Here is a 137,728-nt window from a genome sequence, read left to right on the forward strand (position 1 = left end):
GTGTTATAAATAACAAAGGGGGTGGGGAAATAAGCTGGTGGTTTGCATAAACCATAACTGCTTAGTTTCAAAGGCCACCTGCCTACTACTTTAGAAGGTTTGGAACAGACCTTGAGGATCACCTTGTCCATGTCCCTTGGAGCATACACTGGATGTGCTATTCTTAAACCATTCCAGTCAAGTGCCCCTCCAGCCTCTTGAAAACCTCCTGTGAATGAGATTCCACAACTTCCCAGGGCAGCTTGTTCCTTTGTCCTAGCGTTCTTACAGTTAGGAGGTTTTTCCTGAGATTTAATCTAAATCTGCTTTCTGTAGTTGAAACCTATTGCTTCGTACCCTGCCCTCTATGACAAGGGAGAAGCATATTTTGGGGGTTTTTTTATGACAGTCTTTCAAGTATTTAAAAGCTGCTCTTGCAGCCGTGCTAAATCTTTTCTCCAAACTAAACACACCTACTTCTCCAGTACAACTTGCAATTCCAACCCTTTTATTACCACCTTTTGTTGCCTGTCTCTGGTCCCTCTCCAGTTTCTCTATGTTCTTTTTAAGTTGCAGTGCTCAAAACAGCAGGTGGTATTCCAGCTGGGGCTTTCTGCACTGGATAGAATGGGACTATGACCTCTTGTGTCCAGCAAAAAAGTATTCAATGACAAAGTAAATACTGCTTTGTTACTGCCGCCTAGCCCAACTCTTTTGTCTTGCTTCTCCTTTGGCTTTCCTTGTTGCTTCCATATTGCAGCTATGTGCATCAAGGCTGAGTGTACTTCAGTATGTGCAGAGTTGCCTAATTCTGTAAATTCATTCAGAGGCCCCTGCTCTTCACTCTGCCTCGCTGCTTAACAGAATCTTGAGGTTTCCAGGCTGACCCATTGTATGACTTGGGAAAGGTTTCAGGAGTGAAGTCCTTTTCTCCCCCACTTCAAACTCCTACCTGACCTGTCCACAGAAATGTCTTGTGGAAGTAATTGAGTTTATAGAAGATTTAGCTTCCACTTTAGCATTTCCAGCTTTTTTTTTTTTTCTAAGCTTTAAGTCTGCCAGTTCATACAAGGTGCTAAGCATCCTCAAAACTTTTGCCTGCTATGAGTGTTTGGCACCATTCTGGATTTGTGCCTTTACAGTATGTTAATGAAATGTTGGCATTTGGAACTGGCTTTGAATTGAATTTGCTTATTTAAAATGTTTTACATAGTATGTAAATATCGACTTTCCTCTGTCAATAAAAGGAAGTCCTTTGCTTCTGTAGCAGGGCCTGATTTTTGATGAGGGTTTGATGCAGTTTAAAAAAAAATCTAAAGAGCAATTCTTTAGAGTAATAAGATTAATAAAAATTCTTTCATTGAACCCTCAAGACCAGAGGTTTCGGATTCCTCTGAAAGCTTAGCTGCCTTTCATTAAATATTCCATTTCGTACTTTTTCTTCTAGTGCCTGTTCAGAGCTTTCACTGTCCCTGCACATGTAAAATGAAATAGTAATTTGTACCTGCATGATAGAAGGGATGGAAATAGAATGCCTGGAGGATGATTCTGATGAGGTCTGCTCAAGCTTTTGTCTGAAATGTAATATCAAAGGACAAAGAAATGAGTTCAGTTATGGGAAAGGCAGAAGGGGCAGCTCGTAAGACAGATGTTGCCAGCTTTCTACTCTGCATCTGTGCCAGAGTTCTTGTGTGCATTTGCTTTCCATTCAATCCTTCAGGAAGTAGGGCATGAAATTATGCCTAGAAGTAATTTTTCCATCTATGGTGTTTGGGAAATTAGTAATGTAAGAGTATATTGGATTACATAGGAAATGCCAGGATATTTTTCCTATCCGTCTGCAGTAATAATAATTATATACTGTTTTGATACATGGCACAATTAAATAACACACAGTTGAATAAGAGCCACCAGACATAGATTAAAATGTTAAAGATTACATTTCCTTAAAGACTTAGTTTCCCTAAGTACCACAAAGTACAATCAGTTGTACTTTCCAATTTTTTAATCAAATTGGTATTTTTTTAAAAATCTGCTTTTACATACAGATCTTTGGAGGAAAAAGCTGGCTCTTAAGGAAGCATCATCAAATGGATGCAGCAAGAGATCTAAAGAAGCTCATTAAAGAGTAGAGGAAGGTGCCGTATACCCACTGTTATCAATACCCACAAGAACTGTGAGTGCTCAGCAGCCTGGAGTTCTGGTTAGTAAGGTCTCAAAGCCCATGACAAAAGATGTTTCCACTAATGGGAATCCCAGCAGAAGCGTAGAGGTAGTATGATGCCACAGTGAAAGACGCAGAGTACATGTTTAGGTAGATGATGCTGGAGTAAAGATATTTGTGTAAAGTGTTGAGAGATTGCCTGTTGCAGTGCTTAGGGGATCAGATTGTTTCCAAATCCAATTGGAGCTGGCAAAGGCCCTGGATTCTGGATTGCTCTTTTTCTAGTAATACATGTTGGGATCTGTCACAGGACACTTGCTAGGAGAGACGGAAAACATATTCTGTAAGTTAAGTTGCAGGATGATAACAATTATACTTCTAAAACCAAAATCACAAGCTGACTAAGATGGGTAGATGTGAATTCTACCATGCAGAGACAAGTGACTATGAAACATTTCTGTAAGAGCTCCAGAACTGCAAATCAAATCCTAGACCTTGCAGCATATAACAGCAATGAGTCTCGGGTGTGCGCGCTCCTAGATGAGATAATCCAACAAAGTCTGTTGTTCATGGATAGCAGAGGAAGCATATACCATGTTTCATCAACTCTCCTAAGCAGCCGTTTCGACATCTCTCAAGTTGCAAGATCTCTGAGCACTTCCAGTGCAGCCAACAATGTAAAAAACATAGGAAGCAATCTAACCTACAGGGAGTCTTTAAGTAAGATGAGTTTTCTCTACCTCAGCCTTGGCTCTGATCTTGGCTGCTGAGTTCAATTGGTTTTACTTTCCAGCCAACTTGGTCTGCTCTGTCTAGGCTTTGCCACTGCAGCAATTACTGCTAAAGTGCTAACTGCATGGTGTCCCTGGGACTGATAGAACTCATGCCCCAGCATTTTTTTTTCAATTATCTGTGGGGCAGAGCTGTATTGCCACCCAGCATGTCCACAGGTGGCAGATAGCAGGGGAACCTTAGGGGAAAGTTAGCTGTGAAATAAGCAGGGATAACTCTGACAAATAAGCAATCACAGACCTAGTAGCAGCAGCACCACTAGGATGTGGTAAGGACAGCAGACAGCAATGCTTTCCCTCCTGAAAAGTCACATATATCCTTTGATGGTGCTGTGCCACATGGCGAGTACAGGCCTCTTCCTGCCCAGGCCTCAGCCACGGGTCTAAAGATACTCAGCAGCGGAGCAGGCGGAAGATGTTAGAATCTCAACAACTGCGAAGGCAGATGAAGGCTGCAGGGGAATGAGATCCCCGGTTGTCTTGGTCTCCTTGTCATTGGCTCAAGGGCCTGTTATGTCAAAAGCTTTGTGGAAGCTGATGTGCGGCAGCTTCTCCATGATAAAAGAAGTCATGCACAGGCGTGTTTTGTGAAAACAGCTTAAAAATCCAAGCTGTCTGTTGATCCCAGATAGGCCTCATCAGCCAAACAAATAAGACAATCATGGAAGGCAATCATCCTCGACTGCGAGGGATTGCCAAAGAAGAACAAAGAGGTAATCTTCTACGTAGCTGGATTTCATTGCCTTTTTAGTAGACGATTATGGCATTATTCAGACATAGAAGCCATAGGGTCAAGTAATCCTTTGCTATCCATTGGCTATTTGTGAGGATATGCTGGGCCTTTTCACCTCTGAAAGCTCTCCATGAAGTATGATCTCATTGTGGACCCCAAAAATGCAATTAATTGAAGTTCCTGAAAATTTGGTGGCAGATGGCTCAGTTCTGTCAATGAGTGACCTGGAGGCAACAGTGGGGTCGGTAAAAAGAACTATGTTAAAAGGCTTTTCAACTGACAAAAAGAAGCATGTTCCCTTCTCCAAAAGTGCAAAAACTGCATTAGAATTTCACTCGCTACAGTTGTCTTCAAATATGCCAAAGCAGGCACCTCTGCTGTGAAATCTGTCATTCAGACCAAGCTGTAACAACCAACAGTAGAAGCTTAGCAATGTAAGAGGTTTCAAAAATCCTACCAAGCTAGACCATAGAAAAACACAGCATTGCAGCTAAAATGAATGTTTATGGGAGGACGAGAGAGCGCTTCGTACTTGCTGATGACCAGACTGCAGGCTTGCAGCTTCCATGCTGGTTTCATCATAGCTCACCAGTTATTGGCCCACGTGGTTTATTTCTTTGTTTCCAGCTCAATCTCTGGGCAGGTTGACATGCAATAATTCCAGGCTGGTTGCATTTTCTTCTTACAAAGAGCCATGCACAGAACTCCTTGTGAGTTTCCCCACAGGTCCGAAAAGTTGGTAGCAGGGAAATGGTTGCCACACCCCTGCTGCCATATTTCCAGGCTATCAGGAGCCCCAGTGGCTGGACAGTGTGGCCCTGTGCACTACATTGGGTGTGTGGGGCCCAATCCTGGCACATGGGATAACATCTGCAGTGCCATGGGCCAATACTGGTGTTCGAGACCTGATCCTGGCATGCAAGGCCAGCGCAGGGCCCAGTCCAGGCATCCATGTGGAGTTCAATCTAGCCCAAACACAAGCCCCATGCCACTGATTATGGCCCACAGGTCCAAATGGCGAATGCCACTGCCCTAGTCCTCTTGCTTTGCTGATTGTGCCAATAACGGAAAATGAAACCTGAAGTTAGCAGGAGAATGAAACAGAGGAAGTACCGCCTGCCAGTTTGTGTTTGGGGCTCCTGAGATCTGCTTCTGACTTGGGCAAGTGATGATGTTTTCTTCCCTCAGTTTTCCCAAGTGCCACAGAGGAATAGTGCTTGCTGCATTAGCAGGGATAGTGTACAAAACAGTGGCTGATAATTGTTGTGAACAAATGTCTGAAGGGCATAGTCAGGCTGGTCTCTCTTTCCAGGATATGTGTGTATCTCAGGGTCTGTTGTGTTGGATTGTTCTCATGGCCCTATTGTTGTTCATTCTGTGACAATTTGGTTAGTATGGGCCCTGCAGGGGGTACACACTTTACCCTATCTCTTTAGGTAACCTGAGCTGGATATATACCTAAGGGAGGGGGGAACCCTGCTCCCTCTGCCTACATGACTGGCATCACATACCTGGGTGAGGGGCTTGGGCACCTGGTGGGCTAGAGACTGCCAGTCTGCCCAGCAACCAGTGATGCATTTCAAATTAGTTGGCCAACGGTCAACAGGTGCTGGCCTCCATTGGACCAGGTAAATGAGGTCATAAGGGCTATATAAGTTAAGGACTGCCCAGGAGGAAGAGGCAGCAGCCATAAGGAAAACTGAGAGAGAGGAGCTGGACTGTCTGAAACTTGCTTTCTCTCAAAACTCATGATCAAAGAACTGCCTGCCTCCAGAGGGAATCTCCTCCTGCCTCTGGATGATACTTGTGAGTAAGCTACCTGAAATCTAACTAGATATATAGCTTGCAGTAACTCAGGTGTGTAATCAAAGGCTACTCCAGCCACCCTGTTTGCTCTACGGGATTTGTCTGATACTACTCAACTCTGTACCCTATTCCAACCCTACTGCTTGTAACCAATAAAGTTCTCCTTTGTACCTAGCATGCAAGACTTATTGGGAGTGGGTCTAGATTATGCCTTGGGGTCCCCTTGATTCAGCTGACTAAGGGAGACCACTACTTATGCTTCTGACTGAGAGAAGCACCCCAAGTTCTTGAAGTGAGTCAAGTACCCTCAAGGGCCACTAGGCCTATGTTTCCCAGGGCGTGCAGAGCCAGAATCAAGCCCATCCCTGGGTGGTGGCAGGTCTACCCCCAAGCTAGCAGGTGTGCTCCAGGAAGGGGGTCGGCCAGACGTAAGGCGCCCCCTGGGAAGCACTCGGAGCCTGGAAAGGTGGTTGGGCACAGTGAGGTGGGTGGCTCAATGCAGGAGCACCCCCTACTGCAGTGCCAGATGGTTTGGAGATGCACAGTTTGTTTGACGTGACTACTCCTGGGAGGAGGAGAAGGCCATGGATCAGGTCAACAGTTTAGCTTCATACCTTGGCATTGGAGGGGGCAGATGGTCTGAGTCCTCTGTGGTACCCTGGGACACATCCAGACAACGTGTACATGCATTTCCCTGGGGATAAACAGCAGTAGTTGATGGTTGTGCTGCTTGTCCCTGGGGAATGCTTGTGCATGCATGCTCTGGTGCATGGCAAGTTGCCCCTGGTGGAATAGAAGAGGCTGCACTGGGGCTGGCCCCAGAAGTTTTACCTGGGGTCCTGGGGCGTTGTCAGCGCTCCAGCGGCAGTGATTCAGTGCGCAGAGGAGTGTGACTCCAGCCTGCAAGCCTCTGGTTTCAGGTGGCACACACTGCCAACATGTGTGCTGCCCTGCTTTCTTCAGGCATGGATTTTTTTGACACTGGGATCTCCTGCTGTCAAAAAATCTCACCGCACTGCAAATCAGCAATGTGGCCAACACCTGCATGTGCGGTGCATGTAGTTTGCAATGCTACAGGTGGGTCTGCACTAACGCATACTGCATGTGCTTGCTTGTCTGGGCTCATGTGCCCTTGGAGATTCCTGTAGGGAGTCAAATACCTTGTGTAAAGTACAGTGAACCAAAAAAGGCACTTGTAGAGGGCCAGCAACTCTGAGGTCCTGGGGATATGACAGTCAAGCCACTTCCTCCTGCAGATCTACCCCAAGAGGAAAAAGGAGGAGGGAGGAGGATTAAGGAAAACCCAGCACTGGACTCTCAGCTGCCACTGAGCTGTCTGGTAAACCTCCCCTGGACTGACAGGACTAGAATTCAGCCACTAAATACTCCTGAAAATCCTACCTGTCATTCCCAGTCTCTTTAATGGCCAAATGCAGATTAGAATTGAGGGGTCCTGAGCTGCACAGCCCCCACTTAGTAAGTCTAGGTGCTGGGGAGTTGAAGTTAACAGAAGGTCTTGCTTCAGCAGCACTCCTAGTCAGGGTGAGCCAGTCCTGCTCATTTTTGACCCAGGAAACCCTGCAATGACACTACTCCCACACATCAGGTTTACAGGAAAGGAACATGGAATAAGCATCTTTAATACAAGAGAAGAAAAAGAGAGAGTTGCTTGAAGAACTCCAGATTAGAAGAAAAATCCCCCGCCTGTCCACATTAAAACAGAAGGCTCTGAGACAGCACAGGAATTGTAAAGTATCAAGATTTTATTTTTATACAGTTTTTTTTATATTCTCAAATGAAACATTTGTTTAAAACAGCAGCAAGCAGAACGTACAAGCTGAGAAAAGTGGCAGCGCAGGTAACTTGTCTGGCTAATGCCCATTCATGTACAAGATGTACATTAGGTTTTTTTGAGCACCTTTTGTATTCTTGGTTGAAGTGTACAGTAAGGCAGTGGTTTTTTGATAAGGAATATATATACATATATATATATATATATATTCCAATTGTCACTGTGCATTTTTAATCACATGCAAATTAAATAAAATGTACAACCTGAAAATGTTACAACCGTAGACAATTTTCTCAAAGCAAAGAAGCTTCTAATAAAAGACAAATACCGACACAACAGCGATAAAAAACCAAAGAGAAATGAAGGGATAAAGAGACTACGGGCAGGAGCTATTGCCACGGTAGCTTGAGCAGGGAAGGCTGAGACTCTGGTGAAGACTCCGCCTACCATTGGGAAAAGTAACAGGATGGATGATTATCAACAGATGTCTTCAGCCAGCTCCTCCTGCAAGGAGTCACTCTAACCTGAGTAGCTCCACATCGAAGATGAGGGTAGCATTGGGAGGGATAACTCCAGGATGGCCTGTGGCTCCATAGGCCATCTCAGGTGTGCAAGTTAGCTTTGCTCTTTGTCCCAGGCTCATCTGGTGGTCAGGTGTTGAAGAAGGGAGGGAAAGATGGCGTTAGGAAAAAAAAAAAATACGTGTCAAGTTGTTAAACAGGAGATTTGAAAAATTAATGGGAATTAGCCACCAAAATCAGCTAGCTAGCCTCCTAAATCTCACTAGGCTTCTGTAGGCACCTTTGTAAAGCTGGCCTCAGGCAATTTAGCCTTGGATCACCTAGCTCAGGGGTCAGCAACACTTTTGGCCAGAGTGCCAAAATCACCCCCCATGCTTCAACTTGGTGTGCCAGAGATGGGGGAGCTGCGAAGGGCCTGATCCTCATTGCTGGCAGTGGCTGCATGCATGCCTCTGGGTGGATGGCACAGGAGGGGCTCCAGAGCCCAGTGCAGATGTCTGCAGCCTCCCAGCTGCCTGCCGCAACCAGCCTGGGCTCTGAGTACTGGCAGCAGGCAGCCAGGAAGCTACAAATGGCTGTGCCAGGCTCCACAGCCCTGGCACTGGCTCCATGGTGGCAGCAGATGCACACGTGCCTCTGGGTGGATAGTGGGGAAGAAGCTAGTGTTGTGCCAGGCCCCTTCCCAGCTATGCACTGAGGTACACACAGCTGCCGCAGCCACAGAACTGGTGCCAGGGCTGTGAAATCCCATCCAGCTATTTGCAGCTTTCCAGCTGCAGCCTGCCCGGGCTCTGGATAGCTGCTGGCAGAAGCTACCCAGAGTCCAGGTGAGCTGTGGCATGTTGAGGAAGATGGCCCTGTGTGCGTTCCCGGGGTTGCCAATCCATGGCCTAGCTCCCATATCCTTTAATGCTCATTGGCAATCTTTTGTGCTAATTTTTTAATCCCACATTGATGGATCATACTGTTTATTAGGGTATAACTTCTGCAAGGTGCTACCACCTGATAAGATGTAGGGTACTCTCAACACCCATTGATTTCAAGGGAGCCAGGGACACCTTACAGCATACAGGAGGCACTCAGTGGATGCATCTACATGAGATGTTTACTGTGGAGTTGCCTAATTAACTAATTAATTCCGCTGTAGGTCAGTACTTGTCAAGGTTAAGTAATAGCCTATGGCAGTGTTTTTAGTGTGCAGCAATGCATATGTAGATGACGGGGCTGGTTGGGGCACAAGGGTACTTCAGTGCAAGGGCTGCCTGCTGGCTAGCCCTGCACTGGAACACCCTCATGTCCCAGCCAGCATTGAGCTGGGTTGGAGCAGCCCCAGGCTGGTGGGCTGACTCCTGGGACCCCTTACCAGCTGGTGCCATTCTGACCCAGCTCGATGTGCTGCAGTCCTGGGCACACGTGTAAATGCAGCACCCAGGAGTAATAAACTCCAGTGCGATATACACCAGGGTTTATTGCATTGCATTAATTTCACGTGTAAATGTGCCCAGTATGTAACAGGACCAAGGAGGATGAGAAGGAACCCAGTACAGTAAAGCACTCGGGCCACACTTCCTGAGGATATAGATATATATAAGCATTTATCTGCATCTTTTACTGGCTAGGTGCTGAGCTGCTGCCTAACTCCATAGCCACCCAAATGGCCTCTGATGAGCATGTGAAGAACCACACAGGCGCTGATGCAGCTATTGAGCTTGGAGCCCCCAACTGAGGCTGAAGCCCCAAAGCAAGATTCTGCAGGACCTCATGAATACAGCCTGGTGTTGGGGGTTGTTAGTTTGTCTGTCCCACACCACAGTATCTCAGGTGGTTAGAGACCTCCCCTGGCACCTGGGAAGCCTGCATCCTAACTCCTGCTCTGCTCCAGCTATTCCAGAGGTATTTACCAACCCATTGGGCCACTAAGAGAGGTGGACCCTACAGCTCACTGGTTAAAACATTCTTCTGGGCTGTGAGAGACCCAGGTCAACATCTTCTTCTGCTTGCTTTGGATAAGGAATTTGAACCAGTGGTTAGGAGACTGTCCTAAACACTGGCTGCAGGGTATTCTGATATGACTATCAGGCTTTTCTGTTGAAGGTGCTCCACTTGGTATAATATACTTAAAACTTGGGTTCAGATCAGGAAGGGGAGTGATATGAACTGTGAGGAGTAATATGCTATGTGGCAGGGAGGTGGAGTGCTTTGTCCCTGTGTTTTGTGCAGGGTTAGGTGTATCAAAATGCAGCCAACAGACCCAGTCTTGCAGATGAGACTGCAGGAGGACATCCTACCCACAGGCAATACATTACATACTTGAACACCTTTGCTTTTTGCTTCTGTGGTCAGGTAGGGGGTTTGGACACGCGATATACATTTTAATCCTATGTTTAATTAGGTGAATCTTGCTGGGGCCTTGGCATGAGGTAGACACCAAGCAGCTTGTCACTGTGAGAACAGGGAGGATTGTGGACTGGCCCAGAAGCAGGCATTTAGCCTTCTCCAGGTTAGGTGGCAGCGGACAGGCATTTGAGACTCTACATTTTGGATTCAGACACCTAAAGTAGGAACTAGCTGCTTAAGTTTCCCCTGAGAATCTCGCCTTCACCACCTGACTTGCATAGGAGCTGTGCCCCTCCTCAGTGACTTAGTGGAGTTATTGATGCTAATAATCAAGCCATTAACTCCCTGTACCCATTTCCCATCCATATACTGAGGATAACGATAGTCACCTCCTTTGGAAGCAGGTCGTGAGCATTAATCCATTCATGTTGCTTAAGTACTTGAAATCCAGGGACGGAAGCAGCTCTCAGAGTGTTTATTAATTATTCATTTCTAGTGTAATGGTCCACTAGGAGGAGCTAGAGGGTTATTTGTCACAATGCAGATTATGGGAAAGGAATTAGGCTACATATTAATTAAGGCAGTGTGGCGGTAGGCAGGGGGTTCTGGGAAGATTTGCAGTGACTTAGTGCAGCTCAGCATTAGAGGACTATCTGAGTCCACCTCCCACTGGGATAAGTCTGTTCCTCTTTGTGACCTTATATGAACTTTCAGATTTATAGTACTTGTAGGGCTCCATTTTCTTGTTCCCAGGGCTGAACATATACAAATCCTGCACCAAAAACTGTCAAAACCCACAACAGTAACAAGACATTTGTAAACCACAGCATTGCTAACACCTTGCACCCTTTTATCAGTTTTGTCCATTCTTGTCTATTTAGATTGCTACTTGTCTACTATTCCATGCACAATATAGGGATGTGGCCTGGTGCCTGGCGCAAAGCAAAAGCCGCTGCTTCCAGTTGCCAGCGTAATTGTGAACATAACTGTGTCACTGCCAGCAGAGGCGGCTTTTTTCAGCGCCCCACCACCTGCTTTAACCTGGTGCCCAGGCACTTGTCCCTATTTCCTCCTCTCCAGTTATGCCACTGATTCCATATGCATACAGTGCCTTGTACGTTAGGGTCTCAACTTCATCTCTACACCTTGCCGTAAGACAAACTATATTCATTCGAAAACTAAAGCATGGCAATTGAATGCTTGAGTAGAACTCAAACTTTCCTAAAATTAGTCTGAGAAAAAACTCACGTTCTCGAGGCCTTTCTGATTTGTGAGAGCAGCATGGGGTGATTCTTCCCATTGTTTTCATGCATTACAATTGCTTCTTTCAGTCAGGACCACCCAACCTGCAGCCTGCAAGCTCCTAACCAACTGCTGCTCTTCTCACCACACCTGCTGCTGGTGCTGGAGTCTCTAGGCTGCCTCTTCCTCCTCTGACTTCCACCTCTTGCCCCCACCACTAGGAGCGCACAAAGTCTGTGCGGTGGGGGAGCCTGGAGACAGCAGGGCCGGAGGGGGGGGGAAGGGGCTGCACAGCATACAGCTGGGCACTTTGCAGCCACCAGCCACTCAGAAGTGGGCCAGCTATGCAGTTAATAACCAGACCCACGCAACTCCCTCATCTGCTCTGAGCCCAGAGATCTGCCACTGCAGTGACTTCATGGCTTTGCCAGTGCCGCATATCAAAACAGCTCAATTTCTCTACTTATGTAGAGCGGAAGATGCCATATTGCAGCCAAGGCGCCTGGGGGAAACGCCCATTATGTTATGTCAAGACATATTGTATTGTGCTCCTCCCTTAGGATTTTATTCGGATGACGCTAAAGCCTTAATTTCTCGAGTTGAGCATCCCTCTCCTTTCTCATTTAATGTTGATCTTTGAACATTAAATTTTGCAGCCATAAGTTTAAAGTCATAAAGATTTAACAGTGCAGTTCAGTACCTGGCTCAGTGAAGGTCAGATTCTGTAACATGGCTCTGGGAGGTATCAGAGGCAGCAGATAATACTTCCAGCAATGCAACTGCCTAGTGATACCTTCTGCTATGCAGCTGCCAGCCGCTTCCCTACAACACATTACCAGAATGGATCCTTTTAGGTGCCAGGTGTTTGCAGACGTGGTAAATATGGGGATCTATAAGCCAATCCTCTGCTCGTCATGGGAGGCGAAAGCAAGGGGTTGTGAATGCTGCATGGCTTAGCATATCTGTATTTTGAGAGCTGGGAACAGAGAGGATCCCACTCCCGCCAGAGGCCCCAAGGTAAAATGTATCATAATTAGGGTGGGCAATGGCAGACTATGAACTAGTTCACTAGTGTGGACCTCACCTTCACAGAAACCCCTTGCCTACCCTGCTGTTAAACCCAACTATTGGTAACCAAACATGCCTGTCCATGCTTCAGCTGGTCTGAAATTCAGGCAACGTTCTTTACCTGTGCAACTCCTTCCTCAAATCCTTTAATGACTTCTTGTCTGCCAATCTTGAACCGGAAAGGTTTGTTTCGATCTCTGGAGGAATCAAACTTCTTTCCATTCTGTAACATCCCTGCCAAAACAATAGAAACTCGTTCAGTCCCTGCAGTGCCTTGGCAAGGAAGTTTGGCACCCGGGGCAAAGCCCACAGCGGCAGCCCGCCCTCACCCCGCGCACAGACTGGGGACACACGCTCCCCCTATGCTTGCGCAGGAACGCACACAGCGGTGGGTGCCGCCCTCCCCCCATCCTCGCATCCCCCCAAGCGAGCTGCTCGGGGCTCTGTCCTGTGCCCCGTCTCAAGTGGGCAGCACCTGTTGGAGCCCGTTTGCTTCGGTGCCCAGGGCAGTCACCCCACCTGTCTCCCTTGCTACAGTACTGAGTCCCTGCTAAGCCTAAAGGTAAGTGCTGGGACAGGAGTGAACACAGAAATCTTAGGTCAACTGCATATTTCTTTTTTACTTTATTTTAAAAGCTAATCTAATTTTCAAGGGGTCACTTATGTTTGATTTGAGTGATTTAGTATGTGGTATAGCTGTCTGTCACGTGTCTGGAAATACATTATGGTGGTGGTGATTTTTATTGCAATAAACTAAGGCCCCTACTGTGCTACACACACCTTATGGGACAATCTCTGCCCTGACAAGTTCACAGTCTAAAAAGACAAGGCAGGTGAAGCAGAAGCAGAGAGGGAAGTGATGTGCCTAAGGTCACACTGCAGGTCAGTGGCAGACGGAGGGCTGGAACTCAAATCTCCTGATTCCCAGTTCAGTGCCCAATCAACTAGATGAAGCTGCCTTTCTATTTAACCACCTACTTACATATGTCACTCAAGGCACTTAACACATTTAAAAGTCACACAGTCCTTGAAATAGAAGCAGAAATAAATGAAGCAATTGAACTGCATTAAGTGCCAATTAAACAACTGGGTAAAAGCGCCACCAGGATTATGACCATGTTCAGCTGCAGACTTGTAATTTACTAAATCTACCTAAACCGTCCTCTTCTAGTCCAAAGCCACCACCTCCTCAAAAAGGTTCAGGTAGGGAAAAAGAGCAATATTATAGTGATGTCTACTCACGGAAAAACTGTTCTCATTAAGATGTTATATTAAGTCTGCCCAAGACAATCCAGCTATGTGTTTTGATCCAGGGCCCAGTGAAGTCAATGATAGTCTTTCCATTGATTTCTTTCAGCTTTGGAGTAAACTGAAGTTATATTATAGCTCCCTGTACTTTCTGCTACAGGAACCTTGAGCCAATTTTGCTGCCAGTTATTTGCGTAAATACAGAGGAACTCAATTCACTTATTAGAGCAAATTTACAGCAGCACAACTGAGAGCATGTCTGCACTTTATCACTTTGTGGATTCAGTTTGAATGTGTGAACGTGAAATTTCCTATGGAGTAAGTTGAGCAGACACATGACAGACAGCCCTACCACATAGTAAAACACTCAAATCCAGCATAAGCGACCCCTTGAAAAATGTGCAACAGCTTTACTATATGGGAGAGTTACTACTTATACTGAACATATTGTGTCTCTGCTCCCTAAGCCATTTTCATATTGAGGTAGCTGTTTTGTTCAATGCAGCTTCCCCACCACCTAATGGCCTGGTGCTGTAACAGTGCCTAGTGCAGACAGCCAGCTTGGGAACCTGGCTGTGTGTCCACTTGTTACTGTGAAGTAAACTTATACAGCATAAAAGCTAGGGTAAATTATTCCACAGTGATCATATCACATGTCCACACCCCAGAACTGCAAATCTAAAGGGTTATGTATACAAGTGTGGTCATTCCATATAACGCAAGTAAAATCTTTATATCACTTTACAGCATCATGTACTTTCACCCTTATATAGTTAATCCTCACACAAAAAAGTATTAAGAAGGCATAGCTTCCAGAAATATAGAAATCAACACATGTAACTTCACATGTATATCTTCATAAAGGTACACTTATATTTTCACTTGGCAACATCAGGTATGCAAAATTGCACCTTATGCATCCATCTGAGAAATCTTAACTCTGACCCAAACTCATGATTGTTTTACAGCATAAATATTAGTAATATATACTACAAGGAAAGTGTGTCCAAAGCCTTTTATACACCACTACACCACCATGTATTGTCACAGGGTTTTGAATAAGGGATACTTACAGTAGCAACCCTAAATTTGAAAAATCTGTAACTGCCCTTTCAACAATGCCAGAGCATTACACACTAATGATCCCAATACAATGCTGACATTGCAATTGTTTTGTTTACTTTTACTGCCATTATTATTAATATCTATTACTTCCAGCATTATAGCACCAAAGTGCGCAGTCATGCCCCATTGTGCCTGGCGCTTTATGAAGATGGTACAAAAACACTGTCCCAGGATTAGGAAGGAACTGAGGAAAACTGCTAGCTGAAAACAACTCTATCAAGCAAAACTGAAAGCCCCTGAAAGTTATACAAAGGGATATGCCCCCTGTGACTCAACAAGCCAAAAAGGTACTGCTAATTTCTTAATATCATTGTGCAGTCAGAATACTGGGCACAGCTACACAATCAAGTTTTATCTCCCAATAAAGGCATCGGTTATAATTGTCCCAATGACGGACTAGCATACAGTTTTTTTTCTTTAGGACAAATATGATGAATCAGATGTCAGTGTATTTGGAGATGCCTAAGTGCCTGGATGAAAGAAAAGAATGAAAATATCTCCAAATTCATTAGTAACCAATTTAGTAGTGATGGAGCTTTAAATTCCAGACATTTTATAACAATATTAGATCATTCCAATAATGCTTACATGTCTAGATGCTGGATATCAAAATTAGAAACACAAGAATTGCCATACTAAATCAGGGTTATTGTCAGTTTAGTCCAATATCTGTCTAAAGCAGTGGCTAAATAGTAAATGTTTCAGAGAAAAGTAGAAGAAACTTTAGAGGGTAAATTATACCACCCTTAGGATATGGTTCTTTGTATTCTTCATTAGTGAGCAGCTACATAACACCTGAATCATTTTCTGTATGTGTTAATGCATACACATGTATATGAAATGTCTAGGTCGGTTGGTTTGTCTATCTCCCTCTTTTTGTCTAGTCCTTTAGAAAATCCAATTAAGTTCTTGCCCTCATTATCTTGGGGCAATAAGGGGCACAGATTGTTTAGGGATTTTGTAAACAGCTATTAAGTTTTATTACTTAAAAATTGGCTACTCATCTATTTCACCGAACATCTTCTTTTCCCTACATTGTAAGAAACGGTAAGCAGAATTACCCAAGGTGTTTATTTTGCATTATATTTTCCTCTGTCGTGAAAGCCAGATTTTGAAATCCCCAAATCCTTCACAAAACAGAATTTCTATCCTCTTCACAGCTCCACAGATTATTCTTTTGATGAGTGCATATACACCTCATTTCATTGTACATCATGCTGTTTATTCTCTTAGCTTCCACTGCATCCTTGTGAAGTTTCTCCCTGTCTTCGCTAAGCAAAATAACTTGGTAATGATAGGTGTTTTCTATCTCTAATTTTCTTAATTCTCTGCTTTCTGGTCCAGAAGCCCTCCTCACTGAAACAGTACTATGTTTATTCTTGCATCCCAGACAATGAATGGGACACACGTTTCCTGGCATTACATAATACTCCCAGCAATGCAACTGCCCAGTGATACCCCAAAATCCTCCAGACAGATTGGCAACTGGGAAGAGATGGCTGTGCAAGGCTATCTAATTACAGACAAACAACCTTTTGCTTATGTGTTGCAAAACACAGCAGGAAGGGTTGGGGGAAACTCTTAGTCATACCATATGATCCTCTTTGAACTACTAGGTATCAAATTTAAATGATGGGCTTTTCTTGTGTTCATTTTATTTAATTGGATCATAAAATATTATGTATAGAATGGAAGGAGACTATTACGGGGTCCCAATATTTAACCATTCATACTAATGCTTCATGCTTCCATTGCACTCTGCATGTTTAAAGCACTATGCAAACATTAATTATAACTCACAGCAGCCCGGGGCCAGACAGAGTGAGGGAGGAAGGGAGAGAAGCAGTATTAATTATCAGAAAATGGCTTGACTCTGGAAGTTTGGGCTCAGATGCAAATTTCCACAATGTGTTGGTGTTTTCTGATCTGGGTTTATGCCATGCCCTAATATTATATCCATTTATAGGGACGCAGACAGGTTAAGAGAGATAATGCTAAAGGCCATATGTCAAATCAATGTCAGAGCCAGAATTAGCTCTTAGGAGATCCCAGCTTCCAGTCCTGCATATTAACTACTGAAGAATGCTACTACTTTTAACAGGGAGGCTCCATCTGCTTATGGACCTTATGCTTTCCTTAGGATGCCCAGTGAGTCAGCTGCAAGAGGAAGCCTAGAGTATTCTAGATAATGTCTAGTCCGTGACTTGCTGGTTAAGCAGCTTTACTGGTAAGTTAGAAATGTAGGTTCAAACCCCTTTTGGATGAAAGGGACTTAAAACCTGGGTCTCGTATTGCCCAAATAAGTGTTCTAACTGCTAAGCTGAAAGGTGAGATGGAGCTGGATTTGGGTGTGTATATATGTATTCCCTACAGTGACCTTAAACCTGATTTTGAAAAATAACAATGTTTTCTTACAATACTAGACTGATAGACAGAATGCAATGGGAGCCTCTGCAAAAGTTCTCAAAGTCATTGTTTTAATAAATCAGAAAAATTTAAAAACATACATCTGAGGGAATAAATCTAGTTCAGGTAGGGGAGAGCTAGATCATGGACTCCGAAATCATCCAGGCTGAATTAGGCCGAGGAGGAAGCTCTTGCAGGACGGTTTTCTTAAAAGACATGACTGAGGAGTGTTCTTCACCCAGTTTGGCAAACCTGAGAAGCTAACTTGTATTACAGTAGCAAAGACAAGGCAACTCTGGTTTTAACTTGGGTTAGCATCTTAAGGTCAGCTCTAAGCTCCTCAATGTTTTTAACTCGAGCTGCAAACTTGAGTTAAAACCCAAGTTGTTAAAATGGCAACAAAGCTAAGACCTAATTTATCTTTTTCAGTAGAAAACCCTTATTTTCTCTGCCACTCTCCACTTAAAGAAAACAAATCCTAAAGCCATTGACTCAACCTTGTTCTCCCTCCTACAGGCATAAATCAGAACCAGCTCCCACGAGGTGTGGGAGTGATTCACAGAAGTGACAGGAGAAATAAATCTATAGGTGTGGTGACCAGCCCCCAAATCCCATTCCTCCTTTCACACCAGTATGCAGCAGTACAACACCATCAACCTCACTGGAGTTACTTGCACTTCACGTTCAGTACATGGGTCCTCTCTAGGATTCAGTATAGGGGCACTGATATAAGGTAGGCCAAATTGCTCCTTTGCTAGTAGCTGAATCTTGCTCATAAACTACCTGACATGTTATGCATGATTTCTTCAATCAAGAACCAAACAGTTCACATGTGCATCACCATTTAAAAGGAAAGTCAGTGAAGCAGTTGGCTTTTCTTTTTCTAGTAGGCTGGGTGAGCACCTAATACTCCTGTTCCAAGGGAAACAACCAAAGACCCAAAGTGCTGATGTGCTGTGGCTCCACAGATCAATCCTCTACCCCTACATAGCTGTCTTTAGTCACCATTTCACAACCATGGCAAATACATAGTTCACATCATCAGATAGCCCAGAATTTTTCACCCTGACAGGATATAGGGTCAGCAGTGGGTCACTCCTAGCTCAGCTTCCTCCTCTGCTTTCACAGGATGAGAGGACAGGACTATAAATTGGTCAGATGATTACCATTTCAGCCCTCAAATTACCTACCTCTGCACAAACCTGAATCACTTCATTTTATTGAAAAAAAACTGGTGTCAGAAATAAAGACTCAGTGGGAAGATTCCCCCCAGCATTTCATGTTTTTGCTTGGGTCATTTTGTGCCCCTCATTTTGTTCACCCTAGGTGCATCTACATGAGATGTTAACTGTGCAGTAGCCTAATAACACTGCATGGTAGCATGCTGGGCAAAACCTGTGCTAAAACTTTACTATGCACTAAGTGTCACTAAAAACCCATACACCCGCACTACTGCACAGTAGCGTGAGTTACTGCACATTGATTTAGTACTTGGTTAACCGAGTACTAAACTTAAGCAGTAACAATGGTGCACTGATGAATGTGTAGATACAACCAGGGCCTCATTTCGGGCTGGCCAAGTAGGGCAGGTGCCAAAGGAAGTAAGCTCTTCGGGCAGGATTGGAGTCTATTTCTGGGTGAACTCCAACGTGGGAATCTTTCTGCTTCTCTTCCTGCTTATGTTAAGGTTCCCCTCTTAGGATAAGACATGGAGAAAGCAGATTTGTTGACTTTGACTGTGTTTTTCCTCACTGAGGCACTGCACCAGTTAACAGTCACCTGAGACAAATAATTAGCATTTCTAGGTGGGAGCATTTAAGTCCAGGGCTGTCCTGCCCTGCTCTGCTTCCCTGCAGCAGCCAGGGGGAGCTCCAGACTCTCCCAGGTGCCAGCCCCAGGCTGGCAGGGGGCACTGGGGGCAGTCTTGGGCTGGCAGGAGGCACCAGGGAGAAGGGTGTCAGGCCTAGGCTGGGGAGCAGAGTTGGAGACAAATGCCCACCTGCTCCCCAGAGCAGATCCAAGCTGCGGAGGAAGGGCAGTTTTTCCCAGATCCCTGCCTGCCTGGAGTAGCTCCCAGCTCCTTGCCCATCCCACAGAGCTTGGGGCTGGCCTGTGGCACCCTGCTGCCTGGAAACAATTTGCTCCTGGTCAGCGTCTACACATGCGCTTCAGCACATTAGTTTAATGCACTGTTTTCTAGTACCCATATCTACCAGTACTAGAAAACAGCACATTAGATCATTTAATGTGGAGTAATTGCTGCACACCTCTAGATGCTGACACTTTACTGCACATTAGATTAGTCTAATGTGCAGTAAAACGCCACATGTAGATATACTCTCTAAGAGGGCTTTGATGCTAGAGAAGAGATGATTGGAGAGAGACAGGCAGAGAAAGGAGCTGTGGTCTATGCTGTTCCACCAATCCTTTTCAATGACATTTTCTTTAAAAATCACCTTCTACCTATAATATTTGCCTCTGTCCCCATGGCAAACAGCCACTGGTTAAAACTACAGGACAGGCAAAGACTGTTGACTACTTTTGAAGTCCTGCTGCTCCTATGCACTTCGTTCACGGTTGTTCTTTAAAATACAGGCAACCTAGCTGCTTCATTTTCCTTTATATATTATATATACATTTATATTTAATGTAGAGTAAGAGCAACACAATCAATTATTTAATATGCAGCTCACACCAAACAATAAAGACACAATAGACAACTATTCAATAATGCATTACAATGCACCATATATTAGTGTTGTGTATAATCACAAGACAAAATGCGTGAGTCGTGCACTTTGCCTGGCTTCACAGCCAAGAAAATAACAGGCAATAATCTAGTTCATTCCATTAGAAGGCATTATCCTGTCTTAACTGCTTTATAGATTTGAATATTTTTAAGGGAAAAAGAAAGAATAGCTTTACTTCAAGGCAGAAATGAGTTTCAATAGGATTTCCAGATCACCCGCTGGGACACCAAAAGTCTCTTTGGCTTAAACCAAGGCATATTACTTTAGGATCAGCTTTGCTATTACTCCCATTAATTACTCCCCCAGTGCTCCCACTGCAACCAGTGGAATGATCTGAGATGTAAGGGTGGCAGAATCAGGCCACAACTGCATGTGTGTAGGAACATTTTGGAATAGATATTTTACAGATGCATACCATCATGGAAAGGGTCTCCATCTATTTCAATACTGGATTAAAATTACAGCAGACACAAGTTTTGCAGATAACACAGCAATGAGCACCGATACCATCAGGGAGGGCTCTGTCCCAGAGCCTCAGCGACAGCCAGGGAGCACAAACCACAACTCAAACATGTGGCAAGGATGCAAAGTAAATCCTGGGACATCATTCTCCCGTTGTACTCGACCCTGGTGAGGCCTCAGCTGAAGTACTGCATCCAGTTTGGGGCTCCACAATTCAAAAAGGATGTGGAGAAGCTGGAGAGAGCACAGAGGAGAGCCATGTGTGTGATCAGAGGTCAGAAACACAGACCTTATGATGAAAGGTTGAGAATCATGGAACTCTTCAGCCTGGAAAAGTGCAGGCTCAGGGGTGATCTGGTGGCCATCTATAAGTTCATCGGGGTGACCACCAGGATCCGGGGGAATGTCTGTTCACCAGGGAGCCCCAAGGGATGACAAAGTCAAACAGTCACAAACTCCTCCATGACCGTTTCAAGGCTGGACATAAGGAAGATACTTCTTTACTGTCCAAGCCCCCAAGGTCTGGAACAGCCTGCCAGCAGAGGTGGTTCAAGCACCTACCTTGAAGGCCTTCAAGAGACATTTGGATGTTTATCTTGCTGGGATCCTATGACCCCTGCTGACTTCCTGCCCCTGGGGCAGAGGGCTGGACTCAATGATTTTCCAAGGTCCCTTCCAGCCCTAATGTCTATGAAATCTATGAAATCTATGAAAATTGGGATTAGTCAAGGGATAAGGCACTGTAACATGAAATTCAGTAGAAATTATTCTAAAGTGAAGGAACTTTGCTAGCATCTGATAAACTAAGTAATCTTGCTCCCTCACTTTGCAAACCTATCTTGGTCTCATTCTTGCCATTCCACCATGCAAGCACATACAATAAACCAAACCCAACAGGACTAGGAGAAAGCTCATTAATGGAGGTATGCACTATAACAGGGTTTGTCAATTTGTGGTCTCATAATAATGAAAACATTGGTTTCTGCTGCTGGAATTGTTAAAAGGAGGGGTCTGATATAAACAGGGTTTGTGTTTGAGGCTGTGCTGTCGTTCTCTGATCGTTGTCCTGCCCTTAGATGTACGGCCATAAGACTAAGCTATGCTGTCAGGACACTCAACTTTGCATCCCAAGTTCATCACTGTGGTTCTAGTGCAGTGCTTCCCAACCTTGCCCTCAGCATGACCCTATTCATGACCCCATTTCTTCAGCATGGCCCTAATACCCAACCTGCAGCTCCAACCCCCTCAGATATCCTTCACTCCCCACCCACAGCCCTCTGGCCCTGCCACTGCCCCTCACTTCCAACCTGCAGCTACATGGCCCTGCCGGTGCCCCTCACTCCTGACCCGCAGCCCCTCACCCCCTCAAGGTGCCCCAGGGCCCACAGCCCCCACGCCCCCCACCCCTTCCCAGCAGCACCTGAGCCCTAGCTGGTGCCAACAGGAGGCAGCAGCTGCTGCAGCCAGAGCAGAGTACAGAGCTTGGCTCTCTCCCTGCTCCCCCCACCCACAGATTTGTGTGTGGGGCGGGGGAAGATGCCAGCTGCCTCCTGTAGGCTTGGGTCTCCCTGCCCTGCTGCGCCCCCCTCCCGGGGGGCCTCTGCAGCCCAACAGGTGGGACTTGTCATGGGAGGATGCAGGGCTCAGTGCCACTGCTGGGAGCCCCACCCCGGCTGCGCTGCCACGTGTGGGACTCATGCCCCAGCCCTGGCTCTAGGCCCCAGCCCCAGTCCTGCTCAACTCCCTCTCTCCCTCACTTGTGTAGGCCTCAGTCTGCCCTCCCCACTATAGATTTACCTGGAGGGAGCTGCAGGAGCTGCTCTCCATGGTGCCTGGCTGCCACATGCACGTGTACGCGTGCACGTGCACGTGCGCGTGTGCATGCGCATGCATGTGGTGTCCCCTACCTGACTGCCCTCCTTCCACTCCTCCAAGCAACTGTAACTCTGTCAGCCTGCAAGGGGAGCCCACTGTTTCCCACTTTTCTCCCCTTCAAAGAAGAAAATCTGTTTTTCCACAGCAAATGGAAAACCCAGATCTCTGTATAATTGGTCAACAATATCGAGTATCTTTGTGACCCCATTTTTTATCGCTGTGACCCCAAATGGGGTTGTGACCCCAAGGTTGGGAACTGCTGCTCTAGTGCCTGGTTGTGCACAGCGATGCTGGTGGATTTATTTCCTGGTAAAAAGCTGACGGTAGTTCTATTGCATCTTCTTTTTTTAATGCTGTTCCAGGTTGAGTCTGGAGGCAGAGCTGTACTGTTACCCAGCACATCCACAGGTGGTGGATAGAGGAATGACCTTCAGGGAAGGTTAGCTGTAAAATAAGCAGGGGTAACTCTGACAAATAAGCAGTGGCAGACCACGCAGTGGCAGCCCCACCAGGATGTGGTGGGGACAGCAGATGGCGATGCTTTCCCTCCTGAAAAAACATATATATCCTGTGATGGTGCTGTGACATGGCGAGTACAGGCTGCCACTATAATAAGCATGCCTAGCCCCTAGTTGTGGGTCTGCAAGTCCTCAACAGCGGAGCATGTAGAAGATGTCAGAATCTCAACCGTGCAAAATACAGACAAAAGCTGCAGTGGAAGAAGATCTCCAATTGTCCAATCCTTGCCATTGGATTAAAGTCCCATTCTGGCAAGAGCCATGTAGAAACCAATGTGCAGCAGCAGTTTCTCCACAATAAAAGAAAGCATGCATAGGTGTCTTCCACGAAAAGAGCTTCTCCATGACATTTTTCAAGCCCTTTGGTGACCAGCTAGTGATGACGGGAGTAGGACTGTAAGGTCTGGAAGCTCCTAGTCATGAACTGAAAATGAAGGTGGCAGTTACGAGAAGGTCATTTAGCACTTGGATGAGGCAGGAGTGCCATTTAGCAACTGTAACTGTGACTGTGACTGAGCAGCCCTTTTCAGGATCTTCTCTTCTCACCCCACATGGGGAAGGGGCTAGAAATGGTGCCCTATACACAGCCTGTCTACCTTCTTCCTGACTGAATAACTGCATCCAATGGGTCACCTTTACTGCAGTCAAAATCAAGTTAGACACACAATTTCAGGAGCTGGAACACCAGGACCCTCAGACAATCCTAATAGTGAATACCCAAAGCATTGAACTGAAATTGTGGTTCAAGAACTCAGGCGACACAACATCAACATTGCTGGACTATCACCTCCCACGTCTTGCACTTAATGCTTCTATTGATGCATCCCAAAACCACATTCACTTTTTGTGTGGCTGCATCACCCTGCAAAGTTATATTGAAGCTGTGATCTACCAGGACTCCCAAATACATTTCCATAGTGCTGCCATTTAGCCAAGTGTCACCCATTTTATGCTCGTGTTTTTCATTATTCCACCCAAGGTGCAACACCTTGCATTTGTCCACACTGAATTTCATTCTGTTAGTTCCAGCCCAGCTTCCAAACTCTTGAGATCCTTCTGAATTGTGCTCACATCCTCCAATGTATTTGCAGTCCTTTCCAGTTTCATGTCATCTGCAAACTTCCTCATGAAATTTTCTATGCTAGCATCCAAATTATTAATAAACACATGGAACAGCGCTCGGCCTCAGTCAGACCCCTGTTGGGCTCCACTTGAAGCCTCCCGTCATTCTGACATGGACCCATTAATAATTACCTGCTGCTTGTGGCTATTGAGCTAATAATTTATCTACCTTTTAGCAGTTTTATCTAGCACATATTTCTCCAATTTGTTTATGAGAGAGTTGTGTAGGACCTTGTCAAAAGCCTTGCTGAAATCCAGATACATGATATCCACAGCATTCCCTCATCTACCCAGATAGTTCCTTTGTCAAAGAAGGAGATCAGGTTTGTTTGACAGGATTTATTTTTCATCAGTCCATGCTTGCTGCTTGTGATCAGCCTTTCCTCCACTAGATGCTTGCAAATGGCCTTTCTTAGGATATGCTCCAATAATTTCCCAGGTATTGAGATGACTCTGTAGTTCCCTAGGTCCTCCTCTCTGCCTCTTCTTTGCACTACATTGGCCCTCTTCCAGTCCTCTGGTATCTGGCCCATCTCCCATGACTTCATAAAGATCATTTCCAAAGGCTCCAAGGTCTCCTCTGCCAGTTCCTTCAGGACACTGGGATAAAGTTCATCTGGCCCTGCTGACTTGAATTCATTCAAACCCAACAAAAGCTCTCTGACCATCTCTTCTGTTATCTCCTCCCTGCATAGTACAGTAAACGGTAATGACCCCACTGAAGCACAGATAGGTACATCAGCTAAATAAGTAACTCCATGAGTTGTCAGCAGTAGCAGGCTGTTCTTGCCCTGCTGCCTATGCACATAATGAATATGCAACTCACTTTTTAAGTGTGTTACACAAACTGTACAATATTCCTTAGGCACATTATCTTATGAGCTCAATCAGGTTGGCTCTGTATGATGGTTATTTACATAGAACAGCTCCCAGGAAAGCCATGGCCTGGGAACTCATAAAAATGAAGAGCTTTGGCACTGGTTAGCAACTGGATGGGAGTCCCCCAAGGAAAACCCCAGTGCTGCAGGAAATGGTGTAAGCGATTCAATATTGGCACTCAGCCTTCTGAGTCAGTACTGAACCAGTGCCAGTATGACATTAAGGGTTTTATACTGAAAGTGCCATCTTTCAAGTAAGACGTAAGGCTTAGCTTCAGGTGCTTGGGGGCCTGATAAATCCTCTGTTGCTTTCTCACAAGAAGGCTGTCCACACTCTGCACACCATTCAGCAAAGGCAGTGAAATCCCATTCCTTGCTGCCATCCCATTGTGTGCATAGGGTTGATGAAGAGGGCCTGTGAACCTCTGGATTCTTAGAGCCAGCAGACTGACAGAGCTGTTGATCTACAACAGGGGTGGGCAGAATACAGCCTGCATGCTGGATCAGGTCCACAGCTTCCCCCACAGTGCTCTGCATGGGGTCAGGCACCGCCAGTTCCCACTAAGACAGCCTGCTCCACGCTCCTACCTCTGCTCACTGGCCTAGCCCTGGCCAGGACAAGCAGGTTCTGGTGGGGCTGTTCCTGGTGCAGCTGCAGCTGGCTGGGTGCTTGTCTGCTCCCCTCATCTCCAGCTGTGGGTCTTCCTCCTGCTGTGCTGCTCCGGGTAGGTCAGGGGAAGCTTCAGCACACAGGGCTCCAGCTCCAGGTCCAGCTTCTGGCCACCTTTCACCCACTCCACCCACCCACACTTGGGTACTTATTGTGCTGGGTGGGTGGAGTGGGTGCAAGGCGGCCAGGAGCTAGACCCAAAGACTTGCGCACTGGAGCAGGACCTCCCAGATGAACCATCCCCATCCCCCATGATCTCAGCCTCACCTGCCTGTCCTGCTCCCTGCCTGCCCACAGCCCACTGGAAGTTTTGGTGAGTAGTTTTGTTGAGGGAGCAACATGTGGCCCTGAGGCCCAAATAATTACCCACCCCTGTTGTACTAAGTGAGACTCGGTGAGTGGGAGATGGGAAGCTCAAAGAATATGGAGGCAGCTATGCCTTCTTCTGGAAGGGTAAACTGGGAAGAGAACATCAATGTCTTCTATCTAAAAGGGAGGAGTACACCCAATGGAAAGGAGGGGCCATCACCAGGGAGGATTATACTGCGGTTGCTCAGGGCTGCAGAGGGGCAGTCAGGAAGGCCAAGACGGAGATGGGACTGGGATCAGCTTCCCGGATCAAGGACAACAAGAAGTCCTTTTTCAAATACATAGGGGCAAAAAGAAGGTACTGGGTAACATGGGGCCCCTGTGAGACACACTAGGAAATTTGGTCATCACACCAGACAACAAAGCTAACTTATTTAACGACTTCTTTGCCTCCGTTTTCCTGAGCAGGGACCAGATTGGCCCCCCCACTGGGCTCCTCTCAGGCCCCAGGGGAGGCGCACCCAGGCCAAGGGTCAGGGAGGATCTAGTCAGGGAACTTCTGGATGGACTGGATGTATTTAAATCAGCTGGTCTGGATGATCTCCACCCCCGAGTGCTGAAGGAATTAGCTGAGGTCATTGCGGGACCCCTGGCACGGCTGTATGAGCACTCGTGGGCTCTGGTGTGGTGCCAGAGGACTGGAAGAGGGCCAGTGTGGTTCCCATATTCAAAAAAGGGAGAAAGGAGGACCAGGGGAACTATAGGCCAGTTTGTCTTACCTTGATCCTGGATAAGCTTTTTGAGAGACTTATTCTGGCACGTGTCCATGAGGGGCCAGCAGGGGAGATTATGCTTAGGGGCAATCAACATGGATTCATTAGAGGCAGGTCCTGTCAGACCAACCTGGTGGCCTTCTATGACCAGGTCACCAAATCCTTAGATGCAGGGGTAGCAGTGGAAATAGTCTTCCTGGACTTTTGGAAGGCCTTCGACACTGTCTCTCACCCCATCCTCATTAAGAAACTGGGGGACTGTGGTGTTGACACCTACACAGTCAAATGGGTCACAAACTGGCTGGAGGGCCACACCCAGAGAATGGTGGTGGATGGGTCATTTGCCACCTGGAGGGATGTGGGCAGTGGGGTCCCCCAGGGCTCGGTGCTCAGGCCCGCACTGTTCAACATCTTCATCAGTGACTTGGACAAGGGGGTAAACAGCACCCTGTTCAAATTTGCTGATGACACTAAGATGTGGGGGGATGTGGGCATATTAGAAGGAAGGAATAGGCTACAATCGGACCTAGACAGGTTACAGGGGTGGGCGGACGAGAATAGGATGGGATTCAACACCGACAAGTGCAAGGTGCTGCACCTGGGGAGGAAGAACCGGCACTATACCTACAGGCTGGGGAACTCCCTTCTCGTCAGTGCAGAGGCAGAAAAGGATCTTGGAGTCATCACTGATGCCAAGATGAACATTGCCGGCAGTGTGGGGATGCAGTCAGGAAGGCCAACCGCACCTTGTCATGCCTCCACAGATGCATCTCAAGCAGGTCCAGGGAGGTGATACCCCCCCCATGCGGCACTGGTCAGGCTACAGCTGGAGTACTGCATCCAGTTCTGGGCACCACACTTCAAGAGGGATGTGGACAACATGGAGAGGGTCCAGAGGAGGCCACTCGCATGATCGGGGGCAGCAGGGCAAGCCCTATGAGAAGAGGCTATTGGACCTGAGCCTGTTCAGCCTCCATAAGAGGAGGCTGTGGGGATCTAGTGGCCTGTTACAAACTAGTCAGAGGGGAGCAGCAGACATTGGGGGAGTCCCTGTTCCCCCAAGCACTGCCAGGAGTGACTAGAAATAATTGTCACAAGCTGGCAGAGGGTAAATTCAGATTAGACATCAGGAGATGCTACTTCATTGTCAGGGTGGCTAGGATCTGGAACCAACTTCCGAGCGAAGTGGTGCTGGCTTCTACCCTGGGGGCCTTTAAGACAAGGCTTGACAGTCACCTTGTTGGGGTCGTTTGACCCCAGTACTCTTCCTGCCATGGCAGGGGGTTGGACTTGATGATCGGCTCAGGTCCCTTCCAACCCTACTAACTATGAAACGTCACGAAGTTGGTTTTGCCATCAAGAATGAACTCATAAACCAACTCACTGAGTTCCCTATCACAATTAATGAACACCTCATGACTCTCCATCTTAAACTGGCAGAGAGCCAATATGCCACTGTCATCCACATGTATGCCCTGACTCTTGATGCTGCCAATGAAACCAAGGAGAATTTTACATCAGTCTTGATCAAGTCTGTTCTAACATTCTGGAGGGAGACAGAGATATTTTCCTCAGTGATTTCAATGCCAGAGTCACAAGGGACTCGAACCTCTGGAATAGAACCATCAGCAAGGAAGCAGTAGGAAAGGTCAACTCCTCTTGACCAAACACACAGAACATGGGCTCACCATTACCAACATCCTGTTGTGGCAGAAAAACAGATATAAGACATCATGGCAACACCCGTAATCTAAGAACTGACACCTGATTTACATCATTGTTCACGCCTGGAGTCGCAAAGAAGTCCACATCACCCAACGTATGTTAGGAGCTGATGATTGCTGTACTGATCACTGACTCATCCACTTGGTTATATAAGTCAAACAGGCTCCCAAACTACAGCTGCAGCAGAAGCAATGCTGACAAATCAAAGTAGAAGGACTCAAGGACCCAATCAAGTGAGACCTCTTCCACCAGTGTCTCAACAAAAACCTGGTGAATTCCAATCAACCACAATGGGAGAATCTCAGCAGCACTGGGATGCTTTCAATTCCACTGTCATCAATGCCTGTGAAGAGAGACTTGGATTCTCCACCAGGAAACATCAAAGCTGGGTTGATGACAGTGACTATTGACTGCAAGTGCAAGGCCTTTTGTGCTTGGCAGAATGACATCAACTCCAAGAAAAAGAAACTTAATCATCACCAAGCCAAGCCAGAGGTCCGAAGGAGGACCCGCAATATGAAGAACAGATGGTGGGAAGACAAGATGAAGGAGATTCAACATCTCACTGACATCCATGATATGCAGGGTTTTTTCAATGTCACCAAAGTCATCTGCGGTCTGAGCACTCAGGGACCAATCTCCTTAAGACCTATGATGGAGGAGACCTGATCAAGTAAAGGGGAGCCATCAATGCCCACTGGAAGGAGCATTTTGAAGACCTTCTCAGCTGAGACTTTGTTGTTGATGAGAGTGTTCTCAACTCCATTCTGCAACATTTAGTCAGAGACTATCATGTGATCACCTTGGTGTCCACCACAGGAAAGTTCATTGCAAGAATCCTCCTAAACCATCTCCTTCCACTTGCTGAACAGGTACTCTCAGAATCTCAGTGTGGGTTTAGGGCATCAAGAGGCACAACTGACATGATCTTCACCGCTCATAAGTTGCAGGAAAAAAATTAGGAATAACAAAGCACTCTACTTGGCCTTCTTTGACCTCATGAAAGTCTTTGACTCTGTCAATTGAGAAGCGCTTTGAAGGATCCTTCTGAAGTACAGATGCCCACCACAATTCATCACCATTCTTTGCCTGCTCCATGAAAATATGCAACCAGTGGTTCTCATAATGGATCTAGCAAAGATACCTTTGAGGTTAAGATGGGCATTAAGCAAGGCTGCATCATTGCTCCAACACTCTTCTCAATAGTCCTTACTGCGATGCTATAGCTGACCACCAATAAGCTTCCAGTTGGAGTGGGGCGAAACTACTAAATGGTAAACTGCTTCATCTCAGCTGAACCTGAGCAAAAACCAAGACCACCCCAACTTCAATCATCAAGCTCCAGTATGCTGATGATGCTGTAGTCTGTGCTCTCTCAAAAGCAGACCTTCAGGCAATCGTCAACTTCTTTACAGAGGCATACAAGAAAATGGGACTGACACTTAACATACAGAAGACTAAAGTCGTCCAACAACAAGCTTTTAATAAGCAATCCTCCCCACAGTTTGGTAATTCAGATTTATGGTGGGACTCTGAGAATGTTGGGTATTTCCCGTACCTCAGATGCAATCTCTCACAGAAGGCTGACATCAGTGAAGAAATCCAACATCGCCTCAAATGTGCAAGTGCACCCTTCAGATGCCTGAGGAAATGGGGGTTCAAAGTTCACATCAGATCCGAAACCAAGCTCATGTTTTATCAAGCAGTCGTGATCTCCACCTTACTGTACAGAGTCAAGACATGGACAAAGTACAGGAGACACTTCAAGTCGTTAGAAAAGCAACATCAATATTACCTGAAGAAGAACCTTTGAATCCAGTGAGAAGATAGATGCACCAACAGTAGCGTCCTCTTGCAAGCAAACACTACAAGCATTGAGACAATGGTCTTCCAACATCAACTTCGTTGAGCTTGCCATGTCATCCGGATGTTTGACTCCGGTTTTCTGAAGCAAATTCTATTCTCCCAGCTCAGCCAAGGCATGTGCAAAAAAGGAGGCAGAGAAAGCACTTCAAGGACATCTTCAAGGCCAACTTGAAAAAATGCAACATCAAGGTCAACTCAGAGAGACATTCATGGAAGACAATCATCCTTGACTGCAAGGGGTTCCTGAAGAAGGCAGGTTGGGTGAAAAACCACATTGTTATTGGTGTGTGTGTGTAATACCCACAACACTGTTCAAGAAAAAAGAAACAATAGGGGCCCCAAACCAAAGCAGGCATGTACCATTGCCTACAAGAAAGATACATATGAATGGAATATGCTTAGAATGAGGAGTGTATGGGTGGGGGGCTTCACAGAGCAGAAGGATGTGCTTCGGGGGGGCAAGCAAAGAAAAACAGGCAGAAAGACAGCTAGGGTGCTCCATCTATGACCTGAACAAGCAACAAGCATGGCCCTGAACAAAGTGGAGACAGAGAAGGCTTGGGCCGAATTATGATTGAAAGAGGGTGGACCTGGAAGCAAAGAAACTCTCCCATCCAGGGAACTAGGAAGCTGAACAGTCTTTGTAACTAAGGATTACAATAAAGGCATCATGAGTTTCTCCTGGAAACAGCCCTTGGGGCCCAAATTCCGGCCAACCCATCAGGTGGAAGTGACAGCAATATTATGCCAGAACGTCATGTGCTCTGTGATGACCTTACTGTGCTGGGAAGGTTTGGCAACATTTTGATTCATCAAATCTTCTTCTCATGTTTCTCTTCCCTTTGGAATAAACTAAAAGGCTCTGCTGAAAGTTTCACACATCAATGTCACATGGTCCTCTGGCCAACACAAGTGACAAGCTTAAAATAAGTTCACTCATGTATAGCAAGATATTAGATTTAGAGGCTATGTGTATATAGAGACAATAAAACTGGGCGGGAAGAGTAATATGGTTTAATGTGTTACCACTTAGCACCAACATGTTCACATGGTATTTTGGTCCTCAGGGCATTTGTTATAGCAAAACAAAACCTCCCCCAGTCCATCTGAATGCCTTAGTAACACCTTCTCCCCCGCTTGCTGACAAGTGCTTTATCATGTTCAGCTTCCATGATGTACAAGATGTCTATTGGTTTGTACATGGGCAATTGTCTTCCTGAAGGCTTGTCCCTAACAAATACAGAAACCATCTAATACTTAGCAAGGGACTCCAAAGCTGCTAAGCTCTTAAATACCAGGCAGCAGCAGAAAGAGAAAGACAGCTAAACAGTTTAGAAAGAGAAAGACAAATAAAAAATGGAGACTAACTGTCTTAGTCTCTATCTTCTGCTTAAACACTCTGAGGAAATAATGTCTTATTCACAAAATTTTCCAAATTATTTTATTATATATATACAATTTACCCAAACAAAAAGACACATCCTGATATACCCCCATTAAAACTGCTAAAATGTGCAGAGTTTATTCTTCCCAACTGCTGGGAAGAAGTCTGCTTCCACAGAGACTAGTGTTTTCCAATATTGTTTTCAATGCAAATGGCACTTTATATGTTTTGATGCAGACCCTAGCAGCTATAAATATCCCTCTGCCAGTAAACTCTCAATGTATATCTGACTTAATGTCAACTAGGAAACTTCTGATGCCATGCTTGTTTTCAGGTTTAATTAATTCTGATGCTTTGTGTGAAGGGCCAGCTCTTTAGCTGGTCTCACTGAAGCTATGAGAATCGGTACAAGCTGAGGATCTGGCCAAAGCCATTTAAAAGTAAAAAGATCAAAGCACTAGAAAGTAGTTGAAAGTAAGCCTGAAAAAAGACAGGCAAATTGTATCAGCTCACTGTCAAGCCAGGAGGCTGGATGTGTGAATGAATGGGGCCAGCCACCCACTAGGTGGGCTGCACCAAGTTACTTAACCTCATTTTACCTGTAAGGAAATGCAAGTTACCAACATGACTAAGGGTAAAGGCACAACCAGGAATATTATTATTAATAAACATATCAGGGGTCATTGGGAGCTTAATTCAGCAATGTTTTGAAAGCATCTTGAGATCCTCTACTGAAGGTGCTGCTGCAGCATAAATTGTGATTATAAATAGGCCTTTTCCATCTCTAATTTTTGATTCTGTGCTCTAACAAACTAAATATGGAAAATGTAGCAGCTGTTATCCTGACAGATGCGACTCAGGGGCAGCTCTGTTGGACGTTAGGCTGCAGTCTCTCTGGAGAACAATAGGAATTTCCAAGTGCCTCTTTCTATTTTCATCTCTTTAACCAGCCACTCAGATTCTTTTGGACTTGCAAAGAGAAGAAGTAAAGCAAATGAAAAATAAAGCAAACATTTTAGTGGGGAACTGTTAAATAGTTAGAGTCCCAGACAGGCAAATTTCCAAAAGGGCTTCTATCAACCCTCCATCTCTACATGAATAATTCTCTTCAGAGTTTCAAAGAAGTTACAAATGGAAAAGGGCTTGTTGGATCATCTGGTCCCCAGCAACACAAGGCTGTATCCAGCACTACATCATCTTAAGTGGTCTGAGAGTCACAAAGATTGCGAGGAACTGGTTCTATCACTTTTCAGGGGACTTTTCTTCATCTCACTACATCTCACAGTCAGGAAGCTTGCCTTCCGCTTGGACACGCACCATAACATTTGTGTCCACACATCATAGTGTTTAAAAGCAGTGCATGAAACAACTGTGCAAACACAACTGCACATGTGCACAAGATCGTTATGAAATATGTTATTGACTATGATGAGAAGAGAGAAACGGTGGCATGAGGACACTTTGTTTTAACACTGTTTTTGATTGTATCAATGTCCATTTAAAACATATAGTGTAAGCAGGAAGGAAGCGCCTTGATTACTCTTCTATTTTTTAAATACCTTCACGGCCTTTCAAGTGTGTTTCACAGGTCTCTGACACTCAAGGGGGAACTAGGCTTCATTACTAATGGTGTAATGTGTGTTGGTGAGCTCTCTGACCTAAGTCTCATTCTGCCTCTAAGACATTTCAGTGGTACTTATGTGACTTTTAGGTAACTAAGTCACTAAGCACAATCCACTCCAACCAGCTCAACAGCCAAAAAGCTGCTAATGCACACAGATTTGTTATGCACCTTCACTTTGCCCTGGAAAGATCCCTATTTGCCTAGACTGCAGAATGGCCACCTGGTACCTCATTCCCACTTAAGTTTTGTTGCAATCCAGTTTTATCTGGAAGGAGCATCATTCTGCTTGAGATACTGATTTCTCAGAGAGGGCAAAACCCAGGCCACGTGACTGTACCTGAGACCTCGCACTCAGAAGCAAATCTACCCACCTCTTGCTTACTAGTCTATTAGTGAGGGTACTGGCCTAGGCAGGGTTAGGGTATTGTATTCCAGGCCCCACTCAGCCAGAGGGGATTTGAATCCCCCTTGTTTATTTCCCAAGAAAGTGCCATGACAACCCAACTATGAACTAAGCAGAATTGAGGGCATCCTCCATCCCTTCTATTGCCAGTGGACAGACAGGAATGCAAGAGTCATGAGGCCAGAAGGAGAGGAGGCAAGATGGAGCTGACTTTGTAGTCTAAGGGGGGCACTCCCCCAAGAAGGGGTAGCTCTGGGATCCAAACTCTCCAAATTATTCCTGATTTTAATGCATGACTCTCTAATGTAAATGCATAAACAGCTTGGAACAAAGACAAAGCTCCCATTTGACCTCAATGGGAATAGCAAGTGCATAATCTGCAAACTCTTTAAGGGCAAAAGCAAGTACTGTGACTCATAGTACTGACAGGCAAAAGGTATCTCAAAGAAATTCAATGTAGCCACTTCATACACAAGCAGTCATCAGTTAGGAGATGCAAAAAACAGAGACAAACACAGAAATGATCTGGATTATGTAATTGAGTTAAAAAATAGAAACAAGCGATACAATATATGTAGAAGTGAATTAAAAGGGAAGCACTGCACATAAGGCCGATCCATGCACCGCGTGATACCATTGGAGATGGGAAGGGTTCAGACCTAATAATGAAAGATGTTAATGTTATAATTTATAAAGGAAAATACTGAGTGATGGTAAAATAGTGCAATTTCACAGAAGTGGTCATGGATCAGCAAACCTTTCATCAACAGATCACTGGAATTTATCACACCAGATTAGCAGTGACTGAAAGCCATTGACATCTGAAGGTCTTTTGGTGTCCAGTAGGGAGTAAGGTTGTGAGGGCAAATAAGTATCCACCCCACAAAATCTATCACCAGAGTCAGCATAAGAACTTGGTAAATAATCAGTTTTTTAGGTTGGTGGCTAAACCCTAAAACTGAGGGAAAAATTGGTTTGAGCCAGAAAAATTATTTTTCAACAAAATGGAAATAAACAGAAGAGTCTGTTTAGGTTGCATACATACATTTGGGGGGGTTAGCGGGCAGGTTGAATTAAAAATGGCTATTTGATCTATGGTAAATTTGGATGGGGGGATTAGGGGGAGGAACTGGAGGGATCAGGGAGGCAAGCAGCTCCGGGGGGGGTAAGGAGTTAATGGGGCAATGGGGGGGGCAGATGGGGTCCATGGGGGAGGACTGGGGAATCATAGGAGCAAGCAGGGTCCACGGGGAAATCAGGGGGGCAGGTGGCATCTGCAGAAGGGACTGGGGGCTTGCGGGAACAAGCAGAGTCCACAGGGTGGATTGGGAGGGCAGACGGGGTCGGTGGGCTTCATGCAGCGAGTAACATCTGCAGGGGGATCAAGGTCCACAGAGGATAGATGGGGGTCTGTGGGAGGGATTGAGAGGTTTGGGGGGGCAAGCATTGTCCGCAGAGGGATCAGTGAGGGGCAGGCGGGGTCTGTAGAAGGGGGTCTGGGAGGATTTGGCAGGATTGCAGAGGTTCTCAGGGGGTTTGAGGGGATGTAGGGCTCTCTCCCCCCCCCAAAACAGGGGCTATTTTTAGCCCCCTGACCCTCCCAGGAGCTATTTTTAGCCTTCCAGATGAAAAACCCACTCAGCGAACCTACCCCCACATTCCTCCAACCCCTTCCACCACTAGGACTTACTTCCTCTGCTCCTGGCATTGGTGAACACTGATAAAACTGGCACTGGGAGCAGCTTGCAGGATAGCGAGTTTAGTGGGCTTGTGGGGGCATGGGGGACACTGGTCCATGAGGGGGGTGATTATCTGTCTACAGGGTTGAGGAGGGACTTGGGGGTGGGGTGGTAAAAGTAGCCCAGTGCCAAAGGCTATTTTTAGGGGCTAAAAGTGGAGCCCCAGGGCGGGGGCCAGCGGCTGTGCTTTCCCAGTCCTGGAGTTGCACTGGGAACTGTATAGAAGTTCAGGACAGTTAGATCAGTCTAAAAATGGCCAACCTGATCTAAGTTAAACTACCTTGGAGGTAGGGTTAACCTAGATCAGGTCAGCCATTTTTAGATTGATTTAACTGTCCTGAACTTCTGTACAGTTTGTACTTAGATCAACCTAACTGGGGATCTAGGGATGCAGACAAGTGACAATTTTTGCCTGATCTGGCCACAGAAAGCAGTTTATAGCTGTGACCAAACGCAAGTGCATGGCTGCAAACAGTGTAAAAAATGGCTGACTGGGTGAATATCCGACCCCTCCTTGCTGGAGGTATCAGACAAAGATGTTACAAAATGTAGCCCCTTTAATAATTTGTTTCTGCAGAGCTCCCAGCCTGTCACTGTTTTCAGAATTGGAGGGGGGAAAAGGGAGCAGAGAGAGTTCAGTCTGGGGGGGTTTCAGCCCCTGCTGAAGGGTGGAGTGGATGTGTTGCAGCCCACCCCCCACAGTGGAGGGCTCCAATTCACCCACCCCACCCTTCAGCACCATCTGGGGAGCCCCAGGCATGAGCTCCCTTTGCTGCCTTTTCCCCCTCCCATTCTGAAAACAGGGAACACTGGCACTGGTAGAGAGCCATGGTCATTGCTTTGGAAACCCGGCTGCAGGCTGAGCTGCAGCTAAATTCCCCTCTCCCCTGGAACCAACAGTGAACTTCTGTTTGGTTTGGGGTAACGGTGCAACTCAGAACGCTTTGCACCTCTGTCCGCACTCAAGTATAAGGTCCGCACCTGAGTAAACTCAGTTAGATTGGGTGGCCATTTTTAAGATGATCCAACTTCCCCCTAGCCTCTCCAAATGTCTATATGTACCTTTAGGGTCTTCCCAAAACATTTTATTCAACCTGAAACACACTGTTTTGTTTCATTGTCAAGTTATTTAACCCACTTTTCCTTCTTTTTCCCTTTTCTTTTTAATGTTGATCTATTTTAAGAGAAAAATACAATTCTAAAGCAAAAAGTCAACAAGGTGTATTTACAAATGTAGAAATAAAACTTTTTGGCATTTCCAAAATGAAACTTTCATTAACAAAAAAGTTGAAGCCCAATGTTTTGACATTTTTTTTGTTGTGCAGATTTCGGTCAAAACTATTTGCTAAATTGGACTCAATTCCATGTATAGCTTCAGTCCCTCCAACAAGCTATTTTTTGGTGAATTTATTATTCATCAGAATAATTTCACCCAGCTCTTATCAGCACTTGCATTGCCAGTCTCACCAGAGAAGATAGGATTGAGATTTATCTACACTTTCCACTCTGGAAAGTAAGTCCTTCCAGGCCCATAAGGGAAGGAGTCAGTACAGAAAAGACACCATTACCACTGCATGTAGCATACTTATTTTACAGTCTGCCCATACACTGCTTTGGTTTTCAGGGGTCTCAAGCCAACAGCATTTTCAAGCAATATATTAAGTTATAGAACTTACTATTCCGGCTAACCACTGATCAAGCTGAATTGTAATATTTTCTCTGGGAGTTGCACTCAAAATCAGAAAACAGCAGAATCCCAAGAAATATCAAGACTGTCTCCTTTGTCCCAAGGAAATCATGTTGTTTCATAAATAAAGGAGAGACCTTAGCATATGTCCCTTCAAGCAGCACGATCCAAGAGCTACATAGTACATGCCAAGAGAATAAGTGGATTTTAGAATAACACCACCTCTCTTACTAAATAATGCAAAGTGCAATTTAGATGCATCTAATCCAAATTCTTCCAGACCTATTAAAAAGAAAATGCAGATGAAAAAGCATTTAGTTCAATCAATAAAGGATGTAGTAGCTAGAAATGAAGGGAAGTTAAACAAGATTTACCTAAACTAAACAAGAAAATTAGGACCACAGCCTCTGATTCAATCCAAACATAAATGGATGCAAGCAGCTCATGCTGCATCAAACTTGATTGCGGCTCTTCAGTAGAGGATGTGAAAAATGAGCAATTAGATTTTTTAGTGCTATTTTTGTGTTCTCCAGTGTGGCTGAATATCTAGGGCCTGCTGTCTGCTCTCAGGAGCCCTGAAAGGAGCACTAAAGACACAGCTATGTACAGTGAAGCCATCACTCTTTTAGCAGAAGTAAACAACATGAATGCACTGTGTCTCATGTTGATCCTTCACATGTCCCTGCACAGAAAGTCTGTGGGAGACAGAAATTAATCTGAAAACACAAAACCTCATATATTACTTTTGCTTCTTTCAGCTTGTCAGCTCCCAGCGTAATAAATACCATGATAACAAACACTGTCATTATCTCCAGACTTGACAAATACCATCTGTCACATCACCCAGAACTGCTTACAACTTTATCTTCATCTGCCTGGGCCACAGGTTATTAACATGTGACCTGCTGGAGCTCCCTTTTTATTAGTGGCTCAGCCGATATCCAAACTTCATTCCCATGAGTAGTTCCCCTCCACATCTTTGTCTCACACACTCCCAGTGATCCTCACACTCCAAGCTGGTTTGTTTTCTGAGGCCTGTGCTGTGCTGTGCCCTCAGGTCTCAAGAGCTTGGAGGCTGTCACTAACACTGTGGAGCTTGTCCTTTCATTGCAAGTGCCTGCAGTGTCTCCCTTATTGATGAGTTGATGGATTTCTGTTTGATGGTTTCATAGAAGCCTGGGGGGTTTTTTTAGCGTACCTATACCTCTCTCTTGAAGTTAACTTGACATAGTTGCAGCTCTTTAATCTACATTTACAACATTTACTAGTTGCCAGCCCTGTAATATGTCTATGCAAACATCATGCAGGTAGCTTAACTGTCTGTTTATAGTGTCTTTTCTACCTGTTGTACAATTGGTTTAAATTAGTATGAGGTTTCTTTGGTATATTGGGTTCCAGTAGTAGACACAAGGAGTGGACAGGTATTCTCAGCATCCTGCACATCACTAGCTGTGCCAGGAAGCAGACTTCAACTACCTGAAGGGGGTCCAGAGAGGATGGAGCTGGACTGTTCTCAGTGTTGGCAGATGACAGAACAAGGATCAATGGTCTCAAGTTGCAGCAAGGAAAGTTTAGGTTAGGTATTAGGAAAAACTTTCTCATAAGGAGGGTAGTAAAGCACTGGAACTGGTTACCCAGAGAGTTTGTGGAATTTCCATCCTTGGAAGTTTTTAAGACCAGGCTCAACAAAGCTTTGGCTGGACTGATCTAGTTAGGGATGGTCCTGCTTTGAGCAGGGGATTAGACTAGATGACCTCCTGAGGTCCCTTCCAAACCTCATTTTATTTTCTTAAAAAAGAAAGCAAGAGAAAGAAAGAAAAAGAGAGACAAAGAGAATGGAAGAGTGAGAAAGAAAGAAGTACTCCATTCCTGACAATGGTGTGCTGGTCAGTTCTGAGCTTCTGATGCACTTATATAAACCAAACATAATTTCTGTATAGGAATGGTCCTCCCTACCATGTTATGTATCCCTACCATTGTCTGAAATAAGAAAGTATAACTCTGCAAGGCCAGGCAAAGTAACCCATTTCTTTACTTACAGATACAATGTAAACTTTTTCTAACTCCTGGAGATAGCCAGTCTTATATAAATCTGGGGACCACTACACAAGCTACCTCATTAATGCTGTTATGAATGTTTGCTGCAAGGTTTCCTGCAGCTATCTTGTCCCAGAGCAGTCTAGGAATCTAGTTACGTCATACTGGTTCTATTTACCTGCCCTAGGTCCCTACCATATCTAGCATATTTCTATAAGGACTTGATATGTGTAGCCACTCTGGACCTAAACTTGATGAACCTGGTCTGAGATTCATCATCTAGGTCCTGGAAAATATATTGCCCTTATGAGGCAACCATGTGCTTCACAGACCACACAACCATGTGCTTCACAAACCACCATAGACACAGTTTAGAAGTACCATGTTTCTTCCTCTGTGGTTACCTGTAAATTGCAGCTTTTTGTCAGGCTTACAGACATGTGTCTACTAGTGCACCTTTATCTGATTTAGGTACCATGCTACTTAAGAATGAGGTATCTTCAGTATCATAAATAGATCATTCCTCAAAATTTTCTGCATCTGATTCTGTAGATTACTGCACTGCAACCTTAGCAAACATATCTGAATTAACATTTCTTTACCAAGTGTGCATTAACTTTGAAATTATATCTCTATAGCTGAAGTATATGCTGTAACCTTGCAGGTGTCTTCTCAAGGAATTTAGAGAATGTGGTCCCAAATTATTTATAAGCAACTTGCACTTGGATTTCAACATTGTATTAGATACAGATTCTATGTTTTCTGTGGTAAATACTAGTTTGTCAGTGTGAGTGTCATTTGTTTCTGCTTCTGTTACACCAAATGTTGTACATGGTTGAGGTATAAAACCTGTTCTAAGGAGGAGTTTCCTAAACTGTCATTAGATGCATCTCTGAAGGATGAGCTGCTTGGTAGGATCACAGAATTGAAGTCCTGGTGCATTGCAGGCTGTTATTTTTCACTGCTGCAATGCTGCATTTTGTTATGGTGCCCACTGCCAGATTATGTCATTCTGAAGCAACTTTTTCAGTGAAACAGCCAAAACTGCTTCACTTGGGATGTTTTCTAGAAGACATCCAACTATCCCTCTAATTCTTTCTAGTACCCTATTATCTGATGGCAGGAGAGGTTAAAGGGAAATCAGAGTTGAAAAGCAAAATTTAAGGGAAACTAAGCCCATTTCTAGGAGAAAGAAGAGAGAGTTATGGCAGATAAGACTTCACTTTCTGCTAGCAATGATAGACATAAAAGTGCTTGGTGCTGTGACGCAGTTTTATAAGCGGGGAAATATGCATCAGTGCTGAGAAAATGGTGGTGGTGCACTTTTGAACTAAACACATCAGAGGTGCTGTAGTTCAAAAGTCCACCACTGCCATTTTCTGCACACGGATGTGCATTTCACCGTTTATACAACTGCACGCAGTGCAGTTTGCCTCACCTCATGCAGAACAGACTTGATTAATCGAGTCTGCTCCAAAGCAGAGGATCTCCAGTGCATTGCAGGACAAAAAAGTATGTGTATAAATGCCCACAGATTCAAAGCCCAAAGCAGTAAGTGTGTAGCTGCATCCTGGGGTGGATAATGCCAACTGTTATACAACCACCGGGTTTGACTGCCCTGGTCCTAGTTAGAGTTAAGATCTGGAACCAAAGATGAATAGCCAAGAGCAAAGTCATCAGCTAGCCAGCTAGCCAATAAGCCTAAGCAGAGCTGCCTGTTCCAGCTCCAGACGCCCACATCTGACATATGTATGTAAGGGGTCTTACTCTTTATTTAAACACTTCTTTAATAGTGTATGCATATTCAGGCATTTCCCCATCTGGTTGAGATCAATACCAGCTTCTGTAGTGAACAGATAGTATACACTTTACCTATTAAAAAAAGTGCAAGCTGCCCTTCTCCATGATTCTTGTGCTACATGAAGGAGTTTCTTTACCAGTTCCATTCTAGAACCGCCATTTGCTATTACTGCAACAGCCTGCAGAGGAAGACTGGACATGGATACCTGATAAAATACGTACAAAGATAATATTAGCCTTGGCCCAAATATCAAGTCAGAATGTTATAGATACATTCTTTATAGAGATTCAAATACCACACTTCTCTCTGGGACTTTTTTGACCTCTTGGTACTATCCCTATTAAGCACATAGGCTGACAGCCTCGTCAGGCACAGGTTTCACTTCTGAGAACAGCGATACAGATTTCACATATGTGACGTGACCTCAAGTTCACAGTGAGTGTTTCTAACCTCGGCGCAGTGGTAGGGTTTTAGCCTGAGCTATATGTGGTTTCTTTTGTACAGGTTACTATAAAGGCATGTTATCTTGAGCTTTAATTTGGATAAATCAGCTAATGTTTTGCCCAAATCTGCTCCTCATTTGCATCTTTGTAGTCACAGTGCAAGTAAACTCACAGTTCTGAGCTTTCTTTTTCAGTGCTGTTTCTTACTTATTTATCCCATGTGCTCCCAGCTAGAATAAAGGCAGAGTTGATGCAATTTGGATTTTTAGAGTTACAAGAATTCCTAAATATTGTTCAGATCTCATCCAGACCAAGTTCATTATCCTCTGGTTGTTCCACTGTTAAACACTTTGGGCACATCCGCACATGCAGGGGTGTGCACTTGCAGTGGTAAAAAAGTAGTGGCACAAATCTCTGCTTCTACTTTTTGCTGCTGTGCATGCCCCTGCACGTGTGCTTTGGTGCAGGCCAAAAACCCCTGCTTTGGAGAAACTGTAATTTCCCTTCCCCTTCTGGCATGCTGGAGGAGCCAGGGTAAAATGAGAGGAGGGGAGATGCTTTGGCTGGCAGGCAGAGTGCCTTCTGGGAGGACCAAGCCTCCATGTCTGCTGACACACACTCCTGGGGTATGCGTCATGCCACCTTTTTTTGCAGCATTTTTTTTTCTATCAGGATTTCCCAGTAGCAAATTTTGCCCCTGCGTACCCCACACAAGGTATGTTTTAATATGTTGGATGTGCAGTTTGTGGCACCACAAAGAGGTATGCGGCACCACAAATCACACATGCCTGCACATCTCAATCCAGCTTTTGAGGCCTGATTGCAACTTTTAAAGCCTCTTCCTCTTTTATCTGCTCCAGAAGACTGTTAACATTAGAAAGTGTTGCTCTGAGCTCTTCCAGGTGTCTGCTCCCACAGAGACAATAGCTCAGAGTCTCAGCTGGTGTAAATCAGTATAGCTCCACTACAGTTAATACAGCTACTCTGATTTACACCAGATGAGATTATAAACCCCCTATAAAGGGAAATTTTCACTGATCCATCCATCTATCACTCCTATAGCAGCAAGTCTTAAGATATGGTCTTTGCTTCTGCTTTTCTTTAACTCTGACTGCCTATTGACATGGGTCATTCGGGCTCATAGGTTCCTTGGCTCTCTGGACTGTCTGTATGGCTCCTTGCTGTTCCTTTTCTTTCTTCACTTCATGCTCCTCTTGCCCATGACTATTAATGTATCCCATCCCTCCTGCCAGGTTGTTTTATCTAATGACGCTGAATAGCTATGGGCTGCAGTTTGTGAGTTTTCTGCCAAATCCAGAGCCCAACAATCCTAGAGGGATCACTAAAGACACAGCAGGAATTGTTTAGACTATAACAGCAGGAACCACCTTTTAGCGCTGTGATCCAGCTGGATGTATGTTCTTCCTTCATTTGTGCTAGCATCAAGAGTCTTCTAAAAGAGACAGAGTGGATGGACTACATGACCCACTTCCATACTATTACATATGTAATTTTAACAGGCACAGTACTCAATATACTGTGCATGAGATTTGTTTAGGAAAGGTTTGAATGTGAAACCCTAACATAGCCATATTTCATGACTTCCTGGTTATATCTACATGTGCAATTAATGCGAAGCAGTAAATTCCAGAGCAGTTTGAGCCAGAGTAAACTACTCCTGGGTGCAGTGTCTACATGCACCAGGGACAGCCCCAGGCTCCAGATGGTGGAGCCGCAGCAGAGGGGCTGGCTGGGGCATAAGCATGCCGAAAGTACAGAGCCATGCGGCTAGGCTGCAGGCAGGAGTCTGGCCACAGCTGGCTGGGTTGACTGGGCATAATTTGCACCCACAGTCAGTGTCTACACATGCATTTATTCTCAGTAAATTACCCCAGTATAAAATAGTACTGGCCCTGACAGTACTACCTTACGTTGGCATAAATTAGTTTATTGCAGCCTAATACTGTTGAACGTGTAGACAGCAACACTGTACTCTGCAGCTAATTAATCTATTCTGTAGTAAAGTGCACGTGTAGATGCAGTCCCTGTTGCAAAAGTGATAACTCAGATTGAAGCAGACCACACCTCTTCAGGGTCACAAGAGGAGCAAAGAGTCTGTAGGCCACCAGAATCTAGGGTAGACATATGAAGATAAGCATTGTTTCAAGAGACGCTGTATTTGGTTGAGGGCACTTAAGACAAAGAGACTTGCTGGGTCCATTAGAATAATGGTTTGTATTGCTCCAATTCAAACAAACCCAAAATTCAAAGCAATTTGGGTTTGCTGTGTAGGTGTTCCTTCACTGAAACTATACAAACCAAATCTGAATGTCCCACTCAAGTTTGATCCTGTACTAACAGAAATGTTCTTACATGTCTCTGAGACTTTCACGATATAAACTCTGCGAGTCATAGCTGTTTCCCCATTATATCTAAACCACCCACCACCCCGTGCTGCCGCCACTCTGTGTCCAGCCATGAGCACCTCTCCATCCGCTCTGTGTCCAGCCCCATGCACCCCCCCGCACCCTAGACACACACCCAGCTATACACCACCTGCCACACACACACACACACACCCAGCCACCTGCCACATACACCCAGCCACCTACACACCACACACCCAGCCACCCACACACCCATCCAGCCACATGCCACACACACACACCCACATGCTACCTGCCACACCCACCTACACGCCACACACCCACCCAGCCACACACCAGGCACACACATGCACACACCCAGCCATATACTGGGCACACACATGCACGCACCCAGCCACACACTGGGCACACACGGCACCATCACACACACACGCTGCCCCACCCAGCCACATGCTGCACCACCCGCCACACGTCGCCCCACCCACACATGCAGCCACACACCACACATGCAGCCATGTGTTGCACACACCCAGCCACATGCTACAAGCTGCACACACCCCGCCACCCCCACGTTGCACACACACGCCACCCCCACCCAGCCACATGCCACCCCCACATGTCCAACCACATGCCACACACATGTGCCTCATTGCCTGGGCTGCCCAGCAGCGAGACTCACATGGCACTGTGCCTCTGGGTGTGCGGTGCAAGTCTGTGGTGTGTGGCATGGGACTCACAGCTGCAGTCACCCCTCCCTGTGCACAGGGTCATGGGACAACTGGAGCCTGGTGGTTCCTCCAGGGACACAATGCAGTGTGGGGAAACATGTGCCACCCACCCCTTGGCTCCCCCATGGCACACAGCAGCAGGCGTTGCCTGTCTGCACCTGTGCAGGAGCCACCGGGCTCTGGTTGTCCCCTGGCCTGGCCAAGGTCCCATTTGCCATGACTGCACCCAACCCAGGCTGGGCCAGGGGCAATTGGAGCCCAGCAGCTTGTGCAGGGGTGCAGCACAGGGGAGCTCGGGGGGAACATGCCTCCCTCCCCTGGCTTCCCCCCAGTGCACACAGTGGAGGAAGCTGCCTGGCTATGACCCTGGAGAAGCTGCCAGGCTCCCATTGGCCCAGGACCCTAAGCACAGCCCTTGTCTCCACCAGGAACAGCCTGGTGTAATCCCAGCCCCAGGACCTCTGGCCACGCTCCCCGCTCCCCTCCCCGCCAACTGTTGTTGGGGGGGGAAGCACAGCACAGCATGGTGTGGCAGCTCCCTGGCCCCAAACCATGTCTTCCCACTGCCCTGAGCCCTGGTGCAAAATTGTGCCCACACCTGCCAGGCCAGCCAGTCGGTGCTCGGCCTGTCAGCGGCGCATGTGCAAGTGGCCTGGAGTGTTATGGACAGACAGACACACAGACAAGGTTTTTATTATATTAGAATTTTGCTTCCTTCATTTTTGGTAGTCTGTAAATAACTCCTGCATCAATGTGAAATGTAAGTTGAGAATCAAGAGGAAAACTTCAGAACACCAGCTCAGCTAACCGGCCAACAGGAGATATTTGCAGTAACTCTTTCATGTGTGCCCACTACAGAGAGCAAGCAAGGGAAATCTGACTCCCAGAGCAAATGGATTCACTGCAGAGGCAGTCACTCGACCTCGACAGAGAAAGTGCCAAGGAGCAAACTGGATGGCGTGTGCAAAAGAGACTAAAAATCTCCTTTGTGTTTACTGCACTGGCACCTGCTATTCAAATAGCACGCTAGAAAGCTGCCCTGAGGAAGTGCCAGGTTGTCCTCAGGAAATTCATGCTTATCTTGAAAACAGGCATAATTTCTTCCTAAAAACTGAATCACCCAGGGGCAATGAGAGGTTTACATGTTTGTGTTTAACTTTCACTGGCAAAGACCCAACTATGCAAAGAAAGGCTTGTACTGTCGGCACCAACAATAGGTGCCGACACTACAAATATTTACAGAGCTAACATGGAGGGAGACAAAACAGGGGAAGCCAGACTGCTGCACTTGGTGTTTAATATAATGATGGCCTGTCTTGGCTTACATCACTGAATGGATTGCTGTCCACCATGGCATCAGACAGGATGGAATGACTCAATCACATTCTCAGGCCACCACCCGTACAAGATGTCTTTTCACACATACTGTTCTGCCGAGTTTCCCCTTCCCAGGGGTTATATTAATAGCAGCACATTCATACTGTACATACTGTAGTACTAGCATTCCCACATCAAGTTAGAGTGAGGAAGGCTGCCAGAGGAGCACAAGATTTCCATGCAAGATTTCTAAACCATTCCTAACTCCAATTTGACATGCACAAAATGGAATCATTTCTCCTCCAAAATGTATCTGTGAAAGCAGTTCTCTCCCCTTCAGATCCCTCTTCAAGGCCCACCTTTGTCATGACACTTAAAAGAAATTAGTCAATTAACACATGACTATGCTGAGAGGCAGATGGAGATAGTGGTGATGATAATAGCACTAAAAAATAATAAAGCTTGGGTATCTAGACATGTGTATCTATATGATTGTGTTCCTCTCCTTTTTCCCTTGGCTGGTCACTTTGCTTAAATCTCTGCAGGCAGGACTTTCTCTTATTATAAGCTTTGCAGAATTTGGTGTACTGGGGCCTTGGGAAGTTACTCTAATACAAACATAATGATATTTCCCCCTCTCAACAGGTGGAGAAAATGGCATGCAAAGATCTGGAGAAGGGAGAGAAGGCTTTTGCAAACGTGTATTTCTATCTGGTTTGTATGGACTGCCATTGATCACCGACACTTTTAGTATAAAGGACCTTGAAAAGAATAATTGCCTTTGGTAGCATTAAAACAAAAGCAGAATGATTTTTAAAACAAACACTTTTTTTTAAAACAAACTATCTCCACATCCTCATGCACACCTCTGCCAGAACAGTTGAGGATAGAAACAAGTAAGTAGAAAAATAACAGAAATTCTCAGAAAACCAGTTATATAACAGATATAGATAAAAATATTTACTTGGCAGAAGGATGAACAATGAAATGTCTTTGCCCTCTCAAATAAAGTTGCCTTGAGCTCTAGAAAAGTAACCCTGAGTACTGATGTATATCAGGGTGTTCAAGTGAACAATTTTATATTGATCTCTTATTTTAAAAATCAAATATTTTAGCAAAAAGTTACCTCGCACTGCAACTTCCCTCAGCCTACGAAAGGGAGCAGGGAAACTAAAGGAGAAAACTATTTTGTCACTTCAGGGTCCTATCCAGAGCTACAACAGAAACAAACCAATCTTCAGCCTTGTCTGACTTACACCTCATAGTGCAAAGCACCATCTCAACATCACCTATGGGCACTTTAAGGTGCCCAATAATTTTCTCTCCTTTTCTTCTGCCAGAACCAGCTCTGGCTGCATACAAAGAAGAGGAGGGATCTGGCATTTGCCAGAGGGATTTGCTGAAACCAGCTGACAGGCCTAGGACACTTGTGATCACAGTTCAAGGTAAGAGGAACTACAGTCTGAGTAGCGGGCTCAATAAGAGCTGTGTGGTGGGCTCTAGGTGCACTTGGCCCATTTTATCCCAGGACCCATTCGTAAACACCGATGGCCAGTCCTGACCCAGTGCCCCTAACTCCCGACCTACAGCCCCCAGTCCCTGGTGTGTGGGGGAAGGGGGTGGGGGAGGGCATGGGGGACCCCAAGCAGCCCCTTGCAGGCTAGAATGCTGCCAGCCTGCAAGCGAAAAGCCATTTTTTTCTCCATTTTTAAAGTTTGTTCATGACCTTTTCATATATTCTTGCGACCCACTTTTGGGTCTTGACCCATGGGTGGAGAAACACTGGCCTTGTGCACACTCTCATATGCAGCACTGTTTCTCATTAACTGGTAAATGATATGAACTGCAATCAGAAAACTGCTGCAAGCCTGGCATGCTTTGAGGGCATTTCATGTGCTAAACCAAACTGAATCTTTCTCAGACCTTAATGCTATGGTGGGTTTTTCATTCCTTTACTTGTGTTTACTTAAGTTTTTGTTCCCCAGTGAGAAATCACTAAGCCTGTGCTGACGTGTCTGACCCTAGGTGGGGCCCGAGCCAGCAGGGTTTATCGCTGATGAAGAACTTCAAGATTATAGCTGATGCAAGCAGAGGCAAGGGAATTTTTCTAATCTCCTTCATTCTGTGCCTTGATTTACTCACACAATTCTCCTACCAGCTCCCTGGGCACATGACATGACTTTCTTGACAACTGACTGATGGCTCAGGGGGTTAATTCTAAACCATGGGCTCTCAGCCTTTTTAGATTTGAGCCACCCCTGAATAGACTCAAGTCACCCCTCAGAAAATGACAGGTCTTAGTTTTCAATTTTGACAACAGAAAAGTAATAGAGCAATTCTTCTGTTGCAAAGAATTCAGAAAGACCACAAGAGGTCAGAATGTTTTTGACACTAAGGATTCCCATTTGAAAGCTTTGGGCGCTTTTACACGTTTTCCGGGGGCAAAAGGGGGCAACACTTTAATCAGAGCGGGTCCAGGAGCTGCTCTAATTATAGTACTGCCATGTCTTATGCATCAGCGTCCCCGAGTTTAAAGCTCGTTCGAGGCATTTTAGTTCAAATGCCCCCACTACCATTTTTAAGATCGGGGGTGCTGATACACCAGACACAGAAAGCTGCTGGAGCATGGCAACTGCCACACTCCAGCAGACTTGATTAATCCAGGAGCAGCCTGTGCGCTAGTGTATAGGCACCCTCTGGGTTTATCCTGTGAATCACATCTACACACCTAACAGAGCTAGTGTCACTGTGTGACATCCTTGAAAGGATCACAAGGCATCCCAGGGTGCCACCACACCCTGATTGAGAATCACTATCCTTTGGGACTGCAATACTGCTCCAAGCACTAGCGTGTGCTTTGCATCCATCAGGATGCAAGCGCAGATTATAATAAAGTCCTTCCTGTCAACAGAGGTAAATAGTTCATGGACCTTGGGTACAATTTTCAAAAGTACCTAATGCCTTGCCTACATGCAGCTTTTGTACTGGTTTAAGTATGCTGGTTAGGAATGCAACTTTTTATTAATATAATTATAATATGCTTTCAAATGCAAGACATTCTTCATCAGGTCTAACTAGAACAAGCCAGGCACAGCATCCATCCATCCATCCATCCATCCTACACAGGTGATCCTATAAAAAATATCACCCAAAGAAATTCTTGCCTCTTGCATAATTTCTGGACCACCACAGCTACCACATCATTCCTACACTTCTATAATTATAATATCAACACAACACCAACATATTTATACCAGCATAACTGTGTCCATACCACTTCCTGATTTTAAAGTACTCCTGGAAACTTTACTAGACTGGGAAGTATAACTACCAGTAAGCAGTATCAGTTACTATCCTGCAATTTCTAAAACCAAAGCACCAAAAAAATCCCAAACAGTTAAGATTATTAAGCAACTCTACAATCTGTTAAGGTTATTAAGTTACAGTAATGTGTGACAACCTAGCACATAATTTACAAAACCCCAAAATCTTACAGTGTTCACATAATAAACACATTATTTTTATCTTCTGGAATAAAGAAAATGCATTCCACCACAACACAGCCACCGTCTGACCCACTGATTCTAGATTTTTGTAATGGTATTTTTATTTTCTTATTTCTGGTATTCAAATATTTTAAGAAATGCTGGTAAGTAAAATGTATTGTAAAATATCTGTATTATGTTAATAATATATTAAGCATTACTTGTCATTACCTTGTTTGGTAAAGACTTTTAACCCTTACTTTTGAGTCAATTTTGACTCAAGCATGTCCATTCAATAGACTGATGCAATATACCACTCCTTAGCTGTTTTGGCTTACAGAGCACATCACCCATTTTAAATACACCCCATTACAGTAAACTCTAGTTAATTTGCCACTCCAAGGGGAATATAAATAATTCTGAATTATGCAGCACTGAGCAATTATCAGGAGGCAATAAATTAGGTGGGAGGGGAAGAAGAGAGATACTAACAGGAAATTTGAACAATGACAACTACAGCAATAGTAGAGAATTATTCCATACGCAAGTTAACCAGAATATATCTCATTGTTCACTGACAACAGAAATGGTGAATCATGAATGTTCAGGTTCAGGATATTTTACCAGTTAAAGAAATTAATTTCAATTTATGCAAATCATATATAGCTCAATGGTCACCTGATCCTGGCATCTAGCACATACAAAAATAGCAACCATGTCTTGAAAATAATGTTCTAAGATGGCTTAATAGACCATTCATATAATGTTACTAACATAATATAATATTACAGCTACAAATAATATTCATTGAAAACAAATCACTGTGTAGCATTAATATGTTTTGCTACAATTTTTGTTTTTCTTTCAAAAGTTCTGTTTTACTTTTCTAATTTGAATATACCAGTGATTATTAGAAACTAGTTGCTACCTATGTTAGAGAGAGACTACTCCTCCATAGCATATACATAGTTATATTTAAACAATTGGAAAACAAAAAAAGTCATACAAAAAACCTCCATGCACTCAAAATAGTCTCAGGAGAAAGCTGCATCTTGCAGTATGGGTTCTGATGAATACGTATTCAGTACAAACCAAATGACCTTCAGTACTGTAGTGTACACCCATGACAGCATGGGGTACTCTTATTACAGCTACCAAAATACAGACTATACAGCTGTGTCCCCACATAGATTTATATATGGGGTTAAAACTGGAAAGAGTGTAAGGGCCTCAGGTACCTGCATCTCCAGCTGAACTCATCATGCAGGTTCTCAGTTAGCCTGAGGATTGAGACCCAAGTAGTTCCCTGCATTATCAAGTATTTGAAACCTGGCTGATTTCTATTTTAGGAACCATAACATTTTCCAGTTGTGATCATTTAATTTCATGTTCACTCTCTAGTAAATTTCTTGGTGTTCTTTCAGTCACAGCTATTTTTATTTTTAACATACACAAATGTCTTTGACCAACATAAACTGCCAATGCTAGTTATCAATGTATGGTTTTCTTGTAACATGACACAGCACTGACAAGTCTGCAACACGCAAAACCTACAACTGAGTGCACTGCTTTCAGAGGCCTCCTTTCCCCATAATGCATGTTAAGCAATATTGCTGCAAAATGAAGCAGAAGATAGGGCACTGCTTCAATTGGCTAAAATTAGCTACTGAAAATAGCAACTGCTACAGAAACATTAGAACTTGCTTTGCATGCATGAAACTCACAGTGCAGAAAATTCATTTAAAATGTTCTTTAAAAGTTTTTAGGATAAGCAGTTCAGTCAAATGTCAAGTCTCCTAATACGTGAATCAGAGGGGTCCCTTGTGTTGCAGGCTGGGAGGGGGATTATACAACTAGTTTTCATTACTGTCACCAGTAAGTGGTCCTGACCCTCCATCCTTTGCATTACAAACATCAATGTGCTCCACTAATCACACACAGGCAGCCGAATTCTCTCCAGTTGACACACTGTGTCTTATTCAGAAACTCTAAGTAACAGGTTGTCAATCAGGGGCACGCGTACCCCTGGGAGTACTTTGAAAGTGGGCACTTCACACCACTGCCTCACAGAAGGGCCAGGGCTGGGTGACAGATACCACGCTGCCACCGCTATGCTGCTCACCACCCCTCACTCTGTGTCTGGCCACTTGCCACCCCCCTCCGCTCTGCACCTGGCCTCTCACCCCTCTCCCCCTCTCAGGGTACACTTATTAAAAAGGGGGCCACCGGCGGTACATTTTTAAAAAGGCTGAAAGCCCCTGCTCTAATACATTCATACAGTAATAGATTTAAGGCTATAAAGGGCCATTATGATCATCTGTTCAGACCTCTTGCCTAGCACAGGCCAAAAGTTTTCAGTCTACATCAAGCCTATATTTTGAAGTATAGTATAACTTTGCTATTATTTACTTATGTCATTATTAGTTGCTGTTATATTTCTAATATTTTGCACTTCTATAGTATCATTCTTCTGAGGAGCTCGGCCTACTTGAAAACTGTCATTTAAATTTTCTTCACCATAGCTCTGTGCCAGAGCAAGGAGGTATTGGGAAACTGTGACCAAGCTGTGAAAAACCCTTTCTCCACCTCCCCTATTTACAACTCCGTATCCTAGTAGTAATCCCGTTCATAGCAGTGAGCTCACATATAGAATAAAGGATTAAGAAATGTAAATAAAGATGGCAGAGTCTGTCCCTTAGTTAAAGTCCTACAAAGAATCTGCGGGAGCAGCAGCATTAGAACCGAAGCCTCCCAAATCCTACGCCCATACTCTGACCACAGGACGATCATTTGTGTCCTGTGTCCCTTTTGCCTGCAGCAATCTCACTAACATCAAGGGCATCACAGGGGACATCCAAATAGAGGATTTCACTCATTGGGCTAGATTTTGAGGTCCTTACTCAAGTTTTCTCCCACTGCAATCAATGGGCACTTGTCTTTAGTAAAACTGTGCCTGAGCATACAGCTCTGTAATACCAAGGTCTGCTGAAAGAGTGTCACTGGAAGATCAAGCAAATGCAAAAGCTGTCAGGAAAGCAACAGCTATTCTTTTTTTGAAATTGTAAAATTAGCATCTTTTAATAAAATCACAGCAGCTAAAATAGTGTAAGAAACACAGTTAAGCTCCCTGGGCTCAGCATGGAAAATGACTTCAGCTAGAAATGCAATACTGTTTTGCAAAATGGGCTAGTCTGAGAATCTACTTGTCAGTGGGAGCGTCTACATGAGACACTTAATATGCAGTAGTCCAGGGGTTGTCAACCAAAGGTACACGCACCCCCAGTGCTACTCTGAAGAGTCCCAGGAAGCATGCGGGGGTGGGTGGGGACAGAAGGAGGGCCAGGGTGGGGTGAAAGCAAGGCCACACAGATGCCTGCTGCCACCCCCCGCTCTGCATCTGGCTGCTCTCCACCCCCCACCTCGGTATCTGACCATGCACTGTCCCTCAGCAGCCAGGGGTGCACTGCTCTGGAACCTATTTATAGCAGGGCACATACATTCTACACTACAAAGTATTTTTGCACATGGGCTACACCCTCAGAGCAGGGGTTGGTAGAATATTATGACTGATTACACAATCACTTCTCTTCTATTTACTACATCTCAGACATTTTCTAGGAATAAAGCAAGTTTAAAATAGAAGCTGGATCTTCCTCGTTGAGCTGAATGCCAGAGGGCAGAACAAAAAGAAACCAGAGCTACAGACACAGTCTCTCTTCCTTCTCGAGTAGATCAGTGCCATACCAATGTCAAAGTAGTCTCTTTAAGTCAACCTGCCTTAGCCTTTCAGGGATAATTCATGGTAGTAGGGCTACAGGTTGCACTCCCAGTTAGGGGCTTGGTAAGCCTTCCTAGACATTTCCTTTTGTTGTTGTTTTTTACCTCATTTACCTATAAACATAACAGCGGTACAAAAAGGGAGGCAAATTCTGAACTAAATTGCTGAATTTTGGGATGGTTTCAATGAAAGTTCCTCAACTGCATTCGCAAGCAGCACGAACTCCCGGGTCTTTGGGAGTATGGTGGTGAAGGGTTGAGAGTCATTCTCAGATTCAGCTTATACAAGAAAATCTCAGCTCTTCCTACAATTGTCACTATTCTCACTATTTTTCTTGAGAGATAAATAATATTATCTTGACAACGAATATTATGCTTCCCCACTGTTTTAGTGGACTCTATCTTTTACACACACACACCAGGTTTTCCAATATCTCAATTCTTCTCCTGGCTCTTCACTAATCTCTCTCCAGTTTTTCAATATTTGCCTTAAACTGTGGTCTCCTGAACTAGCCGCAGCATTCATGAAGCAGTCACACCAGTGGCAAATGAAGAGGCAATCTAACTTTTCTACTCCTCCTCAACAGTCTCATTTACAGATCCAAAAATAGTGTTAGCCCTTTTAGCCATCAAATAATCCTGGTGCACATTTTTAGTGATTATCCACCAGGATCCTCAAGTCTTTTTCAAGATGTCATGAAGAGCAAATCAGTTGTTTTAGAGTTGTCTTAAGAGGAAAAATGTAAGCATAAACAGAATTTATTTCTTTTTGATTTTTTTTCTGTGTCCTACAACATACTCACCTCTTCCCTTATTACTATTTAATAATTCTTCATATCTTCCAATTTAAGGCACTTAAAAGGCATCACACATTTAAATTAAACTTTACAAACGTCTCCATGAGGCATCAAAGTGTTATTACAGTAACTTTTTAAATCAGAAATTAAGATAGATAGGATAATTGATCTGATAAGTGCAAGTTAATACCAGAGTCAAGAATAGAACCCAAACATCTGTAAGTTCACAGATCACTAGGTATTACTGCCTCCCATTTTCCACTCCGTTGTTTATCTCGGTTTGTTCTTTTTTACTCAGATATAAATGGATACAAGCTATAAGCTTTAGATCTAGATAAGAATGTTTTCAAAAGGCACAGGTGCTCAGGCGTAGGCATTTGTTTCAGTGCACTACAGGGACAGAAAGGAAGTGCAGAGTTCTAATACAGAACCACATTTCCCCCAAATCTGGAAGTGTTCATATCTTAAATAAACTGCAAATGGAGAACCATGTATGCTTATAAAGAATCTAAAACCCTACCAAAGCAAGACTAAGGAGAGAAAATAATATGCAACAGGTATGTAGTTATGTTGCTTACTGTAGAACTGGAAAGCCTAGGATGACAGGGCTGAGCACAGTACAAAAAAAAATATCAAATGGAACAGGAAAGGAGAGACTATGATTGGAGAGAAGCTCTTTCTAAAATAGCCTGAAGTATCCTCAAAATCCTAGAACTAGTATGGAATAAAGGGATGTGATTATGAGCACAGTGGGAAAACTACAGTGATGACAGGAGAGCGCAGTGAACGAACACGTCAAAAACCTTCATTCATTCATTCGTTCAGTCGTTCATTCATCCTGCTTTGGGATAATGTCCAGCGTCACTTGCACAGCAAGGTTCACAACACTAAATCCAGAGAACACTTCATGAGAAACATCTACTTGGCTTTTATCAGCTGACACCCTGTTAGCTTGTTATACTTCCATTTCTCAAGGGAAAAGGAAGAGTTAAGATAATTATTATCCCCACTATCCCTGCTCTTTCAACACAGCTACTTGTCCACAGAGGTGTCTGAATTTAAAATAAATCTGACAAATGTTGAAGACGTGTTGCTAATCTTATCTCACTGCCCTCTATAAACACAATGGGTTGGCAATGTCCATTGTTCACAAGCAACTTTTAACTGCTTTGTTGTCTACAAATGCAGTGGGCCCACAGCAGAAGGAATCGAGGGAGGTACACCACTCAGCACACATCCAATAATCCCTCTATAACTGCATTATGGATCTCTTACAGGCCAGATTTCCTCCCATATCCCTGTTATGTATAATTTCCCAAAAAATAATATTTCTGTTCCCTCTAAGACCCAAATCTCCAGCTATTTCTCAGCTCTCCCTCCCTAGCATCTGTATTTACATATTCCAGTTAACTACTAAGGTCCCAATTTTGTGTTTTCACGTGTACTTTCCCAATGTATACAAAATCAACATGAGCTCTGTGTATGCCATGACAGAAAAACTTATTAAAAATATTCCTGTGTTCTTCAGTACATTTCTTCAGCAACATAATATAAAGTAATGGTTTTAGTTACTCTGTTTCTTAAATCATTATTGGAATCCCTCCTTATTCTTTTTAACGAGGGAGGATTGCACACTTAATCCATTTACAACACATGAAACCACTCCTTTCCCCTTAAAGAAATCCAGAAAATTCAACAGAATGAACGTGTATCCTGATGTTTCCACCACCCCGCTGCAACTTAAAAAGTTTGCTCTGAGGAATTAAACATTCCCTGCAAGACAGAAAACTGTTCCAAAGAGGCAATGTAGCCCAGTACATGGACCTGATGCACAGATATCTAAAACTTTATATTCGGCCCCAGGAATATAAATCAATGTATTTTAAAGCTCTCACTGAATGATCTAAGGTTTCATGAGTAACACAGTTAAGATCTTTTTTAGCCAGTAATTTTTGACAAGGTGACCCTTTATGTGTCCCTCTTTATGGTTTTGAGAAGAAACAATGCTGGACATTAAGGTTCAGATGAGACTCAAGACTGTGTTCAGGCCAGGAAGAAGGTAGGACAGTCTGCAAAAAGGAACTGCTTGGATGTCACAGTGACAGCACCCCGCTGTGTCCTATGGAAGCAATGCAGACTCAGGGTGGGTCAGGCAGCACCTGCCTCATTGCTAACCTGATTTAGGACAAGGTGCAAGTGACACCATGAAAAGCTGGGGAAGAGAATAAAGCTGCAGGTACAAGCTACCGTGCCACAATCCATCCCCTCCAAAAATTCCCTTAACATACTGAAGGATATAGCTGTAGCTTTTCTAGAGTGGTTGCCTGCTACAGACAAAGAGGAGCAGAATCTTTTCAGAATGAGAAGAGTTTAATCAGACCATAAAGATAGAAATATATACTGTACGTGTGTGTGTGTGTGTGTGTGTATGTGCGTGTGTGTGTGTGTGTAACATTAGTGACCAACGCTCACAGTACTGAGATATTGCAAACAATATAGTTTGATACTCCTACTGCAGCCAGGAAACCAAAAAACTAAAGAAAATACTTACTTTAAATGTCTGAAGAGGAAATATGGCCCTACTGACCTATAAAGCAGGTACACTAAATAATAAACAATGTAGTACCTCCTTTTATACTCATAGTATGTGTGTAAATAAGGGGGTAAAATAATAAATGTGTAGTAAGGCATGCCCCAATACATATATTTTAAGCAATAAGAACATGAAAGGGTCATACTACAGGTCAGATTGGATCATTATTGGACAAGAAAATACATTTTTTCTCTACAAGGCACAGACTCTGGGGTTGAAACTATGTAAAATTAATCTGGGTTGCAATTAAAGCTGAACCGGTACTGCAAAACTCAGAAGCAGATCTTGAAATAAATCCACACAGTTCTGTGTATTCATATACAGCATTGTAGTTCAAACTAAGATGCCAGTCACTCAGGGAATTTCAGAACTGAACTCTGACCTTCTTCCTAGAGGTTCTTAGGAAGCGGAAGTTTTTCTACAGAAATTTTAGATTTTTGGTGGGGGAAAAAATGACAAAAAATATTATCACAAAACTTTTGGTTGACCACAAAACTTCAATCCAGACATGGATTGTCTCATGAAAGCTGTCATTCATGTGTATCCTACTCTTTTTTTTGCGTTCCTTAGATGAATTTTATTTCTATTAAGTACCGGTCTCTCATATTACTGAACTACTGTGGTACATCATGGCATTCCATGGCTTTTGGAATATGCATGGGAGTATTGGAGGGGAAGGAGTTTGCATGGAAAACCCAGCAAAAAGATGAAAATGAGAAGAACTGAAGTACCCAAAAAACTCCCCTGAGTTTTTATGGTGACATTTCCATATTATGTTATTTTAGTGTCAGAAAAAACAGTTCTGACAAAAGAAACTTTTGACTTATCTCACTCGCGACTGAAGCTCAGAGATGTTCAGATTCCACTTTCTGGTTTGGGCTCTTTCTGCTGTGCAAGGTGGAAGTTTAAGTGTTTTTAACATCAAAGGTTCTGGAAGTAGAGTGGGTAGCATTATCATCCAGGATATTTAAAACTACACAGGCCAAAGGACTAGAAAATATACTGCAGAAAGCAAGCCTGAATTGGCAGATGGATTAAACTAATAGGTCTTCTCTTTGTACATTAAAAAAACTGACGCTCCCCAAAAACAAAATGCTGTACTGCACACACAGTGCTCTTGCTGAGGACAGGATAAAAGATGTCAACCTATGTGCAACACATTGCTAAATGCAGCTGGGAGATGCTCAGAGACTATAGCAAATGGGACTAATCAACAAGGCCAAGGACGGGAAGACAGATGGACTATGAAGGTGAGAGAATTCTCCACTCAAAGTCAAGTTACGATTAAAAGATGCTTCACAGATATTTCTGTGGCCTCTGAGCTTTAGAAGCCCCAAGAGCTACTTGCAACGCTACTTGTGTGGCAGATCAGGGCAGAAGGTATGCAATGGGTGTGGGACTTCTTTAAGTCCCCTAAGAAGGTAAGAATTCCACCTCTCCTTTTACCCTCTATGCTCAGAAGCATGTCCTGTCCCCTCCCCTTCCCATCCCCTTTCCTTCCATTTTTCCTTCCCCTGTTTGCCACTACCACTGTCCCTGCTTTCCTGGGAGCAAGGACAGCTCCTGTTCTACTCCAGCCAGACTGCACAGGGTCTAGGCTCAGCCCAAGACAGCAGCAACAGCAGCAGGTGGGCAGGTTCCCCCTCCCTGCCTCCTCACCCTGGGTGTTCCCCACTAGCTCAGAAGCAGATGTGGGGCAGGGGTATCCATGCACCCACCACCCCCATTACTGCTGTTGGCCCCAAGCAAGCAAGCTGGAGTGGAACAGGATCTCCCCTCACCCCCAAAACAGCAGCACCTGCAGATGGAGAAGGGGAGGATAGGGAAGGTGACATGCCTCTGAGCAGGGAGAGAGAAGGGGGGAATTCCTACCTGCTTTAAAAAGTCCCCAACTGCTGCTCCCATGGCATGGTCTGCCTGCCCCAGTGGTTGCAGGGAGGAAGCTGGAAGCAGGAGGTGCACCCACCCTTGCAGCGCTGGTCACTGCTCACCCACCCTCTTTGTAAAAACCTGGTGCCAGATATTGGAGCTAGCTCATGGATTGGGGGAGGTAGTTATTTAGGTCTGAGGGCCACGTAGGGAGTTTTGATGAGCTGTCACGGGCTGGATCAGCATCTTTGCCCCCCACCCCCAAAACAACTCACCAAAACTCCCAGCGGGGCTGTGGGCAGGCAAGGAGCAGTGTTTGAGAGCAGGACAAGCACGTGAGGCCGAGATCATGGGCGACGGGGAAGCTTCAGCCAGAAGGCTCCTGCTCCAGTGCGCGAGTCTCTGGCTCTAGCTCCTGGCCGCCTTTCACCCACTCCACCCACCCAGCACAATGAGTACCCATCTGCGGGTGGGTGGAGTGGGTGAAAGGTGGCCGGGAGCTGGAACTGGAGCTAGTGCTGGAGCTGGAGCCCTGTGCGCTGAAGCTTCCCCCTGACCCACCCGGAGCAGCACAGCAGGAGGAAGACCCACAGCTGGAGGTGAGGGGAGCACAGCAGCACCCAGCCAGCTGCAGCCACATCAGGAACAGCCCCACCAGAAGCTGCTTGTGAAGGCCACGACTGACCAGCAGGCACAGGTAGGAGCGCAGAGCAGGGTGCCTCAGCAGGAACTGGCAGGGCCCGACCCCATGCAGAGCACTGTGGGGGCAGCCGTGAACCAGATCCAGTAAGTTGGCAGACCAGATCCAGCATGCAGGCTGTATTCTGCCCACCCCTGTTGTAGATCAACAGCTCTGTTGGTCTACTGGCTCTAGGAATCCAGAGGTTCACAGGCCCTCTTCATCAATCCTATGCACACAATGGGATGGCAGCGAGGAATGAGATTTCACTGCCTTTGCTGAATGGTGTGCAGAGTGTGGACAGCCTTCTTGTGAGAAAGCAACAGAGGATTTATCAGGCCCCCAAGCACCTGAAGCTAAGCCTTACGTCTTACTTGAAAGATGGCACTTTCAGTATAAAACCCTTAATGTCATACTGGCACTGGTTCAGTACTGACTCAGAAGGCTGAGTGCCAATATTGAATCGCTTACACCATTTCCTGCAGCACTGGGGTTTTCCTTGGGGGACTCCCATCCAGTTGCTAACCAGTGCCAAAGCTCTTCATTTTTATGAGTTCCCAGGCCATGGCTTTCCTGGGAGCTGTTCTATGTAAATAACCATCATACAGAGCCAATCTGATTGAGCTCATAAGATAATGTGCCTAAGGAATATTGTACAGTTTGTGTAACACACTTAAAAAGTGTGCATAGGCAGTAGGGTGAGAACAGCCTGCTACTGCTGACAACTTATGGAGTTACTTATTTAGCTGATGTATCTATCTGTGCTTCAGTGGGGTCATTACCGTTTACTGTACTATGCAGGGAGGAGATAACAGAAGAGATGGTCAGAGAGCTTTTGCTGGGTTTGAATTAACTCAAGTCAGCAGGGCCAGATGAACTTTATCCCAGTGTCCTGAAGGAACTGGCAGAGGAGACCTTGGAGACTTTGGAAATGATCTTTATGAAGTCATGGGAGATTGGCCAGGTACCAGAGGACTGGAAAAGGCCAATGTAGTGCAAGGAGCAAGCAAAGAGGAGGACCTAGGAAGCTACAGAGTCACCTCAGTACCTGGGAAGTTACTGGAGTATAACCTAAGGAAGGTTATTTGCAAGCATCTGGAGGAGGAAAGGCTGATCACAAGCAGCAAGCATGGACTGATGAAAAATAAATCCTGTCAAACAAACCTGATCTCTTTCTTTGACAAAAGAACTATCTGGGTAGATGAGGGAATGCTGTGGATATCATATATCTGGATTTCAGCAAGGCTTTTGACATGCTCCCACACAACTGATTGCCTTGAGAAGTTATGGACCCTCCATCACTAGAGATGTTCAAGAAGAGGTTGGACAGCCACTAGTTGGGAATAATGTAGGTGTAGCGATGCCTATGTTCTACTATGGGTATTTCCCTTGCTTCTGGGCTCTGCTGGTTGCCCCTCTCCTCCCCACTCTCTTTTCTGCTACATATGTGAAGGTATTTTAAGCCTTCCTCAGAGTCACTGGGTGTTGGCTTCAGCCAAGGCTGGAGACTTTGACTGGGGTGTTCCAATTCTCCTGCTGGGACCAGAGCTAGAGGTTCCTGACTAGAGGGTCTTGGCCATCTGTACAGGGTCAAACTGATTGCCATATTTGGAGTCAGAAAGGAATTTTACCCCATGGCCAGATTGGTATGAACAGAGGGGGTAGGGTGGGAGGGGGTACTGCTTGCCTCTGTAGCAGGGGACATGGCCCTCTACCCAGGATCACTTGAGCACATATTGACAACAGGTCATAGAAGCAGGAATTGGCTGCCGTGGTTCTCCTGCTTTACCTATGGCAGGCAGGTTATGGTGTTAGGTCTATGTTGTGTCAGGGTTGAGGACAGTCTTATATGGAGTTTAGATTATGGATTGTATAGGATGGTTTGGATAGGGATGATCCTGCCACAAGCAGGGAGTTGGACTGGATGACCTCTGGAGGTCCCTTGCAGCGCTAGCTCTCTCTGACTATGAAGTTCCAAGTGCTGTTCCTTTTGCTGGTAATTTCAAGAGCTATTTGAGTAGTTCTGAAAATCTTTCCTTGTAGGTCTGTTACAAATCTATTTCATTTTTGTGAAGATCCAAATCCAAAATTCTAATTAGCAGCAATTATTACAATGCTCTCAGTTCCTGCTCATTAAATTTATATGAGCTGTAAATATGCAATGGCACATATTTGTGGTCATCGTAAACATGTTCAAATGGGAGCCAACAATTCTTACACAGAGAAAAGCGGTCTAATAGTCTGCAGGGATGAATTGCCTCAGATGAGTGTTGTGCTCTAAAAGCTTAAAGAACAGCAGCCTCTTTTGGTACTTTATGTAAGCTCTTTTGTAAGTCTGCATGACTTAAAATCAACTGATTTCTTTTGTTGGCTAAAGAGTAGAGATTTAATTATTTGCTAACACACTGGGAAAGAACTGAAAATCCACCATGCTGCATGTCTGTGAAGAAAGGAACTCCCTGTTGAGTTCAGTGGGTGCCCTGAAATCACCTCGGGTGTTTTACAATGACACAGAAGTCACTTTACAAGTGAAGTTCTGTTTAATACCATCTTGAAGAAATATCTTTTTAATCCTCTTAAATCTATATAAATAACGCTCCTTTATGTTTTTTATATGCTGGGTTTGCAGGCCAGTCATGAAAATGTTATCTTCTACTTGTCTGTACAATGGGCAGCTGTTCTAAGTTCACGCTGCCCAAGTGGGCTTTTTGAAGGGGATAAAATGACCAGAGATTGCCAACAAGGTTGCTAAATAGTGTTAAGCTGGATCCCATTCTATTATCTTCATTCACATGAAGTAGTATCTAATGCCACAGTGTCACTGAAACTAGCAGGACCACGCCACGATAAGTACTGCTAAATGTAACTGTGGAAGAAATGGGCAATGGAGGACAGATTTTATTATGCAGACTCTTCTACACTTGGAGATGATCTGAGACTTAAATTCATTAACTTGGGCTAAATACGGACCTTCAAAAAGCCTGAGGCAGAAGTGCTCAGGTGTTGTGCTTTACTCAAAGCACCCTAGATGAGTGCGGAGTGAACATAACTCATGTTTGCCCTTGTGGGGGGAGGGAGGGGGACTGAAGTGGGCTGCACTGACTGAGGCCAGCAGGTTGGGGGTGCTCCCGCATGGCCCTTCTCCCCAGCCCCGACCCCCCACCAGCTGTCAGCAGTGGCTGGGAGAGAGAGGGAGGGGGAACTGAGCCCCCCTCCCCACCTACCATGCAGCCTCTCCCAACTTGCTGGTTCAGGTCTTGTGGGTGGGGGGGGGGTCAGGCCAGGCCCACATGGCAAGGGGGCTCCCTTCCCCCCTACACCCAGGGCTACTGACAGCTACAGCTCAGAATCACATGTGGCTTTTTGCTGCATCAGGAACTGGGGTTGGGGGAGATGGGGGAATGGAGCCCTACTGCCATATGGACCTGGCTTGTTCCCCCTTCCCCCAAACACTGAGCCAGCAAGCTAGGGGGAGCCCACACAGCAGGCAGGCTCCACTCCCTCACCCCCCCAACCTGAGCCTCCTGACAGCTGCATGCAGGAGCTGCACCTTGGGGCTGCCCGGCCCAGCTTTTTGCTGTGCTGGGAACTGGGGATGGGCCATGGAATACAGCCCCCTTCCAAGTCGCTGCCCCCTAGCTTGTGAGCTCAGGTTTTGGAGGTGGGGGCACAGTCTGAGCCACCAAGGTTTGGAATAGACTGCCACCAGAGGTGGTTCAAGCACCTACTTTCATAGATTTCATAGACATTAGGGCTGGAAGGCACCTCGGGAGATCATCGAGTCCAGCCCCCTGCCCAAAGGGCAGGAAGTCAGCTGGGGTCATAGGATCCCAGCAAGATAAGCATCCAATTTACTCTTGAAGGTGTTCAATGTAGGTGCTTGAACCACCTCCGCTGGCAGACTGTTCCAGACCTTGGGGGCTTGGACAGTAAAGAAATTCTTTCTTATGTCCAGCCTGAAACCGTCTTGCAGGAGTTTGTGACCGTTCGACCTTGTCATCCCTTGGGGTGCTCTGGTGAACAGACGTTCCCCCAGATCCTGGTGGTCACCCCTGATAAACTTATAGGTGGCCATCAGATCACCCCTGAGCCTGCGCTTTTCCAGGCTAAAGAGTCCCATGGCTCTCAGCCTGTCATCGTAAGATCTGTTTTCCTGACCTCTGATCATGCGCGTAGTTCTCCTCTGGATTCTCTCAAGCTTCTCCACATCCTTTTTGAATTGTGGAGCCCAAAACTGGACACAGTACTCCAGCTGCGGCCTCACCAAGGCCGAGTACAAGGGGAGAATGACGTCCCGGGATTTGCTCGAGAAGCATCTATGGATGCACGCCAGCATTTTGGTCGCTTTACTAGCCGCAGCATCGCATTGCAGGCTCATGTTCATCTTGTGGTCAATGATGACCCCCAAGTCTTTTTCTTCTGTAGTGCTAACCAACGTAGCACTGCCGAGCCTATAAGGGTGCTGCAGGTTTTTCCTCCCAAGGTGGAGAACCTGGCATTTTTCGGTGTTAAACACCATCAGGTTCTCATCTGCCCATTTGCTGAGCTTGTCCAGGTCACCCTGGATCACCCACCTATCTTCTGGCATGGATGCTTTGCCCCAAAGTTTGGTGTCATCGGTGAACTTGGCCAGTCCACTCCTGACTCCAATGTCCACATCATTAATGAAGATGTTGAACAGTATGGGTCCCAGGACAGAGCCTTGAGGGACCCCACTGGTTACAGGGCACCATGATGAGTGACTGCCATCAATCACAACCCTCTGGGTCCGACCACGAAGCCAATTTCCCAGCCAGCATACTTTGAATGCCTTCAAGAGACATTTGGATGTATATCTTCCTGGGATCCTATAACCCCTGCTGACTTCCTGCCCCTTGGGCAGGGGGCTGGACTCATGATCTTCTGAGGTCCCTTCCAGCCCTAATGTCTATGAATCTATGAATCTAAGGTGGGTCCATGCAACAGGGGCACTCCATTCCCTACCCCCCCTGCCCGCCACCAGTTTCCAGCACAGCAAAAAGCTGAGCAGGGTTCTGAGCTGCAGCTGTTAGGAGGCTGGCATAGGTAAGGTGGAAAGGGGTGAATGGAGCCCCCTTGCTGCACAGGCCCAGTCCAGCACCTCCCAAGATCCAAGCCAGCAAGCAAGGGGGAGCCCTGCACAGCAGGGAGGCTCCATTTCCTACCTCTCTCCCTGCTTGCCTGGCTGCACAGGAAGGAGATGGAGCCTTTTTTGTCTTCTCTCTGTGAGAGACCAGGGCAGAGGCTCTCCCAGAGTTGGAGAGCAGCAAGCTAAGGCTGCAAGCTGCTCAGCAATGGACCCCTGGGATGCCAACAAAATGAAACCTACCTTGACTTGCGACAGGATCTAGTACAGATGTGTAATAAAGCACTCTAATCTAAAGCACTTTAGTCTCATAGCACATCCATTCAGGGTTCACTGAAAGCAGGATCCACCATTTTCAAAGCATTCTATGTGCCGTGAACATCTGTTCAGCTACAGCTGTAGAGAGCTTTCTGCGTGCTTACTGCACAATGCCTGTACCTAGCCTTAATTGTTAAAGCCATCACATTTTTCTTAAAAATCTATACACATTTTCCATCAGCTATATTTTTTTCTTTAATAGCCTCTTTTATCTGAAAATCTCAAAGCACTTTGCAAAACATTATTTAGGTTTATCCCCATTTCTTTTAAATTTCAAAAGCAGGAAGTGAGACACTTGTCCAAGGACAAGTAGTAAGATGGTAACAATAATATATAATTGATCGTTCTGTTAATGTAGGAAATGATCTATAGTATAAATGATCTATTGCAAATGTCCAGGAGTGAAAATTGTGCTGGCTTTATCAGAGAATTGTGTTTGCAAATTATGCCTCAAGGATGTCATAAGTTCATGTTCCATACTGAAGAATCAAGCCACTTTTTGCAATTAAGATTCACTGAAGTAAACAGAAAAGACTCAAGATACACTATCATAGGGTCTCAGCTATCACTAAGATCATTACAGAAATAAAAGATTTTCATCATTTCAAGTTATCGCAATGTAAAGATATGGTGACTTTTACTAAAGAAACACAGAAACATTGGCAATAACTGCTACATGAACAGACATCGCACCTAAAGTACAAGATATCTTGGAAACAGGCTTTGTAAAACATTTAAGTTCTTTACAGTTAGGCAAGTTTTGGCTTGCTATAATTTAGAACTTAATTATAATGTCTGCTCTGATACCATTTCTTATTAATGCTAGCTTTAATTGCAATTTTCACTGTCCTATTCCAATACCATCTCCACGGGTTCTTGAGACAAAGAATTTTGATTAAATTCCTTGCCTAGGGCCTAATTCTACCCCCACCCATTCCCCGATACACATGTACATTTCAAACGGAAGCCAATGAGTGTTTGTATGTACTGCTGAGGGTAAGATGGGATTAATACAGTACTTTTTGCCTTTGCATTGGTACAAAATACTTCTAACTTGAATGAACATACACGTAGCCCTGGAAATGTCAAGGCGTAAAGGCCAGATTCTCAACTAGTGGGACTGGTGCAAGTACAGAGCATTCAAGAGAGATCCTTTGGATGAATATGTCTCTTTGAGAATATAGCCAAATATCTATAGATTATTGACCACTATTACGGCAGTGTCTTTTTAGGGGCAGGTTGATTTGAGCCCAGGGAAAATACACAGAAAACTGTTCTCTTTGCGGCAGAGCTACACAGTCACGTTCCATGGAAATCTGTGTTGTGTTAAACGGAAATTATTTGACTTTTGCAACATGATAAATAAAGCATATTCCAATAAACTACTGATCCCCTGCCCATGATGCAGCAGATTTTTGTTACAAAAGCATTAAAAGGATCTGACAGCTTTTGGGAACATTTTCAAGTCACCACAATGGCAACCATAGCCCTCATCACTGCGACCCTTTTGTCAGAACTAAAGAATACAAAGTATATTTGGTAACGTGGAAACCAGGAAATATGAAGGGGAAAGAAAAAGAGAGAGTGACAGACATTATCATTAATTCTGTTTAAATAAAGCCTCAGGTGCTAAACTGGAGTAAACTTGTCTAGTTCCACTGAAGTCAGTGGAGCTCTATTGATTTACTCCATCTTAGGATCCAATCCTAAGAATTTCTAAAAGAGACTGATTAACTTCCCACTACCAGGGGGATTTATATTGACATTGCTTGGTTGTGTAACTGCCATGGAAATACACAGGATAGCTGGTTTCACAACATGCAAAATCAAAAGGAAGACTATCAAACAGATCATTAATAATGTCAGGGTCTGAGGTTGGAGAGATACTTGCCCTGATTCTTCATTGTGCTACACGTTTTGCATTTAACTTGACTGCCTGTTGTAGCAGAGTGAGCTGTACAATCTTAAACGCTACATTTAGTAAACTTAATAGGAAGTGCCCATAGGTATTGTAGTTCGAACTGCTTGTAGGGAGTCACACCTTCAGAATATTCATCAGAAAAGTGTCAACAATGAAACAAAGACTTATAGAGGCGCAGAAGAAGAAAAAAAATAAAATAATCCAATTTGAAATGACCAGTGACTCCTAAAATGCAAAACAGTTTGGACAGAACATGCTTACCTGTGTAGTGCACCACGCATGTCTGACCCTTCTTTGGAAATGTCCTCCCTGTTGAAAATATAAAATCTATTTAAAAAAAATCTTTGGTAGCATGCCTGCTCATGATCAGCTTTTAGAATGAATGGGACGAAGAGACTAGGTTGGGGACTAAATCCAGGGCTGGTTTAGGTCTGACTGACATTTTATCCAAACGGCCAATATCCAGAAGGGAAATAGGTAACTATGGCTTAGGAGAGAGAGTTCCCATTATGATCCATGTTTAGTTTTGGGAATAATACTAGCATGATGGGCTAGCCAGCAGTGACCTAGCCCAGGGGTTTTGAAAGGGCAAAAGATGATTGGAGGACTTGGGATTCCCTTTCCTCACCAATCGGGCCCGAGAGACTCACCCCCCCCGTCCCGACTGGCCCCTGGGGTCACCTGGAGGGGGATAAAAGGGGCAGCATGGGCTGACTCAGGGGAGAGACCAGTGAAGGACAACAAGGAAGGAGCTTCACAGAGCTGAGCCAGCGGGGTAGGAGCAGTGCCCTGGAAGAGCCTGAAAGAGCAGGACCTGCAGGCAGCAGTGGGACCCTCATCAGTGCGGCATGAGGCCAGCAGGAGAGGCTCCCCACTGGGCTCCAGGATCCCCTAGGAGAGGCTGCAGCCAGCAGGAGAGGCTCCCCCAGCTCCAGGAAGGATCTGAGCATCGGCCTGAGAGGTTCCCAGCTCTGCTCTCAGCTCCTCCAGTCAGAGGCCAGACAGCTAAATGTGAGGCCAGGGCTCCAGAAGGTCAAGACCCCTAGCAGGCTGGTACAGTGGTGGCTATACAGCAATGTTCCTGTCTACCACATGGGAGATTTGGGCTCAAATCCCAGCTGTGGTAACTTGGGGTAAGTGAGCTAACAAAAAGTGAATCTTCTTGCAGGGGAAAGGGGCCATTGTGTTTTCTCCCCCTCCAGGTACCAAGGCCCTATATTTCCTTGTCATTTGACATTTTGCATTTTGTGCCTTTTCACCAACCCGTATTGTTTGTTCTGCTGTTTGTGTTTTGATATTTTGTTAACCCTGTTTTTTGTCAATGACTGTAAGTGTCTAACCTTTGTTGAATCCTGCCCCCTTGGGCATTGTAGTGTCCACTATACCCTCTGATTTATGCCTGTTATGTTCCCAGTATTAAAAGGTATATGGTTAAGTCCCCATTGGTGGTCTGGCTCTGCTCTATAGGGGAAGGAGAGACCCTACACCTCCCACAGTGCTTGTGCACCTGCTTTGATCCCTTCAATTGGAGAGGGGGTACCTTTTGGAGTACCACCCGGGTTACACTAATATTTTCTCATAATAATATTGCCTTTTCCTTTCATACAAGTATAACATATTTTACACTAACTGTAACATTAGATGTTCCCCATCAATGGACTATATCCTGTTGTTGCAAGGGGATTCTCTAAAAGCATAATGGACAGATCATGATCTTAAATTTCTCTGAGCCATTTTGCTGGCACTTACAAACAAAATCAAACTCTGAGATAGTGGTAAAGTTCACTGTTAGTATTCATAATTCAAATGCCACATATTTAACATCACATTATGAGAATACATGCAATTAGTAAATGGGAAAGCTTCCCCAAAATCCTTTCTCATACAATACGAATGCATTTTTTAAATTGGCAGCCTTGAGGCAGTATGCCACTGATATCCTGAAAGGAGCTCTTGGAAGCCCCTCTGTAACAATGGTTATTGCCCCTTGTTCTGACACTAGGCATAAGAGAGTGTTTGAATGAAGCACTTGCCATTGCTGAGAGTTACTCATCCACCCTAAGTTCTGCCACCAGGCTTGGACAGGCATATAAAGGTGCAGGGACATTTTCCAGGACACATCCAAAACTTTCCAAGTAGCAGCAGATCAAAACAGATACCACTGATTTGCAGAACTGATTGGGCAGGCACAGGACCCAGGCTTAGCAGAACTGATCTGCAGTATATGAGATGGGATGTACTAGTGGAGAAACAACCCAGGCAGGAGCTTCAGAAGTTGGATATTAAAGCAGGATCCTGAGCCATCCTCCATGATGGCCTTCTGCTGTCTCTTCTGTCTGAGTTTCGTGTGCTAACATGGCATGCTTTATTATCAGGTATGATCTGAGATGCACAGTTGTACAGCAGAAACAAACAGTAGGAGGAGGGCAGAAGAGACAGTAGGTAAGTCAACCAGAGATTCCTAACATATAGCCATAAGTAGTGAAGAGGTTTCCAAACCTTTTACAAACTGCCTACTCTGTTTAGACTGGGAAATGGCAGCAACTGCTTCTTACAATTTATTTGTACAACGCCTAGAACAATGGGGCTGTGATCTTGGTAGCCATAGCTAATGCTACTGCCACCCACAACAGGCCCCAGGCAAAGGATATGCTATTAGATTCAGAATTAAATCAGAAGGAATATGGCATCAGTCATCTCTGACCCAAATTCCACATTAGTAAAGTAGGTGTTATGCTAATAAATTCAGTGGACCTGTATCAGTTTGCATGAGGGCTGAATTACTGTTGAGTAAATCTGGGACAACAGTACATACTAATTGTGGTTTGATGACACTGTTCAAATCAAGCAGTTTAGATGAAGATTTACAAACCAAAGAAAAGACATTTATAACCTTAATTTGAACAGCATCTTCCATAGTTAGCACATCTCTGTATACTGCACAGGCAAATAATACAATTCCAGGACTAAATTCCATCCCCAGCAGCACTTACAATAGCTGCCCTTCTTCCATGTATGCAGATCCCCCAAATGTAGGGCAAGTGGGAGCACCATTTGGCCCTCAAAGCTAAACAATGACAGCAGAAGAAGAAATGAAGAGTGGAAAAGAGCTCAAGCCAAGAAAGGTAATCCAAGGATGAAGCTGGCCCCTTCATATGGCTGTATATTAGCAATGGTATTTATCGTCAGAGGTAGTATGGGGATGCCACATGCCCAGAGCAGAGCAGCCGTGACTTGGTTGTGAAAAAGTGGTCTTATAAATGAAGATTAACGGTCTGTCTAAACCTGAGCTACCCATTGCAAACCTGGGAGAAATGGCCAGGCCTGTCAAAATGCTGCTGCTGCACCAAACATTGATGCCGTACCTGGCCAAGGGTTCATGAAAAGCTTTGGAAACACATTTAGGAAACTCTGGGAGCCTGCATGTGAAAGGCTCACTTCGGTCACTGCTACTCGCACTGCTCTGCAATTGTGTCTCACATTCATTCCCAAGCTGTCTCCACGGGAGTCAGCTGTAACATGGAAAAGTGTAACATGGAAACAGGAGTGGTGTCAGTGGACAAGCGCCCTAAAAGCTGTCTTGCTGCTGCTGCCCCAAGGATGCCTCCACCAGCATGGGCTTGGGAAGCCAGCCGGCACTGGCCGCTGCCTGGGGGCTCCGGCGCGCCAGGCGGGGAAGCGGACTGCACTGGCATTTGCTCTTGTTACCCCTTGAACATGACTTCGCCACACTTGGATTCATGCAGCTTTCAGCAAATGCCATTGAGACAGGCCGGCCCGCTGGCAAGGCAAGGGGCAGCCCCCGCTCGCACCCACAGACCCTGCCGCAGCCGCAGCCAGGGGTGCGCCCACCCACCTGTCTCCCCTGCAGCCCCGGCTGCTGCGGCTGCCCTCTCGCCAGCGAGTGCCCCCCCACCCGGGGCAGCCCCTGCTCCAAGTGCTCCCACGTCCTGCCCCTGCCCCTGCCCCTGCCCCTGCCCCTGCACGGTACCGTCTCCCGGGGAGATGGTCTCCACATCCACGCCCATGGCCGCCGCCGCCGCCGCCGCTGCAGAGCCCGAGCCCGAGCGCCCTGTCCCCGGCGCGGCTGCCCCGACTGAGCGCCGGCCCCGGCCCCGCCGCCGTCACCGCCGCAGCCCATGCCTCCCCCGCCAGCGCGGGGCGGGCCCGGGCTGCGGGGGCGGGCGCCTGCTGCCGCCGCGGCCCCGGCCCCTGCTGCGGCGCCCGCAGCCCCTCGGCGGCTTCCCCCGGCGGAGGGGTAGTGGGGACGCTCCGCGATGGCCCCGGGGTCTCGGGGGCCTAGAGAGCACTCTCCGGGCGCGGAGCGCGTGGGCACACTGGCGCAGCCCCCGGAGCAGATTCCGCCAGAGCCGGCGACCCGCAGCTTTTCACAGCCGCAGCCCGGGCAGATCCCGGCTTCGGGAAAGCGGCGCAGAGGGCGAGGTGCATCCTCCCCCCCCCGGAGCAGTGGTGCTCAACCTTTTTTTGTACAAGGACCCACGTGCAAATATTGACGGCCAGTCCGGACCCCGGGCCCCTCACTCCTCAAGCCCTGCCCCAGGTCCCAACTCCAGAGTTCAAATTACTGGGGAGCTCTGCCCCCCCCCCAAGAGATGAGAGCCCCTTTGTAAGATTTGAAAACCAAAACCTCGAGGATCTCCAGTTTTATTAGGGCATCATGAAGGGCAGGCCTATCTTTTGCAGACCCCCACAAAAGTCAAAGTGTGGTTCAAACTCTGCCCAGCCCCCGAGTGTATGGGGTACAGGTTGGGTGTGAGGGACATGGGAGGGGCCCTAAAAAGCCTCAAGCAGCCCCTAGAACACAGCACAGGCCTTTGCCCAGTTTAACCAGAAGCTTTATGATGGGCTAGGGGCCTCGGGCAGGGTGGTTCGCTGTCAGACTGAAGTGAAGTGAAAAGAAACAGAACTCCATTGAAACCAGTGGGGCCCCTCAAGACTCTGTCCTAGGGCCTATACTATGTAACATCTTCATTAATGATGTGGACATACGTGTCAGAAGCGGACTGGCCAAGTTCACTGATGACACCACACTCTGGGGTAAAGCATCCACACCTGAGGACAGGAGGGTGATCCAGGCAGATCTTGACAGGCTCAGGAAACGGGCGGACAAGAACATGATGGTGTTCAACACCGAAAAATGCAAGGTTAGCCACCTTGGGAGGAGAAACCTGCAGCATCCTTATAGGCCTGGCAGTGCTATGCTGGCTAACACTACAGACAAAAGACACTTGAGGGTCATTGACTTGAGGGTTGTAATCGATGGCAGTCACTCATCATGATGCCCTGTGACCAGTGGGGTCCCTCAAGGCTCTGTCCTGGGACCCATCCTGTTCAACATCTTCATTAACGATGTGGACATTGGAGTCAGGAGTGGACTGGCCAAGTTCACCAATGACACCAAACTTTGGGGCAAAGCATCCACGCCAGAAGATAGGCGGGTGATCCAGGCTGACCTGGACAAGCTCAGCAAATGGGCGGATGAGAACCTGATGGTGTTTAACACCGAAAAATGCCAGGTTCTCCACCTGGGGAGGAAAAACCTGCAGCATCCTTATAGGCTCGGTTAGCACTACAGAAGAAAGAGACTTGGGGGTCATCATTGACCACAAAATGAACATGAGCCTGCAATGCGATGCTGCGGCTAGTAAAACGACCAAAACGCTGGCTTGCATCCATAGATGCTTCTCGAGCAAATCCCGGGATGTCATTCTCCCCTTGTATTCGGCCCTGGTGAGGCTGCAGCTGGAGTACTGTGTCCAGTTTTGGGCTCCACAATTCAAAAAGGATGTGGAGAAGCTTGAGAGAGTCCAGAGGAGAGCCACGCGCATGATCAGAGGTCAGGAAAACAGATCTTACGATGACAGGCTGAGAGCCATGGGACTCTTTAGCCTGGAAAAGCGCAGGCTCAGGGGTGATCTGATGGCCACCTATAAGTTTATCAGGGGTGACCACCAGGATCTGGGGGAACGTTTGTTCACCAGAGCGCCCCAAGGGATGACAAGGTCGAACGGTCACAAACTCCTGCAAGACGGTTTCAGGCTGGACATAAGGAAGAATTTCTTTACTGTCCGAGCCCCCAAGGTCTGGAACAGCCTGCCAGCAGAGGTGGTTCAAGCACCTACATTGAACACCTTCAAGAGTAAATTGGATGCTTATCTTGCTGGGATCCTATGACCCCAGCTGACTTCCTGCCCTTTGGGCAGGGGGCTGGACTCGATGATCTCCCGAGGTCCCTTCCAGCCCTAATGTCTATGAAATCTATGAAATCTATGAAGTCATCATTGACCACAAGAGGAACATGAGCCTTCAATGTGATGCTGTGGCTAGTAAAGTGAGCAAAACACTAGCTTGTATCCATAGATGCTTCTCAAGCAAATCCCAAGATCTCATCCTCCCACTGTACTCGGCCTTGGTGAGGCCGCAGCTGGAGTACTGCGTCCAGTTTTGGGGGCTCCACAATTCAAAAAGGATGTGGAGAAGCTTGAGAGAACACAGAGGAGAGCCACGCGCATGATCAAAGGTCAGGAAAACGGACCTTATGAGAGACTGAGAGCCGTTGGACTCTTTAGCCTGGAAAAGCGCAGGCTCAGGGATGATCTGATGGCCACCTATAAGTTTATCAGGGGTGACCACCAGGATCTGGGGGAGCATTTGTTTACCAGAGCTCCCCAAGGGATGACTACTGCGAGACTGTTTCAGGCTGGACATAAGGAAGAATTTTTTTACTGTCCGAGCCCCCAAGGTCTGGAATAGACTGCCGCCGGAGGTGGTTCAAGCACCTACCCTGAACACCTTCAAGAGACATTTGGATATTTTTCTTGCTGGGATCCTATGACCCCTGCTGACTTCCTGCCTCTGGGGCAGGGGGCTGGACTTGATGATCTTCCGAGGTCCCTTCCAGCCCTAGCATCTATGAATCTATGAAATGAGTTTGTCTGGGCTGTGGGATAGGAGCTGCGCTACCAGGAGCCCAGACAACAGAATGGCAGAACAAAGGCTGGTTTGATCCTACAAAGGTCAAGACGATTAAAAAAGAGAGGCTCTGTAACACCCATGGAACAAAGAGTTTAGAAGGGATCAGGTAGATTGCAATGAGCCATGAAGTCACGGGACTCCTTTGCTGCTGCCTGAATAGAAATGCTGCTCAGGCTGCCAGACAGTTGGTGTTAAACTTTGGGTGCAGCAGAAATCAAAAGGGGTACAACTGCTCCACTGCCCCCCTTTGATCTGCCTCTGCCTTGGGCTCCTACGCTGCTTCTTGATGGTCATCTCCCTGGGCCCCCAGTGTCTGCTGCCCCTCAGTTATTAGCCATTTCCATTGTTGATTGGAACAGGAGAATCAGATTGAAAAGGACAGTCACTGGGATGACCATGCCAAGCATGCAGACATAAATCAGAGTATTCTTTGGCAAATCTAGGATTTTGAAAAGGGGGCATAGGGGCAGATGGCCTGGTGCTTCAGCATATGCCACACAAGACGTGTTTTTATCCAGGTAAGAAGAAGCTAGAAGCTTTAATCTGCTAGGGCCCTAGGGCCATATTATTCAGCTTAAGATCAAAGCAAAAACACATAACTTTATTGGCATGTGCATCAATTGGCTATATTATTTATTCTGTATAAAGAAAGATCAGCAAACAAGGCAAAAATAATGAAAAAAGTGTTGTTTCTTTAGTCCTGCTGTCATTAGAACTAAATGTGCATCTCTTTTAGATTTATAAAACAAAATCTAGTCTTCTGGAGCATCTTGACAGTACATCCAATATTTCACAGAAAGATATTTCCACACCTCAGCCAATGTTCGGCTGAGTTAATGTTTCCATACCCAAGTTAATGGTTTTAGCCAGAGTAAGAAATAATTTGCAGGGCTTTGAAAAAGAAGCAACATTAAAAGGAGTAGCTAGTATTTTGCAACAGAACTGCAAAAGAAAGATTAATTTAATTGGTGGAACATGAAGACATTAAAAAAGGAGAAAGAGTTGTTAATTCCTGGGGAATTAAGGGTTTAGAAGGAATCAGGTGAATTGTAATGAGCCATGAAATCAAGGGACTCCCTCACTGCCTGAATAGAAATGCCGCTGCCACTACCATGCAGTTCATTTTAAACTTTGGGTGAACCAAGAATCAAAGCAGAGTGCGACTGTACCACTGCACTCCCCTGGATCCATGCCTGATAGTGTGCATCATTCATGCTTTGTCTGACATGATGTCTTACATGTACTTATTTGTCTGTATGGTCTGAAACAGGCACTAACATATATTTCAAGTATGGTAGTTCATGGACAAAAAAATCTGTTTTTATTAGGCATTTTCCCCCCATGTTGAAATAAAAGTTGTAAACACCGTGACAGATATGTACATACTTCAGGTACCTCTGTAGATCAGAAACACTATATTCCCTTAAGTGATTTTGTACATGAATCTCACCATTTCCACTGGCTCTGAGGGAATCACTTGACTGATCAATCTGTGTTTCCTAGCTGGTGAGTCTACCAATGATATCTGAATTTTAACTGTAAGATATTTTAACTGGATTTTGTTCCCATTTACTTCAAAACTGTAGGTCTGATATTTTACTTCTGTGTTTGGTCTTGTGACAGGGGGCCATCTCAAGGCTGGTCCAACTGTTGGCCCACCCATCTGTCTAGGGCAGTCTGCCCTGTCTTGCCTGCCACATCTTTGATGTTTCCAAAATTAGGTGTTTATAAGCAGGAGGCTGCCCATTTGGTTGCCCTGATGCCAAGCACAAAATACACAGCTCCTTCCCTTGCACCGTGTCCCATGCCTTGCAGATCCACAAATCACTTCCAACTCCCCCAGCCCCATTGCTGGGCTGCACTTGGACTCTGGCCCAAACTTTGCCTCAGATGTCTTCAGACGTCCTTGGCCACACACACCCTCACTAGGGCTTCTACTCCAGCCGTCCTACACGCAGTCCTTCAGGCCCCCACAGACCCTACTCTACATGGCTCCAGCTGCCACTACTCTGGCCAGCCTATGCACAGTTCTTCAGGCCCCCATGGACCCTACTGTATGTGGCCTCCAGCTTTCTGCCCCACAGCGGGCCAAACTCAGCCTCTAGTCCCTCTCTTGGCCATTACTCTGCCCCTCACCAGGGCTGCTGCTCTGCTCCTCACTGGGCTGCTGGGCCTTGCACCCTGTGGGCCTCAGATCCTGCTAGATGGACCTTGGCCCTGTCACAGATCCCACTCTATGGGCCTGGACCCGGCCTCAGACCCCACTCAGTAGACCTGGGCCCTATGCTCTTCTGTCGGGGTGTGCTCCCCTAGCCTTTCCCCTCCACAGGATACCCACAGGACAGCAGGGTCTGAGGCTCTTTGATGCCCCATTTCCTTGGAAGTGCCCCACCAAAGGCAACCTCACCACACCATCCAACCCCAGGAGGGTGCAGTTGCAGGTCATTGCTTAGGACCAGGAACCTCCTTTCTCCCCATAGTTCCTACCCTGACCTCCAGATGTTCTGGGAGCTGCAGGGTAGGTGATGATGCTCTTCTGTCTCCCTAGGTGTAACTGCTGGCTCTGCTCCTAGGTCCTGGGCTTATACTGGGGCTCCCCGACCCTCCTACAATCTGGGGACCCTCTTGCGGTCATATGACAACCTAATTGGGCCTAACTGCACCTGCTGGCTGCTCTACAGCCTGCTCAAGCCCCTTAAAGTGGCAGGTACTAATAGTGCCCTGCCACAGTTCTATTCATCGATGGCTGATCTGTGCAACTGTTGTCAGTTTGCATTATATAGTAATTAGCCCTGAATCCAAACTATGCAGTGCTTTAGTATAGCAAATTACTGTGGTGTTATTTTACTCCTGTTGGAATCAATTGTGTGTAAGATATGTCATAGCTATGTTTGTGTGATGCCCTAATCACTAAACAATTCAGCAAAGAAAGTTGGAAAAACTTTCTCCTTCTCTAGGGGCACATCTACACAAGGTATACTGCAGAGTTGCCTGATTAACTCCACATTAAACATCTCAGCATCTACATGTGTGGCACTAGTAGGCTGCAGGAAACTAATAAATTCCACAGAAGGTTAGGGCTTGTAAATACAAGTATTATCCTGCTGTGGAGTTTTTTTTCATGCACAGCAATGTATGTGTAGACCCAGCTGACCCAACTGGTTGGGGCATGAGAGTGTTTCAGTGCAGGGGCTGTTTGCCAGCCAATGCCCTGCTGAAGCACCCTCGTGCTCCAGCCAGCCCCCTGCAGCATGGGGAGCTGGATCAGAGCAGCTTCAGGCTGACATGCAGACCTCCTGGACTCCCTGCCAGCCAGGGCTGCTCTGACCCAGCTAAACATGCTGTGGTCTTGGGTGCATGTATAAATATGGTGCCCGAGCGTGGCACATTAATATGAATGCGTAGATGAGCCCTGGGTTTTGCAACTTAACACAGAGTTCCGTGCTTTTCCAGAGGGAACAGGATCTAAAATCTGTGTAAGTAGCCTGAAAACCACATACACAGCTACAGTTAGCCAGGTAAGTGCTGCTTATCCATCTGAAGGTTGAGTTGGATTTGGGCTGAGATAAACAGTCAGCCAGTCTCCCATCACTAAAAATTTCTATGCACTGTGGAAGGTCCATTGCACTGAAATTCATTCCAAAGCAGGGAGGAAAGCTGGAAAATCACTTACTAGCTACAGAGTCTCTTGAGACTGGAAAAGTCTCTAGGGATTGTATCTCTAAAGTGTGTGTGTGGGGGGAAAATATCTGCTGCTGTGAAAACTAAAAAATGAGTCATGCATATGTTACTTCTCGCCTCTTACAGGGTCTGCATTTGAGGCTCTGAACCTTTAAGGATACTGCCATTAACAACTACCCAGCATCTGGTAAAACTGAGAGAGGAACAAAAAGAGGAAATAAATGGAAACTTCTGAGAAACAAAAGAAGGTGAGTGGCTCAGGAGCAGAGGGCAAGTCTCCAAGATAAAAAGCAAAGGGCAGAGAGACCAAGAGGGAGGGCCTCTCCATTATCAAGGAATTGGCAGGGAAAGGGTGTGCAGTGACCAGATGCCTTGATGGTCACTTCTGGTGGTTGAGTGGAGCCTTACTGTGACCAAAGAGACTACGGAAATGGACAGGAAGATGCAGTGGAAGTTGATGAAGGAAAATGTACTCCATCAAAACCGCCACTTGCCTTCTACCCCATCCATCTTCACTGCATTCACATCAACATTAAGTTTCACCAGCCTTGGTCCTCAAGCCTGTAATGCCCCAGTTACTGGGGACAAGTATTTATCACTAAAACCCCCTGCTAGGACTGTTTCCATCATGGTAGTAAAAACACAAGCCCTGAGGAGCCAAATGTCCTTGATCCCTCCCACCCAAATATGAGGTGGGTGTTATACCTTTTCTGAGTGGCAGCCAATAGGAGTGGCTGCTTCCAGTGACTATGTGCTTTTTTTCCCAATTATCTAAAAGCTCAAAGCCTGTGAACTGAAATGTCCCTTGTCCCTTACTTCAACTGACTACCATGTTTGAATATTGGCATGTTTAAGAAAATATGTTCCTGGATGACAGCAGTGATTCTCAACTAGACTGCCACACCACCCAAAGGTGTTACGAGATCCTTTATAGAGTGCCGCACAATATTAGCACTGGTAGTTAGGCAAATACCTACACAAACTCACAAGGTAACTCCACAGTTTTCAAATAGGAAGTCATAGTGTTAAAGGGTATTTATAGACATGCTTCAGGAGGTGGGCACTTTAATTGGTACAGCTCTGAGAGCCATGCTAATTATAAGTGTCTGAAGCATCACGTGTATCAGTATCCCCGCACTGAAAAATGGCAGCGGGGTGCCTTGAACTTAAGCTCATTGACTGAGCTTAAGTTTAAAGTGACCCTCCACCATTTTTCAGCATGGGAATGCTGATACATGTGATGCTGGGGTCTTCTGGAGCACAGCAATTACCATACTCCAGCAGACTTAATTGAGTCTGCTCTGATACACTGTAATTAAAACACCGCAGCATCTTGTGTAATAGCATCCTTGCCCTCCAAAATGGCAGTGGGGGTGTTTGAACTAAAACTCATTCAATGAGCTTTAGTTCAAGCACCCCTGCCACCTTTTTGAAGCACAGGGCCACTAATATACAAGATGCAGAGACTGGCTGGCACCATACAGCGGTAATTACTGGTTCATCGAACTAGCTTTAGTTAAAGCACCCCGCCACCATTTTTTCAGTGCAGGGATGCTGATACACATAATGCTGGAGTCTGCTGGAGCATGGTAATTATCACTCTCCAACAGACTTAATTAATCAAGTCTGCTCCAATGTACTGTAATTATAGTGCATCAGAGCAACCTCCCTGCATGTGTATAGGTGTCCTTTATGATTTGGGAAAATCTAAATATGGACTAGAAATCAATGGATATTCTAAATTCCCCAAATAAATCAATGACTAGAACTAGATTATAGATTTAGAGAATCAAAACAGCATTTTCTTTAATTCTTTCTAAATGTACAGTCAGAAAGAAATATTTTACAAGTTTATAGTATCTTTAAACCCAAACAAACTGAGATTATAATATGAACAGCCCATGGTGAAGAGAACAAGCAAACTGGTACATAAAGGAATGGAAGAGAAAATATTTTGTCCACTATACCTGGGCCAGCTTGTACTCCATGAAAAGTGCAAGAAAACTACAGTATCTATTGAAAATTACAGGGCTTTCAAGTTTCAGCCAGAAAACAAACACCAGAAGTAATCTCATGATAGTCAGTTCTTTACCAAGGCTGATTCAGATGTTCACCCTTTAACTACCTTAGTAAGATGAAAGGTCAGGTCAGCCTTACTGCCATTTGAGCCTGTGGTTTCAAAGAATCACAGTGTTGAAAAGCTGATATTTAGACCATTAAGCCATTTCTTTCTCCTATACATTTTCTGAACCATTTTCTGAAAAGGTCCCATCTCTCACTGCAAACAGAGCTTAGAAGACAAGCACCATACATTTACTATGCCCAAATCAAAAATCCTGGTAACTACTCACAGTGGCTATCCCACCATTACAAGTGGAAACGCATAAGCAATAGCAGGACATTTTCATTCAATATCTCAGGCTTGGTCTTCAGCAGCTACAGAAACTAAAGTATTTTAAACTTTTTCCTTTTTGGCCACTCCTGAGTTAAAACATAGTGGTTAACAAAGTTTCTCTTAAGACATTTCTAGGTTACTAAAATGACAGATTGTTGAAAATGAGTTGATGGATTCAAGACCGTTCTCAGGTAGGACTGAACATAGTTTGAACTGATTAAATAGACTACATCATTCTTCTGTCTTGCTTTTCAGCAGACTTTCCATAATGGCTGTTGGTTACAGTTTGATTCTCTCTACACTGTCAATCAGACTGTTTTCAGTTCACTGTTGAGTCAGGCCCATAAATGTCCCACTACTGATAACAGTATCATTCATCTCAGGCAGCTGGGTTTTGTTCCTCTGCTCTTTTAACAGGTGAGAGGGATCTTTCTGAGTATGCATATTGTTAGCAAGGAACATTTGGCAATGCAAAATGCCTCTAAATTATTTGTGCCAGCACAAAGATATTAATATTGCTTCATAATTAGTTAATTCATGTTATCACTGAAGGCAAAAACTCATGGGAAATATTCTTGTTATATATTTTTAAACATAAATATTCCTAATACTCATGAAGACAATAGACTGGCATAATTTAACAGGTGAATAATGAGTTACAGATGGAAAAGACCTATTAGGTCCTTTAGTTCCCCTCCATGCCAAAACAGGAATGTGAATTTCCTGATCTTCTGCTGATTCTAACTGAACTACCTCCAAACAATGGATTCTCATTATTTTCCTTAAAATTTCATTCCATGCTAAACAGAGCTCACCCTCAAGAAATTTTCTTTTCTGGTAATGATGTTTTGGGAAGTGTGGAGTATTACAAGATGACTTGCTTGAGAGTCCCTTGCAGAATTAAACAGGCGACAGCTATATGATGAGGTCAGATAGGTATAGGATGGTGGCTGGATAGGGCAGAAGCTTAGGGCAGTGGGACAGAGGTGGTGATGGGGGCATCATACCCTGGAAAGCTTGTTAGTGTGGGAGGGCTGATGAGGATCTCTGTTAGATCTTAGTTGACTAATTAGCTCTGCGGTAAAGCATTACCATCTACACGTGTGCCAGCATTAGGACACAGTAAATTAATTAACTCTACTGTAAAATAGTACTGTTGGGGACAGTACTATCTTACAACAGAGTCGTTTACTGCACAGAAAGCATGTGTGGACAGTGACCAGGACTGCAGCAGTTTGAGTCAGGGTGAAGCAGTCTTGGGCTGACAGCAGGCATGGGGGGCAGGGGAGCAGCCACATGGCTCCGCACCTTGGGCACTCTCATGCTTCAGCCAGCCCCTCCACTGCCAGAGCCCAGGGCTGACTCCCCGAGCCTGCTGTCAGGCCAGGGCTGCTCCACCCCAGCTCAAACTGCTGCAGTTCCAGGCACACGTAAAGATGTTGAGCCTGGGAGCAGCTGACTTGTGTGCAAATTGTGCCAGAGTTGATTGAGGAAATGCCCTGTTGGACCTGGTCCTGGCCACAGGCGATGAGCTGGTAAGGGGCCTCCAGGTTCTTGACCACCTGGGTGATAGCAATCATCGCTTGCTGGAATTCACCATCCAATGCAGGGTGTCAAGGGCCTGCAGCAAGACGGTAGCCCTAGACTTTAGGAGGGCCAACTTCAACAACTTGAGGAGACTAGTGGGTGAGGCACTGGGGTCCTTGAGGGCAAGGGAACTCAGTGTCCAGGATGAGTGGTCGTTCCTTAAGGAAACAATACTCATGGCCCAAGGGGAGTCCATCCCAACAAGAAGCAAGGGGGGCAAGAGTGCCCGAAAGCCCCCCTGGCTCACCAAGGGCGTTCGGGAATGCCTGCTTACCAAAAAGGCAGCGTACATCCTGTGGAAGGGGGGTGCTATCTCCAAAGAGGAGTATACCTCCTCTGCTTGGGCCTGTAGGGGGGCTGTCAGGAAAGCTAAGGCGGACATAGAGCTAGGACTAGTGTCCAAGATCAAGGATAATAAAAAGTCCTTTTTCAAACATACAGGGAGGATGAAGAAGGCACCGAATAATGTGGGGCCCCTGCATAGTACGCTGGGCAATCTGGTGGTTGCGCCAGAGGAGAAAGTGGAACTCTTTAACCAATTCTTCACCTCCATTTTCTTGTGCAGGGACCAGGACTTCCCCGCTGTGATACCAGATGGACTCGAGGGGAACGCCTCCAGACCTCAGGTTGGGGAGGACCGGGTTAGAGAGCTTCTGGTGGGGCTGGACGTGTTCAAGTCAGCGGGTCCAGATGCTCTTCACCCCAGGGTGTTGAGGGAGCTAGCTGGGGTTATTGCACGGCCCTTGGCATGGCTTTACGAGCATTCGTGGTGCTCAGGCCAGGTGCCAGATGACTGGAAGATAGCTAACGTGGTCCCCATCTTCAAAAAAGGGAAGAGAGAGGACACGGGCAACTATAGGCCCGTCAGTCTTACCTCAATCCTAGGGAAACTCTTCAAGAAGATCCTCAAGGAGCACATCTGTGATGGGCCGGCTTCAGGGATGATGCTCAAGGGCAACCAGCACGGTTTCATTAGGGGCAGGTCATGTCAGACCAACCTGATTGGCTTTTATGATCAGGTCACAAAGGCAATGGATGCAGGTGTCGCCATGGACGTAGTCTTTCTAGTCTTCAGCAAGGCCTTTGACATCGTCTCCCACCCCATCCTCATTAAAAAACTAGGTGACTGTGGCATTGATGCCTACACAGTCAGATGGATTGCAGATTGGCTCAAGGGTCGTACTCAGAGGGTGGTGGTGGATGGGTCATATTCAGCCTGGGGAGAAGTGGGCGGCGGAGTCCCCCAGGGCTCGTTCCTTGGGTCTGCACTGTTCAATTTCTTCATCAGCGATTTGGACAACAGGGTGAAATGCAACCTGTTTAAATTTGCTGATGATACCAAAATTTGGGGTGAGTTAAGCATGCTAGTAGGGAGGGAAAGATTGCAGCAAGATCTGGATAGGTTACAGGAGTGGGCTAACATAAACAGGATGCATTTCAGTACTGACAAGTGCAGGTGCTGCACTTAGGCAGTAGAAACCAGCAGCACACTTACAGAATGGGAAACTCCCTTCTTGAGAGCACAGAGGCAGAAAGGGGTCTTGGAGTCATTATTGACTCCAAGAGGAACATGGGCCGACAATGCGAGGTCATGGTTGGCAGGGCTAACTGGACCTTGTCGTGCATCCACGGGTGCATCTCAAGTAGAGCCAGGGAGGTGATCTTCATCCTCTATGCGACACTGGTCAGGCCACAGCTGGAGTACTGTGTCCAGTTCTGTGCGCCCCATTTCAGGAGGGATGTGGACAACGTTGAGAGGGTCCAGAGGAGGGCCACCCGCATGATCCAGTGACAACAGGGCAGACCCTACAATGAAAGACTGCAGGACCTAAACCTGTTCAGCCTTCACAAGAGAAGGCTGAGGGGGGACCTGGTGATTGTCTATAAACTCACTACGGGGGACCAGAAGGGTTTGGGGGAGACACTGTTATGTATACATAATAACTAAGTACCTATGAGACAATTTGTGAAACCTGCCTTTCCTGACTCTCTTTTTTCCCCACCTATTGTGTCATGAGTGCTTTGGCAAGCCAAGAAGAGACTGAATCCAAGGATCTTACTGGGTGTGAGAGGAAAGGGTTTTTTTCACAGTGTTTCTGCTCCTTCTCCCCAGCCCTGCGGAAACCCTTCTTTAGCTATTCCACAAGGTTTTGGCTCGAGGCTGGAAAGGGAAAGGATTGGAAAACTCACAGGCCCGAACTAAATTCTCCTTTCCCTAACTTGCTGGACTATTGTACCCAATATTTCTCCTCACATCACAGAAGAGATGGAGTCTCAAGTGCAGCAAATGTCACAGAAGCCCCTGCCAGCATAGTTCCTGTCCAGCAGTGTGATGGGAAGGAGATTTCTTGTGAGATATTCCTGCCCTCTGATAATTGACCTCAGCTCCCTGTGGATGTCAGGAATTACAGGTTGGGACTTCTGCAAGGAATCAAATCTCTCTCTTTCTACTTCAGGCCAAGGACAGATGTCCTGTGTGAAGTGCTCCAAGCCACAGTAAGGGTGCAGATGCTCACACCCAATGAAGCCCTTCAAAAATGTCCCTCAGAAAAAAGAACATCTTTGAAGCACTTCATTTTGAAGCACTTCCTGAAACTTCTGTACATTCCAGTGCGGCAGAGTAGGGGGGTTCTCGGTTCTCTGGCATCCCACAGTGCTCTGCTCTCCACCCTCCACCTTCCCTATGGGATAGAGAAGGAATAGGTCGGAAAGTCATCAAGCACTTCCCTGTGTGCTTGGCCATCCTCAGGAACCTCTGGAGACTGGAGGACACAAGGCAGGTGGGGATTCCACCATCACTATATGCCTTCGTGGCCATTTTGAAATGCTTCTGAAGGGGTGAAGCTACAATTTGTATGGAAATTAAGTGCTTTGAATCTGAATTTCTCCTAACTAGAGCAGGATTTGGAGTGCTTCAAATAAATGTTTGTCCATACAGAAAAATTAACTATCAGATCAGGGTCGCCTGGTACTGCAATTCACAGTAGACAGTGCTACCTGAGATGGTTAACCCCAAGTGCTGGAGAGTGGTTAAATAACCTGGCAACCTCTAGGGTGCCAATGGCTTCAGGCAGTGGAGCACCTGAAGGGGGTACTAGTCTTACCCCATAGCAAATGAAATGCCACCAAAAGCTTGTAAAACTGAAGTTTACTCCATGACAGGGTAAACTGGGCTCTTTAACCATGATCAAAAGCCAGTCTAGGAGTGGAGCACTGGTACATGAATAAATGGATGATCTCTTTTGCTCCAGCAGCTCTGCAGCCAACCTGGTTCTAAATGGAGTGGCACCTGCCTTTTCTTTTCAGCAAGGCTGAGAGGGGGACACTGGTGTGTGGGCATCCCAGTGTCTCCATATAATCTGACCAGGCTTTTGCGCTCTGGAGAGGTCACTCTGGCTTTGCTTTATCTTTCAAACAGGGATTTAACACAGGATGCAGCAGTTATATGTTATCAGTTCACTTCTCTTGGTGAAGAGAGGGTTGCTATGGGTTGCCTTTGCCAGTGGGAGAGATTATTGTATCTCATTGACCACCTATTGCCTGCCTAAAGCTGGACAGCTCCCAGTCAGTCCCAGGTGCTGATACCATGGTCTGCCTGCTTCAATGGGCTCTTGGAGTGAAGAGCAAATTTGAAAAACAGATTGCATCACTGCACCAGACAAGGAGGAAAAGAGAAAATCAATACTCTGCATTTCACCATGGAATGTCAGGACCATGTGTACAGGCCTGACGGATGACCTTATGAATATCTCTGATGTTTTGTAAGACAGCAGTGATAGATATGGAATTAAACAGGTTGAATATCGATATTGCAGCTCTGCAAGAAGCATGGCTGGCCTTGAATGTTAACATAAGAGAAAAATAGTACAAATTCTTCTGACAAGAGAAAGCCCCTGAAGATGCATGGCATAGGCTTTGCTGTTAGAAATTATCTTTTCAGAATGATCAAGAATCCACTGAATGGCTCTGAGAGGATCCTCGCACTTCTCCTTTATACTTTAGACAGCACAGTTACCTTAGTGAGTGCCTACAATCCAATACTCTACTGCTCTGCCAAGGTTAAAGACAAGTTTTACAAAGAACTGGCTAGTGTTATTGGTAAGATTCCCAACACTGAGAACTTACATCACCTGGGGAATTCAATGCCAGGGCTGGTGCTGACAGTGAATCCTGGCCAATTTGCCAAGGTCATATAAATGGGAAACATGAATGATAATGGACAAAGGCTGTTGGAGTTTTGCTCCTATCACAATTTGTGCATCACCAACTCTTTCTTTTAAAAAGAAGTTGTGCCATAAGGTATTATAGAGGCATCCAAGATCCAGTCACTGGCACCAGTTGGACCTTATCATCACTAAGCAATCCAATCTTAGCAATGTCTTCCTTACTTGTAGCTACCATAGTGCTGATTCGACACTGATCACTTAGAGAAAATCTTTTGCTCTAAGTATCAGTGTTTCCCACACAGTAATGCATTAACATCACAAATAAATCTGATCACCAGAAAACCTTGCAGCTTATGGCACTTCTCGTAGTGGCTGCTTCAGAGTTGCCTTTGTATGAGACTGCAGAAGAAAAGTGGGGGAGCCTCAAAAAACGACAGATCTCACTGCTTACTCTATATCCAGCAAACAGATCAGAAGAGACCAGGACTGGTTTGAAGTGCACTCACATGAATTGATTTTGTTTATCAGTGCCAAGCAAACTGCTACATTGAAGTACAAGAATGCCTCGGATGCAACTTTGAAAGCACTGACGAAAGCAAGGAGTGCTGTCCAATAAATCTCAAGACACTATGCCAATGATTACTGGCTGTGACTGTGCAAGAAAATTCAATCTGCATTTGACACTGGAAACATCAGAGGCCAGTATGGTGGAATCCAGATGATAGGTCTGGTTGCAAAAAGTCAGCTCCCTTAAAAACAGCATCAGAAGAAGTTAGAACAGATCTAAAGCAACAGATGGAAAGATGGGTGAACACTATCTTGAATTCTATTCAAGGGAAAGTGATGACAATGACACAGCCCTTCATTCTATTGAAAGTCTGTTTGTCTGTGAAGAATGGATGACCTTCCAACTGGTAAAGACCTAAGAAAGGCCATAAACAATGTGGCCAGTGGCAAGGCCCCAGGAAAAGAAAATATTCCCACAGAAGTGATCAAGTGTGGCAAACCTCTGCTTCTTCCCCACCTATAAGCTTCTTATAGCTACTGCTGGACAGTATGGAGAGTGCAATATGAGAGATGCCAAAATAATTATGCTCTACAACAGGGTTGGCCAATAATTTTGAATGAAGGGCCACTTAATGAGTTTTGGGGATTTGTCAAAGGCCACATCCTTCTCTCTCTCTCTCTTTCTCTCTCTGTCTTCCATTTCTCTACTCTTTTCTGCCTCTCTCTCTCTTTCTCTCTTCTCTCTCTCTGTGTCTCTCCTTCTCTCTCTTCTCTCTCTCTTCTCTCTCTCCCCCTCTCTCACTCCAGAACCTGGCTGAAGCTGTAGTTTGCCAGGAGCCCCAAAGCTCAGCTGTGGACCCAGATGGGGACTTCTATCGTAGTAGGTGAGGGGCTGACATCAGTCGTAAGTGCAGCCAGCAGGTACTGGGGCCCTGATGTAGAACTTGCTGGTGGTGTCACAGCTGAGACTCCCACCCACCTGGCATGGCAGCAGCTCCTGCCTGGGTCCACAGCTCATGTTACTGCCAGGTTCTAGGTCAGGGCTCCAGGCAGCAGCTTCCATTGCGCTGGGAGGGCAGCAGCATCACCTGTGGACACTGCCGGCAGGTTTTGTGTCGAGGCTCCTGAACCTGCCAGCAGCATCCATAGCTGACCCCATCACCTGCTCACTGCAGCAGAAGCCCTGCCCAGGTCCACAGCTATGCTGCCATGTCAAGAGCTGATGCAGCTGGGCAGAACCTGCCTGCCTGGCACCACGCAGGGGCCAAAGCAGCCAGCCGCTCACAGGCTAGATCCAATAAGGTGGCAGCTGTCCACGCATGAGCCAGACTGAATCCACTGGAGGTCAAAATCTGGCCTGTGGGCCAAATTATGCCCATCCCTGCTCTACAAGAATAAAGGTGACCACAGTGGCTGCAACAACTATCATGGCATTTCGCTATTAAGTGCTGTTGGAAAGATCATTGCTTGGGTGGTGCTCAGAAGCTCAGAAGACTTCAGATCCTTGGTGTGTGTAGGTAAAAATGTATTGGAATCTGTAAGTAAATTTTCCTACCTTGGCTCCATTGTTACCAAACACTTGTCGCTTGAAGCTGAACTGAATATCCATATTGGCAAAGCTATTATGAGTATGCTGAGCAAGCAAGTGTAGAACAAGAAGAACAAACTGACTGTTTAGATTAAGATCAAAGTATATTATGTTTGTATCATCAACAGTCTTTGGTATGGCATTGACTTTTAGACCACATATTCTACTCAAGAAAAGTGCCTCAACAACTTCCATCTACATTGCATTGGCCACATTGTAGGAATTTCCTGGTGGGTCAAAGTTGCCCGTACTGAGGTTTTGGAACATGCCGACATTCTGAGCATCTATTTTCTTCTCAGCCACTGTGGACTTTGATGGCTTAGTCATATGTGAAGAATGGATGAAGGTCATATGCCAAAGGCTGTCTTGTATAGAGAATGCATTACAGGAAGACCATGTGGGTGTCCTTAACTGTTTCAGAGATGTTTGTAAGAGATTGATGGGGGAAATGAACATCAACCAAATAATTGGGAGAAGACTGCTGAGGACTGAAGTGCTTGGAAACTGTCTGTTAAGCATGGAATGAAGGCTTTTGAGGAAAGAGCCCAACATGCAGAAGAGAGAAGAAACCTTAAAAAGAACCCCATACCACATTTAGGACTGAACTTCAAATGTGATATGTGTGAAAGAGACTGTGACTTAAGAATTTGCCTCTACAGCCACAATTGCAGGTATTTAATGAGCTGATGCCTCACACGTACCAAAGCCATTGTCTCACAAGGCAGACGTGCCTATTATACAGAAGAATTAGGACAGCTTCTAATTGCACAGCCATGACGAGCCCCCATAGAGAAAGACAGGACCATACATCGATAGCAACAGCTTTTAAGGAAAAGTAGCTAAAGTTAAAGTAAGCTAAATCCTTCTAGAACAAAAAAGAAATATGTTTATTATTAAATTGACAACCTACTGTTAGGTACATCTCTACCTAAACTAATACTCTATCTCTCTCACTATACTCAGCCATACAGATACAAAATCTTCCTGGCAGGAAAGCTGGGTATATCTGGTTCAGAGACTAATCATGTCAATCAAAAATATCACCATTGAAGGGATGCTTATTTTATATAGTGTCACCAATAGATCTGCTCTGACAGATTAGATATTCTGTATCTTTATTAATTGTGCATCACTTTCACACTTATTCCAGTTAGTTTGTGACAGCTAGGCTATTTTTTTTTCAAAAATAGACCCTCTCTGTAAGGCAAAGAACTGCCAGTATTAACAAAATGATACATTTCTTGAGATTCTTGACTGCATTCCACTAAATGATACATCTACTGAAATAACCAAAATCTGAGTGGGTTTCTTTGAAATGTGTAATATTTTTAGAAGTAACAAAATATCACAAGGTATTAGACATTTTATAACTTTGGGTTAAATTAAAATTGAAGAATTTGCTATTGGTAAGATTTTGTTATTTATGGGGTTGACTCTTCCTCTCACTGAAATCACTCAGAATTTGACCATTAATTTAAATCAAGTTGTATTTTACCCAAAAACATTTATTGTTTAATTCTCTGTTTTACTAAGAGTAAAGGGGCAAAAATGAAGTCTGATCCTTTTAGATGATGCGGATTTTCAGCAAGGCTCTGAAGGTGTCTATACATGAACTGGGAGGCTGCTCTGATGCTCTGTAATTATAGCGCATCGGAGCAGACTTGATTAATCAAGTCTGTTGGAGTGTGGTAATTACAGCGCTCCAGCCATGCCCCTGTGTCTTCTGTATCAGCAATTGCTGCATTTTGTGTCGCACTTCAAAATGGTGGCAGGGGTGCCTTAACTAAAGCCATTCAAGCTTTGGATAAAGTGCCCCACTGCCATTTTTAGGCACAGGGATGCTGATACATGAGACACTCCAGGCACTTTAATTAGTGCGGGTCTCAGAGCTGTGATAATTAAAGCGCCCCTCTCCCCACCCACTCCTGGAACACATGTAAAAACACCTTGAGGCACCAAACTCCCATTGAAATAAGTGGGAGTTAAGCAGCTAAATTCCTTTGATGTTCTGGGTTTGTATGCCTTCAGTTCATATTGAACAAAGAAGGTGCTTAGCATTTCACAGGTTAGGGCTGATAATACACTCAGTTATATAACAGAAAGGAAAGCTAGCTTGGTGGAATGCAAAATTTATGTTCCTCACCAGTGGGGGCCAACCTTTTTGGCAGGCATGCCACACATTATCTGATCCCCTTTCCCTGCCCAATCTGCTGCTCTGTTTTCTTTTCCTTGCCTTATCTGCCACTGTGCGGCCTGTCCTTTCCCCCTGCCTACCACACATCACACACAGAGACTGCCTGTCCCACTTGTGGCATGCGTGCTGCAGGTTGGTTCCCCCCAGCCAATCAGAAGTGTTCAGTTGTCAGTTCCACCAAAATTAATTAGCAGTCACAGTGATCTTTCTTATGTCAGAATTCAGCGACGATGTAAAGGCTTGACAGACATTCTTATTTTCTGTATCACTACATTTTCTGTATCTCACTATAGTAACAGATTATTAACTTTGCTGCTGCACAAAAGCAGATTTTAAAGGAAATCTATGATGCTGCCATGACAATTTCCAGTGCCATTTTATGTGTGTGTAGTATAGATCTCTGCATACCAAGATCACCTGAAAAACTAGTTAAATGTCTATTAGATCATATTTTAATTCTATACCTACACGGTGCCTTTCCTGCTTTGTTTCAAACTCCCCACAAAATTTCACAGTGGGATGTGATGTGGCATATGAAAAAACAGGAGTACAGGTATTGGTTTAAGTGAAGTAAAGGTGCTAGAGGTTAGAATGCATTTTTTCTGGTAATAGAAAAATATAGGAATTCAGGAGAATTGTTTGTTTTCCTCTACCTTTTTTACTGAAGAAGGAAAATATGTTGAGTAGAAGTACATTGTGTAAAAGTTGCAGTTACAGTTTGCTTTTTGGCTTGATCTATGCATTCATTTTATTAAAGCTTGGTAGCTTTTGTGTAACTTCATCTTTGTTTTGCTTGTATTGTTTTCCGTTTTTTTCTGTCATATACATACAGCTGTTTGGGCACCCCCAGTGGTTAATTTAATTTCTACTAATCTGTATTGTCTTCTCATCAAAGATGGTTTGCAGTTGCTCTGTCATTGGCCTGGAATTATTTTACCCACATTATCCCCCCCCGAATAAAACCTGAAGAGTAGGTCTCAGTGGGAAAAGGCTGTCAACAATCCTTTTACAAAGATCTTTACACAATGTCCTAGTGGAGTATGTGGTTGTCCCAGACTCTACAAAAAGACCTCAGAGCCAGTCCAAACCTGGTGTGAGGGGGCCAGGACCCTGAGGGGCCCGGCCCAAGCGGGGAACCCCGGAGTTCCGCCCCGCTTCCGGGTCCGGACCCGGAAGCCCGGCCGGGAACTTAAGGTTTCCCGGAACTTGAACCACGCCGACGTGGGACCGGCGCGGGAAGATAAAAAGGAACCGCCTACCCCGAGCAGAGGAGGATGGAGGCTCCAGCGGGAGCCTGCCCCAGGAGTTGCGGAGCCGGGTGCTGCGAGGCCGGGAGCTGCGGAGCCGGGAGCTGCGAGGCCGGGAGCCGCGGAGCCGGGAGCTGCGAGGCCGGGAGCTGCGGAGCCTGGAGCGGCGGAGCCGGGAGCTGCGAGGCCGAGAGCGACGGAGACAGGTACAGCCGCGCCGGGTGCCACACGGCGGGAGCCGGCAGCGACGAGGCCGGGAGCCGGGGAGCCAGCGGCGGCAAAGCCGGGAGCCGGAGGTCCAGAGGCAGCTGGGCCGGGCGTGGTAGAGCCGGGAGCCGGGCGGCAGGGACCGGCGGCAGTGAGGCCGGCCGCCGCGAAGCCAGGAGTGGCGCAGCACCAGCCTGCAAGGCGGGAGGCGGCGGAGCCAGGGGGCGCAACAGGCCCCGAAGGGACGAAGGTACAAAAGGGACCGGTGGCCATTGCACTGGAGGAAGCCGGGAAGGGAGGCTCGGTCGGAGGGACACTCCTCCGGCGGCTGCGGGCCGCTTGGCCGCGGGGAAGACCCGCGGGCAGGGGGGGCAGAGCTTGTAGCGCCCCCGGGTCTAGAGAGTGAGGCACCAGAGGTAGAGACACCTCAGGACTAGTGGAGCGATCAGCATCAGGGAGACTAGGTGCTGATAGGACTCCTGGTGAGGGCCCAGCAGTGTGGGGTACCCCCCGCCCCACTGCGGAGCTAAAACGAAGACAAGGGAGCCCTAACGGAGGCTCCCCACCCCGGAGGACCGGGCGAGGGTGTAGGGGAGGAGGAGCCCTCAGGACCCCTGGATCTTGGAGGTACTGTACCCCACGTGGACCGCCAGCTTCCCGGCACGGGTGAACCCCCATATTTCCATCAAGTCGTGGCAGGCGAGAGCGGCGAAGCGGGACGGTCCAACCCGTACCACCTCCTCTCCAGGGGACATCCGGGGATCAGGGTCTCACGGTAAGTGACGCCCCCCCATCCCCTTACACCTGGAAATCCCCAGGGATCTCTGTGGAGTCCAAGGATTCACAAAAGGCCAAGACCATCTGTTCAGAGGTCTGATGCCCCCCCATTAGTTCTGATCCTGACTCACATCAACAGGAGCTACGTTATAGAGCAGCCACTCTCAGAACACTTTTAATCCAGTCATGTACTTCATTTATCTGATTTGTTTGTCATATTTTTAAGTCCAAACCTACTAAATGCCATCTCTGATTTACTTTAAATTCTCCAAAATACTGTACCCTGAGATGCGATTGAGTACATGAAAAACAGGAGTACTGGGGTTGGGTGAGAGGAATGTAAAGGTGTTAGGATTTGGAACATGGGTGACTGGTGCCGCCTTAGTCAGGGGGTCACATACTCCCCCTGCAACCAATCCTGTTGACCAGGGAGCAGGGTCCCCCACAGCCAATCCTGTGGGCAATCCTGCGACGGCCGATCCTGCGACAGCCAATCACTGTGGCTGATTGCTGCAGCCACTTCCAGGAGTGGCTGCGGCTGCTTCTGAGAGCAAGCGCTGGCCAATTGCTGCAGCCACTCCCAGAAGCAGCCACAGCCAACCCAAAATGGCTTCAGTGATCGCAGCGATTGGCCAGAGCTTGCAGGGGGGTCACTGGCACTCCTGCCTGCCCCCCCTGCCCATGGCCTAAGTGGCAAGTGCAGCCTGGCAGGGGGTGCACCAGCACTCTCAGGGGGTGCATGTGCCACTGATTTGGAAAAAAATTGTTCTTACCAAAAAGGGAACTAGAAACAGTCCCTTATTAAATCACTTCTGAAACTGCTGTGCCACATCTCTGCTGTTATTGATGTCATTTTAAAATCTGACCACCTAAACACATATCAAATCTGTTTTCCTTATGGTTTTCACAAGCCAGATGGAGAGGTAATCATAGCTAGGGTAGAGATTTTGCATATGATCCCCTGTGAGACTTGAGCATACGGAAGTTGTCATTAATTCCCAAATTAGCAATGACCTTGTCAGCAATGAATTTCATGAACTGTGTCATGGTTCCCCTGCAATGAGATGGGTGGGCAAGCAGGTCACTTTTGCACAGCTTTTGTGGGCAAGACAAGGCGACATAACTTCTAAAGTACACATCCTCTCAGAGACAAGGACATATAGAGAGTAATGCAAAATCTGTTCTTCAGCCCAAATAGTTTAGTCTCCCTGGGATTTTCCAAGGATTTCATGATATATTAACTCAGGAGTGTCAAACAAGGCCCAGGGGCTGGATCTGGCCTGCCTGCAGAGCCCCATAATCCAATCCCCAGTCCTGCCCTGTTACCCACATGCTGTGCTGGACTAGCCTGGAATGAAGTCTCAGGTATGCAGTATGGGCAGGGCCCACTGGGGGCATTTCCTGGTCTGTGCAGCCTGTAGGACCCACTGGGGCCAGGTCCAGGGCTGCCCCACATGGGGGGCCCACTGGAGCTAGGTCCCAGGTTGTGCCACATGTGGTGCCTACTCTGGCCAGTCTAGGTGGGCGCCCCGTGCACTGGATCAAGCATGCAGCAGGGGGTGGGGGGGTATCCAAGGGCCTGATCTAGCTGTAGACCAGCTCTTTGCCACTCATTCAGCCTATGGGGCCATATGAGTCTGACACCCTTGTATTAATCAACTACTTCCCTCTCATTGCAATGGCAGAGCATTGGCGGTGCCTTCATCTCCCCTTCTTTTATGTGTGGCATGTTATGTGATGTTCTGCAAGGTGCTGTGAGCAGCTATGTTGGCCCTGCAAGGTTTATTGCACATAGTACTTATTAAGCTTCAACAAAGGAAACAGTGGGTTCATCTACACAAGGTGCTGACTGCACAGTAACCTGATACTACTGCGCAGTAGCATCATGTGGCAAAAGCTTTGGCTGAGATTCAAAGCTTTGGCTAGGATGATCTAGTTGGGGATGGTCCTGCCTTGAGCAGGGGGGCTGGACTAGATGACCTCCTGAGATCCCTTCCAATCCTCATTTTCTATGAGTCTATGAAAAGCAGATCCTGCTCCAAGAAAGTAACGGAGCCAGGGTTGCCTGTGTGTCTGGCTTGCTGAAGGCTGTTTGGTGGGTTTGTGTGCTAGAATATGTGCTCTGAGCAGCTGAGTGAACTGATTGCCGATTGACTGCTACCTGGGTGTGACAAAGGGCCCTAACAAAGGGTCCTAGCCAGTCCAGGCCCAGGAGGGGTATATAAGGTGACAGTCCAAGGGACCAGAAGAGCAGCACACAGGGAAAAATGAATAGGACGGATTGCAAGCAGCTCACAGGTCAGTTTGCCACCCTGCTCTTTGAAAGGGAGCCTGAAAGGTAAGATTATTTTTTTATATGTAATTAGTATGGACTAACCTCATTGGCGATGCGTACTGGGTGCATTTGGGTGCATGCACATCCCCTGAGATTGGCCACTGCTGCCGCTGCCGGCTGCAGGCAGTTGCTGCTCACCACCCCCCGCTCCCACCGGTGGTGTCTGTAGGCGGTTGCCAATCACTGGTCAGCGCTTGCCACACCCCCACCACCGACACCACCACGGTCACCTGCAGGAGCTCCCTGCTTGCCGCTGCCACACCTCCACTGCTGCCACTGCCACCATTGCCTGTGGGCAGTCACTGTGCTCCCCCAGCCTCAGGAGGTATGCTGTGTTCATGACTAATCTACATACTTTTATTTTAGCAGCTAAAACTCAGCAGCTAGACCAAGACTTAAGCCCCCTTTTAACTAGAGCCCAGAGCAAGGGGGAGTTTTCTTGGAAGCTTGCTGAGAAGAAAGAGGTTCCAGGGAAAAAGGAACCCCTCAGATCAAGGAACAGCAAACAGACCAACTACAGAGGAGTTTGCTAGGGAAAGTCTGCTTGAAAAGAGAGACAAGAAGTGAGAAGCAGCAGGTTAGAAGAGCCAGAGACATGGCTAAAGGGTGTTGCAATCACAGAGCCACTGCCACTTCCAGCGGTTCCTCTGCTTTCATCTGTGAGGTGTCTGTCCAGGCAGGACCACACACCACTGGGGCTTCCACCCAGGTCCTGATTCGGTGCTGTGCAGACTGTGACTTGCAGATTCCTTCCAGTGTCATCCAGGTGGGTGAGTGCCTGCAATGTGAGCAGTTCCTTCTGGTGGTGTCCCTCAGGGAGCAGGCAAGAGAGCTACAGAAGGAGGAAGCAAGGCTCCAAGGCATCCTCCACCATAAGAACTTCTTTGATTCCATGCTAGAGGAAACCTTTAGGACTGTGGAGGAAGGACTGCCAGAGGTGGTGCTAGAAAAGGAAGAAGGTATGGACTCCCTAGAAGGTGGAAACTGGAAATGTGTATCTTCTGGCAGCAAGAAGAAGGTGTCATCCCCATTTGCAGTGGTTTGCTTAGAGAACAGATATGGAATGATAGCAACAGAGGAGAAGGAGAGCATTTCATTGGTGGAACAGGCCAGGCCAGGAATGCCCAAAGTGGGGAGGATGGAGACCACTGCCACAAAAAGGAAGGTATGGATGGTGGTAGTTGGAAACTCCCTCCTGCATGGGGTGGAGGAACCCATCTTCAGGCCTGACCTGTTGTCCTGGGAAGTCTGCTGCTTGCCTAGAGCCCAAATCCAAGATGTTATGGAAGGCGAGACTCGTCCAACCATTTGACTACTACCCTATGCAGCTCCAGGTGGCTCTAGCAGTGGGTGGCAGCAACCCTGACACAGCATTCTCTCAGGGCCCTGCAGTTTCTCCTCCGTATCCAGATGTGGGCTCTGCAGAGGCAAGAGACAGAATCCTTTTGTGAGAGTTTGCAGCATTGCAGAGATACGATGCTCTGCACCAGGGGCCCTGTGCTGCCCAGCCTCAGATCAGAGGTTGGTCATGCATGTGTACCCAGGGAATATGGTAAGCTGTCTGGGCAGGGCTGGGCTCAGGTAGCTGCTAGCCAAGCCCCCTGACCCCACTTGCTCCCCTGGGGTCAGTAGACCGCTGGTGCTGGCCACAGGCAGCCTGGCTCCCCTGCCCCATTAATGTGCATTAATGCACCTACATGTATGTTAATGTGGTTTAACTAATTGACCTAAATCTGATACTTGCTTTATGCAGGTATCAAATTTAGGTGGGATTAGCCTAGATTCACAATTTTTAAGGTGCTTAAGGGCACACACATATAGACATGCGCCTTTAATGTGCCTTAAATAATGCTAATGTGCATTAAATGTACATGTATAGTGAGTATAACTACAGAGCCTGTAATCACTGCTTGCCAACTGCTCAGACTGGCTGGTAGATGGTAAGTGCACAGGCGCTGCATGCCTGAAATGTGATAGAAGTTACATCCTTTGTATCTGTGATACATAGAATAACTATAGAAACCAAACAGATTCTAACAATCACATAAGAAAACTGGTCACCACACACATACCCATGCAGGTGCACCCTATTGCACTACCGTTCTTTGAAATATGTCGTTGATTAGTCATTTCCTGGTATGAACTACATGGGCCTTGAAACTCCTTGTTTATTATTATATTTTTGTCAGACTAACTGAGCCTGGTACTGTCTTCTGAGAAGAGAGAGGAAAGGGGAAGAAACTTGGTTAGAAACAGGTGAGTGATCTCATCAAACTAAAGGTAAGGGAAAGTGAAAGGGAAGGGAGACCTGAAAAAAGCTGAGGCCTTGGTGAGCCAAGATTTTGGTAAAGGCTTATAAAGATAGTGTCAGGGTTACTTTAGAGCAGACTAGTCATTAGTATATCCAACACAGGGGACTGGACCTGATGGCCCAAGAGGCCCGTTTTTGTCCTGAGTTCCAATATGCATAACATTTTCCATGTGTTCTATCTGTAAATCATGGTGCTGATGAGGACAATAAGCTATTTACTGCATAAATATTGATTCTTAGAACTCCTTGTACAACACTATCCTCCCATAATTTTCCCACTGCAGAGAATGTCTCTTAGAACTTCAATAAGCAATATTGAGACAGAAGAAAGACATTGATGCAGTTGCTTGTATTCCAGACCACCATTTTAGGCTATTGCCATAAAGCTGCAATGTCATCTGTTAAATAGCAGACTCTCAGAGTTTAGTTGAGATCATCAGTTTACAGAGAATGTTGCTATTGTGTTAGTGAAATAAATCCAGAAAAATAGTTAACCAGCCATTGATTTAAAACAAAGAAAGATCCCTTTAATGGGATTTTCCCAAACTGGGGAGTTTGTGCAACATCATTTTCATGTAACCTCACTTCCTATTTACTGCAGTAACCATAGATAAAGAGCTACCATTCTTTCTGACAAAGCCATTTTTGTGACCCTAATAAATGGAAACACAGCATGCTCAGGCTTAGTAATCTCACAGGTACTGCCATTCCCTGAGCCTTCCCAGCCCTAAGGAAATGCAGACTCCTCCATTCACTGAAGGAGAACTGCATCAGAATTGGTAATGAACATGGTTTAAATGCATGTGTAGGTAAGAATAAAGACATAGGTGGATCTAGGGTTTTGAAAAGGGGGGTGCAGATGGTGTGTATCAGCCCATATAGCACAGCACACATTTTTCCCAGGTAAAAAGAAACTAGAAGATTTACTAATACACTAGGCCCTGTACTATTCAGTTTAAGATTGAAACAAAAACAAATATAACTTTATTGAAATGAGACAAAAACAGTTTTGCAGGCCTGTGAAACAGGAGCTACCAGGAGCATCTAACAAGCAGCAGAATTACAGAAGAAAGGCTAGTTTAATTAGTGAAACATTAAGACCATTAAAAAAAAGAGAAGATCATTAACACCTATGAGATAAAGAGTTTAAAAGGAATCAGTAGATTATAATTAGCCTTGAAGTCAAGTGACTCTCTCAGTATTGCCTGACTAGAAGTGCTGCTGACACTGCCAAGCACTTTGGGTGGATCAGGTACAAGTACACTAGTGCACCCCACCCCTTTGGATCTATCCCTGAACAAAGTTTACTGTAAACTGATTTAGGCACTGTGATAAAAGCGTTTTTACAAGCTTTGCATTTAGCTTTTTAATTTTCATTGAGGGTGTCTATCACAATAATTGCAGACCCATCCTCAACAGGTCTAAAACCATTTTCATTTTAAATGCAATCTGTACATTATAATCTAGAACAATGGCTGTCAACCAGGGGTATGCATACCCTTAGGGGTACTTAAAAAGGTTGTAGGGGGTATGCAGAACGAATGAGAAAAATTACTGTTTTATAGAGATACATCAGTTCCATATCAGATCAGCACTGATATAAGGAAAATTGACTGTATTGGTAATTGGCTTTTTTTGGCTGATGTGGCTGATAAATGCTCTGTGCATGCAGGCAGCCACAGCACATCACGCAGGCAGCCAGGAGCCACCAGCTCGAAGCACAGCCTAGCCCAACCCCCTGCCAGGAAAAGCCTGGTGCTGCCCCAGCATCAGCCCCAGCCCGCAACGGCATCCTGCCCTGCCCTGCACGCAGATCCAGGGGGCACATGGCCCCCCCCATACCCTCCCGGGTGCATGCAGCAGCAGAGTCGCTGCCCCACATCCCCTGGACAAGCTGCTCGTGGCTCTGTCCCATACCCCACCCTGGCTGTACAGCGCCTGCCCCTGCCCCTGCCCCAGCCCCACTCCCTCCCTCCCTCACTGCTGAGGCCTCAATCTACCCCCTGCCCCTTCCCTTCCTCCTGTTAATAGTAACATTAAAAACAAGACAAAAATATAAAAGGGTACATGAAACGCTGAGACAGAAGGGATACACTTGTTTAAAAAGGTTGAAAACCACTGATCTAGAAGGTGCCAATACTAATCTAGCATAAGGGAATACAACACAGTCCCTTTAAATAAATTTGTGAGCCCTTGAGTAGGGCTCACCATATTCTGCATTTTAGAAGCCAGCAGAAACTAGGCCAAGCTGTAGGATGTATCTAATAACCATTTCAGGTTTGTCATTAGCACTCATGGTTATTTAGAACTCAGCTATCCTCAGATGATTTATTTATAACACTTGTAAAGAGCAAAAGACACATGTACGTACCAAAAAGAAGAGGAGCAGAAAGGAAATCCCACCCAAAAATCACCATAAAAACACACCCAACAAGCTAGGCTGTGGAGGAAAAAAAGAGATTCTTGCCTGCTATTTGCAGCTGGAGTTGTAGGCAGAAATGAGGAAGGAGCAGCAATGGGCAGCTGGAAAGACCAAAAGGATAGCAACAGATAGTAGAAGCTGGGAAAACCAGAACTAAATAGATTATGTTCCCTTGCTTCTAGTTCATGTTATTTTACATGTCCTCTCCCTCATGCTTAATGTAACCAGTGACAGAACTAAGAATCCCCTCTCCTACTACCCTTGTAACAGCCACTTAGGAATCTTGCATCTTTGAAATGTGCTGCCAAACAGAGACTGGAAAGTAGCCCTTGCTTGATCATGTATAGGTTTTAATCTTACTCCCCGCCTTCATAGCCTGTCTAGAAAGAAGTGTCAGTTCATTATTTCATACTGTAACTTAATGCTCAGGCTTAACAGCATAGGATCGCCCTCCGCCATTAACCGGGGTCTTTTGTTCACTGGAGGTTAAGGTATTAGAGTGTTATTTTTAAATATACTTCCAATGCTGAAGAGTTAAAAATAGGCTTCTGCGAAAATGCCAGTGAAGAGCACAGTAATTAGTTAAACCTTGTTAGACATCACATGAAGATTATAACTCCTCCCAGTAAGAGGCATAGTAAAAGCAGCTTTCACAGGGATTTAAACTTAGAAGATCAGCTGCACAGTCACAGTGTGAAGAAGTTTGCATTGCAGACAACTTTGGAATAAATCAGCTTGATTCAGCTACATGGAAGTTACAAGAGTCACTTTCTATATCAAGATGTTCATGTGAATCCTCTGGATTTTTTCTTCAGAGAAATCACCACTAAGCAACAAGTCTAAAAAGATGGAGCTGGGAAAGGCAAAACTTCTGAGAACTGGTCTTAATGCCTTGTATCAGGCCATACATCCTGTGCATGGTATAGCCTGGACCGATGGGAAGCAAGTGGTACTGACTGCTTTACACCTTCTTAATGGAGAACTAAGATTTGGTGACTCAAGTATTATTGGGCAATTCGAACACGTTCATGGGCTTTACTGGGGTTCGTGTGCTGCAGATGCCCCAGCTCTGCTGGCTGTTCAACATAAAAAGCATGCCACTGTCTGGCAGCTTGGCTATAACATTGCAGAAAAAAACAAGCTTCTGGCTTCTCAGACATGTGAAATTAGTGAGCCATTTCCCCTACTTCCCCATGGGTGCGTGTGGCATCCCAAGAAGGAGATCTTGGCTGTGCTTACTAAACGGGACACCTCAGTTTTACATGCTGTTCGTTCTGATAACTCCAGGGTTAAGGCGGATATCAAGAGTAGCGGTCTCATCCACTGTGCATGCTGGACTAAGAACGGTAATCGCTTGGTGGTTGCTATAGGCAGTACCCTTCACTCTTATATATGGGATGATACTCAGAAAACCCTAAATGCTTGCTCCTTTTGCCCAATATTTGATGTAGGAAGCTACATCTGTGCTATAGAAGCTACTTTGGATTTCCAAATTGCTGTAGCCACTGAGCTTCCCCTAGATAAGATCTGTGGTCTAAATGCAGGAACTGCATTTGATGTGCCATCTGGCATGGAAATGGGTTCTTTAGCTTCCCAGTCTACTATGGTCTTTGGAGATGAGGAATATTCCATATACCTAAGAAGAAAGTCAACAGATTCAGAAAGATCAATAGCTGTTGAGTCAGTAGCTTCATCTTCATCAGGTCCTCCGGAGTTAACCCGTATCCTTGCAAACCACAGGCTATCTGATCCCAGTCCTCTCATTTCTCTGAGACGCAAAGAGTATATCTCAGGAAATAGGCAAGACTCTTCATACCTAATTTTGGTGACTTTTGAAAGGAAGGTAACCACCACCAGAAAAGTCATCATCCCAGGCATTCTGGTCCCTGATATAATAGCTTTTGACTTTAGAGCTCAGATTGTGGCAGTAGCCTCAAATACTTGTAATATTGTTTTGGTTTATTCAGTAACTTCCTCCTGCATGCCCAATATTCAACAAATCCAGCTGGAGAAAAGTGAAAGAGCAAAGGGCTTGTGCTTCTTGACAGATAAATTCTTGTTGATTTTGATTGGAAAGCAGAAATTCTCAGAGTCTGCTCTCATTCCATGTTCAAGTACAGAGAAGTACATTATTCGTTTAATGATTAAAGAATTAATATTTGAAGAAGATTCTTTAGCGATGCCTGACACCAGCCAGAATGTACTTTACAATTTGGAATCCTCAGTGACTATACCTGGAAAAAGAAAATGTTTTGAAAATCTTGTCATGGAAGATCAACCTTCAAGCCGGGAGTTGCTAATACCAGGTAGTACCATTATTCACTCTCCTAGTGGCCGGAGGAGACTCATAGAACTGAAGTCCCCTAGTTATGAGCAGAGTTCATCATGGAGTGTGAGTGATCTTGAGGAAAAAAGAGTCCATGGTGACTCATCCCCAGTTGCTTTAGAAACTTTAGATGCCGAACCAGCTAATCGGTCAATGGCTATTTTTGGAGTTGAGACTTCTGCCAGGATTTCTAACAGACAAGATTCTCCTAAACCGTCACAAGAAACTTCTACTTCCCCTAAAAATAACAACTCTTCAAGTGACAGTGGAAAAAACCACATACCCAGGAATCTAGAGAGATTGTGCAGCAGCTTTACAGAACTACAACTGCGCCTTTCTGAACTAATAGAGTTCACTAAAAATGGGAAGAGGTTCTCTCTAACATACCCATCTTCTCAAGAACCACCTTTTGTTCATATCACTTATCAGGTAACTGTTTTATTAACTTACTGATGTTCTCATCAGGTAACTTTTTCTTTCTAAAAATTTGTTTTAAGCCTGTTGAAAGGCATGTGGCTGTCTCTAGGCTCCAATTAGCAGGTTTCATCTGTGGTCAACACTAGATTTCATTCAAACTTATAGAACAATTTGTCATTGAAGAAGTTATTTCAGGAGATTCTACATAGAAATTAGGGTCTATTCTTCCTTCCTTGCTCAGAAGTAACTGCAATTGAAGCTAATTGGATCTGCATACTTATAGAGGAGCAAACCTCCTTAATGCTGTTCAGCCACTGTGAAAAAGCTTTCCGTGTTAGTTCAGAATGGAAATGGGTTCACAAATAGTTTTTCTGCATACAATAGGTATCCTTACCTACAGCCTCCCAGGCCTCAAACACGGGTTCATATCCAAATTTGAAGGCAGCCAGAATCTCTGAGGGGCTGAAACACAACTTTGTGTCCAAACTTCTCAAAAATGCAGGTGGGAATGATTTGAACTTTGTGATTTAGCCCATCTTTAATTTAGTCTCTCACTAAGCATCTTGGTTGAAGCCAGGTATTTTAAATGTTTATAAAATACCTGACACTTTAAATTATTTTTTTACAAAAGATAAGTCATAATATGCCAGATCATCAAGGCTTTATTTATTCAGACAAAAATTACATTGACTTCAGTGAGAGTTTTATCTGAACAAGGATAACAGGATTAGGTTCACTATTAATTATTCCTATGGGTACTGTTGCTCTTGCTACTTCTACTACTACTAAGTATTTCTGAGGCACCTTTCAAATAGTATCTAGGTACCAATTATACATTTATTTGGGTCTATTGTTGTTTTTAAAATTGTGAGTATCCATTAGTGTAAAACGCATTCTGGAAATACAAGATGCATTATTATGTAGTAATGTTAAAAAGATGTGCCTTAAGGTTAAATTTCGGTGTCAAGAGTGTAGTAATGACTTCCTTTCATGTTAATGAGAGGCACATGCATATCTAAGACATGAAATCATTATTTTACTCAATCATCATTTATTATGTATTATAGTAATTATTTATTTGATATTTTAGCATATCCCAGTGTATTAAGCACTCAGCACAAAAGCAAAGCTTTTGATCTAGATTGGTTAATAATTTAACTTGAATACATTACATACATTCTAATGTAGAAAACAAACTGTTCTAATATGCTGGGACAGCTCACTCTGCCCTGAAGAGATGGGACCAGCCCCCTGTGCCTCCTGCCAGCCTGTGGCTGGTACCTGGTAGAGCCTGGAGTTCCCCCTGGCTGCTGCAGGGGGCAAAGTAGGGTAGGAGAAGCCCTGGACTGAATGGCTCCCATCAGAAGCAAATTTGCTTCTGATGGGTACACATTCAGATGTGTGGAGTAGCACATATGTAGATGCCAACTAGGAGCAAATTTACTCCCAGTCAGCCCCACCACCAGGGGCCACCTTCAGGCTAGGCCATGGGTCTTCTCCAGCCCCAGGACTGTGGTGGCTCTTTGCCTGCCCCAGCCTGTCCCTTAAAATGCTGCAGTGACACCGGGGCTCTGAGCCACCTGCAGCCAGCCTCTGGCTACTGGATCCCACACTAATGGCCCCAAACCACCAGAAGCAGCCTACCTGGGCCCCAATATTGTTCCCCTGGCACAGCCCCACCATCTGCTTGCCTGTTCTGCACTATGCCCCAGTGCTGGGCACTACAGGCACCTGCCCAGGCCCATCAACACCCAGACTGCTGCATGTAGCCCATGAGGGCCATCAAGGGAGCAAAGCTGGTGTTGTCCCCAATGCCACACACTACCTCCCAGGAGCAGAACTGGTCCCAGGAGGAGATGACGGAACTTGTGGCACTGTGGGGTGAGGCCGAGGTCCTGAGTGAGTTCACTTGGAGAGGGCGCTACAATGCCCACATCTATGAGGGCCTGTTGGGCTGCATGCAGGAGCAAAGGCATGACTGTTCAGTGCGGCAGTGCCACGTAAAGGTCAAGACCCCACAGGTCAATGATGGGTTAGTGTCTTGGACCACAACTGCTGGTCAGAGGCTGCCCACAGGTCCATGTCCCATTACGAGGCAGGCGGACCAGATCCTCGCAGTCTGGGACTCTGACTAGAGCTGCGCCATGTATTCTAGCATGGGTGGCCTGCCTGAGACACTCCTGAAGTCTGGTAGCCGTGATGAGGCATCAGTAGGGCAGGGCACCAGAAGCCCTTCCCACTGTGGTCCCCACCCCTAGCATTGCCCAGCATCTCTGGCAGCCTGGGCTAACACCTGGCTCACCAGCTCCAGGTATGCAGGCCAGAGTATATTCAGTCACATTAATTGCACATATAGACATACCAACTGGGCGTGTCTGCATGTGGACATTTAATGCGCATTAGCCCAATTTAAAGCACATTAAGGATGCGTGCCTACACGTGTGTGTGCTTAATGTACCTTAAAATGGAAATTTAAGGCTATTTGAGCCTAAATTTGATACTTGCATAAAGCAGGTAGTTATCAAATTTATGTGCAAATAGTTAATCACATTAGCAAATGTATAGATGTAGTAATGAACATTAACTCAGTGCGTGTCCATGACTAATTTTAGTCCCAAGTTGGTCCACATATCTGTGTTAATGTGCATTAGAATGTACACATGTGGATATGAACCTAAATCATCTTAATGCACATTAGGCTAATGAGCATTAAGTTCAGGCAAGTGTAAAAGCACATGTAGACATGCCCAGTGCATATAACTTTAGTGTAGACTTTATTTGTATTCTCAGCCAGGTCTTCAGACCCGGCTGAGACACCAGGGCTCTGAGCCACCTGTAGCTAGTCTCTGGCTACTGGATCCCACACTAGTGGCCCCAAGCCACCTGAACCAGCCTACCTGGACCCCAGTATTGTCCCCCTGGCACAGCTCCACCATCTGCTTGCCTGTTCTGCACTATGCCCCAGTGCTGGGCACTGCAGGCACCTGCCCAGGCCCATCAGCACCCAGACTGATGCATGTAGCCCCTGAGGGCCATCACTATCCACGGCACAAATCCAAATTGCATTTCTGTTCTACTTTCTTTATACATTAGAAGTACTTACATCAAACATGCATCATTGCCCAGAAATGATCAATCCTATTTAGTGCCATGTACCTTACAATTTGCTGATTAGAGAACTTATTTAATTACAACCTTCCCACTTGTATCTATTATACCAGGTCTGATGGTACCCTCTATGTGCTTTCTTTATTTATTATACCAGTGTACAATGATTTTGTCCATCTCAAGATAAACATCTTAAATAAATTCCAAATGTTCCGATGAACTCTGGTGCTTTGTAGAGTACTTCAAACCTGCAGGTTTCAACTCTTACTGTTCTTTACCTGCCTTGTAGCCTACAGGTTCCAGTCAGGTACTATGTTCATAGTGGGAAAAATCAGGATGTGGCCTGGATGCCATTAATCTCTCTCAATGGCATACGTTCCACACCAGTAGTTCTCAGCCTTTATAGACTGAAGGTACCCTACGTTAGACTCAAGATAGTCCTCAGAAAATGTCAGCTATTACCTTTCACTCTTTTTGACTATGAGAAAAGCAATATAGCTATTCTTTTGTTGCGATGAACAAAAAAAGATCAGGGGAGGTCAGAGTGTTTTTGACACTATAGATTCCTGTTTGAAATCTCTGAGTTTATCTTGTGTAGGTGCTTGCACACGTAACAGTGCTAGTATTGCACAGCACCCCTTGGGTGCCTTAAAAGGATCTTATGGTACCCCAGAGTAGAGCAGCATCCTGGCTGAGAATCACTGACTGCGTCTAAATGAGATGCTTACTATGCAGGTGTTACTGCAGTTACTGCACGGTAGTGCCACAGAATGGCCTTTTCATGACATTGACTACACAGTAGCCCAAGACTACTGTGCAGTAGCATCGTGTCATGCTTTCTGCCATGTACCGGGCTGTTCCCACTGGCCCTGGCCTGCACTGACCTCAGTGGTGTTGCTGGGAGCAGGGGCTGGGGGGCCTACGGCCCTCCGTGGCCCCACTCCCAGCACCACTACCACAGCCGCTCAGTCTGAGCACAGCCCAGCCAGGAAGAGCCTGGCACTGCCCCAGCCCCAGCCCACCTTACCCCGTCCCACATGTAGATCCAGGGGCACGTGACCCGCTGTGCCCTCCCGGGCTGTGTGCCCCTCCCTTTATCCCCTGGATGAGCCATTCGTGGCTCTGTCCCCCCATCCTACCCCGGCTGTGCAGGGCCTGCCCCTGCTCCAGCCCCACTCCCTACCTCAGAGCTGCTGCAGCTGCCAGCACTGCCCCACATTTGGTGGGGGACATGCCCCCCCGATATGTACGCAGTGGAGGCGGTTGCTGCTGCAGGCTGGGCTTTGTGCCCCCTGAGCCTCTGCCCCTTCCCTCCTCCACCAACTGACTTGCTGGGCTGGGGCGGGGCGGGGCGGGGCGGGGCAGGGCGCGCACACACCTATGCATGCACACACTCAGCCCCCACAGTCCAGGATTGACTTCAAAACGCTCCCAGACCCACCAGTCAATCAAGATCGACCGGTTGGTGACCACTGCTGTACAATAACTATGTGGGCATCTGAAAACATAAAAGGGAAGGTTTAAACCACATTAAGTACAAATAAGAAGAGTAAATGACGAACTGTGGCTTTTATGTTGTGACAACAACCATAATAATATGCACAAATCTACAAGTTCATTTAAACAAACCATAAGACAAAGCTGAATCTAAATTAAGTAATCATTTAATTACCTATGCATACTGGGTAGGTCAAAGAAAATGGGATTTTTTTCTAGTGCTATAGTATTTGTGAACTCTGGAAATATCACACTTGTGCAGTAGTACCAGAGCTTATATCCTCTGAAAGTCACAGCCATAACAGAGAGACCTGATAACTCATGCTTTGGGCATGTCACTACTACAGCCTGGGCAATAACATCAAGGCTCCAGAGGTGATTAAATCATTCAGGTCTTAACATCCTGTACGATTGTTGCATCATGTAAGGACCAGAAATTCAGAATAATGTGGGAGGGTAGACAAAGAGACACAGTAGCAAGGATATTATGACATAAGTTAAAAAAAAGAGTTGAATAATTGGCTATGGATTTATTTCACTTTCTTCCTGCAATGAGATATTTTATCATTCAGTTTCCTTCTAGAAAAAAATGACAGTTGCAAGATAATTAACTAACTTCATTCAAAAGCTAATTATAGCAGAAAATTAGACCAATCTGTATTTGAAATGACTGACATTTAGGCACACTTCACTAAAAGGGATGAGATTCATCTGCTGTGCTTTAAAAGGACACCATTAAGCTCACATTTTGTTCTCAGGCAGTATTGTGTCAAAATCCATCTCAGCAACAATGTATATCACAATATTAACCAAGAAAATAAATCTTTTGGGCAATTAGCCATTATAATTTCCTGTTTAACATTCACCAGTAATGTATACACATCAATTTATACTTTTATAGCACCCTTCATACAATGTACCATGTGATACTTTGCTGCTATGGTTGAATGTAAAATAATCAAGGACTAAGGAAAAGAATAGAGAAAATCCAGATAAATAGGAACAAAAAAACTGGGACAAAAATGTATGCAATAGAGAAAAACAAGGAGGGAAGATAAATATGGAGGGTTGGAGAACTGATTGAGTAAAGGAGTAACCAGATACTAAGCCAGAAATATTAGCTGTAATATAAAGCATCCTGAAATCAGGAGAACAATTCTGAATTAGACCAAGCAATAGAAAGGAAGCCATGAAAGTGATGGAAGATGAAGGTGATATGCTTCTGCTTTCTTGAGTGACAGACAAGTCAGGAAGCTTTAAGTTTAGAGAGCAGAGATTTAGGAAGACCATAAAAGAGTGAACTGCAGCAGTCAAGGCACGAGGTGACTAATGCACATATAAGGCTTTAAGCAAAGGCAAAGTAAGGACAACTGATAATGTTCTGAACCCAATTGTCTGAGGCCAATGATGACTCCAAGATTTCTCATCTTAGAATCAAAGTTGAGACCTGAGTTAAGTGAGTTAAGTGGTAACAGAATCAAACATCATGGGTGTATCCAGATGTGCAAGCATGTGCGGTTTGTTGTGCCACAAACCTCTTTGTGGTGCCTGAAACTGCACGTGTTGCATGTTAAACTATGTGCAGCACTGCTAATTTGCAGTACAGGCACAACATTTCCTACCAGGATTTCCTGATAGGAAAAAAAAAAACCCTCTGGAAAACAGGAGGTGCAAAGCATGCAAAAACAGCATGTACTGGAACAAATGTGGAGACAGGGGAGCAAGCAGCTCAGGGCTACCTGCTCCCCCATCTCCACATGCCGCAGAGTCCTCGTGCTAAGGCACTCTATGCCCCAGCCACAGAGCAGCCAGCTGGGGTTCAGTGCTCCTCAAGAAGGGGGAGCAGATATCCCTGGGCTAGTGCTTCTCTGTCTCCACGTGTTTCAGTGCGGGCAGCTCCGCAGTAAAGTTGGGAGTGTGCCATTAGTATTTGTGCCACAGCAAGCGCACGCCCCTGCTCATCTGGATGCAGCTGATCAAGGCAAAAGAGACTTCTTACCTAAAATAGATTTCACAGCCTCTGAACATTCACTTACAGGATTATTACCATGTGGCCAACAGCTAACAACACAGGCACATAGAAAGGTCACAATCCTATACTTTATGTTTCAGATCTCCCTGTGTGGGATATGTGCCATGGCTGCTTTGAGAGTTGAGGGCACTTGGGGTGGCAGTCTATTCCTTTGTGGTCATCTAAATGGCTTTTTCCCCCCCCCACATGACATTTTGGGCATTTATGGCCAGGTAGGAATTCTATTCCTTTAAGACTGTGTGCATAGATGACTATGTATGTACACAGAGTAGCGTATACAGTAAGCTGTGCTCTGGTTATGTATGTGCTTGGCGACATACATGTATCCCTCCGTGAACATGTAGTGGTATCTAAGACCTGGAAATCAGGAGGCCAGAATGCATAACCAGAAGGTACTCGACTCCAGTGGGAAAAGTAGGAGGCCTTCCTGTATTTTGTTCCTAATGTGTGAGTGATTTGGAGACTCAGGTTTTAGAACCCTGTAAAATGGTTTTTGCATCTATTTGATGTCTCATTGCATATGATGATATTGAACAAGGGAAAACGGCAGGATGGCTAATGGGAATGAGGCAACGTCAGTGAAAATTCACACATCCGAGCTTGAAAATTCAAAGGCCATTTGTACACACCACAAAATTAGCCTTTAAAGCAGCTTAGTGCCCTTTTGCATTGCTTTAATGGTGCAGCTATTTGTATGTGTCAGCAGCGAAATGCGCTTTAATGGCGGGCTGTTTATGTGTGTTGGTGGCGTAATGCGCATTAAATGACTTCAGGACGCAACAAAATAAAACATCTCTGAGGTGGTTTAGTTTGCTGTGGAGGGAAGCATCGGGGTCCGTGCATCTCAGGGGCTGTGCAGACAGCCCGTGCAGGCAGCCCAGCGGCAGCCTGTGCAGGCAGGATCCACTGCAGTAAAAAAAAAAAGTGGCAAGCCAGTTTGTTTGTTTTTTGTCCCCAGAGCCTGCCTGCCTGCCTGAGCAGCGCAGGGGCTTGGTGCTTCCCCCCGCAGCTTCAATGCCCTCCGGGACTGCTCAGGCTGGGTGCTTGTGGTCAGATGCCACCTGGGGGGCACCACCACTGCTGTGGAGGGGAGCACCACCCCCTCCCACCCCCCACAGCTTAGGAACCACTTGGCCTGCTGTAAGCTTGACTCTCCTCCCCGCTGCCAGAGAGGCAGGTAAAGATCAGGCCTGACCCTTGTGTACATGCCACGGGGGTTTACTTTGCACTTAATTGAAGCAGTATTTTTAAAGACCCACCGCTTCAATTTAGGGAGAATTAAACTGAAGTAAACCCCTGTGGCATGTACAAATGCCCAAAGAGCTCAATTCAGTTTAACCATCTGGGCTGGATAGTATCCATTCCAGGATGCTGTAAGACCTGTCATGTAAAATTGCAGAATCTAAAGGTAGTACCTATATTTAAGGAATAAAATGTGATTCACATAACTGCTGGCCTGTTAGCCTGTCCACAATTAGCATGTGAAGCTTTAGTACAAATTTTAAAGCAAAGAGATTGTTGAAAATGTTAAAGACATGATATTACCAAAGGTAGATCATGCCAAACTAACCTGATATCCTTCTTGGACAACAAAATTGATTACTGATACAAGGGAAATGCAGTAGACTTGATTTATCCAGACATCAGTAAAGTATTTAATATAATGCCACATGAGAAATGATAAGTTTAATTGGAGTAGATGTGTATTAGTAGAAGTATTGTAAGGTCAGTAAGGAACTGTCTACATGGGAAGCAAAAATGTATTGTGTTAAAAGGGGAACTACAGGGGTGGAGTGAGGTTACTAGTGGATGTCCTCCTGAATTGATTGGGACTGATCTTATATTTTCATTAAAGACCTTAGCACAAAAAGTAGGAGTGTGAAAATGAAATTTGCTGATGATATAAAGTTTGGGGGCAGGGAAGAGCATTACCAATAAAGAGGAGGAATAGACTATAATACAGGAAGAATGTGATGACCTTGAGGACTGGAATAACAGAAAGTGGTTGAAATTTAATAGTACAAACTGTGAGGCTATGCACTTAGGGAATAACATGAAGAATTTCTGTTATAAGCTAGGGTCTCATCAGATGAACCAGTTTAGGTGAAGAAGACTTAGGTGTGTTAATTATAGATGATTACGATCTGCCAGTGTCATGCAGCTGTGAAAAGGGCAAATATGATCCTAGGGCCTATCAGGCAAGATACTTCCAGCAGAGGCAGGGGCATTTTAATGTCAGTGTAACAGGAACAAGACCTCATCTGGAAAATTGTGTTCATTTCTAGGCACCTATGTTCAAGAAAGATTACTTCAGACTGGCCAGCATTAATTTTGGGCTGGATCTCAGAAGATGGGTTATAGCTATCGTAGGAGTGAGGTTTTGGAACTCCCTGTTGGATAGTGGAGACATAAAACTTCTAAGGTGCAGCTGGAGCAGTTGATGAAAGAGATGATATGATGTGGTTACTTGTGACATCCATGAGCAGAGAGAGGTAGTTAGCTATGTTAGCCTGAAGTCAGCTAAAAGGCAGGGTAGATCTGCACCTTAGAGACTAACTAAAAAGACTATATATACACAGCACAAACTTTCATGATCACAGGTTCACATGAAAGACAGCAACTAAGTTCAGTGATACAAGTAGGATAAGAAAAATTGATTTAGCATAAGGAATATGTATAAGATTATCATAATCTCAGTGGGAAAAATAATTATCGTTGGAAAAATAAACTCAGAGACAAGGGTTAAAAAAAAAGCTAAAAGCATGCAAGGATGTTGTACCAGAAGAGGTGGTCAGGTTAGTCTCTCCTCATAGGGCCTGCCCTGCTGCCCCTTGACCATGTGAGCGGCCCTCCTCTGGACCCTCTCAGCCACACTCCTCGTGAAGTGCAGCACCCAGAACTGGATGCAGTACTCCAACTGTGGCCTGACCAATGCTGCATATAGGGAAAGGATCACCTCCCTGGACCTGCTTGTGATGCATCTGTAGATGCACGACAAGGTGCGGTTAGCCTTACTGACCGCTTCCTCGCATTTGGTGGCTCATGTCCATCTTGATGTCAACAATGACTCCAAGATCCCTTTCTGCCTCTGTGGTGTTGATAAGGGTGTTCCCCAGGCTATAGGTGTGTTGCTGGCTCCTTCTCCCTAGATACAGCACCTTGCAATTGTCTGCATTGAATTCCATCCTATTCTCATCCACCCACCTCTGTAACCTGTCTAGATCTAGCTGGATTCTGTCCCTCCCCTCCAGCGTGCCCACCTCGCCCCACAACTTGGTGTCGTAAGCGAATTTGGATAGCGTACTTTCCACCCCCACATCCAGATTGCTGATAAAGATGATGAACAGTACAGGCCCCAGGACTGAGCTCTGGAGGACTCCACTGCCCACATCCCTCTAGGCTGAAAACGACACGTCTACCACCACTCTCTGGGTGCAACTATCTAGCCAGTTTGCTGCCCATCTGACTGTGTAGGCATCAATGCCACAGTCACCAAGTTTTTTTTAAGAGAATATGGTGGGAAACCATGTCAAAGGCCTTCTGAAAGTCCAGGAAAACAACGTCCATCTCAATACCCATGTCCAAGGACTTTGTGACCTGATAATAAAAAGAAACCAGGTTAGTCAGGCAGGACCTGCCCTCACTGAACCCATGTTGGTTGCCTCTAAGCATAACCTCCGCCGCTGGGCCCTTGCAGATGTGCTCCTTGATAATTTTCTCAAAGGTCTTCCCAAGGACCGAGGTAAAATCAATGTGCTTAAATCAATCAGTGCTTAAATCAATGTGGTTACTCAGAGCTATAATAATACACAGCTAAATGATTTAAAACAGAATGATAAAATGGTAATTTCACAAAATTTGGAGGCATTCTCTTTTTTATATTTGTAACCCAGAATAGGTGTATGGAGAGCTGGAGCCCTGAATGAATAAGGAAAGAAAGGAAATTTGTTTTAGAAAGTATGCTACATGGTACAGCGCATGTTGCTGTAGCAAGAGATTGATGGAATCACAAGCAGCAAGAGAGCACAAAAAGAAACTAAGAGATGAGTATTAAAAGAGATTAGAAGGCATATATTTAGCCAAAGGTTAATTAGTATATGGAACAGATTATTAGCCACAAAAGTAGATGAACTGTGAACTGATTCAAAAAGAAGTTTGACATCTTAAAGAAATATCAAACGATAAGAAGAGCAAATGCTAGCAAGAACAGGTCTTAAATTAAGGTTAGGATAGATGGCTCCTGTCTTTCAGTCCCAAAATGTTATAGTACTACCCTCGGTTTCATACTAAATATGCAAAAGGAAAAGGTCTAGGGGGAAAGTGAACAGTACATCACTTAAATTAGCAGATAATGTTAATTTGTGAGGTGTTGCAAACACAAATGATGCTAGAGGAAAAAAATAGAAGTTTATCTATGGAATGCAAGAAAATATGGGCAGGAAAAACCAAAATGAATTTCAGTAGAGAAAAATGAAGCCGGATATTTTAAGAAAAGAAGAGTCCAATTCAAATATTTAATAATAGCAGAGTCACTTGAAAAGTGCTAATGCTGAAATTGATCTCCAGCAGGCAGCAAATTTTCTATAACCATCTGTATCAATTACACAGCTGCATAAACTTTACGGTCATCAGCTGTTCCATATGCTGTGCCCCTGGAGCTTTTGCAACCACCAGTGCAGCCCCTGAGGAAGCTATGGGATTTCTTAGTTACCTTATCAACACAGCTTTACAATGCATCTCAGCAACCAGATTTGTACAGATGGACTATACATGAGCCAAAGGTTCTCTACCTCTGAAACATCCACCTGTACAACTGGAACTAAGGAGACCATCATAGTGCTAGGATTTTATACCCTTTCATTTCTGAAAGAGGTGATATACGATCATACTCATCTGTTCATATGCAATGGACTGATGTTCTATTCAGAATGGGACAATAGCTTGGGTTGATAATACTGGTACACACACGTATAGATAAATATAGACAAGTCCCAGGCATTACAGATGCAAAGTTTGTTTGTTTCTGAGCTGGATATGAAGGGCTCCCAAGGAGCAGAAAGGAATTAGTCCCTCTGTATTTGCGGGTGGAGAGAATGTGCCTAGAATTAAATTTTAATAGAGGTACTACATAGAAAGACAATTTCAGCAGGTACAGAAAAGAAAAATCAAAATGATTAAGAAGCTGGAGGGAACATTTGCTGAAAAAATATTGTAATAACTGAGGAAAAAAGGTGCCTAGATTTCTAACAAAACCTTTTCTTTCATATGTATTTGTCTGAAGAAATATTTCTCTAATGGAGCTGTTGCTGAAGAAACAAAATCTGTTCTCCTTTGTGATGGCAAGATACACCTGAATTTGCTCCAGAGGCTTTTCGATCTGCCCGTTGTTGAAATGAAACATGGTATGTTCCTTTTATTACTGGTATCTAGGTTACACCCCAAATTTTCAATGTGTAGGATGCAAGTGAGAGGCAGTATCTACAAGCTGTGAAAAGCATTATACTATTGTAAATGTGAAATTGCTACAAGGATTTCAAAGCTTTTCTGATAAGCTCTTGTTTTCCTTGTCTAAAACATGGCAGAATGTCTCTTGAAAACACTTAAATGCTAACTGTGATTACACAGCTGTCCCAGAACTGAAGCAATCTGTTAGATGCCTCTGCAGAGGGAGGCAGAGGAAATAATCAGGACAAGCTCTTTGGGAAGAAAGATACCTACTTTGAAGCCCTTTGAGCATCTTGCTCCCCACTCCTTTACTAACATGCCACATACCCAATGATATGAAGGGGGTAGAATCATTTGTAAGATATAAAACTTTTATTCTGGAAATTCTGGGGATTCATTCAATGCAAAATAAACACAAGGACTTGATGTCGTAGTTGACCAAAGTCCTCTTTGTACCTCTCTGCAATGATTTATCTGTAAAGAGGATGAGAAGCCAAGAAAATCCTGTCCCCATGTTGGTCATTGAACTATTTAGTGCAGTGATTCTCAACCAGGGTGCTATTGCATGGTACCCTATGGCATCCTGGGATACCATGAGATCCTTTTAAGGGTGCCATAGGGTACCATCCAATATTAGCATTATTAGGTATGCAAATGCCTCCATGTGATCCATGATATAATCATAGAATCATAGAAGATTAGGATTGGAAGGGATCTCAGAAGATCATTTAGTCCATTGTTTCTCAACCCATAGGTCACAAGAATATATGAAAGAGCTGTGAACAAACATTAAAAATGGATTCTGCTTTAAAGAAGAAAAATGTGAGAAACCGTGGCTTTTCCCTTGCAGGCTGGCAGAGTTCCAGGTGGCAAGTGGTTGCTTGGGGCCTCCCATGCCCCCGCCCCCGCCCCACACACTGTGGGGGCTGGGACCTGGGGAACGAGGATAGTGGGTCAGGAGTGAAGGGCACTGGGTTGGGACTTGGCCTTTGATGTTTATAAATGGGTCCTGGCACAAAAAAAGGTTGAGAAACACTGATTTAGTCCAACCCACTGCTCAAAGCAGGACCATCCCCAGCTACATCATTCCTTCCAGGGCTTTGTCAACCTGGGCCTTAAAAACACCCAAGAATGGAGATTCCACCACCTCTCTAGGTAACCTATTCCAGCGCTTCACCGGCCTCCTAGTGAGAGAGTTTTTCCTAATACCCAACCTACACTTCCCTTGCTCTAACTTGAGACCATTGCCCCTTGTTCTGTCATCTGTCGCCACTGAGAACAGTCTAGCTCCAAGAGATTTCCCAGAGACAATGGCAACACGTAGGGGGTGCATGGGGGTGCACATGCACCCCGAGAATGCTGGTGCACCCCCGACAGGCCGCACTCCCTGCTTAGGCAATGGGCAGGGGGGGCTGGCAGGAGTGCCAGTGCCCCCCCCGTGAGCACCGGCCGGGGAGTGGGAGTGTTACAGCCACTTCCAGAAGCACCGTGGCCAGTTCCAGAAGCCAGTGAGTGAGATCAGATCAGACACAGTGCCCCCCCACACCCCAGTTGGTGAGATTGGCTGTGGGGAACCCCCCCAATCAGCAAGAATGGGCACAGGGGGGACTCCCCCCTTGTCACTGACTGATCACTGGGGCTTCAAGAGCCACTCTAATTAAAGTGCTCAGAGTATCACGTGTATCAGTGTCCCTACACTGCAAAATGGCAGCAGGGGCATTTAACTAAAGCTCATTGAACAAGCTTTAGTTAAAGTGCCCCTGCTGCGATTTTTCAGCATGGGGACACTGATACACCTGACGCTGGGGTCTGCTGGAGCGTGGTAAGTACAACACTCCAGCAGACTTGGTTAATCGAGTCTGCTGTGACACACTGCAATTACAGCGCATTGAAGCAGCCTCTGCATATGTATAGGCACCCTCTGTTACTAGATCTAGTGATTTTGGGGGGTTCCTACTAATAAAATGCATATATTAATATTTCTTTAGAAGTCTGTAGTGTGTAAAGCTCAGTGAAGTCTCTCAGGACATTTTTATGTCTCTAGAAGATCTCCCTGTTAACATTTAGCCCCTTTTTGGAGTTTGGTGAATTTTTGCTTTCAGGAGTTGGCAACACCATGGGGTGGGGGGTGGAAAAGCCCTCCATACCTCAAAAATAAAAATTATACTTGTACTATATCCTCAAAAACACTTTACAACCAGGTAACTAAGCCTTACTAGCCCAATGAGGTATTATCCTCATCTTAGAGAAAAGAGAGGAGGACACGCTGAGTAACTTGACAAAGGTTGTCAAGGCTGGGGTTAGTGTATGGGAGGTCCTGGCTCCAGTTCTTTGATAGGAAGGTACCTTTCTTGCAACCCAACCCTCTAAGGCTCATGTGGATGTCAAAGCTATTTTTGACTTTTAATATAATCCCCCTCCTTTTGAGGTATGAGTTCAAAACTTGTTTATTTGTGACTATCACAAATGAACAGACTGTGATAGTCTCGATTCTAATCCATTAGGTAATGGTTATTCACTTTGCAAGTTACTATATAACACACTAGGGTTGACGGCCAGGGCTGGATTATGACATGCTAGGCCCTAAGCTATGCCAGGCTTAAGAGGCCCCATAGCATTACCAAAAAGTTACCTCAAGAATCCGGATATCAAATATCTGGCATTCTCAAAAATTCAACCCTTCCCCCGCCACTTCGGACCCAGCCACTGCTCCCTCCTTGCATGTGGCTGCTACAACCTCCATTAAACAGCCTGCACTGCTGCTCTGCGTGTGGCTGCGCACACAGCCTTCCCCAGCTCCGCAATTGGGTGCGGTGCCAGTTTTTAAAAAAACGGCATTTTCAAATTTCTGGCTCATGCTTAGTGCTGAGCACACCAGATTTGTGAGGTTTTACTGTATTTTTTTTCCATATTTAAAGGCCCCTCATAATGTGTAGCTTACTTAGCTTGTGCCTAAATTTGCCCCTGCTGACAGCTTACTAATAGAGGGAGACCAGGAGAGGGAAATGTCAATGAGGAAAAAGGCATGTGAGAAAATCTACATACCAGCTGGTCTCACTGGTTCTGACTGGGCACATCAATTGCACTACATGTGCATTTAATCTGGGATCAGTTTACTTGTGAGTAAACTACTCATGAGTAAACACTCCTGGGTAGGTGTCTACACATGCAGGGACGTGGGAGAGACTTGCTGCTCCTAGCAGCCAACTGCTGCCACTTCCTGGGGCCCTGCAATGGGCCTCTGTCACCACCAGGGGGAGCTCAAGGCTCTGGCCACACCTGCCAGTGGCTGGCAGCCATTTTTAAGGGGCAAGCCACCTGCTTTTCTAGCCAGGAGCAGCATGCAGAGGCTGCAGTCAGCACATGATGGCTCTCTTGCTGCAGCCTCTGCCTCTCCACACCATGGCTGCTCCCAGAGGTGATGCATAGGGGGTGCATGCATGTGCACCCCCTGAGCATGGCAGTGCACCCCCTACAAAAGAACACACTGCCGACACTGTCAGTGGTGCCTGTGGGCAGTTGCCACTTGTCACCCTGTCAGCAACACCGCTGGCAGCATCTGCAGGAGCTCCCACTTACCACCGCCACGCTCCTGCCACCACGCTCCTGCTGCCACCGTGCCCCCGCCAGCCACAGGGGGCATGTGTTGTTCATGGCTGCTCCAGCCGCTGCTCATGGCAGTGACACCCAGCACCCCAGGCTCCTGCAGCCTGTGGTGCTGGCCCGGCTGATCCCAGCAGGCCCCCAGTGCTGAGGTCCCAGAAGAAGCGCACTCACCAGTAGGGCCCAGGGCACCGGGTGCGAGAGGTGCTAGCTAATCACCTCCGCCTGCACTCCCCCCTGTAGCCCACCTGGACAGCTACCCACAGACTTCCCACCCCAGCACCACACTCACTGCAGACAGTTATCAGGAAACATTTTAGTGCCTTCACAACAAACAGACCCACCCCTCCCTCCCCAACAACAGAGCTCATCCTTCTCCTGCAGGCCAGCCACTCTTCTGTGCTGCCACCAAGCCCACAGTGCCTAGGCTCAGGGGGCACAGGGCTCCTGGACAACTGGGACAAGGAGCTGCCCATGCCCCCACTGGGGCCTTCTCTGGGGAGGCGACCCAGGGGCAGCCTCTCCTATGGCCACTCTGCACCCCAAGCATGCCTCTGCTGCACATGTCCTGGGTGCTGTGCAAGGAGCTATTTGTGTGGACCGAGGGGTGCCCAACCTACTACACCCTGCTGCTGCTGATCGCCATGGTGCCCCAGGCACACATAAGCTCCTGGGCACAGGACCCTGAGCTTCAGTGGTACAAGGGCAAGCCTGGGCTGCCCCACAACCTCCACCGCTGCCTGCGACTGCGCTACATATTCCTGCTTCCCACAGCCAAGGAGGACATCACCACTGTCCTTGACACATTCCTCAGCATGTGAGGCACCCATGCCCACCTAACTGCAAGGGCACAGGCTGCTCAGTAAAGCTTTGCACTGTCTCCTGCCTCCCTGCATGCTGTGGAGAAAGAACCTGGGGGCCTGGGAAGTGTAGCCAGGCCAGGCAGGGAGAGGAGGGCAGGGGCTGGAGCCAGGGGCATTTGCAAGTAGCAAATTTACTCGTGAGTAGTAATTTTTACTGTGTAGCAAGCATGTGCACATGCAGACGCACACACTTACTGTACAGTAAACTATGCTACTGTGCAGTAAAGCATCTCATGCAGATGCACCCACAGGGTAGTTAACTTGTGGGACTAGTTGCCACAAGAGGTTGTAGAGACAGATTGCATAATCAGGTTCAAGAAGGCATTAGACAAATTCATTGAGGACCAGTCCATTTAGAGTTATTAAATAGAAGTCGGAGATGTATCCTCTGACATCCTTAAACCAATGATAGCTGATGACAAGGGTATGACGCAACACTGTAGCAAGGGCAATGACAACAGCATACCAGCAGCTGGTGCCCTTGTATTGAGGGGAAGCAATATCAAATGGAAATAATAACGTAGTGCATAGGAGGCTCTCTGCACATGACCTGCACTGGGCACCAAAATGCCTGGCTTTGGTGACAGAGCATATATTACACTAAACATTCTCTGTTCATATACTCTCCCTCTAAAGCATGTACTACTTGCCACTCTTGGAGACAAGGTACTGGGCTAAGATGGACCCGATATGGCACTTCTTATGTTCTTATATTCTTAAATATTCAGCTCGTAGAGAAGCCTTCTTTGGCAGGGATACGTTTGTGGGAAACCAAAGTAGCCTTAGGTCAGGGCAGGGTAAATTTCTGGATGTGGCCAGCACTACCAATTCTTGATTTTGAAAGCTCCAAGTTCACCTGTCTAGTAATAATAAAAAAGGCAGAGAGTTTAGTATTACAATGAAATGGGAGGCTTAGAGAACCTATTTTCAGCCTTTGGAGTAGCATCATTTATTAGTTAACAGCCTGGCATTCTTCATTTTGATGCACTGGGCTTTACAGAAGACAAATGTCATGTCACAGAATCACTCCCAGATGCTTCTCCTTCTGTCCAAATGTGCTATTAAACTTTTCATAAAAGGAATCAGTTTGTTAGCATCAAAAATAGTTGTTGAATCAAGAATTCCCCCTAGAACCATGCAAAATTCTCCATGTTCAGAGCAGAGCAATTTATTTATATGACCTTTTAATCAATTCTATGTTTTTCTTTGACTTCGGGTGCAGATGAGCTAAAAAGCATGTGTACTTTGTCAAAACTGTCAAGTTTCAAGCTGAGACCACATGAAACTACAAGTTTTCCATAGTTTTGATCCAGAAGCTTAAGTTAGCTTTTACTCATGGGAAAGGATACATGGAATTGATGAGACCTGTCCACAAAAGAGTGATTTTCTAGTTTGCAACAAAACATGAAACACAGGTTTGAAGGCGAAGAGCAAGGTGTCACTCAGCTCCACTCCCTTCCCTAATGCCACTTTGAGGAATTTGATTAGTTTGCACTAATGAGTTGCATTTTTTTAATAAACATATACCATTACAATAATGGACCAAATTCAGACTTGATGCAGAGCCACTAAAATCAATGGTGTTACATGAGCGACGCAGTTGGCCAGACACTGTGAACCTTAAGTCCAACAGTGTAATACCATTACTTGCACTAAATATAGCCTGTCATATGGAGCATGGCTATCAGCACATATTTGCAGGTCTCAAGTTTTATGCAGCTCATCTGTAATTATTGTACAAAGCTAAACAAGTATTCTTAGCACTACTTTCTTCATTAGTCTGTCTCTACTAACAAGACACTTTCTAGGGTCTGTGACAAAGCAAATGTCACCAATTACAATAGTGATTTTCAAATGTTTGAGTGAGTGGGAATAACAGCCCTCGTGAGGATAATAATAAACACGTTTTATCAATATGTGTTTAGTGAACAATGTAATTGTATTGGTTTGGGCACCAGAGTTTCTGCTTTCAGGCCTGCAGTTTAGAGACTCCAAAGTCTATCCAGAATTAGAAAAAAGGTATTAACAGAAAAAGCTTAAAGGTTCGTGGTTTGGAATGACAATCTTCTTATGACGTTATAGATGATACAACAACATGACATGGTGGAGCAGCTTGTAAAAGCCCTTTGTTAATAGTACTGTATAAGGAAAGGAAATCTCACTTTGCCATGTTGTAACTGAAAACTAGAGCACAGAGTTTTGAATTTTTCTACATTCTTTTTCCTAATTTTTCACACCAGTTTTTTATGTAGATAAGGAGACATCACCACAGCTATCCTAATGTACAAAATGAACATAGCTAGGCTTCCTATATATCTAATGATCCCAGCAAAGGTCTTCTGTTCAACAATTACAGAGATTTGCAGAGTGCTGATGCAGTCTGTGCTCTTTCTTGTGAAATGTCAAACTGTAATAAAACAAAACACATACAGAAAATTTACTTTCTATGTGTATGTTTACACTTTTCTATGATACCATAATAGAGAATCCAATGGGAAATAGTTTTACTCATAGAAAACATAGACGGTAATTTTTTTTTCATTTTAACAGTGACATGAAAAGGCAAAAAAAGAAAAAGAAAATAGGTTTTATTCCTTTCTGCTTTTATGCAATACGTGAAGCAGGCATGCATTATTTGATTTTCCCTTCTTTTTAAAGTCTGCTCTTTTTCCGTATTTGAAATTCAGAATGTGCCTACCCTATTGTTTCCTAAGAGACTCTGTGGACAGTTGAAGAACCAAAATGTTTAGGACATCACAGAAATTATCAAAATAAACCTAATTAAGTGAAACAGGAAATGATTTTTATGCAAACTAAAATATTTTAATTGCTATTCTTTTACTTATTTAGTTCAAATACCTGTGAAACACTTTAGAGAAAATAAGACTTTGTAAAGGATTCAAGAACCAAATTCTTCAAATGGGAACTGAGAAATTTTATGTATATTTCAATGTGCATTTCTGAAAGCACTAACAAGTTATTCCACCAAATTAGGAAAAAACCAAGATATTTCTAAGGCAATGATTCTCAGCCAGGTTGCCAGGACAACCTGGAGTGCCATGATATCTTTTGTAGGGTGCTGCAGGAAGTATGAGGAGATAAGTGATGTGTGAAGAGATACAGTTTTTAGCCGTGTTGGTCTAAGAATACAAGTAGTCAGTGTGCAAGAGACGATATCTTTTATTAGAACAACTAGACAGTTGCAAAAAAAATTCTCTTTATTTGCAAGCTTTCAGGCACATGCGCCTTTCCTCAAGCATAGGAGAAGACTGCCAGGTAGAAATGACTTTCTTACAGGTTGGCCGTCAGGCTTTAAACTAAGTTTGACAGGGGACAGGGAGGCAGGAGATGGGGAGAGTCTAGAAACTACAAACTGTGAGACATGCAATAGTACATCCCAGGTAAGTACTAAGGGGGTGTAACAGAGATACCTCGCTGGAGCCTTTCGGTTGGTAGCTCCGCCTTCCTGTCTTGGGCTAACCGCCTGCTTACTCTCCTGCCACGCCTTGATCTTAATTGACTGAGTGATGTAATTAGCGGAAGGCTGCCCACTTTATATGCCCGGTGTCAGGGGGCGCTATCTGCGGCTCCTTTTCCTCCCCTACACCGCAGCCCAAGACTCGCAGATGATACTTGACATGGTTTGCCCTATGCCTTGGCCCTCTTCTTTACTTCTGGGGGCCCCCCCCACTGCCTCCTCTCACTCCGGGGCTCCTCACTGCCCCCTCCCACTCCAGGGCTCCTCACTGCCTCCTAGCTCTGGGCTTCTCACTGCCCCCTAGCTCCGCGGCTCCCTGCTGCCCCCTCTCGCTCCAGGGCTTCTCGCTGCCCCCTCTCGCTCCATGGCTGGGGCCAATGTGCCCCCAAACAATGCTGCACCCTCTCTGGCGCCAGGAAACCCCACACTACCGTGAAGCTCCTATGAGGCCTCCTCCACCCCAATAGCCTCACCTGGTCCTCCAGTAAAATAGTAAGCACAAAACACAAAACACAAAGCCCCTCGGCTATAATGTAAACTAAACCATCCAGTCAAAAACCATGTTCTGTCCCTACCCAGAAAATACTCAACCGCAACTCAACCCAACTCAGCCGCAACCAGGGGATGCTCCTGCAGTCTATCTTCCCCTTTCTCTCAGCACTGGCCGAGCTCCCCTCTCCTTGGCCACCAGAGGGGAACTGCTCTCCTGGCTTTATGCTTGGGCTTAAGAAGGGGCCAAGCCCTGCCCCTTCCTGTCAGCTGATACCCTTGGTTCCCCTAGCAACCAGCACCTGTGCTGCCCTGGTGACTGGCAGTTGAGCCTCCCCCCTCTCACCACTAGGGGTCTCTCCTGAGCCATTTCTGCCTTTAGGTGCAGGGCACCCGAGTGCTCTGCAAGAGGGGGCCTTTGGGCATCAGAATGGGGGGGCACCAAAGGCACCATTTGGAGGGCTAGGAGCATGGGTAACAGGCAGGAAGAACTCACACTTCTGCTTGCAGATAATAACTTTGATTTAGTGGGGCTAACGGAAACCTGGTGGGACTCTTCCCATGACTGGGAGGTACACATCGAGGGCTACAGGTCGTACAGAAGGGACAGAGTAGGGAGGAAAGGGGGTGGGGTGGCTCTCTGTAAAGGTGGGGGGGCTCTCTGTAAAGGAGCATTATACATCTACCCTAATCAAAATGGGATCAGAGGAGGAGAAACTTGAGGCTTTGTGGGTTAGGATACATGGAGGTTGAGGGGAAAGGGACTTGGTGGCGGGGGTCTGCTACAGACCACTACACCAAGAGGAAAGTTAGACTTGGAGTTCTTGAAGCAGCTCTCAGAGGCTGTATGGTCTAGGGACATGGTTGTCATGGGGAACCTAAACTACCCTGACATCTGCTAGGAGGAGCAGTCAGCCAAATCCAACCATTCATGTAGTTTCTTAACCTGCATGCAGGACCTTCACCTAACGCAGGAGGTATAGGGTCCTACTAGGGGGAATACCTTACTGGACTTGGTGTTGGCTCCAGGAGTGGACCTGGTAGGGGAGCTGCAGATTTGTGGTCACTATGGGGATAGTGACTACTAATCAATCAAATTCACCATATGGCGTAGGGTGGCTAAGATAACTTGTAGGGTGGAAGTGATTGACTTTAGGAAGGCTAACTTCAGAGTGCTTAGGCATCTAGTCAATGACACACTTCAAGATAGCAGTACTGGTGAGATGGGAGTCCAGGAAGGCTGGTCATTCCTAAAGGAACCAATCCTTCGAGCACAGAGGGAGACTATCCCAGTTTGAGGGAAAAGGGGTAAAGGAGCCAAAAAACTTCCTTGGCTAAACAGGGGAATTCAGGGGAGCCTAAGGGCCAAAAAGAAGGCATATAGGCAGTTGAAGCAGGGGGAAGCTACCAAGGAGAAGTATACCTACTTGGCCCACGCTTACAGGGATACAGCTAGAAAGGCCAAAGTAACTACAGCGCTGAGGCTGGCAACACAAATTAAAGACAACAAAAAGTCTTTTTTAGGTATGTCAGGAGTAAAAGGAAGGTGCAGGGCAGCATAGGACCCCTACTGAACAAGGAAAAACAATTAGTAACAGAGAGTGGGCACAAAGCTGAGCTATTCAATGAGTTTTTTGCCTCAGTGTTCCTGAACAGGGCTCAAGATAAGTCTCCTAATGGGTTCTTAGATGGGCATTAGAGGGACACCAGCCCACTAACTGTTGATGCTGACTTGTTGCAGAGTCACTTGGATGGACTGGATGTGTTCATCTCAGCAGACCTGGATGAGCTGCATCTGGGAATACTGAAGGAACTGGCTGGTGTCATAGCAGAACCACTGGCATGGTTGTTTGAGTACTTGTGGTGCTTGGGTCAGGTCCTGGAGGACTGGAAAGGGGCCAATATGGTCCCTATTTTCAAGAAGAGGAGGAAGATCCAAGTAATTATAAGCCAGTCAGTCTCACCTCCATCGTTGGAAAGGTCATTGAAAAGATTATGAAGGATCATGTTTGTGGGAGTCCAGCAGGAAAAATAATGCAGCAGGGAAACCAGCATGGATTCTTAGCAGGTAGATCATGCCTGACCAATCTGGTTTTGTTTTATAACAGGGTCACAAAATGCTTAGACACAGGAGTAGAGGTGGATGTCATTTTCTTAGATTTTAGGAAGGCTTTCGATACAGTATCTCATCCCAGTCTCATAAACAAATTAAGAGGCTGCGTCTTAGATGTTTACAAGGTCTGGTGGGTGGCAAATTGGCTTAGCGGTCACACTCAGAGAGTGGTAGTAGACGGGTCGGTATTGACCTGCATGTGGGTAGAAGAGTCCCGCAGGGTTCAGTACTTGGACCTGTACTCTTCATTATCTTCATCAGTGACTTGGATGTGGGTGTGAAGTATACTCTGTCCAAGCTTGCGGACGATACTAAATTGTGGGGTGAAGTGCACACTCCAGAGGATAGGGAACAATTGTAGGCAGACCTGGACAGGTTAGAAAGACGAGCAGTATACAATAAGATGCAGTACAACAAGGACAAATGCAGAGTCCTGCACCTAGGGCACAAAAATATCCAGCACACCTACTGGCTAGGAAGTGAGCCTCTCAGCAGCACAGAAGTGGAAAGGGATCTTGGAGTCATAGTGGACTCCAAGTTGAACATGAGTCGTCAGTGTGACAAAACCATCAGCAAAGCTAACTGCACTTCATCATGCATCAGCAAATGCATGACAAATAGAACCAAGGAGGTGATACTTCCCCTCTATGTGGCATTGGTCAGACCACAGTTGGAGAATTGCGTCCAGTTTTGGGTGCCGTACTTCAAGAAGTATGTTGATAGACTCGAGAGGGTCCAGAGGAGGGCCATTCCTATGGTTACGGGCTTACAGGACAAGCCCTACAAGGAAAGACTGAAGGACCTGGACCTCTTCATGCTCTGCAAGACAAGGCTAACAGGTGATCTTGTGGCTACCTACAAATTCTTTAGGGGGGTGCAGCAGGGGATCGGAGATGCTCTGTTCACCAGGTCGCCTCTTGGGGTAACAAGGAACAATGGTCACAAACTGACAGACAGCAGATTTAGGCTAGACATCAGGAAAAACTTCATGGTAAGGGTGGCCAAAATTGGGAATGGGTTTCCAAGGGAGATGGTGCTCTCCCCTATCTTGCGGGTCTTTAAGAGAAGGCTGGATGGGCATCTGGCTGGGGTCATCTGACCCTAGCACTCTTTCCTGCCTAAGCAGAGGGTTGGACTCAATGATCTGTTGAGATCCCTTTCAACCCAAGCATTTATGAAAATTCATATTTCACAAGAGAGCAGTGTAAGATCTCCTGGCTAGAAACGTTCATTCAGCATAGGCTTGGATAAAAGTTGGAGCAGTCCATTTACATCAACTGTGTCTGATGGCAAGCAGGATGTTGAATTATGCTTCTTTCTAATTATTATTGGCAACGCATAGGCGTGCACGCAGGTGCACATGCACCCCCTGAGATTGGCTGTGCACCCCCTGGAAGTGCCAGCTATGAAACCAGAAGTGCTGGTGCAATCACACTTTCAGTTTTGCCACTGCCGGTTCTGAGCTCAGCGACTGGCCACTGGGAGACCCCCTCTCCCGGTTGGTGATAGGCTGCTGGGCGACACTCTCCCTCACCCCCCATTGGCAAGCTGGTGCCCCCCCAGACTCGAGAAGCACCAGTCACCCATGCTAGTTATGATGTTTAATATTTCACAGGAGGATTGGTGATGGAAGTTTCTCCTGGGCAAGGAATTTCTATGGTTTGCAAATGTGCAAATTTGGTTGGAAACAAAAGGTTGGAGCAAGGGTGTCAGGTTCCAGGTCTCAAGGTGTTGTATTTTACTTCCTTCTTGTAAAATTATGACGTTTTCATTTCAAAATGGCTAATTACAATATCGTCCATATTTTTGGGATACAGGTTTTAGCCATGTTGGTCTAAGAATACAAGTAGTTTGTGTGCTGAAGGTAATATCTTTTATTAGACCAACTTTTCAGCCAGGAGATCTTATACCGGTCTCCTGTGAAATATGAATTTTCATTTCTACTTGGAGAAATTTTACAATCTTTGTGTTCTCCTAAGCCTGAGGAAGGGCTCATGTGCCTGAAAGCTTGCAAATTAAGATAATTTTTTTTTGTAAGTGTGAAGAAATAAGCAGATAAGGGCAGGCTTAGGCTCTCCCTGGCTGGCTGCTTCCTGGCCCCTGTGCAAGGAGTTAAGCACTGTAATCAATAGATTAGTATTTTAAATGGGGTGCTGCTCAACTTCCATAAAAGCTCTTTAGGATGTCTTATGTACCACAAATCAGAGGACAACAACAGAACACATTATGTTTTCTTTTGGACATCACCTTCAAAAAATAATTTCTCTCTGTTTGGTATGTGAATTTAGAGATGCTCAGGAATATTGGATTTACAGCCCTGGAGGAGGAAATTTTTATTCAGCCCAAGGACAAGTATAACCAGGTGCTGGCAGGAACATTATATGTAGGTAGGAACTCTGTTCCTGGCCATGTAGCCTTGTATATGTAGGCTGGGCAAGCACACAGGCAACAGGTAGAGAGAAACAGACCTCTCCTGTTTTGGCCCCCAAAACTGAGGGGCTGGGACACTTTCCTGGGAAGCTGGGGCATCTGGGCTCTAAGCTGCCCACACTCAGAAGGTAGTTCAAACCTAAGTTTCTCAGATTTCCAAGCACACAATTCAAACTATGCTACCACAGACTAGGCATTGCCCATTTGTTTCTCTGGTATGATTTTTCAGGCTAGCCTCCAGGGCAGCTGAGAGAGGTATATGGGAGATATATAGGGCTAAGAAGAAGAGAGCAAGCCAGCATAACTCAGGGCTGGTGGGTTCTAGCCTGGGTCCTTGCTCCCAGTAGGACAGGAGCTTGTACCTGCTCTGCCTGTTTTTCCCAGCTTTGAAAGCAGCACCAGAAATGGATAATGGCTGTCCTGTAGCATGGTGCTTTGAGTCATGTGCTGGGAGATCAGTGATATCCAGATTCAAACCACCTTTGGGTAAGAGGGGCCTAAAACCCAGGTCTCCTTCAATCTTTAAGTAATGGGTTTTACTTGACTACATTTTCAGGCATCTAAAGCTACTATGTATCCACAAGAGCGCACAGAAGTGTCCCCACTACATACACAGCCAGTCTGTGCATGTACATAGTTGTCTACTTGTTCAGGGCTACATGACTAGGAATAGATTTTCCACCTGCATGTAAATGCCAAAAATGCCATTCAGACAACTGAAAAGCAGACACTGAGATGACCAAGAAGGGTTCATATGTTACCCTACGGATTGAGGAGGGTGAGGATGTTTATGGTTCATCCACACCACTAAATACTGGATTTGTTATTCATCATTACTGACTAGAGTTAGACAATAAAATTTAGAAATTCCTGAACCCTTTTACAACTTCCACGGTGGTACCACTGGGGAAGCTGCATCTATGATGGACTGCCACATCTGGATTTTGGCTAGCTCAAGAAGAAAAATGGCTCTGCTGGAGTGTTGAATAATATGTTTTTAAATATGTGCACATTTTATGTAATACCTCAATGCATTTATTTTCTTCAATGCTTAATTTCTCTACAGGTTCTTCTTGGATTGTTCTCACTGCAGATAGTGAAGGTTTTGTTCCATTAACATTCAGAGCAACACAAGAGATAATCATAAGGGATGGAACTGACAGTTCAGAAGTCGGTGGAAGTGTCTCCTGTGAAAACAGCATTTCTATGCAAGCACCAAACAGTGTGACATAATTTCTGAATGAGGAATGCAAATGACATTCTCTTATGAGGCAATTAGAAAAAGATGTTCTGCAGTATCAGAAACTGCATGACTAGAAAGTTGTCTATAGTACTCTCAGTGCATTGTAATGGTAAAAAGTGTATGGCATGGTTACACAATAACTAGATACTACAGTCTTGTTTGGGGCCCTCTGGTTCCTTCTGCAGGATCATATGTAGATTATTGTTTGTTTTATCTGTCACTCTTAATGGCTCTCACTGGATCTAAACAGTAGGTATAGCTCCCATTTTAGCTGTGTTTGTGATGTAAGTTAACAGTGGGCACATGTACATGAGATGCTTTACTCAAGAGCAAATTACTGCACAATAAGTGTCACCATCTACATATGCAGATGCTTACTGTGCACTGATTTGCTCTAACCATGAGTAAATTTACTACCTGTAAATGCAACTAGCATATTTACTTGGGAATAATTACTGCACAGTATGGCACATGTAGATAGCTGACTGGGAGCAAATGTGCTCCCAGTCAGCTGGGTAGCAAGGGGCAGGAAATTGTTCCCCGCCCCCAGAAGCTGCCTGCTTTCAAGGACTGCGGGCTGGGAGATTCTTATCTTCCAGCCCTGGCTCCCCAGTCATGGGAGCTCCCTGTGGCTGCTGCAGGGGGCCCGTTCAGTTCCAGTGGGAGGTTGGAGCAGAATGCTGCCATGAGCAGCAAATCTGCGCCTGCTTCTCCACAAGTCTAGACACCTGCCTGGGGTGGGCTTACTCTAGAGTAAATTAACTCTAGAGCAGAGGCAGGCAAAGTCTGGCCAGTGGGCTAGATCCAGCCAGCAGTGGACTCCATTTCCCAGCAGCCCCTGCATGTGTGGCTGGGGCCAGTTTCCATGGAGAGCCCAGCAGCAGCCACACTGTGATAGCACAGGGTTTCCATGGAGACCAGACCCAGCCAGGCACCAGCCTCTTCCTGGTGTGGGGGCGGAGGGGGGCTGTGCTGTAGGCAGGAGCAGAGTAGGCTCAGCTGCCGTCACCTGTGCAAGACAGGCAGTGGCACTACTGGAAGGGGTGGCTATGGGAAATTTTGGGGTGGCTATAGCCCCTCCAAGCCTGCCTCTAGCACCATTCCTGCTGGCAGGGTGTGCAACAGAGCGGGAAGCTGCTCCATGGCCCGGCTGGGATTTTGCAGTGGTGACAGCATGGCCCAGAGCCAGGGCAGAGCAATGATCTGCAGCCTGCATGCCCAGGGCAGGGGCATGCAGGCAACAGATCACAGCTTTGCCCCAGCTCAGGACCACACTGTCACCGCTGCAAAGAGCTGGGGCAGAGCCATGATCCGCTGCCTACACATCTCTGCCCACAGCATGAGGCTGCAGATCATAGCTCTGCCCTGGCTCTGGACCATGCTGTCACTGCCACACGATCCCAACACGATCCAGAGCAGCTCCACACCCTGCCATTGCCCTGCCAGCAATGCTGGGGCCATGGAAATCCCAGCCTCATGCTATCATAGCGTGGCTGCTGCTGCGTCTCCTTGGAAACTGGCTCCAGCCACATGGGCAGGGGCTGCTGGGAAATGGAATCTGGCCACTGACCAGATCTGCCATTTTGCCCACCCTGCTCTACAGTAAACCCACCCCAGAGCATTTGCACATGGAGACACACACAGTATGAGATAATGAAAGTAGTTATGGGCCCATGTTGTGCAGTAAAAGCTGGTGTCACCGAAAGAAGTTTGAAATGAAATGAGTTTCTCTTTATTACCATAAGCAACAAACAGTCAATACTGTAATTTAATAAGATTTCAGGTGTCTTTGTATTAGTATAGACAATACTGTTGTAGAGAAAAATGAAGACCTGAAAGAGCCTTCTTTGCTGTTCCAATAGATCCAAGGGAAATATGAAGCATGTTGAGGAAACAGAGAATTTCAAGTGAAAACATTCAGCTTTTTAAAAGGCTATATTATCATTTCAGCATGAAGATTTGTAAGGAGGAAGATTAAGTGCACGTGATTTAGCCTACAGAAAATAAGATAATACAAGGATTCAAGATACTCAGAAACAGCAGGTACACTGTACGAGAAGATGGACAGACTTTTGGGATCTCATGATAATAAAGAAGAAAGCAGATTTAACAGAAGAATGGAACATATTCTCAAACTGTTTTTCCAGGAAGTGAGGAAAGAAGGGGGAAGTGTTATGGCCAGCCAGTGGGCCTGAACTGAAAGAAAGCAAGGGAGAATGTCCTGATCAGAGAATAAAGAATGGGTTTAACATGTTAATGTAATCTTTATTCTACAAGTTTTAGGATCAGATCCAAATTGCTGTCATAAGCTACTCTTAGACATTGCAATACACCTTTGTTACGATAGTCCAGTGTGTATAGCACTTAACCAGGAAGTGGAAGACCTGGATTATAGGGTCCCATTACTCAGATGGAATTTAAAACCATATTCCCAGCTCCCAGGAGAGTGCTGTAGCCATTAGGCTATAGAGTGGGCTGGGTGAGGCTGGCGTATTGTTCACTATTCATGCTGAAGGTAGGCCAATGGGCAGAATGGACAGCGAGCGAGATGGAGCCTGATACTCTAGCCCAGTGATAGGGTGTTTTGCTGGGGGTGCCCTGATCCAGAATAAAATTCCCAATTTTCTCCATTCCCCCCAGTACAACTCTGCAGGAGATTACCCTTTTCACTGGGCTCCAGAGTTATGCTGCCTCTATCTTATTCTGATGTAATAATTTTTCTATATTATATAGTTCAGGTAAAGAATACACAACAGTACAGCTAGGGATGACAAGCATAAGTCACACATGGGTTCCCACACACAAGAAAAGTATGCTCAGGATGATAAAACTTTATAAGCATACCATCATGTATCCTCGATCTCTCTCTCCTGATTCTTATATAGCTATAGCATGATTTTTAAAAATCTAAAACACAATTTTAAATGGGAAAACCCCTCTTCCCACAGCTGAAAGAAACAAGGCTAAATCTCTGTCACTGTTTAGACATAGTAGGTAAGATCTTCATCCTCACTTCACTGCCTTACTGTTTGATACAATAGCTGAACAGCATAAAGGGTCTCAAAAAATCTCAAATCCAGCATGGAAAAAATTTCTTCAGGCAAGGAAGCTGCCAAAAATAGATACAATACAATGTCCTCTGAGAACTCCTTGGGAGATGTGATGTAAGTATTTTATTATGGGTTGAATGCAGCACAGGAGCATTTAGATATGTGTGAATGATGGGTAGCATTAAAGCCTATGGGACATGCCAGTGAGACTTCCATAGCTTAAATATACTAGGTTTCCAGGGTTTTGCTGGAGGCCACTCCATCCCCAAAATAGCCCAGGACGAGAAGGTCAAAGGTAGTTTAAAACCACCCTTGGGGTCTTAGAGATACAGGTCAAAAATCTCACCAAGCACAATTTCAGCAGTTGGTTGGACTGGACCTATAAAAACCTATCTGCAGAGAGATAAGCAGCAAGCTGATTAGAAAGATGTAGCTAACATGATTATGTAATGTGGCTGAGTGCAATTGTTCTATGGTTTGCAGAGACCTTCCACACTACACAGGAAAGAGGCTCATCATTTAAAATAAATATGTAAGGATCTTATTTATTTTTAATTATTCAGTTAATGAATTATATGTACTTTACTTACAAAATTAAATTCAAAATGGTGGGTACAATACATTGTCATCAGCTGAGAAAAATGGGAGTCAAATCCTGCCTTCAGATGCCAACGAATTCAGCTGATATTACTGAAAGCAGTGGGATGGGATGGGATGGTAACAGAATTTTGGTGGGGATGGAAGAGAGGAGGTTGTCAGCTTTCTAAATAACTTGATACAGTAGTCAGTTTTGTTTAGTCTGATAAAGATGTTCACACAGTTCTCTTTATGTTTTCAATAGTACCTAACATTAAAAAATATATGTAAAAAACAATTTAAATTAAAAATTAATAAGGGGGAAAAGATTAAGGTTGAACAAGGGAAAAACTTTTGATAGTAAGATTTAATAGCTCAAGGGAAATGGTGGAAAACCCACCAGTTTGGAATATTTAATATGAGACTAAGGGTGCATCTACACATCACCATACAGCGATGTTGCTCTGACACCATGCTTTAGTACTTCCCTCTTCGAAGTAGCTGCCAATCACGTGTAAACCCACATGATAGCTACATCACTGTAGTGCACCACATGGCAACATAGCATATCGCTACATCACCACAGGGCAACATGTAGACACACCCCAAGAGTATTTTATATGGAACAGTTCTGCACTGGGAGCAGGATTACCTAATAGGTCGTGTTCATTTGTCACCTTTTGTGAATACTACATATAAAATACTGTGAACCAGATTCCCCAGGGGTACCAGAGCTCTTCCTTTTTCTGCAACCTCTGTTCTGGAGATTGTCAGGGACTGTATATGCTGTTTTAACTTGACTCGACATATAGCATTTCACGAGGAGCTACTGTGCTGACCAGAATTTGAAAGCACTTTGTGCAACAGTGCTCCTTCTTACCTGTTCCCTACATCAGTGGGAGGAACCAATATACATTATGGCTGCCCCACACTATCTAGGGTCCGAAGCCAGTATACAGCTGTTGTCTTAATGCAAGGGTGACAAAGATATGACCTATGGTCTGGATCCAGCCTGTGATGCCCTGTCATTTGGCACACAGGGCTCCCCATGTGTCTCAAAATTTGGTGCCGTGGGAGAAGATGACTTGAGTACCAGTGTCTTACAGTGTCTCAATTCACTGCACCTTGGCAGCAACACAAAGGGAAGTTATGAGAAGCTGAAAATCTCAGCCGCTAACAATATCCTGAAGAAATCAACTCTCAAGTGCATCAGTTATGTGCAAATTAAAATTATAATGATAAATTTCACTATACATTTCCCTGCCAGTATTGTACTCTTGGTTAAGGTGTTAATATATTACCTTCCTCAAAGATAAGCTGATGACTAAGGCAAGGGTAAAGAATGCCTGTGTACTGGTATAATAACCATTTTTTCCTGCAGAAATTAAAACTGGAAAATAAGCTTCCAAATGACAAAACGATGAGTTTCAGAGGATAACAGGCTGTGAAATTAAAATACTTCACTCTACTTAATGAACTTTTGGATTTATGCTGCACTTCAATAAACCAGAAGAACAGTAAGAAAGGATACTGAATCCAAATGGGAACTAATTAGTCAACGGTGATTTCACCATGAAGTAAGGTTACCATTCTGAAAACCAATGATGATGGCAGATCACCCTATGAGCCATTTACAAACTCGTGATCGAATTTAGGAATAAGTATCTTGGGTCACTGAGCTTTAAAACTGTATATTTGAAAACACTCTACCACTACACAGACAGTAATATGATATTAATATATATGCAGGTACTGCATTTGAAAATAATATATATTCAAATATCCAATTTGAAAATACGTATCTTCTTCACAGTGGAAAATTACTGCATGAAGAAAGAGTTGTTTGCAAGGAACAATATCAGCATTCAGTACAATATGACAGTATTTTAGCAGTGTCTTTTGTAGCGTTGTAAAGCTAAAGTTGAAAGTAATAAAAAGTAGGAGAAATTTAAAAATACAAGAATTAAAAGATACAAAGATGCAAAACAGAAGATTTATTTTCAGTTTAGATTAGAAAACAGATGGGGAATCAATGAAGTAGAGATGTACTGGGAGCATGTTCTAGTTCTCACAAGCTGTCCATAAGGCTTTTTGCATTAACAGTGGTAAAAGCATAGGATGGAAAGAAAGACAAAAGGTGCCAACTGAGGTCAGGGAGTAGCTAGTGAAGCACAGGAAAGAATGTTTTGTGAAGCATACATACAGGAGACCTGCAAAACAAAATGTACTTTTATTTAAAGCTGAAGTTTACCTTAAAGTTTCCACAATTTTCTTGCTAACTATGGTGCAGTCTGCTTTACAGTTCAGTTTCTCCTTGCAAGCAACACTGCCTGGGAGGTGTTCTAGAAAACATATTAAGTTCCATATGGCAGATATTTTTTTAACACATTTGATTTTGAAAATGAAGGGTGAACCAACAACCACCCCAACTAAACTAAAATTCTATACGCCTCTGGCTCATGTTGCCTAGTTAGGTGTTAGATGAGTCTCCAAATTGCACACTGCAAAGCAGTCTGTTTTCTGTAAGCAGCAAAAGTTGTCCCTGAACTTTATGTCTTCCTGTCCTTTGCTATTATGTCAACGTTTACATTAATGTCAAAAGCCAGGTGTAATCGAATTTGGAGGTATGTGTGAATATGTGTCACAGAGAGATTTCCTGCTGTGGTAATGACATTTGTAGTGTTACGCAGACTAGCCATGGAAAACCACTGGGAAAGACCTACTCAACTTGTCAGCAGACACCATGCTATCTTAACTAGCAGACAGGAATGCATGCAGCTAAGAAAGGAGTATGTCTCATCAGTTTACCAACATAATACCGCGCATGAAACTGACGGGGAGTTCCAGAAAACAGAACTGGAATTTCATGTTAGAAGCCCCAGTCATTTCCTCTGGATGAAACTATCTGCAAACAAGAAAACATTATTGGTTTGCACTTCCTTGCAAAATAGTAAGAAAATATAACATCCTAGAAAAACAGCTAACAAAGGGCCGAATTCTGTGACAATTTTCTAATCATCTACCTGGTCATTTTTGTTCCTGGCTTTACACTATGTTTTTATAAGCATGTGCACATAAACTATATGCTGTAGGGCGATGTACCAGCTGGGTATTTATGCAGCTATGTGGAAACCCCAGAAGAAAGGCAGGGAAGGGGCAGCCTCCCTCCCCTTTCCCATGTTTTAGCCCCTAATACAGAGGTAGGCCCACAGGCCATCACTGGGAGCCTGAGGAGGGAGGGCTGTGCACATCTAAACATCTAGAGTGGGTGTGTGTATGTGTCTACCGTGTGTGTGTGTGTGTGTGTGTGTGTGTGTACAGTCTACATGCACAGTTATGCCCATACTGCAGGAGTAACGGAATTGGAACTGCACATCAGGGCCAAAAAACACCACTGATGTGCCTACAAAACTGCCTTTTAGATGCACAAAAGAAAACAGAATTCCACCCAACACGTTCAGAAATACTTTTGAAACCATGAATGAAATTTTGGATATGATAACAAAAATAGCTCGTTAATTGAATTGTGCTGTTTCATGTATTTCTGAATTTTGGTCAAATGTCACATGCCTCTGTTTAACTGCTCTAAAACACAAAAAAACCCAACAGAATTCTATGAACCTTCTTAAACACAACAGTTAAAGTGTTGGCTGCTTATTTGTGTATGAATATTTCTAATGTCCCATCACTATCATATTTTGTTATATTACTGAATGATCTGCAGCTGCTGTAAACCCAGGGTGGGCAAAATACGGCCTGTGGCCCAGATCCAGCCCACCAGGCACTTTCATCCGGCCTATGGCGCCCCCCCAACAAATTGTACACTGCCCAGCCCTTCCTCCCACAAGGGTGGGACTGAGGCATCCACGTGTACAACCCCTCAATATACCCTATTGAACCTCGCTCCCACCCTCATGGGCAGAAGGGCTCTGCCCAGCCAGCAGCTTCTGGATGGGGCTCCTGCTGCAGCCGGAACTGCTCGCTTGGGGCAGCAGGTAGGGAAGCAGCAGAGCTGGTATGGGCGGGTAGAGTTGCAACTGGGCAGATGCAGGAGCTTAGCACAGAGCATGTACCCAGAAAGGTAGCGGAAGCTCAGCTCGGCAGAGGGTGTGTTTGGCAGGGGACCCCTGCACACTGCTCCCATGGTGTGCAGCCCCTGATGCCTGGCAGCAGCAGCAGCCGGGGAGGTCAGAGCACTTGTGCTTGGCACAGGTGCCCAATGGGGCACAGCTCTGGTCAGCACTGCGCGGGGGGAGGGAGTGGAGCCTGCTTTATCACCGGGGCTCAGTGCTGTGCACCTGCAGCTCCAGCACTCATAGTGGAGGAAGACCTACACTGCAGCCTGCTGCTTCCCCAACTCACTATTGCACAAGTCCCCACACTCTGCTGAGAGCGGTGGGAGCCTTGCCACCTGCTTTCCTGTGGACTCCAGTGCAGGGCTTTCCTGCTGTGAGCGTGGAGATGCAGGAGCACGGTGTGATATGTTGAGGTGTACGTATACATCAGCGGTTCCCACTGACGTATACATACATCCCAAAATACTCTATGCCCCCTACACAGCTACACTCTCTTACAACCCCTCCACATACTCCCCCCCACACACAATATAAGAGTGATGCTTTATTTTTTAGTTATTATGCAATCCCTTCTATATACAGTACACAATCACAAGTCATGATAAATATTTTCTGTAATAAAATTAAAATATATTGTAGTAGGTGTTTAACTTCTCATGTATGATTTGTTTTTCTTCCTGGTTCTAAGATGGCAACCCCCTCTCCCAAAAAGAGTGTTGGGGGGGCAGCAAGTGGAGGAACTTCTGGTGGCAAAGTTCAGGGGTTATGGGGCAAGGCTTCTGGTTCCAATGTGGCAACCAGGGGGTGGGGTAACTGTCAAGGGTAGGGGATACCTATGTGGCTCCCCACAGCTCACCAAAACTTCTTAAGCAGCCCTCCACCCAAAATAATTGCCCGCCCGTGTTAACCCCTTTCATAGGTTTCCCTCCTAGAAATCTATTCCATTAATGTTGCCTGTACCACTTTATTACTTCTAAAATACCACAACCAACTGTCAAGGGAGCAAACCAACAGCTAGTTACACTAACCTTGTGAGCAATGTATTAACTGAAGAATGAACCAAATGGAGAATGAACTGAATGAAAACTTAGGCACCTGAATTCCAAGAGACAGTTGTACACCTAAAACACCTATGGACTCAAGTGGCAAAATCTTGACTCCACTTAAACTTGTGGCAAAACTCCTATTAACTTCAGTGGGGTCAAGACTACGTTCCAGGTCTATAAAATATCTAATGTTAATGTGACTCTGTATTATTGTGACCTCAATCCCCATGTTTAAAGTAACCGTTAAAATGCTTATACTAGTTCTCACTATGCAGCATCTCATGTTCCATGAATGCCCCTATGCCTACCTTCATACAAAGTACCACAAAACACCCTGCAAACAGCAAAAAGGAAAAATTATGGAAGATAATGATGTGAATGAAAAAATGTGTACTACAAGAAGCAAAGATACAAGTAATATTCCTGCAGACTTGTTACATTTAAGAAAGAATAGAAAATGCAGTGGAGACCAGGAAAAACAGATTACCGAAAATTTTACAACAGAGAGAGGAAATGTTATTCTGCAGATCTGGAAACAAGTCAAAGAGCAACTCCCGTTTCCTACTAGGAGGATCCAGGTTTGTACAGCTCCTTGCACATCCTACTGTCAGGTTTGAAAAAGAACGTCCCTGTTCCCCTGAGCACTACCAGGAGTGACAAGAAATAAGTCACAAGCTGGCAGAGGGTAGATTCAGACTAGACATCAGGAGGTGCTACTTCACTGTCAGGGCAGCTAGGATCTGAAACCAACTTCCAAGAGAAGTGGTGCTGGCTCCTACCCTGGGGGTCTTTAAAAGGAGGCTGGATGATCACCTTGCCAGGGTCGTTTGACCCCAGTACTCTTTTCTGCCATGGCAGGGGGTCGGACTTAATGATCTGCTCAGGTCCCTTCCAACTTTACCAACTATGATATTATGATTTCTGACTTTAAGAATGAGTTAGGAAGGTTTCTATGGGTTTTTTTGGACTAAAAAGACTCAGCAAATATTTGAGAGTAATTTCGTTTTCATGCTTAGAAATTTTTTCATTTAAATCCGCATGCAATAAAATGAAATGATTAGTTTTGAATGGGGTAACCCACTGTGCAGGCTGCATGGCCTCCCCATGCTTCTCTGGTAAGAGCCCCCTGACCACACAGACCATATGGACTTCTTGTGGTGTGGCCAACCCATACTGTGCAGGGGAGGCCCTATGGTTTGCACTGTCCCACCCCAGAGGCAGCAGCAGGAAGCAGAGGTCAGAGGGAAGGGGAGCCGAAAGACACTGGCAG

The 137,728-nt window shown here is 45.5% G+C and overlaps 2 protein-coding genes across 2 annotated transcripts; one reads left to right on the forward strand and one right to left on the reverse strand.

Moving 5' to 3' along the window:
- Positions 1-7,216: 7,216 nt before the first annotated feature.
- FKBP1B (FKBP prolyl isomerase 1B) lies at positions 7,217-70,542 on the reverse strand. Its single transcript, XM_090031358.1, has 4 exons — positions 70,245-70,542; positions 66,515-66,562; positions 12,555-12,667; positions 7,217-7,908 (listed from the first exon to the last, which is right to left on the reverse strand). Exons 1-4 carry the CDS (start codon positions 70,279-70,281, stop codon positions 7,780-7,782), a joined length of 327 nt encoding a protein of 108 aa, XP_089887484.1. The 5' UTR covers positions 70,282-70,542; the 3' UTR covers positions 7,217-7,779.
- A 28,971-nt stretch (positions 70,543-99,513) lies between these two features.
- On the forward strand, positions 99,514-127,700 carry LOC149872577 (WD repeat and coiled-coil-containing protein-like). The gene is made up of 3 exons (XM_090031359.1): positions 99,514-101,421; positions 113,328-113,448; positions 127,534-127,700. Exons 1-3 carry the CDS (start codon positions 99,514-99,516, stop codon positions 127,698-127,700), a joined length of 2,196 nt encoding a protein of 731 aa, XP_089887485.1.
- The last annotated feature ends 10,028 nt before the right edge of the window (positions 127,701-137,728 follow it).

The sequence above is a fragment of the Crocodylus siamensis genome, chromosome 1, assembly GCF_052110815.1.
Source record: "Crocodylus siamensis isolate JL-2025a chromosome 1, ASM5211081v1, whole genome shotgun sequence".
In the NCBI taxonomy this organism is placed as follows: domain Eukaryota; kingdom Metazoa; phylum Chordata; order Crocodylia; family Crocodylidae; genus Crocodylus; species Crocodylus siamensis.

Bases quoted from the DNA above. Each gene is read 5' to 3' on its own strand.
- LOC149872577 (XM_090031359.1), top strand. From the start codon at position 99,514: ATGGAGCTGGGAAAGGCAAAACTTCTGAGAACTGGTCTTAATGCCTTG. The intron at 101,422-113,327 runs GTAACTGTTTTA...ATTTGTCTGAAG, and splicing joins TTGTTCATATCACTTATCAG to AAATATTTCTCTAATGGAGC. The intron at 113,449-127,533 runs GTATGTTCCTTT...ATTTCTCTACAG, and splicing joins CGTTGTTGAAATGAAACATG to GTTCTTCTTGGATTGTTCTC.
- FKBP1B (XM_090031358.1), bottom strand. From the start codon at position 70,281: ATGGGCGTGGATGTGGAGACCATCTCCCCGGGAGACG. The intron at 12,668-66,514 runs GTAAGCATGTTC...TTGTTTTGGCAG, and splicing joins ATGCGTGGTGCACTACACAG to GGATGTTACAGAATGGAAAG. The intron at 7,909-12,554 runs GTAAAGAACGTT...CCTGACCACCAG, and splicing joins TTGAGGAAGGAGTTGCACAG to ATGAGCCTGGGACAAAGAGC.